This window comes from Aptenodytes patagonicus, chromosome 6 (assembly GCF_965638725.1).
Source record: "Aptenodytes patagonicus chromosome 6, bAptPat1.pri.cur, whole genome shotgun sequence".
NCBI lineage: Eukaryota > Metazoa > Chordata > Aves > Sphenisciformes > Spheniscidae > Aptenodytes > Aptenodytes patagonicus.
Window position 1 is genome coordinate 22,727,294 of NC_134954.1, and position 143,554 is coordinate 22,870,847.

Consider the following 143,554-nt stretch of genomic DNA (forward strand, 5'->3'; position numbering starts at 1 on the left):
TATTTGGGAAATTATGACTTATTTTATAGATGGTAGATCAGTGAACAGAATACAAAACTACTTCACTGTGCAATATTAAGTTATCCTAGAGTTTAAAGAGACAGTTTGAAAAGGAGAAATCAAAAAGTAGGAATATTGACAGATTACCTGAATTGGCAGTTGATTTGTTAAATAGCAGCCTACGAAATTTGTAAGGTCTCCAGCTATCCAACACAGCAGAAAGCCCAAAGACAGCGCTTGATCCACTCTTCCATTCTGACAGGCAATGTAAATTTGACTGGCACAAATTCCAGAAGTAATTGTAAAATAGTGTAAGCAAAAAATGTTTAATAAGCTCAGAAGTACATTTTTCAAAATCTGAATAAAGGAAGATTAAAACTCTAACCACAAGAGACCTATCACAGCAATACTCCACTTACTTTTTGAAGAAAAACTCAGTATCACTATAGCTCAAATTACAATCTCCCTACTGCTTGCATGTGCTCCTTTTTTGTGGCCTGCACTGACATACCATTTTCTGGACACCAGAACTATGCCATAAGCATTTTATATTCATCTGCTGTAAATACCAGCCTTTAAAATACTGAAATAAGAAAAAGTTATTTAACATAGAAGGGCTAAGAATGGACAAAGCTTCTAAAAGAGCTGACAACTACACTTAAGCCTCTAAATTGGAGAACTGTTATTCAGATTCACAACAGGGACTATGAAGCAATCCCAAAGTGAGTCCATTAGACATATCTTGATGAATTCCATGCTCACTAATATGACAGTTTTAATGTAAAGCGCCCTTTCAACTAATATTTCAACTAATATTTCTGAAGCTCAACAGCTTACTAAGAGTGGTTTTATTTTGCTTGATTTCCATAGGCCTTTTACTAGTTCAGTAAATTATATCCCCCTTATGGGGACAGACTTTGGAGTCAATCCCATTTTGTTTCAGGTATTTTCACCTGCTGGGGGCATTTCTACTTTTCCTTTGTCATCTTCTACCTATGTATTTGAAACCTGAAGCCAGTGCCAGTGACCAAACAGCAACTGATTTAGCACTACTGAAGTGCTAACTCATGTGCTGTTTCTGACCTTTCCTCAGTCCAAATTTCATTGGCAGGAGCCAGCACAACAGTATTGGTGACATAGCATGTGGCTTAAATAAACACTGAGCCAGCTTCTGCTGCAAGTGTGCCTGTGTGTGTGCACACATCTCAGGGTAGAGAAGATAAGAGAGAAGAGGTGATTTATTCTCATTTGCTCTAAGTGGCAGAGATTAGTGTCAAGTCAGTACAACAGAACAGTACATCAAGCTCATTTGTCAACCACCAAATATTGTTGCAAACATGAACAACATGCTTCTCTGGCATATTATATCTGTATTATGCAGATAAAGAAACATATCCAAGATAAAATAAAAAAAAGGCAGCTTTTGAAAAAGGCTTCAGGCAAGATTACTCATATTTGAATCTGAGGACTGCTTAAGACTTTAAACTTACGGTAGTGCAGCAAACAGAAAACAGACAATAGAAATCAGTCCTATGACAACGCTCCAATACTCCCACGCGTTCTCGACACATTCTTCTAGGAGATGCCAAATCCATGGTGTTCCATTTATGCACAATCTCCTCTTCTCTATTGGGGGGATATTTAAAGCATGTGTATACAGCTGAGAAGCCATCATTCCTGGACCGAGATTCAATTTCCGAAGTTTATTTCTGCCTCCATTTTTACCCCATGCAAATCCGCAAATCCGTTTACCAATGCTGAATATCTTCTGTGAAAAGACCTCTGCATCCAGACGGATGCTTGATATCACAGTTATTTCCAATCTCATAAACGAACCTGCCAAATTCAAAGAAATAAATATAGCCAGTGTGAATAAGACATTAACCGTACAATGCTTGCTTATATTTATTGCTTACAGAAGAAAAGTTAGACTTCCAAGAAAGAAAAATACTTTGTGGTCCATTGCATTCATTAGCTCTTGACAAATATGCAACACTACAGATTTATATCACTATAGCATTTTAGTCTGAGGTTATGTTAGACTGAGACTGCCAGTTACACTGAGGTGCCAGCAATCTGCTACAAGGTAAAGTAAACCGGCAATTTATTTGCACCTAAGATGAAAACTCTGATTTTCATGTTCAACATTACGCCAATAAAGTAACAGTGCTTTCTTTAATGGTACTAGCCCAAATTCTGAACACTCTACACTTACAAAACATAAATATAATGTTGCTTTCTATGCAACTAATTTCAGGATAATGTTATGAAAAAGAAGTCACTTATGACTCAGATTCCAGACAAGCTCTAAGGTCCACTTGAATCTAGCTAGCTCATCAGACTAACTAGTGATTTAACATAGTGTCAAACAGTTTGTGTTATTTAATACTCCAGAGCAAAGACAGAAAACGTAAGAAACTTACACAAGGCAAATGTAGGGTACTCCCACTTCCAAAATCCCCAGAATGAAACATAATGGTACAACGTGGCTTAAATTTTGAAGCAAGGGAGGGTTGGGTTTGACCTTTAAAATTATTTTCTTGCAGCCAATTATAATAATTCTGGATATTTTTTGTTCCTGCTGAAATAGCCATCCTGTTTGAAATTTTAATATTTACTTAGAAGGCTAACCATTACAAAATTGAAGAAAATTTTAACAAAAATGCAGAATTATCTATTACTAGTCCTTGAAACTTCCTGCTGACAAAAACCAGCTGATTTCCCACTCATTCTGATGATAATTTTATTCCTCTGAAGGTTAATAATTCCTCATACAGAGGAGTCTTAAATCAACTAGCTATTAAGGAAAAAAGCCAGAGCAAATGCACTGTTTAAAAAAAAACCAAACAACAAAATAAGTACTATACTAGTAGCTTCACCTGTTTAGTACTTAAAGCCAGATGTAGAACCAGTAAGATGGTGAAAAATTCTAAGACCATTTGGAACATCTCAGATGCACAGTAAATTCAGAAAACAGGAAGAAGTAATACTGCGATATAAGAGCATCCCTCTAGAAGTGAATAAAGTTATTTAATATCTCACAGACAACAGTCCCCAAAGGCCCGATGTTTGTGGCTGGGATTTTTTATGTTCTTCACTCCGCACACATGGGGACAGGGCTTGGAAGGGCTGACAATATACCCTTTCTGCAATGTAACAGGTTGGAGCCACCCTCATTATGCATCAAACTACTTTCAAATCTTGATAAAGTTTCACAAAGTTTACAGTGAATGATGCTCTATGAAAATAAAGTTAGGACTCACTTTGCTAGTCATTGAGAAACCTGCTTTTTCTTTTCATGAGACTTCAGGTATCTATGGTGTTAAATGCTGGAACAACTTTTCTGCAGAAACTGGCTGCCTCTCAAGAGAACTGTCATCATTGGACCTAAACCAATTAAACGATAGAAAAAGAACATGTATTCATACACTGAGAATTTACCTTAGCCTATTAGATACATTCAGCTTATACTGGTGAAGTTATTAGACTTCATAGCCATCTTTGACAATAATTTTTAAAGTTGAAAAGAAGTTGTGAGTAATGTTTCAGGTAAGCTTTCCTATTCTGGTACTCTGCGGCTGAGCAGGGTTTTACCACCTACTAAAAAGGGAGAAACATCGAAGCACACATACTACTTAGGCAGCTTTTAGGCATGAACTTTCAACCATTCATAAACATTGTAACAAAAATCTTACACATTTTATTAAGCTTCGTCTCAAAATGCCCATTTAAAGATAAGCAAAATGTGTCAGATTAAAAAAAAAAAAAAAAGATTGAACATGGTATTTTAAAACCATGTCTGAAAAATTAGGTTTAACATGGTATTTAAAACCATGTCTGAATATCATAACTGCAGTTGGACTCACGCATGCAAAAGTTCTCTTATAAGATCAAGGACTATGTGGTAGCAAGTCTAAACAAGGCAATTCAGACACAACCACCTGATCTTATGCTATACCCTGCTCCAAAACCCTGCAGCTATTACGGAAAGCCAAATAGTTTAAAAAGTGGTAGGAATTAGACAGGCCACTTACACTTCCCAGATGACTGAAGACTCGAGCTTTGGCCTCCTGCCACACAACACACTTCGCACATTTAAAGCATGTGGATATTCTTGGGTTGTTATTACTTGACATTTATGCAGCAGAATAATGTCCGTGTTGCCAGTCCTTGTGACTGTATTTTTCATCTTACAATAATTGCTATTTTACTTAAATCCTCAGCAAAATACTCTGTCCCAGTAAGAGCCCTACCACCAAAACCAATTCCACCAGTGCCTAGCACAACTGGAAGCCATCAACTAAACATATTGGCCACAAAACCTGAACTCCTCCTGCCATTGCAGGAAGGCAAAAGGCAATGGTGTCAGTGTTTGATCTTCAGTTATTTTCACACCTGGACTGGGTGTGCCACATTAGGATACAGCCTTCACCGAATAAGCTATGTCTTCTGACACAACTATTTTATAACTATGTTTTGAGCTCAAAAGAATAATGGTGTTTGAGCTGGACTGATCCAGATGGTTCCCTCCCCAGATATATAGAGTCTTGCATAGATATACAGTCTTGCATTGAATTTTTCCTCAACATTTAAAAAAAACTTTTACTTTTCTGTTGTTGCATTAAATGCTTTCCACCTGAAAACAGGATAAGGAGATTGCTATGACATTTCTTTTCTTCCTATAGTATTTAAGTTGTCAATGATGAGAAAGGAAAATAATATTAAAAGGTGATTTATGTTGCTGTAACAATTCCTTGCCTGTAACCTCATATTCTTTCTTAGAGTACTGCCCAAATACTAGTTACTACCATTTGGAAAAATTACAGTAAAGGTATTATTTTCACAGAACAGTTAACTTGGAACCTTGACACCATACCTTTCTGAAAAGATTTAGTGTTTGCCTAGCTAGAAATAAAACCGTTATGGTGTAAGGTATTTAGTAATAAGGAATCAGTAGCTTGAGACTCCTGTTTGGACACTTTTTCTTATTTTAATCCCTTATTTCGGAGTAAAAACGCGCAAACAGAAATAGTCAATGGTTTAAAAGTGAAATCCACTTCATTAAGAATAGCTTCACAGCGCAGACGAGGAAAAGCAAGCTTTCCCTGGAACTTGGGAGACTTGCCACAGATTCTCTGCCTCTCCAACTGCCAAGCTGCCGTGAACATCCATGTGTTCTGGCTGCTGTGTGTTCCTGGATGTCAAATAACGAGACACTGCTAGTAATGTGTAAAGATGTCAGATATGTGTATTTGGCAGATTTGCAAGTTCTCTAAATAGCAGCTAATAACAGCCTGAAATCCAAAAGGATGTTGAGTTGTACAGTATTCATAATTTAATTACTCCTGGGGAAAAAAAAAAAAAAAAAAGAAGTGGAGCTAAGCTAAGGAGTAATTCAGGGCTTCTGAAACACTTCCCAATATTAACCCGGTCATCATATTTTGTCTCCAGCTATTCTCTAAACACATTTTTATACAATCCCGATTGTGAATGCTGCCTCTGAATTCATAGCTGATGATAAAGCATGACGGAATTTTACCTAGAAACCAAGCCCAGTTCTCACAGAACACTTTCAACTTAGCTTGGAAAAAAAACCCCAAACCATAAGGAAGCGCCTTTCTTCAGGAGAGTCCAGCAGGCACCACAGCCCAAAAGCCCCCGGGGGAGCACCACCCCTTTCGGGAAGGTGGGTCCAAGAGGCGGCAGCAGTTTCATGGCTTTCTGCAAACCCTGGGTGCCCCGGCAGGCCTGTCCCCCGCACCCCAGACGGTGACAGTACTTGGTCATCAGAGGAGAAACGGGAATGGGGAAGGCAACGTTAAAGGAATAATAATTAAGAATGACTTTAAGAAAGGACAGCGGCTCTCTGGTTCCACGCACATGGCAAAGCGTGCTCGGCAGGGCGGGGGCTGTCGAGGGCCGCAGCCCCGGGAGACCAGGGCGGGCCTGTCTGGGGAGGCGAAGCCGCGCACCCGAGCGGGGCAGGCACCGACCTGGCCAGGGCTGCTGCTGCTCCGGGGATCCGGCTGGGCGCGGCGGGCCCGCCCGGCGCCGCACACCTCTCCCCGCGCCGCCGCCACCACCGGAGGGCGGTTTCGCCGCGCGGAAGACCCTGCGGACAGGGAGGGGGTTACGCTCCCGCGCACGGCGGCCGCCACCCGCCGGACGGCGCCGGGGGAGCCCCGCGGCCGCCGGGAGCCCGCCGCACCCTCAGCGCCCCCCTCCCCGCAGCGCCCCCCAGCCCCGCGCGGAGGGGGAGCGCGGCGCAACCCCCCGACACCCACCCCAGCGGCTGCCCGTCCCGCGGCGGGGAAACGGGAGGGAGAAAGGGCCGGGCCGCCCGCGCCGCCGCCGCCCCTCCCCTTCCCCCGGCAGGCCCGCGCCGCGCCCGGCCCGGCGCCGCCATGAGCCGCCACAGCGGCGGGGCTGGGACGCCCTCTGCGGGCGGGCGGCTGTGCCGCGCTCACGGCCGGGCCGCCCCTCAGCCCGGGCCCCGCCGCGGAGCAGCCTCCTGCCGGCGACCGAGAGCCGCAGCCCCGAGGCCGAGCTCGCCCCGAGGAAGGGGGGCAGATGTTGGCGTGGTGTGAGGAAACTGAGGCTGAAGGAGGCAGCGGTGCTCCGAGTCACAAGGAGCAAACGTGCACACGCATGGTTATTACAAAACGTGGTAATCTTTCTTGTGCCTTTCAGGCGCGAAGCCGGGGGGGGGGGGACACACCTAACACTGCCCTGTACAGACGAAGGTGCCTGAAGTGGCGCTTATGCTGACAAGATGCAAACAACTGTGGTATTTTTAAGACTTAGGCAGTTAATGTCAGCGGCGCTACCCCTCTTTCATACAAAAACATCGCTTTCAGGCTTGTACAGTGCACATACGCAGAGCAGCCATTGGGAGAAATAGAGAAGCGAGGTTTTGCATGAAGAGGGCCCTGGCCATTCATTTACCACAGGGGTGAAGCCGATGTGCCCTTTGCAAACCCAGGCTCTGCTCTGGACACCTGATAAACACCATGGTGACCTTCCACTGCGGTGTTAGTGCTCACTTGCTGAGCCTTGGCGGCTCTTAAATGCCGCCTTTTGATTTGATTGGTAATGGCAGTTTAGTGATCTGCGATACAAAGAAGTCTAATGAACAATCCTGGGATCTTTGTAGGATATGTATCTTTGGACATGAATATTTTAAAATATTTTGATAGGAAAGACTGTTGTATAATTTACTGAATTTTTAATATAATTTTATTTTTTATTCTCATATAGGCTCATCATTTCTGTAGTTACTGCAGCCTAGCTAATTAACGCAGGGTTGGAAGAGTGATTAAAGGAAGGCTCGGATATCTGCATTGTTCTAGTTTAATTGCTGCTCAAGCAATGATTCAGTGTTGGTTTTGGCAGTTCAGCAGCATTTGTCTGGCACTGTGAAATTCCCTGTTTATGTCCATGAGACTCATCTGTTGTTGATGGGCAAAAGCATGCAGATCTGCAAAATTTTTAGTAGCATACAGACTTGTGGAAGGAATAGGTTTTGTTACATGCCTTACAATGTTTTGGCTGAGATGCTCAGGTGGTGCCTGTTGTAACAGAGCCTGATAGCTAGAGTCTCCTCACCTGTGTAGACAGAATTGGGTCATGTGGCTGGTGCAGCGCCGGAGAAGAGGGGAGCAGGCTGGAAGGAGCCATCCATGCTGCAGGGGGGCTGTTCTGGCAGCAGGACTGCAGAGGACTCGTTTCCTACACCTCCCCACTGCCTAGAGAAAAGCCATCTTGGTGTAAGTAACCCGTGTGGTACCTAACCCAGAACTGGATGTGAACATGAAGCATGCAAGAGCAGGAACTGGAGAGACCATGCAGGTGACTGGAGAAGATGAAATAATCTGCAAATGCTCCTCATAACAATTTATGAAGGCAAACAAAATTTGAGCAAACTGGTAACAGAACCTGGAAAGTGTTTGTGCTCTGAGGGCATTGATAGGCCTTGATGGCCCTGACCAGCCTCACCTGGGGCCTTCACCCACACCTGCCCAGGTGCCCCAGTTCAGCTTAAGCTGAGTCCCTCAGTCCTGGATAGACTTCAGACCGATGCTGTTAGCAGCTTGGCTCCTGGATGGACCCTTCATGCAAGCACATTATAGCTTGCATCCAGCCCTGTTTCCTGGATGGACTTCAGACCTATGCTGTAGCCTTGTCACCAGCCCTGTCTCTAGCCTTGTCTCTTTTTGCTCCTGGCTGGACTCCCTGGGTGTATCTGGGGCTTGGTTCACCACTTGACTCTCTTGGGACTGTTAGTGGCTGGTGTTGCCTGCATCCAGCTCTGCTGGCTGTGTTCAGACCCTGCAAGGCTGAGCCCTGCCGGTGAGGGCACTGCCTGCACCGAGATGTCTCTCTGCTTATGCCTTGCCTTGCTTTAGGTTACCGAGTAAGCAGGTTTGAGTATTTTTATTATTTAAGTAAAAAACCTACATATCACTAAATACATCAATGTAAGTATGCTGACGATTAGATACAATTTGGTGACCTCAAATGAGCTAATACATTTAAAAATACATAACATTAATCGTAAAGAAATAGGAGTAAATTAGCAATTTATATGTGGCAAAACACTGTAAAGATACCTCCAAAATGCTTCCAGATGCTAGAAAACATTTTCAGAAACAGAGGTTGAAATTCATAGGTTTATACAGGCCAGTTGCTGCCTCTGTTCCTGGAATGTAAGCATCTTCTATGTCATGAACTGCATTTTATCACATCTGCTTAAAAAAAAGTGAATAAAGAGAGGATAATGTGGTGAAAGACAGCCAATTATTTCATAAATGTAAACTACATTAAAAAGTGGTGTACAACATTATATATTTATGGATACAATTTTGTTCTACTGTCACATAACAAAATGAATAATACATTAGTCCAAGAACTTGTCATTAAGTGAATTTCTTTGTTGCCTTGCCATTAAAATAAAAAAGTCCTTGGTCTGTATATATGCATGACATTAACCCTTTCCTGGGAGCATAATGTAAGGTGGGTGAAGGTACTATTAGACTGCAAATTTGAAGTAGATTTTATAATGTTTAAGGTGAAATAATGCTAACGAAATTTATCAGAGAGATTTGAAGACATTCAAGAAATTTTTACTTTTTTTTTTTCTGTTAATGAGATGTGGTAAATGGAACTGATATTGAATATTATTTAGACAAGAAAATGCTGTTCTTTTTTACCCTCTCTGTTGTCAGAACATTATGGTAACCAGTAGGAAAGAGTTTCTTTGCAAGAATTAATGAGAATGTTGAACTGAAGGAGATTTATTTAAGCATCGGAAAATTTCCAGGTAAGGCTGACAGTTCTGTTTGATCAGTTTTAACTCTAGAATACCAATCCATTTTCTCTTGTAAGTCGCTATGTATTACAATATCGGTATCGCATTTATGTCTTACTTGTTGTAATGAGGTTGAGTTCAGTTGTGACAGCCATGACTTTTCTCTGTAGTGCCTGCTTATATTGTTCTAAAGCCTGATTCTCAAAAGTAGTGAAAGAAAATATTTTAAAACAATGTGTGTGAAAGCTGAACCAGTGTCTACAGAAGTTTACAGATACAGAGGACTTTCAGTGGCTTGTGAGCCAGCAAGGTGCCCTTGCGGCAGAAGCAGACAACAGCACACTGGGCTACCTTAGGCAGAGCATTGCCCATCGCTCAAGGGAGGTGATCCTTCCCCTCTGCTCAGCACTGGTGAGATGCGTCTGGAGTGCTGGGCTCCCCAGTACAAGAGAGACAGGGACATACTCAAGCGAGTCCAGCGAAGAGCCATGGAGATTATTAGGGGGTGGGAGCAGCCAATACAGAGGGAGAGGCTGAAAGAGCTGAGACTGCTTAGCCTGGAGAAGAGAAGGCTCAGGAAGATCTTATCAATGTATATAAATACCTGATGGGGAGGAGTGAAGCAAGGCTCTTCTCAGCAGTATCCAGTGACAGGCCAGAAGCAGTGGATGCAAACAGAAATACAGCCAATTCCAGTTAAACATAAGGAAAAACTTTTTCCTGTGGGGCAGGTCAAACACTGGAACAGGTTGGCCAGAGGGACCGTGCGCTCTCCATGCTTGGAGATGTTCAAAGTCCAACTGGAGGTGGCCCTGACCAACCTGCTCTGGCTGACCTTGCTTTGAGCAGGGGGTTGGACTAGATGATCACTGGTGGTGCCTTCCAGTCTCAACCATGCTGTGATTCCCTGACTCTGCGAAATGGGGCAATGAATAAATAAAAATTTTAGAATGAGACACTTACTCATATGGTTAAAGTTAAGTTCAAGAATCTGTTGACAAGATCTGGTACCTCCTAACAACGTCTCCTAAGTCCATGGTATCTACCTCTGGTTTGTACAGGTTTCAATGTTTTTCCGTATCTTTTCTTTCTTAAATTCTTGTCCTTCCAAGGAGAGAGAGGAACATCTATTTACAGTCTGATGAGGAAGACTAATGGGGCAATCTAATTTGATGATTAGGAGAAAATAACCTTTATTGTTAAAGTCGGTTAGACCGGATATGGGAATTTCAGGCCCCAGCCTAAATTCTTGTCTTGCCCCATGAGTCCCGCTGAGGAAAAAAAAGGAATTCCTAATACAGTCAGATGATGATGTAACTGTTTCAGTGTTGAGCCTTCTAGGTGTTCTGCAAAGTTCTCAATGTAGATGTATGTGATGAGTTTGCCCCTTTCAAAAGTAAGATTAAACTTATCTGAAATACCATTTATCTCAGAATGTGTTAATCTGATTTTTTTTTCTGTTTTCTCCTTTTTCTCTCTAATGTAATTGACAGCAGAATTGAATCAGTTTACTACTGAGATGGACTTGAAAGGTGAACGCTAAATTTTCTATTACTTGATTTTAATGCAATGTGTACACCTCACTATTTGATAAATTCAGACCTGCTGGGGAAAAACTGAGAACCACATTTTGGACACAAAGGATCAGATGTTGACTTATGTCGCAGAGACTATTGGTTTAAACTTCTAGTTTATAAGAGAAAAATGGTTTCTCTGCAATATGTTTTGAAAATTCAGGGAGTTGGTTTCATACTGGAGCCCCTGCTGTTGGCTGTGTGCCACATCTGCGGAGTCGGAGGTTCTCAAGCTAGGGGGGAATACTTAAGGAAAAAGACAACAGGTATAGCCGTGCCACCCAAAAAAACCCCAACCCCACAAACAAACCCAAACCAACAAAAATTAAAAAAAACGCTCAAAGAAACTGAGGTAATGCAAATTTTGTGAGGCAAATTTTGCTCAGGCCCTGGCCTGAAGTTAAGCCAAGTGAACAGGGCATGGAAAAGCACTGGGCACAATGTGTGAAATTGCCAGATGTGACAGATAATGGCGTGAGAAGCTAACAAAAGCTAACAGAAGTTACAGGTGTGGGGGAGGGCTGGATTGCACAGCTGGTTAAGAGGGGCCCTTAGGGAAATGATCAAATCTCACAGATAATTTAGGGGAGTACTGGGGACCTTCTTGGGAGGGGAATCCTGCAAGGCCAGCTGTATCTAGACAACTGTATCTGTAATACTATATAAAACTGAGTTTACCTGGATAACGATAATGGAAATACTAGTTTTGTGTATGGAGAGGCATACACGAGGCAGAGGAAGGGAGGATGGCCAAGAAACAGGACAGGGGCCTGATAAAGTGTGCTGGCTGGGGGGTTCCTGTTGGCAGCCTTATGCTTGATCACTGCAGCTGGCACAGGATAATAAACCAAACTGGTTGTTCTGACCATGCCACAAGAGTCAATGCTGGTTTTGTGGCCAGGAGCTGGAGCAGGGAGGCTTCAGCTGTGTGCCACCTCCCTTGGTGGAGAGGTAGACAGCTTGAGCATCCTGGTACCCTGTCAGTGCCCAATCCAGGCCTGCAGCCATCAGCAGCTACCTGCTGATCCCTGATGGCACAAGTGCCCTATGGAAATGGGCTGAGAAATTCCAGAAAAGAGAGTCCAGAGGAGATTCAACAAGAATGAAAAAAAGCAAGAAAATATGAGAAGAGTGAGAAGCTGAAAGAGGTGTTTGTTCCAAAAGGAGATGTTTGAGAGAGCAAAGAATCATAGTCAAACACTAACAGAACAGTGATCTGTTGTCCTCTGTTTCTAATGGAGTAGGAAGAAGTCTGGCTACTGGGTAAATTCCTAATTATGAAGTGTTGAAAAGCTTTGCTTAGGGAAGCAAGATCAGAACAAACATCAGGTGTGCCTAGACCTGACAGCTCTTGCCTCAACATAAGGAGATAGGTTAGATAATCTCTTGAGGACTTTCCAATCCTACATTTCTATTGTTTCATGCTCACTTATTTGTATAGAAGCTTTCTTCTACAAATCTAGCAAACAAAACTTTGTCCTGGAAAGGCATTTACATAGCCATATTAGTGCTGATATTAATTCATTTAAATAACTTGTCCCATGAGGTGCTGCCTCTGTTCTTTTTTCTTTTTTTTTTTTTTTTCTTTCTTCCCTGCTGATTGGTTTCCTTAAGCCTTCAAATAACTGCCACTACTTAGCTCTGATGCCATTATTGAAATTACAGTTTCTGGTGGAAGTACTATTCCTCTTGTTTGTCTTTCAAAGCATTGTGCTCATCTGTGAGGTACAGTGTTAATGATGAGAAGCTTATATTAAGCATCTAAACAGATGTTTTAGTGTTTTTTAAATACCGACTCTTACTGTGGTATCTATCCATAGCCAAGAGGAGATCCTGTGCACAAGAAGGGCGTAAGCACATCGTATCAGTGTGTACTGATTCTCTTTCTTGTAAGTTAGCATAAATGCCTGTATTAATTTTAAATGTGGATCCATGGTACAGATTATCTGGTTTCATTAGTAGCTTCAGAGGGTAGGTGTTTATATTAATAATCACTGTTAGCCTATAGACTTAATTAGGATGAGAAACAGCTGGATGCTGTGCAGAACCAGTCTTGGCTCCAGATGCCGTGTCTCTCTGCAGCCTGATGCTCATCAGGCATGCCCTGATGGCTGGGCTCTTAACTTGTGGCAGCTGAAAACAGCATGTCCTCACGGTTACTTATCAATACTGCTTTTCCTTCCTGCTTCTAGGACCCTTTTAAAGGCTTCTGGCTCTTAACCATAAACCAGGAGCGTGAGCACCTATTGAAACAGTCCCTTGTGGTCAGGCAGTTTTTCTTCTGTGTGGGAGTAGCTGCCTTTGCTCTCCTAGGGTAAGTTTTCTTGACTTCTGCTCTCAGGGACAGAATACAAGGGTTACTTAGGGTGGCATCAACAGTTTAATTCATTTGCCCTGGCTATCCTTAAAAAACCTTTTGCTTAAGCCAAATGCAGTTTTCAACCCATTCAGGTATTACAAAGTAGAAAAAACATACAGAAATCTAAGAAGTGAAAAGTACAGCAGAACTGTTAAAGTACTCCTCAACTTGCAGAGCTTGTAACTCCAGTGGCACAAGTCCAGCACTCGATAATTCTGCTTGGTACAGTATATAAAAACTCAGCAGTGGAGTTATGCAGCTCAATTAGCACAGTTCATAAACTATGCAGCTCAATTAAGAAAGCCCTGTATGTGGGAAACAAAGTGAATGGAAATAGATGCCTGAAGTAATAAAATATGCAGTTCAACTGGAAAATGATGCAGGTGGGTAATGCGAATGTTATCTGATATGCAGAATGTGAGAGTGTGTATGCATATATGTGTATATGTAAAAAGAATAGATTGAGTGTGTTTGCAGTTTGTTCATCACAGCAAGGGAGGCTGCGGAGCATCTGAAGTACTGTCAGATGGACCTGCAGTGACATTTGTTTGTTGCCTATGAGTATTTTGGAACTGTCTCCAAAGCAGCAGTGGCTATGAAGAAATGAGTATGCAAACTTTTTCTATTTCTGATATACTTTATCAACAAGATGGCACCTAGATGCACAGCAGATGTTGTCTTTTGTGATGCAGATGAGCCTTTTGGAGCAGTGCAGCTGATAATGAGCTCTGTGTATTGTTACAAGATAGGGCTGCCAGGCAATAACCACCTACGAACCCAACTAACGAACAGCTACAGTGCTGAGGCAGGGTCTAGCTCCTCTGAGATGGTGGGTCAAATCCTGTAGTTTTTAGTCTTCATTTGGGGAAAACCTCTTTTAATTTCAACAGGAGCTTTGACTTTGTCTGGTATGCAGGATTTGGCCTTTAGAAATAAACAGCTATTCTAAAAGCGTCAAACAAGATCGGTGTGCTTTGCCAGTAATTGAAGTGGAGTATAAGCAATACTTAGTATGGAAAAAAAAAAATTAGACTAGTTAGAAAATAGCTTTAGTAATTAATATGGAATTTGGTAGAAATATTAGGTTGACATCTAACATTTTTTATTTGGCAGGACAGTTGACAATCCTGAATAATCCCCTTAGTGCATGAAACTATGCAAGTCCGCCAACTATTGGGCTGCTGCCAGTCAAATGTATGGCCCAGAATGCTTCTTGTTACCTGGTCCATATAGAAACCAAAGATTACTTCATAAATGTCTGTGTCACTACCCACTTCTTCGTCTGGGACAGCAAATGGGCATAAGGTAACTTGAGGAAATTTCTACTGGGAGAAAAAAAGACTATAAATCCTTGTAATGAGAGTAAGAGTCTCTCCGTTAACTTCAGTGGCCTTTTGAGAGGCTGTATTATTTCTGGGGTGAAATATTTCATCCTCACAGGAATGGAAACTCCAGGATGTGTTATCTGAAGAGAAAAAAAAAAAAAATCAAATTGGATATCTCCTATTATGGTAGAGGAAACATTGCATCCAGTTCTCCAATTCTTGGACAAAATTCCTAATATGTATGTAAAAGATGTAGCTGTGAATTAGTGAACTATGTGGCATGTGATAGATAAAGAACTTGCTTACAAGGGAAACATTTTCATGGTCCTCAAGGTATTTGTGTCCTCACTGATTCCATCAGAATCAGAGGAACACTGCCAGGTTTTAAAAATATGAGTGGATTAGGGGAATATTCATCAGTGTCTTGCTTGGTGAGATTTTGGGAGGCGTGAGTGCATATAGTTAAAGTACAGTAGTAGGTGGTGCCCCATCCTGGGCTGAATCTGTCCTCTGACAATGCCATCACCAGTGACCGACCATCAGGTCCTACAACACAGAACAGAATTTTGCTGTGTGAACTTATTTATCTCAACGCAGACTTTAACTTCAAAATCGGATAATCATTAGTCAAACATGTAAGCCATTTGGAGGTATGATCTGTGTTTCTATACTATTCTCCTTGGTTTTCCATGGCTGACTTTTGGCATACAACAGATTTTTGGCATCGGGACAGACTGCAGGGGTGTAAACCTGTTTTTTTCCATTAGCCTTTTATGTTAATAGGTTGGGAGGGGGTTGGATTTTTATGAATACACTAAATTAAAGAGACTCCAGCCTGACTGTGAAATTAATAGAGCTATCAAAAAACCCACTGTCATTATACAACAATTGTTAATTATTTACAAGCAAACTTCTGCAAGAACAGTATTGTAGCTGTCAGCATTGTTGTTATTAAAATTAAAATGCTTTGTCTGGGTAGAAGATAACATGACTCATTTAGGCTAAATGCAATGAATATGGAATATTCTGTTTCTCTTCACTAATTAGTCGGAGAGAGAACAATAGCATGTCTCTTTCCTAACAAGATGTTTATTTTTAAAAGTCTAACAAAATAAATATTTTCAGGGCTTTGTTTAAAAAGGACATAAATTCATTGTAGCTATTATAATAAAAGTTAAAACCAAGTTTTTTCTAGGATGAGAAAAACTATTTTCATAAAGTAATTTCTCCTTTTTCAGATAGTGAAATGTATGTGAAAATCTTTTTGTCTTATTATCACAATATATTATTTTGCCTTATTATTACAACATATTGCTTACCATGTGCATTATATGCTTTAGAATCCTGAGTTGCTCAAGTGCTCTTTGCTGTCTCTGATTTCATTTGTCTTTCCAAGCATATCCTGGTCCAGTGGTAATTTCTTGGTTGTCTGTGTAGTTGATTACAATTTTTATAAACAGCAAGAGGAAAGACAGAGAACTTTTAAGATGCCTGCGCTGGGTGGCTTGAGTCAGTCTTCCTGTTATATTCTTTCACGTGCCATCTTGCATTAGCTAAGATTTCATTGTCTTAGTGACATTAATGGTGTATAGCAATGAATCCATCAATGAAAAAGCAGAAGCAAAAGAATTAAGGTATGACCATGTCAGGGTTGTAAGGGTGATGCTAGCATGGCAAACCTCTGCAGGGAGTGTACAGATCGGAAGGGATCGAAGTGCCTAGCTTGGAAAAGACCACGTCACTGTCTTTCTCCACGGTAATGCCATCAGTCTTCTTTTCAAAGCTTGTTTGGGTCACTCTCACCTGATCCTTACTTTGCTGCCTTATATTCCCCAGCCTGCTGTCTGTCTTTGTTTTCTTTCTGACTGTACAGATGATTCTGGGAGCAGAGCGCATTCACTTCAGAATAAGAGATATTCTGTGTGGGGACCCCTTTCTACTGTCCGCCTTGTGACATTAAGAGAACGGGTTGTCTGAGAAGACAGTCAACACTGGTCTTACCCTTTCAGCATAGTTATCAGAAAAGCTTTTTCCATGTAAATCTTCTGAGGACTGCCATTAGCTAGCAACTGTACTTGTGTTTGAGTAAGTACAAAAACAGCTTGTGGTTCTACTTTTCCTTCCACATAAAAAATTAAAAGATTGTCAGACACTGGGGGGAAATGTTACTTTGGTTGCTATTAGAAATCGAAAGTAGGCTCGCAGTGAGTGAAAGAATCAATCTTTTAATTCCTACTGTACAAGAACTTAAGTTATCAGATGCAGAAGTAAAATCCAAGACCCTCATTTATGCTCTCCTAGTTAGACCATGCTGCCTTTTGAAACTTTTTTTTTTAAATCTCTTGTTTAGAAAATGATTTTTAGAGTGAGAATATTTATGTTCTGCTAACAGCTTGCAAGTTTTTTACAGTCTCGTAGAGGTAGAAGCAAGCTGTGTTCTTCATATACATACCAAGTTAAAAGGAAGATGTAGAGAACACACAATTGCATTTTATTTAAAAAAACAACAATTACGTTCTTAACATCATTAAAAGTACATGTTCACCCACTATTAATTTTGTATTTGGTTGCAGAGGCCATGGTGGAATGAACAGGAGCAAAAAAGCCATTTGGAGGATTTGCCATCAAAATTGAGGACTCATATGACTCATATGCATATTCTATGGAGCAGATTTTTTTTAAACTGTATAATTTATAAATCCTTTCTGTATTGCAAAAGGAGAAAAGCCCTAACAAGAATGGTACAAACATGCCTCCTCATTATCTTTGGGCAAACAGTCTTTCTTTTCTTCTAGCAGCTGACTAAGAGTGCTTGACCTTACACTTGGCTGTTATGAGAGTTGGTTCACTTGATATTACTTTGGCCGTTATTAGAAAAATGTCAATGCTGGGACACTCCCAGTGTGGGTTTGCTCCTAGGCTCTCCCAGGGAAGGAGGTCGTAGCCAGTATCAGTCCTGTCAAGATCCTTTGGGTCTGTGTGTAGGATAGGCTTTAGTTACGGTTGATTCATTGGGAATAGAATTTATTTATCAAAGAGAAGTTAAGGGGAAAAGTGTACAGACATGCTTAATGTGGAAGGAAAGCATGTTCAGCTTGTGTGCAGAATGCTGCCAGAGTGATTTAGAAATCATTTCTCCGCTATGGCTGCCAAGCTTTGGAGGTGTTCAGGTAGGTCCTGCGCACTAGTTCCACCTGGGCAGTTACGCTTTCTAAGGGTTGGCTGAAGTTCTACGATTTGGTGAGATGCAACAGGTGTCAACTGAAAGCATACATTTCCTCCAGTGTCCTACTCTTTCCTGATTTGTCTTTTGGCTAATGTTCCTCCAAAGACACTGAAAGGGTCCAGCCTTCTCATCAGCTTCTGAGAAGAGGCCCCATAATTAATATTAACTTCTGCAATTTCCTCGTTACTCTTAAGCAAGTTATTAATTAACTGAATGTAACCACTGGCTGTTGATAAATCCTTTTAACTAATTCAAATTCCATATCAAGCTCGGAGCGTTTTCACTCAAGCTGCTGCTGAAGTTAAGCTTTGTGAAGAATTAGTTCTGATCTGTTTTTGAGTGTCGAAGTTGGGGAAAATGGAGAGAAGATATTTGTTTGCTTGATTCCACATGACAACTCCAGGGTAACTGAATAGACTGTACGGTTGGTTTGACAAGGCTGTGCACTGAGCCAGCAGCCTCGCATACCAGAGACAGGGGGATGGAAGGGGGACTGACAACTGTAATGGATTTTATCAGAATTTCTCTAAAGAGCGACAATTTGCCTTCAATTATTAATGTTTTTCAGAAGTTTCTCTTCTGAGAGGTATGAATAACTAACTTAAATATGCATTCATGTAACATTTTCAATAATGAATAAATTACTGCATGGAAAGAAGTTGAGTAGCAGATCCAAATGTTAAATAATGGAAGAGGTTTTTGAGAGTGTAGGAAATGTAGTCTTTAGTAGTGTGACTGTTACTGGGTTTTCTGTGAATGCAGGAACTGTGGTTATTATATGTATAAATGTATTACAATGATGTTTGTGAAAAATGTTTTAAGTTAGCTTGAAGTGCCACAGAAAGAAAAAGCAGTGCCTGTGTGTTGTGGTGTGTGGCAGCATGTACATTAATTCTGCAGTGCTTTTGACTCATCCTGGGGCTCAAATGTGTTTCACTTTCCTCCCCGTGCTCAAGAGGCATTTTGTGCCCAGTGCTGTAGAATTATTGCCTTACGTTAGGGGAACTTTGAAAATGCAGGCTAGGGAAGCTGTTGGCCCTATTAAAGCATGTGCTGAAGAGAAACTGGAGTGGATTGCCAGGTACCTAGGAGGAACCTTAGGATGTTCAATGATTGTTTGGTGACTGCTATTTCAGGAGACTTTGAGGGACAGTGACTTTGAATTTATTTATTGCTCTAGTCCAATTTGCACTTCCAGAGTGGCATTCTTGGAGAACCTATCCTGTAGTCCCTCATGCTCTGTTCCATTTAGCCTTTCACTCTTTTTAGACGGAAATACATATTTATACATTTTGTAAAATTATATAACAAGTCCTTTTTCTGTAACATCACTACCGTCTTGAAAATCTGTCACAGATATGAAAGCTCGTTAAGCAACATTTGAAAATGACCAGCTTTTGACAGCATCACCATGACAATGAGTATATTGGTATTTGTTATATGAAACAATTTATTCCGTATTAGCAGTGTGTTGTTTATTTTAGCATAATATTATAATATCATGAAGATATTTAGAAATGGAATTCTTACAAATATGTCTTACTGATGTTAAAAAATGCTAAGTCTTATGAAGTGTTATATATAGCATTGGTGTGTTCTGAAACAGCAGTCAAACATAAACCTTTGTGATTTCTTATATACTGAAAATTGTAGAAAACTGCCTCAACAGCACATAGGTTATCAAGTAGTTTTTTATATATATATATATAAAAAAAAAAAATTGGTCAAGTTATTAAACTGTTGCAAAAGTAGCACTTAGCAAGTTTATAAGTACATTCTTACCACTCTGCATCACTTGGGTTCTGCACGGATTGTGCAGCCAAAATTGCCTCAGTGATCTGTGAAATCTGGTTCACTAAAAGCAGCATCTGACCTATAAAACGTACTGATTAAGCCAGTTTATCACAGGGGTGAATATTTACATGCTGATTTACACGTCTAGGAAGAACACTGAACTAACCTCAAACTGAGGATAGTAGTATAGCCCTGCAATTCTGGTAGAAGAGATGGATCTTAAGAGAGGCTGTATAATTCCTCTGATTATTTTGCAGTTGCCTCCAATAAGAATACTGCTTCCTTGTGTATGAGAACTGGATGTTGAGAGCAAGTCAGTTCACAGCTCCCAGGACTGCAGCAAGGTGTTTCATTAGCCAAAAAAAAATTTAACCCTAGCCTAATTAGTAGACTTCATAATTTATTGTTTCATCATCTGGTACAGCTCAGCATCCATGGGATTTCTAGACGACATGAAGTGTGGAAACCTGTCATGACAGAAAAAAAAAACAGAGAGGCTTGTAGGAAACAATGGTTGTCTTGTGGGAAGAGTTTAAATATATGCAGCTGATCTCATGGGAACTGCTGTAGTCTATTCACCCTGTGTGAAAATGATGCTCTTTCAGTATAATCTTTAATCCTTCTCTTTCACTGAAAATGTGAGAACTTTATTTAAAAGTTTTGAAAGAGTGCTCTATTTTAGTGAGTAAATGCTTTTCAAACATAAAAATAAATCAAATTATTAGTGTAACACGGAGGGGAAAAGTTCTCTGAAATACCTTGCAATATTCTGTCCATAAATTGCATATGTGAATGTTCTTGGGAAGTTTCAGACTGAAAATAACCAGGAAACGTATCCATGCTTTCTTTTTTTCCTGGATGGGCGCATGTGGGGAAGGAAGTATCCAGCAGTCTTGGAGAAATGACAAACTTCTGTAACTGTTTGAGACATACTTTTTCTAATTCCACAAAACAGATTTTTCCTGTGAGATGGGGAAGAAGGATTTCAAGACGAGGGAATCCTATCATATGCACAGAATTAAAGTTTGCTTTGAAGATGATTCTAGTCTTCCTCCTATTCATGGAAAAGTAAAATAAAACTAAATATGTAGTTGTTGAAAACATTTGTCCCCACCCCCAGAGAGAATGGAAATCTAAACCTCGCTTTGTTCAATCCATGCATATGTGAATAACATCACAAACTCCCACAGGGTTTAGTAGAGCTGCTGTCCTGTTTGTTTTTTATAGGACCATGTCCTAAATATTAAACCCTGTTCGGTGAAATACACAGTTGTATTCCTGGAGGTATCACGCGGCATGTATTTTATAGTCTGCACACAGAGTGCTGAAAAGGCAGAGAGTTATTAATACTATTTTACTTTTGCTTTCCTACAGCATCTTTCATCCAAGGCATCCAAGGCACTTCATACAGTCCAGTGTATTAAGCATGGCAACATGTCTGCAAGGTAAGGAAATTGATTTTTTTTTTTTCTTTTCCTTTTTATAGATGGTCAAAGCATTGGGCTGTGATTTGCCCAAGATTGCCATGGTAAAGCAAGACCTCTGGCCTCCCAGTCCTTTAACACAAGTCTCTCCACTTAAGGGGAATTCTCAGATCACCTTCCTCTCCTGTGTAATTTACTTGACACTTAAATCTAAGTAACTTTTTTTTGAACTGGGTGTTCAGTTTATACTTTTTAGATGCCTTTCTTTAATATTTCAGAAAATGAACAAAGAGCTTTGGCACCTGTGGTAGCTTGGTCCCTCAGTACAGAACAAGAAACATCAGCTGGAAGTGCTCCAGCTGGGAGCTGTGCTGCAGCATTTGAGGAGAACCATGCATGGTGCCCATGGCAAACTGAGTGTTACAGAGGAGAATGGGGTTTGGGAAGTGCTGAATGAATCAAGTAATGTGACCAGGTCCCACTTGGGAGCCCTGGCTGTGTGCTGGGTTTGGAGTATCATCTGTCCTTGGCGCGGCTCCAGCAAGGTGATGGTTTGTACTCACAGCCAGTTGTCTCTTGATGTACGCAGCTGCAACTGGCTGGTGGCTTTGAGAGCCTGCAGGGACTATCCCTGATGGTGGTGGGTTATGGATTTTGCTGCAGGGGTGAGTTGGCTCAGGACTTAATACTGTGCATGCCTAACCTCCTTCTGAAGTGCAATATTCTGTAAGTTCATGTACAAGATTGGTTCAACAGTATAGGAAGGTTTTAATTGCCTCTTGCTTTGCAGGGAGCAAACTAGAAGATACTGTGAGGTTCACTTAACATGAACTCTAGGTGGCCTGCGTTTCCTAAAATTCCTTAAATATAGTGAGGGTTTTCTCGATTTATGTTGCTTAGCACGGAATTAGATTAACAATATCATTGCACAGTTCTTTGAAGGCTGCACTTTAGTTTTCAGTGGGATAGCACCATCTGGTAAAATCAAGCAACGATACTTTCATTTCAAGTCTTTTAAAAGTTAAGGAAATTGTTCTAATTTCTTGTAGAATTTCCTGCACTGCAAATTTAAAAATTTTTATCTTCTCCCCTTCCTCTTTGATTTAAAAGATTTTTTTTTGTCCTTCTAATGTCATTCTGCAGAATCTGAGTTCCTGATAAAACTGTAAGATTCAGTCTTTTAGCTCAAAGTTCAATTGGCTTTTGGATGCCCTTAGGTCCAACTGCCCTTTTACATGGAATTTTTATTGTTAATCTTCTATTATTGGGGGAATTATTTTGCAAACAGACCAATTCAATTGCTTCAAGCTCTGAAACCTGTCAGGCTAGCTTTTATTCTGATTGTTTCTGATAAGGAGCTTTAGTAAGAATGCTGTGCCTCCAGCAAGCTGAGAGACTCACCTTGGAGGGGAACAGCTTCAAGGTCCCAGGGAACGTATGGCTCTTTCAGCTTGTCATGAAAAGGGAAACTAGGTGTTGAAAATCAGAATCAAAATTTTGAATTAGATGTGGGACTGCACTGCGAACCAGTAGAAATGGCCTGTGTTATAAGCCGAGTCTTTTTTTCCCCTGCATCGTGATGACTTGAAGTCCATTACAAGAGCTGGAGTCGCTGCTTTGTTTCCCACGTTTTGACCATAGGAAGGTATGGATCCCTGCTGCGAACCCCCACAGACACTGTGCCGATGGGGAGCCATGCAGGATGTACAAACTTTGGCAAGACCCTTTGCCTCTTTTCCATTGCTTGTGTACATGGGACAGAAATATGTCTGATCTGTCTCAGATGCTGATCTTACAGTATCTCTATCCTATCGGAATGAGAAGATACTGATAGGTAATGTGGAGTCAAGCTGAGGAGACATCTCGGGAACCATACTCCGAAGCAATTTTGTCATCCAACCTGACCCTTTTTAAAAAAGAAATTTAAAAAAAAAAAGGCAACATTTTAGAAGACACGTGTGTTACGCTTTTCCTTTTCCTCAGTGCCAGCTACCTATTAGTAGGAAACAGTACAATCTTGTAGTGAGCAAGGAGATGCTTAAAGGACAATTGTGTCCTTTTAAGACCTATGCAAGAAAAGTATTTTCAGCACTGTTACATAATTTAATAATTTATAATAATAAATAAGTATTAAGAAGATTTGCTATAATTCCGTTTCAAGGAGCTTATAGTAAGTAAATGTTTTTCTGTATTGTCCTTAGTGTTGTCTATAAAACTTACATTAAAAAGTGTCTTTTCATCGGATAGAGAACAGGGCCTTTCTGAGAAACTCTTCTTCTGCAGAAGCACATCGAGTAGAGTATCGTTTGCAAAAGGCCAAGAAGGGGCTGCTGTGTTTCAGTGCATCTGATCAAAGGGAGGGTTCAAATGGATCTTCGTTCCTAGAGCATTTTTCTAAATGATGTGTGTGGATTTTGTTGTGCTACTTATGAGAGTAATGTTAAAAGCCAAAGCAAACTTCAGACCCTCTTTTGTATTCATGTAAAGTGTTCCAGAATGATAGCATTTATTCCTTTGGACAGAAAATATCTTCTGTAGCAAGTTTGTTCTCTTGTTCTTTTTCTTTCAAACAGTGTGAGCTTACCGAGTTTTGGTGTGGTTTGGGTTTTTTTTACCTTCTTCCCAGGGAAGGATAGCTTTCCACTAACACAGGGAGTTCTGTTTTCTCTATTACAAACAACTGCCCTCGAGTGGAGTAGGCTTTGTATTTTGTCCTAGAAACAGAGCGTTTCATTCAGAGATAAGGCCTCTCTGCATTTAGGTTTCTTTAGTCACCTGACAGAGCCATTGGTAACTTTTAGGCTGCTTTAGTCTGCATTCCTGAAATGCCTTACTCCTGGCACTGCAATTAACAGCTTCAGGTTCACTGCTTGCCACCCGATTCCCAGCTTTCCACTTGCCCTCGGATGCTGCCTGGGGTAGCAGGAGAGCAAACCAAATGGTCAGGCTTTGTGTCCAAGAACACAAGCTTTGCACCTGTAACCATCACTGAGGATGTCATGGAATCGTGAACAGGTAAAAAATCAGTTTGTGTCTGCAGCTTTTTGAACTTTAATTTTTGAATTTGAGAATTGTCGAGTATGTGCATGATGGGCCCAATTTCCTCCGTACTTACACCATAACCTTCATTTTGGTGACTGGTGATTTATGCCATAGCAATTGTCAGGAGGATCTAGCCTGCTGTGCTTTAGGGTTTGCAATCTTATTAGCTCTTTTCTGCTTCACTCTTGTTGCAAATAATCAAACTAGAAGTCCTGTGTAATGATATTGATAGATTTGGGAAAATTAAAAAACCCTTACAGTCGGGCTTATGGCAGATCAAATGCAAGGTGCTGTCTATGCTATTAAAACAGAGATTGTTTCATTGAATTATTTCCAGAAGGTTCTCAGTGTCTTGCGTTGGTTTTGCCCCTTATTTGACATTTTGCATTTTTTTTTCTGAAAAATAGCATAAAATAGAGTAACAGGGATTAAGGATACTCTGTATCTCAAATAATAATTATAACTGATCTAGTTTGTGACACTGTGGTACTTTGTTCATCAACTCATGGGAAGAACCTAGAGGAGTTGGCTGTGAATCCACATGGGCCATCTGGAAGACAGGCTTGGTAGATCTCTTCCTACCCTCAAAATCAGTAAATATTCTTTGAGATGAATAAATGAAGACAGAGGGAAGGTTTTCCTTTGTGACATAACGTTTGTATTTTAATACATGTTCTCATGTCAAGCTACGCCTGGGTTAGATACACATCTGCACAGAGCTTCCTGCAGGCTGCCACGTGCTCCGGGGGGCAGGCAGCAGCAGGCAGGAGCTCTCTGCCTGCCCCACTTGGCACGTGCCATCGGGGCGACCGTGGCTGTACACTGCTATAGCAGGTTCATCTAATGCAAGCCTGCGTGGAAAATGTGGTGACGTCCGAGTCCTTAATTTGTCACACTTGCCCAGCCTCTTCATCACTCTGTCCAGATTATGAATAGCCTATTTTTCATAAGATTCCTTTTTCTCCTATATTTTACTTCAGCTAATATATGTCAAATCTCAGACATTTCTCTTTCCTCTATATAGAGCTACAGGGAAATTTTACTCATTGGAAACACAGACTAGGTCATTTAAGTGATGTGCACAAACAAAGGCAGACTGATCCAGCTCTAGCAACTGCTTTTCCAGGGTGTAACATTTGAAGACAACTCAAACTCTTGAATAAATGAGTATCATATTTAGTGTATGCCTACCTTAATGTCATAATTTTGTCAGCTAGATAGTCATGTATCTGTTGTATTCCTGCAAAGACAGCCACTAGTGGCTAAGCTGAAACTTTGTTTAGATTGTTGCATACCTAAATGTGAAGGACATACATATATACATGTATATTATATGTGTGTCCTTTACATTTAGGTATGTTTACTTCAATTCAGGAAGAAATTTTGCTTCACAAAACAGCAACTAAAACCAGCCTACTTTGCAGTTTCTCTGAATGATGCTGTGCTTATCTCCACATGCTTCATTATGGAGAAAATATTGATGATGTGGAAGATGTTGTTGAAGGAGTGAGAATGATCACTCGTGTACTAAAAGATGGCTAACACAGATGCAGTTAAAGTTAAAGGGAGCTTGAGGTGACTGTTGAGCAGAACTTGTTCAGGGTGAGGTCGAGCTGTGCAGCAGCTTCCCAGGTCACAGAGGCATTCGCATTTGTAACCTCTCCTTTCATGTGCATCTGAGCTTACTCAGGGCCACGGGCTATGTGTCTTTGTGTCCCCTTTGGCTGGCAGAAGCTCAGTGCGCTTCTGGTCAGCGTGGCTGCTATGAGGGCTGGTGAATGTCCTCTGTGTGGTTGACCCCTTTCTCAGTAGGGTCTTGAACAGCAGGCTCTTCCACCGCCCCGCTTCCCTCGCAGCTCTGCCTGAAGTGCTAGCAGCCCATGGAGGGTCCTGCAGTTAGAGGTGCTCTTTGGGGCTGAAAAATTGTGGCTTGCTGGGTTTCTTTGTCATTGTGAATAGTGTTGGTGGGAAAGGATGGAAGAAGTGCAGTACAATCAGGAGCTGAGGGAGGAGGGACTGCCCTTGTCCTGTTCCTACTGGTAGGGCCATCATGGAGACCCTTGGAAGACTCAAGGACAGACATTTTCTGCCTGCATGGATTTGTACGTCCTTGGCGAAGTCCAAGGAGGATGTCCAAGCCCCATGGGATGTTCTGGGCCTGAAGGACCCTGTGGTGTTGGTCCCTTCCTCGTGTGTACTGAGGTTGGCCATGAAGACCCTCACTTCAGAGGTGCATGAGCACAGGGACCCGTAGCACAAGGCAAGTCCTGGAAGTCTTGGAATAACAAATAGCACTTCTGAAATGTGGAAAAAAAAACCTTCTCCTATAGTTAAGGCAAATGTCTCCTCTGCAGATGCTTTAAACACCAGAGTTTTGGGGCAGAAGTGCAGGACTGTTCTCTTTCATGAGTGTGTGCGTGGTGCCGAGCCCAGCCCCACTTGGCTCGGCTTCTGTTAAATTCCCCAGCCAAGGAGAAGTGCATAGTTTCAGCTCAGCCAAGTGTTTGTTTTACATGAGTTGAAAAGACTGCAGGGACCATTTTGGCAACAAAACTGACTGTTTTTCTAAACAAAAATCATTATCTTCTCAATCTTGCTAATTTCTGGAGTCAAGACACAACAACCCAGAAAACAAACAAAGCGGCTTCGCCTGCCTCCTCTAGCTCTGCTCTGCTCCTGACCACAGAAAGGTGGTTTGTAATCCTTATCAGTTAGTCCAGTCACCATCCTGCTCAGCTGATATCCATTGAAAGGACAAAAACTTGTTCTTACTTATTAAAAGTTATGTATCGTTTAGCTAATTTTAAGCTGTTTAGTGTTTGAGGGCAAAAGATCCTTCAACATGCAGTTCATGGTACGTGCTTAAGGATGTCCCTGGATCAGGGGATCCTGTATGCTGCTTACATACACCATTTCAAAATCTTAGCTAAACTGGAATATGACAGTCAATGCGTCTGCTAATTTCCCCCCTCCTTTTTTTTTTTTTTTTCTCCTTTTAGATTGGGGCCAAGGAAGTCTTGAAATATGCCCCAGATATAGTCTTCCTATTAAATTGATCACTAGTTCACAGGACTGTTTCCATTCTGTCCTCATCTGAGTCATTCATATACATGGTGCATGCAGAGGTCTGGCTGAGTGGCAGCGAATGCAGCCATGCATCATCTGTTTGGGCTGGTTTTAGCACAAAAGGACCTATCACGTGCAGGGGATCTTTTCTCCTTAGAGGATGCTGAAATCGAAGGAAGCCTCTCAGAAGCTCTTGAACAAATAAGAATAATTAGTTCATCTGTGGTAAGTGAAACACTGTCCTTTAATAATTTTTCATGAGATTAAATGTATTGTATAAATAAAATATTAAAGGCGGGGACATACACAACTTAAGTTTCTAAAAAGAATGCCGAGCAAAGTGTAAGATTTAAAAATGTGGTAACCAAATCCAGTTCCCACTAGCTGGATTTCCTTTAAAGGTATTTCAAGTTCATCTTTATCATCATTTTTATTAAATAGTTATTTAAGGCATATTAAAGATTAACAGGAGGTTACAGGTACACTGTACATATAGTGTGTATTCTGTTTGCAGCAGAAAGTGTTCTGAATGACGGTAGGCTCATGGATTTTGGTAAACTCTTTAGAAGTGCTGTCCAAAAAAAAAAAAAAAAGCTCTTTATCCTTCCTGCTTCCAGTCTGCTGAAGGGAAGGGAAAATCTTTTTTGAGCTTTAGGATATTCGATTAGCAACACGTACATGTTCTCACAACTGCACTTTTCTGGCACTTCATATAGCAAGTGATTTTTAGAAATCAGTTTTGGCAATGTGCAAACCTCTGACTCTCAGAGCATTGATCACGGCATTGCCGGTTGCAACAAGAACTGACTCATCCATCAGGGCAGCCACTGTACACTGGCTCTTCTCTTTGGTCATTTCTTTGACAGCAATTACATCTGCACAGTCTTTCAGAACATTAATCAAGTTATTTTGACCATTATGTCTGCTGTTTGTGATGTACTTCGACTCACCTAACTGCAGATTATCAGGAATTTTACACAAATTCCCCCTAATATACTTTTTGAGAGATAATGCCTGAATTTGCTACAAAATGTTTTTACGAACACACCAGTCTGCATTAATTAAGCAGCTAAAGCATCCTGCAGGGCCATCCCCTACCTCTGAGCTGTGGAGCGGCGATTCCCACCAGAGGGCTCTGGAGATCGGGGAGCTGCTCCAGCGCTGCCCTGTTCCTGCTGTCTGAGCAGTCTGGGTTTGACGTACGTTTTTCCCCAAATGTGAGGAGTTTCACAGCAGTGCGGACAGGACTGCTCTGCTCTCCGTGTCCGTGCACAGCCAGCGACCGCAACTCTCGCCAGGGGTTTGCTCTTGTGCCGTCCCAGCCAGCGGCTGTTAACTTGTTCACCTCTTTATCAGTAGGTAATCTTATACAAAAGAAAAAGTGTAAGTGTTTTCTTTTTTTAATAAGTGCATGGATTTTTCTGTCATGCCAAGCAAAGCTCGTAGAGGGCTAGCTGTGAATAAAGGCAGGGAATTGCTTTGAGACAGACCCAAATGTCGTGGCTTCTGCCTGTGATACACTGTCATGCCACACCGCAGCGCAGAGCCCCCAGAGCTAACTCTAGAGCTGCGCTTCCACAAGCTAGTGCTGAACTTGGCTCCAGCCTTTTAAAAATTACCATGCTTTATCTAGCAAAAACAATGACTTTTAATTAATACTTCAGTCTGCCTTATATCTTCATTACTTTTTAGGGTGAAATAGCATAGGTTAGACCAAGGGACAGTGATTGTGTATTCTGGGTCTTTTAGGTTAGACGAAGCGCTGCTATTTCATAGTCATGTGGCATCCGTGTCAGTGATTATGGGGGATTACAGGATTTTGTGATAAAGCCTATTTAATTAACTTTTATTCATGTTACATTTATACTAATTGAAACTAACTGTGTTTACATCAGGGACTCAACATGATGTGAAATATTTAGGACCCTGCATTTGGCTATATATATTGTGGATATATAAATTCCAGTTTCAGTTTTAGGACAGTTACGGGAGAAGAGGCCTGTGCGAGTGGTTCTAAGGTGTGCGGCTGCAATCCCTGGTCAAGAAGGCCATGCTTCAAGACAGACTACTAAAAATCATTTGATAACACAATCCATATCTTTACAATAACGAGAATTAAGATCTAAAATGGTGAATTGTCTATGGGATGACTAATTTCTGTGTTTAATAACACTAAATGTTCGTTGTAAAGGTGGAAGTGAGAAAATGGACACTGGACAGTTACAAAAACTTCATGTCTTCAGGCTAATTTTTTGGGGTCCTTGAAAAGGATGGGAATTCATTGGCAATTGTCATTTCATTTGAACCAGGACTACCAGACTAATGACAATGACCAGGCTGTGGTGGAAATCTGTGTCACTCGCATCACCACTGCCATCAGGGAGACAGCGTCCATAGAAAAGCACGGGAAAGCCCTCGTGGCTCTCTGGGAGTCATGTCTGGAACACAACCTGAAACCTTCTGGAAAAGATGAGGACACACCACATGCAAAAATTGCATCCGATATCATGAGCTGTATCTTGCAGGTAAGACTGAGCTGAAAGCAAGGGAGTGTAATGCATTCATTGGATATTCAGTTTTATCTTTTAAAATGCAGTTGTACTTTATGTTTTCTGAGGGTGCATGGGAGTCTCTGCATTTCTTTAAAACCAAGAATATGACCCCAATTGTCAATGTATATTGTTAAATGCATATGGCATCTGTTGCAGTGAGTCAAAAGTTTTGGCAGCTTCCTTATCTTTAGAAGCGTCTTGGCTGTTTAGTGCCAGATTTCATTATCTTAATGCTCCATTAATTTCAAGTATTTGCATTTCATGTAAGTATTAAAATGGAAGACATAGGACTACCATTTTCTGTGGTTACAGAAAGATTCATTTGAAAGCATTTAATATCAGGGAAGAGCTTATTCTTTTGAATCATTCTGGAAGGCAGCAAAATGCCAAAGAGTTTAATGACACGAAATTTAGGTCATCAGATATGCTGTCAGTAAGGAGGATCTCCCTTAACATTTTGATTCTAAAAGCTGAGTCCAGATACAACACAGAAAACTGACTTTGAACTAAAATCTGATTGCTACTACTCTAAATAGAGGACTAGAAAGAAGTTATGCTCTGGCCAGGAGTGTCAGAATAATTTCTTAGAATATTTTACTAAATGTTAGAGGCAGCAACAACAAGACTGGAAAAAGTATTTAGGTCCCAAAAACATTTGCTAGAACGGCTGAAATTGAGTCCTATTTGAACTCAGTAGTCTATGACCTATTGCTCCCTGTGAACGCAAGACTAAAAAGAAGACATCTTAGTATATAGCAGCCTTTTGGGGATAGGAATGGGCTATTCCAAGGCGTTCTAAGAAAGTAAGCTGAGGATGAAAAGCCATTTAAAGGGGGGGAAGGGGGAATCTGGTATTAAATCAGGGTGAGTTTGGGGTGGTTTTTTGATTTTGTTGGTTTGTGGGTTTTGGCTGTGGTTTTTTTTGGGGGGGGTTGGGGTTTTTTGTTTTTTTTTTAGCTGGGACTGCAGGCAATATCATTTTTTGTTGGGAAAGCAATATAATACATTGGAGAGACCCATAGAGAAACCTGTGTGCACAGTTATCCAACTGCAAGCAGAAATCAAGGTTGTTTGCAGAGCTTCAGCTGTGGGTACAATTCATGGGGACCAGCTCCATGTCAGATGGAGAAACAGTTGCTATGGAGTGCCTTTCTATACAGACTACTCTGGGGTGATGTTTGCAGTATGTCTGCTGTTTCATAGTTGCTTTCTTTACTTCTGCCTCTTAAATCAGATGGGGGTTTGGGTTTTTTTTTTTCTTTCATTATAAAAATTCAAGCAATAGTGGCACAAGTATGTCACTGTCCCATGAAAGGTACTGCTTAGCCCCTTGTAGGATATATTGTTCCATAGACTTATTGAGATTCCTCATCTGGTTTCGCTGAAAGTGTTTATAGTCCAAAAGGAACAAAGAGTTTCAGAAAAAATAACATCAATGCTGAATTTGCTTCAATGAAGTTTTACTTCACAATGGTCAGTTCCGTTTACCCCTGGTCTGTCACGCTGAAGATGCACAAAAAAGTGTATTATAGCAAAATATTAAAAGAAGGAAAAAACTCCTTTTCTGAAGCCCAGGTTCTTTTTGATTTTGGTTTGGGAAACACAGAAGTTTATTCTAGCCAGACATTTGGTCAAGACTGTGGATGAGGCTTAGCAAGATTTCTTCTGCGCTGCGCTGGCATCCCTGAGCTGTGATCCATAAGCTGCACCCCAGCGCAGGGCACAGTAACGCATCCTATGAAGGTCAGTGGTATATCAGGGGGTTGTGTCCCCTCTGCCTTTCTCTGTGAATGACTGGCTTTGGTAGGGAGCATGCTTTCTGATAGGCAACGCGTTCCTGGAGGTGTTGCCTAATCTCCCTTTCTGTCTTGTATCCCTGGAGGTGAGACAGTAACTGGATTTGGATACCGGTACCAACACAGCTTAAACTTTCCAGATGAGAGACTGTACATTATAAAATCATATTTTGTCTTTGCGGTATTTTAGAAATCATATTTCATGAGAATACTAAAGTATGCAATGGCTTGTCTAAGCTTTCAGTTTGTGCTGTTGGCAACTGTGTGCCTAAATCAAGCTAGCTCATATGCAAATGTTTTAGGGATTGCACTGTGTTGCAGATTACTTAAAGAAAGGAGTTCATTGAAATGAAATGAGGAAGTTATGACAGCACACTTACTGCTCCCTGAAACAGAGCTATTATCAGCAAGTTCCTTTGCGTAAAAAAAGAAAGAAGGCATAAAATGAGTTTTTATACAAGACGTGAGGGATAGTTGAAGTAGTAATGAATATCTGACAGCTGGGTTGAATCTCTCAGCCTGTTTCTGTTGATATTAGCAGCAGGGAGGTCCCCTAGGTTAGCAAACATCACTGTATCATATTATTGAAATCTGTTTTTCATTGTCACCTTCACATTTTCGTAAGTGTGCATTCATGCCCTGATATTTATAATGGAACAAATGAAACCTTTCTCCTTCCATCTGAATTCAAACCTTTTCTTAACAAAGTATTTTATCTTTATTGTAGGAAAAAAAAAAAAAAAATTTTCTTTGGAATTTTCTTAGATCTTTTAAATCATAGTCCGAGGGCCAAATCTTATCTTCCTGCTCTTTCTGTGTGGAGTCCTAGAGTATAACTTGGAGGCAGAATTTGGCTCCTACTCAGTAGTGCTTCTCAGCCAAATATAATAAGGCATTATGTTGGTTTAAACATGCTGCTGCATAAAGCTCTATTCATTTTAAGGTCATATGGCAGTTGCCACGATGAGCTATCTTGACACCTAGGAGTTGCTGCAGCCCTTTCTTCCTTATGGGCCTGGCAGAAAGGGACTGTCCCAGAGCGGTTGCAGCACTCCAATCCTTGGCAGGTCTCTGTTGCAAGGAAAAATCCTCATAGCCGGTTAAACTTGGCTCTTTTGCATTGGTTGAGTGGCACAATGCAGCCTTAATTAGGGTCAGTCCTGCTCTCCGTGAGGCTAATGGCAAAGGCAGTTACTGCTGACAGAGGCAGAGGTGGCCTAGGAGGCAACATAGCAGGGTATATGGAACAAGAACTTTGTTTTTTTTTCTCAGGTCTAAATTTATTTTTTTCAGTGCTGCTCCAGAATGAGCATGTGTTAAGTCTGGACTGCCTTTCTTTGCGCTATTTTGTCACTTTCTGAAACATCTGGGTTCCAGTGGTTGCCTGTGATTTCAGATGCTAATTAAATATAATCATATTGCAGGATTATTTTCCAAAACAATGATGTACTCCAGTTTCAAAGAGATGTTCAAAAATGAGCGAAGATGAGAGAAAAGCACTGATTAAGGAGGCTCCAGAAAGAATGTAGGTCCTCAGTTACACATAAACATATCCTACTAGTTTCAAGGGCAGTTATGTATGGGAATTTAATGGGTAAAGAGGGGTATAGTCTGTGCACACAATTTCACATGTACAAATAGTTGCAGAAAACCTTTTCTGACCTTAATTTCAAAACTTAGTGTACTAAGTGTCACATGCTAGTCAAAACTAAAAGTACATGTCAAAGTCAAAACTAAGTGTACATGCAGATACCCCTGAGATCACTGACGCTAGGTGCCATTTTGAGGACAAAAGTTAGCTGTCTTGAAAAATTTCAGTTGACCCCGATGTTCAGAGAAATTGCCTGGAGTTTAAGAAAGGAAATCTAAATTATTATTAGAAGAAAATTGATGATCAATACTAAAGCTATTATCCTGTGAGCAAGTCTCCCAGTACACTTACTCATGTGTACTCTTTTCCTCATTTGACCAGTTTGCCTTTGATTTAGTCCCAGTGGCTTAGCATGAGATCCTGTTCTGGGAATAGAGGAGTCCTTTCTTCATGTGGTCTCTGCCAGCACAAAGGTAGGCCAAAACTCAGAGTAGTAACACACTTCAGTTTAGATGAGGGAGGCTCTGACTTGTGCTGGGGAAGATTTACCCATGCCTGAAATTAAGCTTCCCTGAGCCTTGACTCTGTGCCTGCACATTGGGCTGCCCTGCTTGGGGCTGGATATCGGAGCGGGGCAGGTCACTGCGATGCAGGAATGACAGGCAGCAATGAGTCTCTTACTGCAGGGAGCAATATTCACCAGTCAACAGCGTGAGTGACTGCTCTGAGATGTTTCCTATGCTTTGGGATGAAAATTACCTACTCTGTGTGGATGATGGATACAGCTTCTGCTGTCTTCTCTGAGAGCACCAAACACAAAATGTCGTTAGAAATGTTACAGCAGTTAACATTTAACTAGTGCACTTAATATCGTGTTTTCTCCTCTTGCAGAAGACAAAAATAGGTGCATTATTAGAATCTCCTGGTGCAGTACTTATAAATTTCCTTACTCGCCCTTTCTTTGAAGTCTGCCTTCAGTGGTGTTACCAAAACATAACCTTTCTTGACATGTGTTTTGCTTTTTTTTTCTCCTGCTGATTTTTGTTTTTCTATTCTGATCAGCACGAGACTTTAGTTTAATCATTTTTTTCAGCTGCTTATTTTGCAGTGTTTTTTCATGTTTTTACAGAATTACAATCGACCACCAGTAATGGCCTTAGCTGTCCCAGTGGCGGTGAAATTTCTTCAGAGGGGCAATAAAGAACTGTGCAGAAACATGTCAAGTTATCTATCCTTGGCTGCAATCGCTAAAGCGGATCTGCTGGCTGATCACACAGATACCATTGTCAAAAGTGTCCTTCAAGGTAGGAATACACTGAGATTTTGGATGTAGTCCTTCAGCATGCGCACTGATTAGTTAAGCTGTATTAGGCTTATGTACAAACACGTTATATGTAAAAACATGTATGAGGCATGTATGTATAAAGCATACATAGGGACATATCTATAAACGTGATAAAACATGTTAGACACAATCTAATAACAGACTATATCAAGGAAGACCTTTCAAGAACGTGTGAATTTACTGAACCTTGTTGACTATGGAAGTTTCATTATAGATTGGATGACCCACAGGGCAGGAAATACATCTGTACTTGTTAGTATACCATACTAATGGACTTCAAATTATAAGCCATGATACGAGACACTAGTTACTGGGCTCTTATCCTTTTTATTAATGTCATTGGCAATACTCCAAAATATAAATGGGGATGAAATTAATCCCATTCTGTAGCAAAATAGTCTGATGTAAGATATAAAAGCTTTGTAGTGGTTCTTTAATTTTGCCTACATTATTAACTTCACATAGAATACTGTTGCTAAACTCTGTACATTTTACTTTTGTGGTTTAAAAAGCAAAAAATATTCATACCTCTACAAAAGGAAGTCCAATTTAGTTGAAGTAGTAAAGTTCACAGTATTTTTTGCAATGCAGTGCTACTGCAGTAGTAAAATCACTGTTTGCTTTTCTTCAAGTATGGGTAATAGCAATAAGTAGTAATAGCAATAAGTAGCAATAGCTGTCTAATTATTCCGAGAACATTGTTATGAAGATGTTAAGCCCTCAAAATAAATGTGTGCATTCTGTATTTATTAAAAAATATAAATGGAGTGTAGTTATTTTTAGGCGTTTTATGGAGGGATAGCTAAGTTAGAAAGTAATTTTGTCGTTAAGACGTTACTGTAACAGTTTGCATATTTCTGTCTGCTTTGTTTAAGGACAAATGTGTGATAAATATGATAAATACGTATAAGCTGTGTGATAATACTAATTGAGTAGAGTCCAAGAACAGAATATTGCTAACAACTTACAAAACCACGTGGATAATTCTTTTAAGACTTGTGACATTAGTATTTATGTGTTAACGTTGTGCATTACCACTTGTAAAGCAGTGCTATTAATAGAAAGAAATGAAGCGAAACAGGTTTTATGGTATAGTCATAGGTTTAGGAAAAGTGATTAACACAAGTGATTAACACGCACAACTAAAGGTTTCATTGTGACTGTTCCTGCTCGTTTTTGTGTATTTATGTTGTTCCACCAGCAGATGTTGCTGTGGACATCAGATTTGGAAATTCCAGACTGGAAGAGGGCACTCTGAATAGGCAAAGTGCTCTGTTTTGCATACTGGCTTAATTGCACTGTACATAATTTGTATTTCAGGCATGAAAAGGTTGCTTTGCAGCAGGCTAAGAACCGTGCTTAAAGACTGAGTGTTTGCTGAAGGGAGAAGGGAAGCAAGAGGATAAGCTGCTAAGGATGGATTTACAAAGCAGTGTGGAGACAAAGGGCCTTGTTCTGGTGCTGCACAGACGGGGCTCAGCCTAATGGCACCAGTGAGACTGATAGTAGACTTTGGCCTGTTGCCTGTGAGTGTTTTAGAGCTAACTGGATTTTTTTGATTACTTGGGGCAACTGTTTGGCTGCATAATCGGTTTCTTATCTTATTAGCGAAAAAAGAGCTCTTAAGAAAGAGTGTTTAACTACTCTGTTCCAGTTAGTGTGAACTCAGCTTCTAAACATGCAAATGTCTGTACCGTGCCCGCGATGCTGACAGGCCCTGTGTTGACACCTTCCATCAGCATAAGGGATCAGGCAGATTTATTCCTGTTTCCAGGGAACAGCAGCAAAACTACCCTGCAGTCGTTGCTGTAATCTGAGAGTCCCACGGCTGCTCCACCTTCCGGAGGAGCTCAGGCAAGGGATGTGGATGTTGCATTCAGCAGAGGCTTGTTAGAGAGCAGAACTGGGCTCAGCAACGTACTCCAGGCACACGTCTTGTGCTTGCTCCTTCATTTCTACGTTTGCAGTGCGAAAGCAGGGTCGCGGTGGCTTTTCCATATTTGGAGCCCAAACTCCCCCAAAATACTATTTACTTGGTGGTTTACAAACAGGCAAAGTAACTGTTGACAAAGAAAAATATAGTTACGCTGGGAAGGAAAGAGAGAAGCGTGCTGATGGACATGACTTGTGGTGCTGGGCAGGAGGGGACTAGACTGTGGGAAAGCTTTGCTAGTCTACAGAGGTGATAAAGGAAGAGCAAAGCAATTGAAAAGAGGAGAGTTTTCCAGCTGTCAGTGAGAATAAAAGGACTGGCTTTGCATTTGGTCATCTGCCAAACCAGAACAGAGATAGGAAAAGGCTCCTTCCAAGACAAAGTATTTCAGGTATGAGATACAATAAGAAAAGTAGTCAGGAAGGACTTCTGATAATTTTTTTGAGGATTTTGCTTTTTCTGCTGCGTTTCACAGACATTTGTTTTCATTTAATGGAGGGCACTGTATGGAAAGAGGATTTGAGAGCGGTTTTGCCCTTGCACAATGTTGGGACCTCAAGTGTTTTTTCTTAACTCTGAAGATCTGTTTTCTGGCTGACAGCAGATGAACGGAGGTAATATTTCATTGTTCTGTAGTTAAGGTTATTTGCAGATATTATTTAGTAAGGAATTTTTGTTGTGCTTACTACTAAGCATTTATAATTTAGATACATTTTTATTGCAGGGTAATAGGAGAAATTCCAGCAATTGGAGCAGTTATTTTTACCTTAAATGAAGTGCTGCCAAAACTTTGGAGCAGATCATATAACTTTAGCTATGAAGCACAACCCTCTTGAATGGCATAGCAAAGTGGAAATTACCTTGTCATAGCTTTTTCTTACTACTACTTTTTTATGGTGGAAGGAAGGATCTGGTAGCTGTGTCATAGTCAGGAATAAGCATAGCAGCAACATGTCAAGGAACTTTTCACGGCGTGTTCTTAGGACATCTGTAGAGAATGAGAAGAGAAACGTGAATAGAGCAGAAGGGTGGGCTGCTTCTAGTGAAAATAAGAATTGCTTTGAGTAAGACATTCTCCACGATAACTTGTTCAGAGGCTTCAACAGGTGGTGAATAATCATTCTTGTCATAAATGGTTACGTATCCAGCAAATAACTGTTTATCATTGTCTACTTCTGCTCTGTTTTCTACACGCAAATCACTACCAGTATCTTGGTTCTCTGCATCTGTTTCTTATGCACTGTATCCAGCCCTATGTTTTTACTGGATTTTGGATAAGCTTGTGAACGTGAGAGAAGAAAGCTGCTGCCATCAGTTCTGCCTTGCACAAACCTCCTGTTAGCATCAAACAAGTTGGTTACCTTGGATATCTAAATGTATCTTAAAACTGAGTATGTCCTTCTCGGATGGCCAGCATTATGCATGGGGTACAGATTGATTTTTATTTGGTGATATCTCAAAACCAATCCTTCCTTCAGCCTCCAGGCGCCATGCTAGCACAGCCTTAGGTCAATGCACGTGTGTCAGTATGTCAAAGCATCTCTTCTGTACAAGTGACCATGTCCACATGGGAGAACTCTTAGAGTGGCAGATCCTTGCACATGGCAGCGTTCACAAAGAGGGATTGTTATCATGACAGGCCTTTAAAGCTGTCTCTGGTTAATGCTTGGATTTTGGTCCTCTGAGGGTCTCTGTATGAGCTGTTGATATTTATCATAGAATACCAGGTTGGAAGGGACCTCAAGGATCATCTGGTCCAACCTTTCTTTTTCTATTAGCTGCTAAAACTGTGTGGTTCAAAACATGGAAAAATTCCCAATTGGTACTTACTTTCAGAGTTTCAGTTCATGAGAAACACGGAAAGTTTTAGTTTAGTAAAGTATCTTTATTTAATAGAACAACTTTACAAAAATAATTTCAATAAAATTATTACAAAGTCAATTTACAATATAATACAGCTGCATTTTCTCAAAATGTAACATCAGATTATGATGGGGAATATTACTTTTATATGTTAGGTCAATCTGTGGCATAAATAATGCTTTAAACAAGGAGCTAGTTTTGTTATAGTCTACAAATTACTAACAATGATTAATAAACAACACATTTCTTGGCTTATGTGGTTCCTCTGTACAATTCACATTAGCACTATAAAAACCAATGACTGGAGGAGCTGGGAAGATGCGTGGCCTTATGTCTGTTATGCAGAGACTGGTCAGCCAGATACCTCATGTGTTTGCTTCAGCAGTGATGCCAGGAGCACCATTCGGCTCCGAAATGTCCACAGTGGCACGTGTATACATCAGAAAACACTATGCTAGAGAGACAGCGGTCATCTGACCTTAGGAACAGCTTTTCCAATGTCACGCCTTGATGTGGTTTTTTTCAGTGTTTTGCCAAAACAGCAGGCAGAGATCAAATCCCATCTCTACAGTACCTCACTTTGTAAACTTGCAATGCTAAACTTCCTCGGGAATTTGAGAGATGTGGGCTCCTACAGCTCTGTTTACTTGTACATATTGGCATTCCACTCTTCATTAAATATGTTCTCTGCTTCAGAAACTGCCTTACCAGAACTTAAGAAATGTACTGGGCTCCCCCGTATGGCAAAACTTCTGTGACTCCCCACCCGATGATGTTGCCCCTGATACTGCACGCATCTTCTCCGCTCTGCGCTGCTATCTCTTTGGCACTGAGCACTCTGTCCCACATGTTAAAGCCAGTTAATTTTCCAGAGAACGCTAAAGCTTCATCAAATCCACCTCCAACGCAGCAGCCATTCTTTTCTTGACCAATCTGCAAAATCCCTCCGTCTGGAACGGTGTGAGCGTCGGCAATGTCCAAGGCGGTGGCTGCGAGCTCTCCCTTCACCCAGAGAGATGCAGATCCGTTCTCTGAGCTCCAGGCGCCACAGAGATGGATCCACTTCCCAGGAACAACTACATTTTTGACAGCTAACTTGTGCTGGTCACCACCAACAACAAGCACTGCAGACTCCCAGCTGAGATAAAGCTGGATTTCATATGGATTTAACTTGGTTCCATAGGAGAAGACAATAGTTTTGCCCAAAGCCTCAGTCACCTTGATCCAGATGCAAGCAGTAAAGGAGTGAAGGGTCATTCCAGCAGTTGGGTGAACACTCCCAAATATCTTTTTCGAACGCATGGGGAATAGAATTGCTGTTTCACACCCTGAAAAAATTAGAAAGATTGTTAGGTAAATAAAAACTGATCTATTTGCACAGTTAGGACCCTTGACATATGCTCACTCCTGAGCTTCTCAAAGGGAGCTGAGAGCTCAGCTCACCCAGTGGGATGCAGGATGCTTTGAAGAAGCTGTCAGATCTGATGGACGAATTTGCCAAATATTATGGCAATGGGTCTAGGGGCTAAGCAAGCTGCAGGAACAAGGCTTGGCTCTTCCCTTGCTGCAAAAGTAGTGTATTGTATAGTCCTGTGTCATGCAAAGTGACCTTTAGGTTTAATGCTGCCTGTCTGCCCTGGTGCTTGCCTTGGGAAGTTGGGCTTCCCCAAGGGTCCGTGTGGGGCAGGTGCCTTCTGCTCTGATGTGCCTCTTAGGAGAGCTTCTCTTTTGCTGGGTCACCTAGAGAAATTAGCACTTTACATTAGGTAATTATGTCGGGTAGTCTTCTCTCTGTTTCATTTAAGTCTTACTTTAGCCTCCGTGTTCTTTTTCAGTATGGAGTGATGAAAACAGCAACGTTACGGTGAGGGGATGGGTTCAGTGATCTATCAAACGGCAGGTTTAGATACCGTGCCATTCCTGGGATAGTAGTATGAGACCGCGGCTGGAGAAACGGAGCCGCTGGGTAGTTGTGTCACGAGCAGTTATGTAGTGTCCTGCTGTTGTCCCGTGGATAACAGGGCAGCAGAGGACAAGGGGACAGGAGCTACTGAAAAGCAGGCACAGGGAGCATTGGCAGAAGCATGCTGAGATGTGTGTGTTTGTTTATTTATCATAATGACTCCCTTTTCTGACCCTGCCTTTAGGGCTATTGGTCAGTAACTTTCACGTGCACTGGTTAAGATTGGGAAATGTATAAGACAACTGATATTTTTAAAATAGTTCATCTCTCATCTCCAATTAATCAATAAGTTGAGAATAGACATTAGATTATTAGCACTAACAGAAATTTATGAAACTTAGAAAAGTAACTGATGATCACTAAACCCAAGCCATTTTTGGTATTCTATGTACTGTTCCCTAGTCATATATAACTTAATATTCTAAGCAACATAGGGGAAAAAGTAGCCCCCTTCTACAATTAAGCTGGTTCATTTCCTGTTTAAACAAGCTAGAGGGTCTAAAAATGTGTCTGGAAATTTCTGCTTCAGTGAATGAAGGATTCTTTGTGTCCTCCAGGATTGCGCTGCAGTGTTATTTCATAAACTGCTTCCTTTCAACTTTGAGCAGATTTTACATTTCTTCATTGGTCCTTTTGAGGAGGGGCAGGAGCAGCGAGCAACTGTTGGGGATACTCCTTAAAATGCTACTTAGGAACACTATTGTGAAAAAGCTTTTAATTAGCAAGCTTTCAGGCTTTATTATCAAGGCCTAAACAAAATTAAAACCAGCCTCACTGAAGAACAAAAAGTGTGATTAGAAAATCCCTCAAGAGTATGGCTGGCAGTAATTCAAGATGTGAGAAATTAAAGTCAGTTGCTAAAAATTCCCTTGAAAAAAAATTTCCAGAGAGAGACTCTGGAATTACTTAAAACATATCTTTTAAATTAAAAAAAAAAATAAGAACATTTAATATAAACCCACATAGGAACCAGTGGAAGTAATCTGGATTTCCACTAATAAGACTGAGATCCTTAATGCCAATCAAGTTTTTTTTACTCTCACCTAGTGCAGAGTAACGGACTGCGAGGCTGGCCGTGTTACAGGAGAGAGATAAAGAATGAGATCATGCTTTCTGGAAGGCAAGATTCATGTGTTTGGCGAAAAAAGGAATATGCTGTAAGATCTACTCCCAGTACACAAAGATTACTAAAGTGTTGCGATAAATAAAGGAGTAAAAGCAATTTACTTATAAAAGCTGAATCCATGTCCCGCATGAGAGGATAGATTCATGTTAGATTGTAAAATGCTTTGATGTAAACTATTGTTATATTGTGTTTGTACTGTAATAGGCTTGTGTAAGTTGTTGCCCTTGCTTTAGCAGTTACAAGAAGTGCTCCTTCTTGCTCACCTGTGTAAGAGCTCACGCTGGTGGTGTTGCTAAGGGTCGCTGGCAAGGCTGGTGTAACTGCATCCCTAACTTCCTATTCACACACACCCGCGAGATTTTGCCATTGTAGATTTCTGTGAGGTTTTTAAGCTGCAGTAAGTTACTTTTGTGGAAAATATGGTCATTAAAGACAGGTCAACATTTAGAAGACACGCAGTGGTAACTGTCTGGTAGGCAGAGTTACATTCAACATAGTTATATTGTGCATGTAGCAATTTTGCACCCGCGCTTTAAATAGATGGGGGTCTGCTCTGCCATACCCAAGTTGCTGTAGCTGCTTTTTGGGTCTCATATTACAGTGCACAGAAAAACTGACATGAAATTTGAGATATGAGCTCATCTTTCTATGGCCACCTTGCTTGCTGACCAATGCAAACATTTTGGAAGGGAAAAAAAAAACCCAAACAATACCACAGTGTTACTAATTTTTCCATGCTTGAGGAAATATTCTGTCCTGACAGTTGCACGCAGTGAATGTGCCCTCCCTGTTGCAAGAAGCGTGCTTAGCTGGTTGACATCAGCAGCGTGTCCTCGGATCTAGCTCTGCTCTTGGGCAGTTGGAGTTGGTGAGGAGACAGCATTTAATTCAGGAAGAGGAAGGAGTGGGTACATGCATGAAGAGAACAGGAGAGAGCTCAGTGACTAGTGTGTATGCGTAGGAGTTACCAGCTGGGAAGGTAAAAGGTGAGAGAACATAATTTGTATGTTTAAAATATGTTTGCTGCTCTCTGGCAACCGTTTTGATCTGGGAGAGCCTGCAGGAGGTGGGGTCCTAGCTGGCTTTGCCCTGTGTGAGGGCTTTGATTAAACCCTTCTTTGATCCCACATTTGAAAAGCTCAGCGCCTCTTTTTTTGAGAACAGTTAATGGGTTTCCTCCCTGTGTGTACAGACTGCTCAAAGCTGCTGTGCTGTTCATGAGATTGCTTTGGAGTCGTATGCAGAGGAAGGTGCTTAAGAGGGGTGTTTGTAGGATGTCTGTTTGGACAGGCCCACCAAAGAGAGCTCTCCGGTAAAGCATAGCACACGTGGACTTACCTGCTGGCAGTAAGTGCTGAGCTGCCCATTTCTGCGATGCCTTCAGTTCAGCTCTGGTTTGCTGTAGCTCTTTCCACAGAGAGTTCAAAATGAGATTGTCTGCTCTGATGGGACTGAATTTATCCTGCTGAAAAGCTGTCTCCTGAGCCTCCACCTCAGACCTCCTCAGCCAAGTGCTCTCCAGCCGGCCGAGCCTGCTGGACATGTTGTGGCTCAGCAGCAGAACGTGCTCGAGAACCTTTCCTTGCTCAGACTCATGAAGCCTCTTGGCTTCTTCAGCTTGATCACTGTTCTTCACAAGTGCCTGTTCTACCTGTGACACGATGTGGGAGGTGACTTTCTCAATCGTGGTGGTGAAGGTGCCCACGAGGTTGGTGGTGAGCTGGCTCAGCTCTGCTTTCAGGGTCTGCAGGTCCACCTTCAGGATCTCGTCCATTGCCTGCAGCATCATGTTCTCTTTCATCTGCGAGTTCTCGAGCATGATGAAGAGCTTGTCCCACTCAGTGTGCTCTCGCTGGCAGTCGCATGAAACAGCTGGAATGGAAGATACAGATGTTGCTATTCCTTTGTACTTACATTTTTAAACAGAAGGAGTATTTGACAAAATCTGGCTTTGTGCAAGGCTTACGTGCTCCAGACTGTCAGCGTGTTTCCCTCTATATCAAAACAGAAAAGTAAAGTAGTGTGTATTATAGCAATTCTAAAACGGTCATCAGCAGTCTTTTGCAGGAAAACAGAAAAATAGAGTATAAAGCAAATTCCAAGGCACACCATCCAAGTGCTTTAGCATTTGCTGTCCATAATAATCTACTGGTACAAGCACATGCTTCTTCCTTTTAAAAAAAAAAGTGTTGGTAATAATAGCTGTTAAAAGGGCTAGGCAACAAAGAATGCAATTCTGCACTTAACACAAATTTAGTTTAAATCTACTTACTTTCCTCAGTACCAAGAACTGGACCTTCAATTTCATTATCCAGGTTCACATACATGAGATCATAGTCATCATCTTCATCCAGAACAGAAACAGAAGCCCTGAAAACACAGAACAGCATAAGCAGAGAAAATATTTCTTGGGGCAGCATTTTCTAGCTGCTTCCTGAAAATAGCTGGGCTGTCTGGACCTAAAGTCTAAGTCAGACTTCAGCGGAGACGAGACTGCGAGTGAGACGCAGCAAGCCCCTAATAAACGCTCCGAGCGCCTCAGCTTGAATGAATGAGCAATGCTAGTGCCAGTGTCGTAATAAGAGCACTTCTGACTGTTGATTTTGGCCGAGAGGAGAAGGGGGCGTGCAGCTTGCTCAATTCCAGCCTTCCAGGTTTGCACTGGGGGGAGATGTACTGACTCACGGAGGGGAAGAAACAGGGAAAGCTGCTCTTGTGAGCTGCCACTTCCCCTCCGAGAGCAGATTGCTGTAACGTGCAGCAATGCGAGAGTGAGAGCGGGGGATGAAATCACTTGGAGTTCGCTGCCTACAGGCACTGGCTACATTGGTTATGTTATTTTGTGTTATTTGTGGAAAGTGTTCTCTGCAAACTCATTTTGTAGTTGGTATGTGCCAGGGCTCTGGAGGGGATTGGTAGAAAAATAAACATACCTGGAGCTGGTTTGGATACGCGTGCATGGTTTAACCTAAATATTGTAGCTTTTTTGGTAGTTATGTATAAAAACTTCTATTATATACTAACAGTTTACTGCTTTAAGTAATAAAGGAGAACTCATAAAGAGAGCTTGTTAGAGTTTTGCTTTTCTAGCCGTAGTTACCAATAACACCACCATAACTATGTGGATAATACGTTACTGCTAGTATCTTGTGTCGGGAGCATGTAGATTAGCAGCTGCATTATTAGAATTGTTTCTGTTAACTTTGAAAAAAACAAAACAAGGCACTCTTGGATTAGACATTAATCTAATGCTAAGTATTATTATCGGTGTTAATCTGTTTTAAATTCTGGAAAGCTTATCAGTTCAATGGGCCATTAATTATTTCGGAGATGCATTGCTTAGGTGACATTAGGGGTAATATGGTACAAATTATATATTGGCTAGGAAATATTCAGAGAATAGCAAAAAAACCCCACATAATTGCATCTAACTTGCAATCTGTGTTCTCTTTCCATTTGAGTCTCTGGTTTAGCCCCTTATAGCTGTACAGAGGAGTGTGTAAAGAGGGCCCTGTGCTTCTGTTCTTGCTCATTCTGTCTCTGACACCTAGGCCACGAGTGAGAGGTGCAGCTGCACGAGGCAGCAGAGACGGTGTGTGTGGCCTCAACCATTGCCCCCTCCTGCAGCGGGGACCAAGAGGCACTTTGCAGGTGTTGCCTTTTGCTGAGGAGGCAGGTAAGGCTGGAGCTGCCTGCCCACCAGCCCACTGCCTGCTCCCCGGCTCCTCCAGGCTTGCTGTACAGACCCCAGGGCAGCCCGCTGCTCCGGGGACTGCAGAAGGCTGCTGAGAGCCTGGTGCTGCTGCCAGGCCATACCAGATGCCTCCGAGTATCCAGCCTTGCTTGTGCAAACCTGGGCTACCTGTGTGTTGGGCTGCTGGCCACGGTACTGTGCTATTCCTACATGCCAAACTGTCTCACTGTTCACCCTATGTGTATATGGGGTTCCTGCCACTGTGGGGCCTCCAGCTCCTCTCCTGCAAACACAAATAATAAATAGTAATGTTGAAGCAATATATTTGAAACCTGAAAAGTTTGGTAAAGTAGAGGTGAACATTTTTGGGGAGGTATGTGTCTAACTTGAGTCATCCCAGGGCAAAAAATTAGTCTTGGTGCATGGGCTTTTATCTTTGAATACTCAATTTGGAGTGAATGTCGAAACAGTGCTGTATAGCTTCGAGAGCTCCTTCTGTCCATGTTACATTTGCAGTGTGCTACCAGGCTCATTTTTTTTTAACAAGCTCTCTATACTGCTGGGTTGTGCTGTCTCTCCTCTGCCCAAGGCAACCTTTGCAATTCATGTGTGCAGGGAGCACGGCCAAAGTGCACCCGGGGCATGGTCCTGCGGCAGCTGGGGCGGGCTGGCACCATCACAGCACGCAGTTGTGGTTGCTCCTGCTGTACATGCCTCTTCCCTGCCTGACTTGCAGCCAGCGGTGCAAAGCCATCGAGTGTCCCCAACTGTACATTAGTTTCTGCCTGAATTGTGTAATTCCCAGTGTGTGGTCTGCTTGGAAAGTCTGAGAAAATCTAATCTGGAAAGTATTGGGGGTAAGGGTGGTAGGGGAAGGAAGAGGGAAAGAATGTAATTAAGGGGTTGAATATAATGTTTTTCCATTCTCAGACAACAAACATACTTTTCAGGCTCTTAGTTTAGACTGAGACAGATGAAGCAAGATAGAAAAAAGTGAATTCCTTGGGAACGGGCACAATATCGCCTCTGACGGCCCGAGCTCTGAGAATCAAAAGGTTGGTGATCTACATGTGCGTAAATCCCTTAGAAACTGAAAAGGTGTGACAAACAAATGGCAAAAGGTACTCAGAGCTAACTCTGAACCATGAAAATACAAGAAAATAGTGAATTGGGTTGTGCTTCATGACCTTCCTTAAGTTATACGAAGAACAGACAAAAACTGTGATGTCTGCTTGGGTTGTTTACAAGTTTGTATAGACAGGTTATTCAGTTAAAAGCAATTCCATGTCAGTGAGGTCATTTAAATATCACTCCAAAGTGATGGGGTTGCTTCTAATTTGCCTTTGCTTTTAATTTATCTTGGTTAGTGAATATAAACCCAGTATGTTTGCTGTATGATTACTGGAAGATATTGCCCAAATTTGCATGTGTACAAAGTATTTTTGTTTGGAGAAGCTTCATGGCTGCAATCCATCATGTTGTGTCATGTCATGTTGTGTCATGTTGAATTGCATCACTCCTCTAATACATCCGATACTCAAAATGCTTGTTTTCTCAGATTGAATAATTAGTCTTACTTTCCAGATACCTTCCTACCTGTGACATCCCAGCTTAGGCAATAGCATGTCTGAGGTTAGTGGCTGTCTTTCCTTGTTTAAAGTTGCTAGTTTTGGTTTATCTTTGCTGAATTCCTTCCCTCTACACTTTTACAGCTGAGATGAATTTTGCCAGGAACATGGGAATTTCATCTTTTGCAATTGTTACCATTATTGAAATTCGACTGGAGCTTAAGGGCTCTGCTCCATATGGGCAGAAATCTTCCAGTGGAAACTAAACATGTGCAAGTGCAAAGAAAGGACTTATTCCTGTAAACACTAAATTATCCAGAGAAGAAAATAATTTTTAGTGTATTTGGTTACCATATTGTTCAATTTCAAACTCAGACTTGAGTCTAGAAAAGTCCAGGTAAATACATCCTCTCACCATTTTAGTTCTAACTTTGGGTGAATTGGTGCTTTGCATGAATCCCACGGTATGTTAGTGACGCTCGTTAAAAAAAAAAAAAAAAAGTGACACTTTTTTTTTTACAGACTCACTTGTAACATCAGGAAGAGATTTGCACAAAGAATGTGGCTAGAAAATGGCCAGAACTGAACAGCTTGCTAATCTGTTTAGGGTAATTAATCGGCAAATATCTTGCCTTCGCAACTGGCCTTTGTGCTTTATATATAGAACAAAACAAGACAGAAATTCGCCATGTCTATGGGACTAGAGGTGGGGTCTGAACCTTGCCTTTAGGACTGCATTATTTGTACGGAGGGCTCAGAGCTGCCTTCAAGGAGAAGCCAACAATTCTTCAAGCAGAATAAATGCTTCAGGATAGGATGCAGAAGTGTGGCTGGCTGAATAGTGTGGAGGCACTGCTCTGAAGCATAAGGACCCCTTAGGGCTCATTACAAGCTGTTCAACTAAAAGTTGTCTGAACCCTGCAATGAATTATACGTTAGTTACTTGGCTCAGAGGTGATGTTGCAAGACCTAACAGTGTCTTGGGGTGCATTTTCCATATCTGGCAAAAGCATGATATGGTCCAGTCTGACCCATATATCCTTTTTCTACCATCAATGAAGTGACCTGCTTATCTTCCAAAATTATAAGGCTCAGATTTAAATGGGAGAAAAAGCAGCAGGCCAGAGTGCTAGTTCCTATTGGAAACCAAATCCAAAGAGACCTTAAGGACTTTCAAGGGTTTACAAAAAGGAGCCATACTACATTGCAATAGGCAGATGTTTTCCATATGTTGTTCAAGTGAAACTTAAATATATTGAGGCAGGCATGTACAGCTATGTAAAGTTATGTATTTTGGTATGAGCCTGGGCTTCAAACTGAATTATGCACAGACTTCTTAAGAAAATGTGTGAGAGGGTTTTGCATATCTTTGTCTGCAGTTGACTCTCTCTGGCTTCTTTCTATTCCTGGAAACGGCATCCTTAACTATTTATGTTCAAATTTACTGTCATGCATATTTAGTTCTCTTAATAACCAACTATTCTTTCCATATGCTGCTTATTTAATTTGAAAGTCTGAATCTCAACAAAGGAGAAATACAGCTTTTATGTGCTTTCTAGCCTTCTTTTTTGTTTTTTTCTTTTTTCTTTTTTTTTTTTTGGTTTAATTTAAATCACACTTAGTTTGGTCTAGGACTCAACAGAGTACCATCTATATCTGAAAGCTCATTAAGCAGCCTTCTCATGGTATTGTACTTGAGAATGAAAATTATAATTAATAAGATTTTTTTTACACCTATGTTGTTATACCTGTAATGATTCATTCTATTTAGGTTATTTATTTGTTTTCTTGGCCCAGTATATATTTTTCTACAGTGTGTTTTATGTGTCCCTGTTTTTGTACTGATGATTCTTAAAAACTGGTGTCTCCAGGTGTGTGCTGATTTTCTAGGACTCTCTCCAGCTGTAGGGTATTGACTGACAGTAAGTCACTGGCCTCTTATTTGCTCTGTTCTCAGGGAACTCGATGCTGCTTCGTGTCCTGCCTGCTCTGTATGAGAAGCAACCGCAACCGATAAACCTCCATCTGAGGGAGCTGGTGGCACTGACAGCTCAGCTGGATCAAGCCGAACAACAACACCTCCTCAGGCTCTTCCAGATCGTGGCTAGGAAGAAAGAACTGGGGGTAAAACTGTGTTTGGAAGATCTTACTGCTAAATGCTGCACCTCCTTTTGGAGGAGTTTGTTTCAGATGACTTGGCAAGATCTGTCTGCTAGCTGCTCTCCGAACAGTGAGGAGTCCCATGACATGCATGACAGTGCTTTCCTACGCTAATTCCCCACAAATTCTTTAATTTCATTCCAAATTCTCCATCTAATCATAAAGGGAACATAACAATGACTCTGCCAGACCAAAACATTTGTGTTAAACCAGTTTTCTACTTTTTTGGCTCTTCCTCTGTCAGCTGAGTATGGATTCCCATAACTATGTTTCCATTAGAATATATTAACTGTATTAAGTTACGTATCAAGGAAAATCGAAATTGAGTTAGGAATTAATTAGGAGTGAGATGGAGATTAATTAACTAAGGCAAAATATATCATGCTTTGGAAATTGCATGTCATTGACAGCACCTAGCGCATTAGAACAAGGCACAAAACTACCCACTTTGTGAATTTATGAAATTCATAAAATCTTTGGAAAAGAAGAATCAACAGTAGTTAGTATCTTCCCCAGGTAGCCTAGGAAATTTTATCATAATACACAGTCCCTGGTGAAATAGAGCTCCTTTTTGAAGCAAGGGACTTGTTAGCTGGAGGGGGCTGGGTGTGCGCCGCTGGCTATTGCGGGGCTCCACGCTGGAGCCAACAGGTCTCAAGTTGTTTCGTATTATCATTATTACTATTATTACCATTTATTATTACTAACAATTTATTCAGCCACCCACCTGCAGTATTTTGCCAAAGCGATAGGTATCAACTTGCTAGAACCGATAATTCTCAAAAAAACCCAGAAGAATGGGGTTTTGCCCATTTCTGTGTTGAAATGTCTTTTACACAGATGCAACAGTTTCACTGAATCAGAGATGTAATAGTGTACATGTGTGTTTATATGAAAAATAATCATTCAATAGATAGTTGTATACACTGTATCCTGTTTGTAAGATGATTTTAAGGGGTATACCCTCAGCCTCTTGAAAATTGTGTTGTTACAAGAAATGACAACTTGCCTACAGCATTTTTTTTTGTGCAGTGAGGATCTTGCCTCTTATTTTTAACTCTGTTCCAGCTATTAACCTTGCCACGTTATTTAGTTTCCAGTGGAAACCAAAAATTTCTACTAGTACTTTAATTTACTGTATCATTGAGGAAGGCTAAGTCCTATGTTGTTTTAATCAAAAAAGTATAGGACTGGCCAAGAGCAAAGGAAATATTTGGTGAGGATTTTCTTGTCTTTTTTTAACAATTGGTCATTTCCTTACTTATATATGCATAACTGCAATATTTCAAGGCTACAGCTTACCCTTATTCCATATGTTGAGCTGAACTTCGATTGACCTCAGCGATAGCTGTGTGCAAAGGTCAGCAAGGGTAGAAAAGTATTTTACTAAATCAAAGTCTAGTGTTTTATTCTTATCACTCCAACGTACGGGGCCTCTTTTGGTTATATGTATCACAATTAAAAAATATATTCACAATTTGTTTCTGTCTGATTTTTTTAATAGGTGCTGAAGGAGTGTATTCCATTTCTATTTGGACACCTGAGAGACCCTAACCATAGTGACATTATTCTAAACATACTTACAGCAATATCCAGCTATGAACCAACAGCCTTAGCCACTTTTCTTCCGATGCTGAAAGAAATTGGTGAGAGTTTTCCAAGTTTGATTGGGCAAACAGCAAAGATCTTTGGAGCTGTTGGACATATTGATGAGGTAAGTTTAAAAACAAAAGAAGTTGGTTGGTTGATTTTGGGGTTGGGTTGTTTGGGGTGTTTTTTTCTAAATCTTGTCTGAAGTAATATATCTAAGTATTCCTTTCTTCACGAGTAACCAGACTGCCCTACCAGAACATATTCCTGGTCATAAGACCATGATAGGTCTAGACTGTAATACCAGTATGGCTACGAGAGCAAGTACCACAAAAATCAGATGTGGTATTTTAGTGGCTGAGACTGCCCTTCGACCTTCTAACCAAGGAACAGTCATGTAGTAAAGGGTCTCTGCAGAAATAGGGTTTAGGTTAGTGGGAAAGAAAGAAACTTTCTAGAATAAATTAATGAGCATGAAAAAGATGAACATTTAAATTCTCATAACTGTAAAGATAAATACATAAATTATTATTATTATTTACTGTGTATCTGGTCTGTGCATATGTATGTTCTGTTTATACGAATTGTCTTTTTATGGAATGGCTAAAATTCCTATTTGATTAAAGCACAAAATTGTCATTATTCCAGGGGCTTAGCTAAATTAGGTTGCAGTGTACCTATGTGTGAAATGAAAGGCAGAGAAAAAGAAAAACATATTTTGCACACCCTTTGTATGATATCATATTTTAGATGCATATAGCCTTCAGGAATGTTGTAATCATGCAGTGAAATATGAACTTCCTCGTATAGTGTAATCCAGATATTTTGGCTTTGTAGCTGTAGTTAATTGGATACTTCAGACAAATGTCTTTATAATGAAAACGCTCAGTGGTGACGCTGGGCTCAAGCCTCATCACAGGAACATCTTGGTTTGGGATCTGACCCAATGGGAACATTATGCCTAAAAAGAATTTACAGTGACAAACTCCTAAAAAATTATGGGAGTTTCATGGTGGCATAATGAATTTGCACTGAAGTTTTTGCTTTAGTTATAACTGTGCGATCTGGATGCGGGAGGGATGTTCACCTAATCCAGGTGCCATGAACAGACTCAAACACACTGTGTGTACAGAAACAGGCAGGCAGGTCTCAGGTCCCAGAGCCCTCTGCCCTCCCCAAAATACCAGCTCCAATGAGCAGCCCAAAGATCCCTGCATCCCCAGTGGCAAGGGATCCTGCTCATGAAGATCCGATGTTAGCCCTGTCCCGCTGGGACTGGGAAATGCCTTAGACCCCAATGAGACCCATCTTACCCTGCTGCTATCCCCCGCTCCTAAAAACACAGCCTGGAGGAGATTACCACCATGAGCTCGTGAACAACCTGATTGCTCAAGACCTTGGGTGTCCTGAGGACACAAAACTGGTTAGACTTATTTATGACACATCATGACTTTCAATGAGATTTTATTTTCATTCCCAGGTATGAGCTTATGTGTCTTTCACCACTATTAATACACGTTTTCCTTCCACCTCAAATCACAGTTCTGTAAATGCAAAAATAATGTTCTGTTGAATTCAAAGAGTTTCTGGTAAATAATTCAAATTTTTATGGCTGTCACAAAACTCGATTATATAGCAGAAAATGAATGGTATGTAATAAATCTAACCATTTGCTGAAGTGTGGCACTGACGTCTGCCATACAGTAACCTGGATAATTTATTTCAGCAAAGAGCTGAATCCCGCAGTTTCCACGTCCTTTCAGTGATCCTTGAGACAAAACTTGCATTAAGTCAACTGGAGTTTGTCTGCATAAAGGCTAGAGATTTCACTGTAGGGTTTGCCTTTCTGCATCAGACCTTTTGGTTGTCCTTCCTTTGACTCCACTGGAGGCCAGTTTGGAGGGAGGAGGGGAGAAAAGTTACATCGTTTTGCTGTGTGGGGGAATATCCTCCATATATTCATCTTCTGCCTTTAAGATGACAGTTCCTCTATTTACTTGTTTAGATACAGATAACGGTGTGCTCTCATCGATGATAGCGGTCATTGGAGAATCTCCAGAGAGGCTTTTGTCTCCAGAAAAAATAGTTTCTTTTGGCCCCTAACCAAAGTTAGTCCCTTAAGTCTTGGGAGTGGGTGTTGTTGGGGGGTTACGCTCTGTGCCCTGTACCACAGCTTGCTGGTAGCTGTCGGTGCGTTTGGGCAACAGCTCTGCTTGATGATGAAGGATCGGTGGTGCAACTTGAAGCATATCGCCTACCCCGGTGTAGGCGCATCAGGCAAACCCATTGTAGGGCATCGGGGTGCGTTATGCCCTGTTACGTGTTGCTGAAGGTAAAACAAGACGCATGAGAAATGCAGGGAAGTTTAAGGGGAAATTTTTCTTTGCACAACCTTTTTAATAATTCAGAATTGTCTCGGTAATACTCTTAGATGAAACAGTTGCACTAATTTAAATGGATATTGTGGAGCAGGGGAGCCTGGTGGAAGGCAGGGAGGAGGTTTGGGGGGCAGCCCCTCTGCACTCCCGTTCGCTGGCATGGATGGATGTCGTGCAAGTCTTATTTCACTTGTTGCAATAAGGCCAATCCTTTCTCCTTTGGCACTTAGTTTTGAGTGTGTATTGGCTGGACTACGGGTGTCTGATTGCTGTGGGTACAGCACAGGAAGACACTACACTTGCTGTTTCTGCCGATCTTGAACTTTATATTCATTTAAAATGCAATTTATCTTGTAAGAATCAAAACCAGATTTGGTTTGGCTTTGTAAATCTTATTTCTGTTGCAGGGGGTCAGGGGGAGAAGCCAAAATCGCATTGAAGACCATGAGCCAAATGAAGTTTGTTGTTCTCCTCTTGTTTACTTACATCACCCCAGCAAAATTTACCTTTATAAAAACTGCAGCTGACCACATTTAGTTCTGCATTTAGTACTTAAGATTCAACGTCTATAAGCTTTACAGCTTATAACTAGCTAATCTTCAAATGAGCACAGCTGGGATCAGAATTTGAGGATTTAGTTCGGATTCTGTATTTTAGCATGTTGAACCAGCTCTTCCCATGTGAGTGTCACTGAGGCCCCTTTTCTGCTGTGTTCTGCTACTTAAAAGGGATTGAATTTATTTTGCCTTTTTGTGTTGTTATTGTTTTATACCAATACCAAGAATACGCAAGGAACCAACTGGATATGTTGTATTTCATATATTGTTGGAAATCATAGACTACAGTGAAGTTTACAAAGAAACGATTTGCAGAACATTTTCTCCTTATATTTTTTTAATCTGTTGGTTTGTGCAGATACACGTAGCTACCAAGTGTTACACATGCAGCCTGGGCAAGCTTGCACTGAATAATCTCCAATCTCTCTTGTAAGTGTCGAGTAACTGGCATTAAGTCCCGTGTCATATGTCTTATTTTTCTAAGAAGCTGCAAGCTGCTGACTTAGCAGCAGACTGCATTCCAGCCTGCTTTGCCGCCACGACCGCTGTGTGTTTGGAGGGATGGCATGCTTTTCATTTGTTTGTAGTGGGCTCTGTTTTAGTGGCACCTGGGAGACCTGTCACTAGATACTCAAAAACATTGATAAAAGCAACATGCAAAGGGTGGCAGAGGTGAACTTTCCAATGTGAGATGGCTCCTCTCCTCTCGTTTTCTAAAAAATATCTGAATTATGGAAGATCTGCCCTGATTGAAATGTGTTAAGTAGTTACCAGTGCTCCAGTGACTTGATTTTGTTTCTGCAGTCACCTTTGAGCCCTATCAGTCCGTGAGGCTCCTGACATCAGTGCCAGGCTTGCACAATGCTGTCACTTGAACACAGGTTACACACATTGAAACCTCACCACTGGATCTTCTCTGGAGGTTGTCCCCACTCTGTTCTGTCTCCCCTGTGCTGGGCAGAGGAGCCAGTGTGGCAGAAAGAGGCTCTTAATGCTGTGGCTCAAGCCAGGGAGAACATCTTGGTGTGAAAACAAAGGCAAGCTCTCCAGGTGAGGAGAGGTCCAAGCACAATATACAGGAGCTTTGGAGCATCCTGAGGAGCAAGTAGGTCTCGGGTGCCGTCTGCATTGCCATGGCTGCCCCAGCCCTGCCCGTGAGCAGCCTGACAGCTGCCTCTGCCAGCACTGCTGCTCTCTGCTGGAAGACCTGGTGTCTCCTGCCTTTCCTCAGTGGGGAGCAGTACCTCTGTGTCACTGGTGCTCTTGAAGGGTTTGGATGTGCTTCTGGCTGTGCCACACTGCCAGTTCAGTTATTCCCTCTGGTATAAATGGTGCAGAAAGAGCCTTAAAATGTGCTTGGGTGATGTCTGGGCATTGCATGCTGGAGCCAAGGCTAGTCACCATTTTGGGTGCAAAACTTATGCTAGGGTTGCTGGGGCGGGCTTAAAGTTTCCCATTTTCTCCTTGTCAAATACTTTTGTTTCATGGGGTTTTTGCCTCTTCTGTGATGTGGGATGTGGTCTGCTCCCTGCATCACCTGGGCGTTTTCACATAGCAAGTTCCCTCTTCCTTCACAGACGTTACAACTGATGGTCTTTCTCTCACCTTCTATTTGTGAGTTTTGTCTCTTTTCCCTAAGGATTTTTTTTATTTTATTTCAGGGACCTTGAGTGCTTTGTGGTTCACAGTTTTATGGGGGTATGAGGAGCTACTTTGGTGGGACATTCGTTGGCCCACAATTGCCTAGGGTTGCATCAGACAGGATGTGGTGACTGAAGCGTCCTTGTGGCTCATGTGTGTTTAGTAACACAGTGGATCTCTCATAGTCCTTTTCCCTTGTGAAGGTTTTGTTTGCTTTACGCCGGCAGTTCCTTGTGCAGATTTTGCCCCCACTCTTCATGAGCCAAGAGACGGGTCATGTCTCTGGATGTTCCCATGCAGATCAGGCTTCTTGAAAGGAAGAAAAAATGCCATGGATTTCTCTGTTGCAGTGAGTATGGGGCATCACTCACTGCAATGCAGACAATCAGCCTGCAATAAAATAAGCGGAAACACATCTGGCATCATAAAAGCTGGACAGGTCTTAAAGGCTCAGTATATAACAATGAGTGCACCCACAAGAAAGAATTAAAATAATACTCTGATCTAAGCGTAACTGCTAAGTTACAAGCATTACTGAAACAAGTTAATTTATTTAGATCAGGTCCAAGTAGAAACGTGCAAGCAGCAAAATGGTCCCTGCAGACACGTGCACTGCTGATGGTCTTGTCTCGCAGCCCGCTGTGGCAATGCCTTCCTGAAAACCTCTGTTGTCACTTCTCCCCCTCTTCCTTTTCCTGTAATGGAGCCGTGTTACAGATATGCTGCTGGCTTTTACTTATAGCCGTGAATCAGCATCAGCATCCCCTTCCTGGCTAAGCGAAACAAGTGGGAAATGAAACAACAATAGTAGTGTTGGAATTTTATTCATTGACATTTTATTTCACTGGGCGGTTTACTTGGGGAAAAGAGGTGGCAAGGATTGAGGCTTGGCTCTTCATGGTATAGATTGCAGATATGAGCAGAAAATCTGTTCTGCTGGCTTCTAGAAGCAACCTTTTGTGCTTTCACTGAACTGCACTCTCCACCTTGGCAGTTTAGACAGACCCCTGGAGAGATGAGCGGTTTGGCTGAAAAGAGATCCCTTTATTTTAAAGGTTGCCCTCTTGTTTATACACACCACTTCTGTTGATGTCAGTGACAGTCTCATGTGTGAAGTTGAAATCAGAACTTGTCCCTTAACCATAAATTTGTGCAAAGCAAAACACCATCTTGGGGCATAGGTCAATTGAACATTTTAATAATTTTTTTTTTCCAATAACTGTATGTTTTGAACCAGCTGAAATCAGAGTTACTTCTGAAAGCCTCGTGATCTCTTTTTGTAGTGTCCTGAGACTGATTTTAAGCTAAAGCAAAATACTTTGCCACACCTCATTGCTTGTATTTTAGATCTTCACCTACTGGCAGATGTAATGCCATAAAGTGCAAGGGATGCTTATGAAAAAATACATGAATACATAAAATAAGAATTGTTAAAATAACAATGGATTATGTATATCCAAACAGACTTTCTGAAAATTTTTGGATAAAAATTGCGGCAGGGATAATGACTGCTTTCATGTTGAGCTATTTTGCTGTAATTTTGTTTTGTATAACAGTTACATATTACTTTACTCAGTAGAGTTTATTGTTCTTTTACCTCACTCCAGGCGAGTAGCAGCATTTCAGCATGGCTGGAGACACTCCAGCTGGATCAAAGTGACATGAAAATAGTCAAACTTCTCTTCCAGTTACGTCTGCTGCACAGTTTGTTTAGGAAACAAAAATGTGTTTTAAATGTTAATTGAGCCTGTGTTTATCTCTTGGAGGGAGGATTGTCTTCCAAATAAACTAGTGAACATGCACCAAAAAGTCAACCTCTTTCAAGCCATTGAGAAAAAAAGCTCATTCCGTCACACCATCCCCACCCATCCAAGGATGTAGCTGTAGTTTTTCCCCATATGGCTGAAGGGAAGCAATTTGTCTGATACGCTTTTCTCATTTATCTTTGTCATGGCACGGTGTAGCAGATCCTCTTTTGTTTGAAATAAGTTGACTTTTTCTTCAAAAAATGTCTTGCTTGTGATGCTTGGGCTATGTTCTGCCAAAGTCCCCCTTGTATTTTTATGGCCCAGCTGTACTTGGAATCAAACTTTCAGCAATTTTTTCTGTCCTGTTACATGGTCCCAGAAGAGAAGAGGTAATAATGGTATTGCCCCACAGTTTGAGGAAGTGTATGGCACAAGACTTCCCCTCCTTTTCTGCTAACCCTTGGGAAGAAAAGAATTTTTTATTTTCCTAAAGTGCCTTTGCTTGTGGTTCAGCACAGGTTCTAAAAGCAAATATCTCCCAATTTCTGTAACAATCTGCTGAGTACCAAGTGGGTTTCACTGAGTGGAGCCATACCCAGTTACCCCAGTGGAGGATCTGATACGAGCTCCTGAGTTAATTGCTTCTTTCTCTGCTGCTTTTCCCACTTAGATATTTTTAGGATTGTGGAACCTAATACACTTAGGACAATTACAACAAAACAGAACCCTAATGTGTTTCTTCACCTTTGGGGTTTCTGTTTTAGTATGTGAATTTGTACACGTACATACAGAAATAGTTGGAACTGGAATTGTGTGCCCTTGCCAAGCAGAAATGATAAAGTATCTTTGCTAGAAAATATTTGCATGCTTAATATTATGATCTGAAACAGCCCCTTTAATCCTAATTTGTGGGGGATGTGATCTCGCTGATAAATTGGTGAGATCACATCCCCCTGAAAAATTGGCAAGCAAAACTTTGGCTACAGAGGGCATATCAGACTTCAGTGCATTGGCAGTGATTGATACAGCTGCCAGACAGCGCCTTATCACGTGTGATGAGATCTTAAAATGAAATCTCATTTTAAACGTCTCTTTGTTGCAGTGTTAGTCACGGGTCTAATCTGAGCGTTGCTCCTAAATGAATTGCTATGAAAGGAGAGAACCCCTATGATTTACAAGGTACTTTAACCTCTCGCCATTAGTGAGAAGAGATGCTGATAGTCCCCCCACTCCTGCCCACTGCGCCTTGCTCCTCTGCCAACGCTGTGCCGGAGGAGTCCCGCTCAGTTTGGGTAGCACCAGTGATGACAAGCTCTTAGGTGACACTGCTAAATATAGCAAATCAGCAACACCCAACAGGTTCAGAAAGGAAGTCGTGATTGGGAAATGTTTTATGGGCTGAAAAAATAGATCTTCACTTCTGGCAAAGTATTTGTAACAGCTAATGGCATATGCAGAATTCACTGCAATTGACTGGTGACTCTTGATTATTTGCAGTTATGGAGTGGAGAGTAAGATGGACAAAGCAAATATCTGGACATTAGCCCATTAATACAATGAGGCTGTAACAAAGACACAAAACCGCAGTTGGTCATGACTCATGCAGTGCCACAAACCAGTGCAGGCCTGAGCTGCGGGGTCTGTTGAGCTGAGGCCTGCCGGCGGGTTATAACATGTTTGTGTCCGTGCTAATGCCTCCGTGAGCTCAACGTGTAACAGGTCAGGTACGGACATAAGGAAAAAGACCCTGAGGAAGAAGACCTTGTGAACTGGAGCAGCATGCGTGAGTGCTTGGCCCCTTACAAGAGAGTTTGCCTGCCACTAACAGCACAGAATAAAGCAAAAAAAGGGCACAGAAACTGGGTATAGGGAGGTGAAGTAGCTTGGCCAGGCTCATAAGGCTCATCAAAGATGAAAGGGGAGCTAGGTCTGCTACTGGTGCCCTGATCACTGAGCCAGGCTGATCTACCACCCTAGAGCAATGCAGGGCCCTTCAAAGAGGCTTTAGGGACTCTGTCTCTAGGTTTGAGGAGGAGACAAGGTGTACTGAAGTTAGGCTGGGTTAGGTAATACCATGAAGAATAAATGTAACGTCAATAGTACACAAAAAATAAACTCTGCGTTTGATGCAGTTGCCTTTTTGTTAGTTATTGTGGGGTAGCCACTGTTCCCCAATGACAATATTGTCAATCAGCAGCATGCACACAAACCTCCCTTGCACAAGCAAACAATGAATTAATTTGTTTAAAGTAGTTTTTATCTCCTCGTGTTGTCTAGGAACGAGCCAGAATATGCCTGATGTACTTGGTGAACCAGCTGGCCAACATGGAGCACTCATTTCACCATATTCTTTTGCTGGAAATTAAGAGTCTCACTGACACCTTCTCGAGCATCTTGGGCACCCAGAGCAGAGATATCTACCGCATGAGCAACAGTTTCACTGCCATAGCCAAGCTCCTTGTTCGACAGCTAGAGAACGACAACACATTTGGAGCCAGGTAAAGCTAGTTTTTGTATGACAAAGCCACAGCCATCTCCATGGCTGTGTAAGGCAGTATAAGTTTATATTAAATATATTCAAGTTGCGATGAATGAACAATCAGCTGAAAGTAAGGTGTACCACAGTTCCTATAAGTTGCTACATTGCCATTTTCAAATTGATCTTGATATCCCTCTTGTATCATTCCAGTATATGCTCACTCAGCCATTGGATTGTGCAGTTTATAGGGTCAGGTAAGCATACAAAATAGCTTACAGACACCTGATGGGCACCATATCCCTACTTGTAGAAGTAACTTGAGGTATGCATTTCAAATGCAAGCGTAAGGATAATTGACACTAAAGCAGAAATCTGTAATTAAAGGGTGGCAGTAAGAGCTGTAGGTGCACTGCAGACACCAGCTTCGTGCTACCAGGCAGAATGACCTCTGAACATCGTACAACAGAAATTGTGTCATTTGGCACTGAAGAATAAAGAAGCTGTTCAAGTTTTAGCACTTAAAGAACAGGAAGAAAGCCATGTCTCAGATAAGTAGACTAAGGCAATCTAAAAAGCTTCAGTTAAAAATAAATCAGTGAAGTCAGGCTACACAATTATCATTGAGTTTATTCTAGAAGATAACTACTGAAGCTGATGAAAACAATGACTGGCACAGCTCCCTGATAAAGGTTTGCTAAAAAAGTCTGAAAAAAATTTCTCAGGCTTGTATAAAAAGATGTTCTGCTCACTCGGCTTCTTTTAAATGTGTATCCTAAGGTTAAAGCATTGGGAGTGTTGCTGCATTCATCATAGTAAGAATGTAAGTGTTATTTAAATATATGGTGGTAGTCGCTCTTAATTAGGGAGAGACTTATAATTAGCTTTGTGTATACTGAAATAGGTCAAGAGGGCACAAAGGAATAGTAATTCTGTGATAAAATTTAACACAGATGTCAGAAAACTCATAACCATGAAGGATAGCCTTGGAGACAGTCTTGTGGAATTAGAGCCAAAACATTGAGGTCATTCGACAAACAATTAATTGGTATCCTGGAGAGAGTTAAAGATGAAAAAGGAGAGGAACTCTGATATAGTCCCTCATTTTACGACAAGGATGTAAGAAACATCCGAACTGCACCTGGTGGCAGAAACCTCTGCTGAAATCGAGCCCTCGGCACTCATTTTATGAAAAGTTTCATTGAAGATAGTGAAAGAGCCCAAGTGGAGATAGCAAAGCGAGCATGAAATGACATGCACGTTTTCCAAACTGGTCAAGTTTACCTGTGAAGATTATGCTAGATGTCACTTAGTGAAGGGGACCAGAAGGGTGTCATGTTCTGCGAACTGCAATGAAGCAGTGCAGGAATTGAGGCTTCAGTAACGAAGCATAATAATTATTCATGCAGCCCACCATGTGCCTTCATTTATGGTAGAAAACTTACTGTATTTGCTAAAATGTTGTGATATTCCTATTCCTTATCTTGTGCACCTAACATTTATCACTAGAGCTGGTAAAAAACAAGAAAAGGTTTTTGTTAAAATGTTGTTGCTGTGTTTCTCCATTTCTCTCAAAAATTCCCTTTTGTTAAGGACTTGATTTGCTGAGGAGTAGAAGCTTCTTCATCTGCGTGTGTGTAGTTACAGATGCAAAATACTGTTCGGGTGGAGAGTCTGGGGGAGGAGAAGGGAGGAAATGATAGTATTTTTCAGTGGATTTTTCAGAAAACATCCTTATTTTCCTTCAGGAAAAAAACTCTACTGATTATACTGAGCATGAAAGGAAAAGGCTTTGGTTGTTTGCTTGTTTAAGTTGTATTTGCTTCTGAGTGACAAGTTTGAACACAGCCATGCATATAAGCAAATGAAAATATAACTGTTATCTTCGGAGTATGAAAGTTGCCATGGGGTCAGGGGGCCAGACTCTAGAGGGGTAATATGAGGGGCAGATGATGAAAATGCACCCACCTTATCCCAGGGCTGCAGTGGAGCTGCTCAGAGTTTATTCTGGTTTAAGGCAGGGCAGAGTTTGGCCTTATTTCTGCAGTGGAAGGAACCTAAAATAGACATTCCTCCACACTGTTTTGTTGTTACGAGTTTTTAACATTTCTGTGGATGAATTGCTGCTTTTATGAGACAGGACAGTCCCTGTGATGCAGCCACGCTCACCACGAGGCGGGTGTGAGTGTAGCCAGAAGCGATGGGAAGGAAAACCTGTTCCTGATACTCCTCTGGGTAAGGAACGGTGTCCTGGGACGTGTCTGCTGCAGCGGGGTCTGCCCTGCACGCAGCTGTCTTGGGCCAGTGGCAGGGTCTGGACCCTTTCAAACAAACCTTTCTGAAATTATTCCTTATTCTCCATCTGCTGCTTGATTTTTTTTTTTTTAAAATTTTATTTTTTCCTGCTTCACCTGCCTAATCCTCTGAGACCCCGGTTCCCTGTACGCTTGCAGCTGCCATCGTCTCATTATCTCAACGTGGCTATGAGAGATCAGAGTGAAACACTGATTTTTCACAATTACAATTTTTAGGTATTCTTTGGGTTTACATTTCAGGCCTGAATCAAACATAGTCCGATCAGCTAGATCGGACAAGAACAAGTATGAAGCAGCAGTTAAGGCTAAAATGAGAGTTCTCCACTGACTTAAGTGGAGTTTCTTCTGACTTGTACTAGCCTAAGTGGGACCGGTGCAGATGTCAAAATGGAAATACCCTCCTAGCTCCAGAGCTGCTGCAGTTACTGAACTGCAGTGTTTTTTAAAGAGCAGCAATCCAGAGTATTTATGCTGTGAAAGAAAAACAGGATTTTAAAATGTGTGGCTGGATTATAACCATTCCTTCCAGAATCATGTGTTTACATATGAAGAAACTGATTTCTTCAGAGCGATGGCTGGCTTGGAGCTGTTTGACACAGGGAATTTTACATGCAGTTAGTGGAGAGTAGAATTAAAACCACGCGATGCTCTGTTGCCCCTTACTGTCACAAAATTGTAAGTTATTCGGTCTCAGAGGTGCTTTTTAAGAACACATACTGAGTTTTAATGGACTGATCCAACCCAGAAGTATAGCATGGTCAATTAAAAGAAGGTAAGAAAGGCAAGAAAGAAAATTTAATGACGCTTCCAAGCCCTCGTTCTGGGTAAGAACCGAGCATAACAGGCTGTACCAGTGCTACTCATTTTAGTGTAGTGGCTGGATGAAATTGTCTTTTCTCCTTAAAGGAGAGGATAGCTCTAGCACATGGCATCGTTTACCATTCATTTACCATTCATTTACCACTGTATTTGTCCTTCTTTAAATCAACATTTGTAGTGGTGAAGAGAGCTGTAATAGCATCTAAGACTTTCCTATGTTGGTAAGGGACTATGGTGTGATTTAATTCAGTGCAGGTACCAAGAAGCCTGCCTGCGTGAAGCATGCACTCCCCTTGCCACTCTGCGTCCTGCCTGGCCCCAGGGAGCAGCAGCCCCGCAGGCAGGTCAGGCAGCGTCTGGCACTGCCTGCGTCCACCAGCATCAGCTATCAAAATGTTCTGGCCCCCCCCATTAGTACTTGTGAGTGCAGAGGCTGTGAGCGCTGCTGCGTGTGAAGCGCCGGAGGATGCAGCCTCCAGCTCCCTGTGACACCTCAGCCTTGAACATTATCTAACTGATGATGTTTCCATAATCGGTTCCTGGCAATATTTGGAAGCTCTTGATGGGCTTCCCAACTGTGAGCCGGAGGTTTTGAGATCGCCATCACTATCCACCACTTGCCTTCTTCAAATCTGCGCTTCCATCGTATTTGAGGAGGTGATTATGCCAGTACTTTGATGAACCACAAGGACCCACACTTGATCCATTCATGCTGCCTCCATCCACACAAAGTTGAAGCCCTGGAAGCAACCCCATCTTGAGTGTATTTTTAGCAATTTCTATTTGTGTATGCTCTCCCATTTTAAGCACTTGACTGGTAAAGTTGATAATGGTGCTGGTGGTCTGTAGAAATGCTCTTCAAATTAATGTATCACTCTTGACTTGCTGACCTGTATATTTAGATCTCTTTCTACAGAGAATTTAAAAGCAGTGAAACGATGAGTAGCATAGCACTATCTTTGCAAGCCAGGTCCTTATGACTTCTCGGTAGGTTTGTGCATCCTTTTCCTCTCAAAAACAGCCTGAGCTTTGGTGTAAGCTGATCCTGCCTGCTCCAGCAACCTCAGCAATGTACCGAATGTCTCTTGCCAAGATTTCAAACAATAGTTTATTTTACTGTTGCTGGAAGGGGAGGCCAGCAGAAAGGCCTGCCAGGCATCCCGTTGGGCGCGGGGTGGAGGCTCCATTGAACATTTCGCTTAGGGTACGTGCTTTTGGCTTCATGGGAATTGGTGCGACTGCAAATCGGGTACACATGAGAGCAAGTGGTCCCCTGGGGGCATGCCCAGGGCTGAGCACTCTGCCTCCCTCCCACAGTGCTTGCAGTTGCTCTGAAATCCCAGGCACCAACAGGGTCAAAAACAAGGTGCTTGAGGAGCACCAGGCAGCAATGAACCCTGTATGCACTAACTTACTGCTGCTTTATGTATGGCAAATAGGATTCATTAATGTGTTTCTTTAGCAGAAGCATTTTCTTGTATTTCCTTCACAAAGCCATCAGAGCTCAATGGGAGAATGCTGGACAGAAAGGTGTTCTTATAAAAGGCCATTTTTATTTCCAGACATCATCGAGGCTTGCTGGTTTGGGTCTGTCATTCATAAACCCCATCAGTCCCCTCTCTGTAGCCAAAAGGCTTTATATGTATATACGTATGTAACAGACGTTTTTCTTGGTGCTTAGTTCCCACAATGGGAGCAGTGTTGAGAGTTATGTTGGAGTGACAGCTTTCTAATAAATTAAATCTTGTTCCACGTCTCCAGAAAGATTTGTTAGCAAAGGTCATACCAAGGTTCTTTATTACAGAAGAATAATTTTTTTTCAAAGTGTTCTGCATTGTTAATATGAGATCTTGCCTAAATTAAAAACAAAACAAGACAAAACTTGCCAACTCCCCTGAGAAATATCCTGAACTGCCTTTATCAAAACAAATGAAAAGTGCGTTTTGTGATGCAGTATTCGTGGTTGTTTTTTTTAAACATGCTTTGTTTCCACAATTGGTAATTTGCAGTATTTGAGAGTTTTTAATAGGCTTCCCGACTGTGAGCATGACTTGTTGAGACTCTGCTGCTTTGAAAGTGCTATGTTAAAACTCTCATTTGTGGCTTTCCATATCTATATTTTACAGATTTAGCTATTCAGATGTTTGGTCGTCAGGGAAAAAAAACCCAAAGAAATGGTCAGAAGCAAAACAAGCTTGTTCTAGAGCTGTGGGTAGAGTTTAAAAAGTAAATACTGTCAAATACCCCTTAATTCTCTATGAGATTTCTGATTGTCTTTGTGCTGCCTTCATGATTTTTTGATCCAGTTACTCCACAGTTGCAGGAGTAAGATGGGAATATATAAATCCTCAGCAGAAGGCACCTCCCTGAAGAAGAGGGGAAGGAGCAACAGTGCTTTTGCCACAGTACTCTGTTGGTCCCCTGGGAAATTCAGTCCTGCTGCTGCTTAAAGGCCAAGCAGCATCTTCAAGGGATACCCAAGGTTTAGGTTTCTGGCGAATGGCCCAATATTCGGAGGAGCTGAGGCTCGCCACGGGCTGTGAGCTGTGTAGGAACCCAGCAAACTCTGTTTTCAGAAGCCCTGTTTTGGGGAATCTGGCACTCAGACTGAAAACCTTAATCTAGTAAACCTGGTTTTGGGCACAGAAACGGCTGCACTTGGCGTAGGGTGTGACACTGGTGTGCCTCCCCTTGCCCTGGGTTGGGGTGGTGGATCTTTCATCCTGGGACCCTTCTGCAGAGGGTTTCTGGTGTGCCGTAGGGCTTTGGCTGGTAGCGATTACTGCCCCTGCGGCAGCACTGCTGGGCCTCCAGTGAAGACAACGTTTTTCACTGGGCAGAGGATATTTTAATTGCTAGAAAGCAAATTTTTACCAGCAGTATATTTGACAGCAGATTTCTTTTTGTCCTTTAAGTTTAACAGCTTCCTTTCAATTTATTTTAAAGTTACCTTCATATTTTGCGTTAAAAGGTTACATATTCTAAGACTAACATAACAATCAAATGTAAAATAAAACAGCTTGTCCTGCAGTCCTACAAGTTCATTTTAACTCTTCATTTTCTCTTTCTCTTTTGCTGAGCTTCAGTCACATTGCTTAGAACTTTTCCTGAGCCTGTTTCTGTCCATGTGCTGATTTTAAAAAGATATTTTTCTTACTCAGAGTACAATAATTCAGTAGGAACTGTATGTACTTTCGTCAAACCTTTAAAACCACAGACTTCTATAAACTCTGCAATTAGCTTGACTTTTGGTTTATGAAAATAATGTAATAAGTCGCTGTTTAGCAAGTTTGAGAGAATGGTTTAAGTTCGGTTGAAAAACTTTTTGCTATGGGACTATCGGGGAAAGAGTTGGGTTTTGCTTATGCAGATATAGTACATGCAGTTTCTAATTTAGTGTTGCCAGAGATGTTTAATGTTTCTGATCCATCTGACAGAGACATTGATCTAGAAGATGTTTCTGAAAATGATTAATCAACCGCTAAGAGAATCTCTGCTGAAACATAATTATTTTACCAGATACATGACACGGGTCAGAGGCAGAAATGCAGCATCCGCATCACTATGAACACAGTGTGCCAGAGTTAAATCTCTGCTTTCTACTTCCTTAGGATGGAAAATGATACTGAAACAGAATCTCCTGTACCACTGGATGATTTAAAATCTGTTATGAATGGAAATGAAGAAGATGAAAAGCTTCAAGTTAAAATACAGGCTTTTGGAGAGAAAATAAATGTTGACAACAGTACTCCTGGCTCAGTGCGGAGATACAGTTTAGGCCAGGTTTCTAAAGAAGAAAGGAAGGATATGAGATTTAACAGGTATGGCTCTGTAAAATGTGTGAGTGGTTTTCATGAATATCAGTTTTGTAACAAAACTTTATCCAAACATTGAGAATTTGGTCCGCTTGCATGATACCTATGGGCATCGTAAGTCTAACTTTAACCAAGTATCATATCCATGAATTCAAAGGCTGGATAAAATCTTTCTAAATTATTTATTTAATCTCTTCTGTGCCCTAAAACAGCACAAGGGATAGGAAAATATTTGCATACAGATATTGCTAGAAAGGAAGACACAGAGACCTTTCTTGGGTATTATTGCTAACAATACGTATCAAATGTTTGAATCAGATTTTGCCCGTGCTGTGCCCGCTGTGTGAGATGAGTGCGACTCTCTGGGACCCTGGGTGAGATAAGGGCTCGGACAGCAACGTGCAACCGCAGTGTCCTTAGGCTGCCTGTGCACTGCAGCTTCACAGCAGAGGTTTTCTCTTCCTGCTCCACTATTTGCCCTTTCAGTCACTTCACTTCTACCCTTCTTACTCTTATGGAGGCTTAAATTCATCCTCAGCATATAGGTACGGAGCAATGAAGAACTGCAGGCTGAACCTTGGATCAGTTAAATGGCTGCTGGATGGCATTTTTATGATGCGATTGATAAACATATACTCCAGTGCTGGGGTTATAAGTTTCTTGCTGATAGGTTGACTAGCTCTGTCCATGGCACGTAGATGTTGTGATATATGGATATTATTTAGTTTCATTTGCTTATTAAAGCTGTGGCTTGAGTTTTGTTTTTGAAATGCGTATTTATCAAAAGATACTTGCCTCTGGCTAAGTGAGCCCCACTCTCAGCTCTCTGAACCAGCTGCACAGAGGTAACTCGGAAGAGCACGTGTTCAGATGATTTTTGTGTCTTACCTCTATTCCAAAACATTTTTTCTTTCCTTAATCACCTTCTAGGTCCAAAAGCCTCGCTTTGCATGCAGTCCGCGTGAAGGGGGTAAACTCAGAGAGTGGACAGGATGAGGACAATGGGGAGATAACTGCTGGTATCTCCTTCACCGAGATCTACATTAGCCAAGAAAATGACAAATTGCCTTTTAGTGTTGATACTGAAGCAGTGCAACTGGGAAATTCTTTGGTTTCACACCAAAGCATCGATTACATGGAATCAGCAAATTTGCCAGAATCTGCTAAAGAAAAGGCCCATGAAGGAAGTGCAGAGGCCGTGACAAGCCCCGTGGAATACCGGGACAAGCTCTACTTGCACTTGAAGGAAAACCTGGGTAAAGTGAAAGCATATGTCACGGAGATGGGGAGGAAAATTCCTATCCCCGATCAGTGTGTAATTGAAGGTAAGAGGTCTGAGCCTTTCCGATTATGGGAACTTTAACACACTACACTGAAAGTCATCACGGGGTTCAGGCAGATGGGCAGCAAAGATCCCCTAGCGCAGAGCTCATGGATGGGGAAGAACATTAGTTTTATAAAACTGTCATTCACAAATTGCAGCAATCTGCAATTGTTTTGAAATCTTCTAGGACTGTTTCTTTTCCTTCAGGATATAGTGCAACCCTTGCCTACCCCAGATTCCCATGAGGGTTAATGTCAGGATTTGCCTTTTGGCTGTCATAGGGAATGAACCCAGAGCTCTCTGGAAAAGGGCATGACTTGTCACACTGAGCTGAAAAGCAGTGGCTGTTGGCTAGGGCTGGCAATACCTCTGGGCATGTCTGCAGGGCAGGCATGCAAGGGGAATGTGCCTTTCTGCCTTTCTCCTCCTGACTGTCACCCAGCTCCAGGCTGTAAGTTATGGAGCTGTGTTAACGGTCATGGAGAGTTGAATGCAACAGAGTGCACGTGCCATGAGTCGGACTCAGCCATGTAAGCGAATGGGTGAGCACATGCTAATACTTAAGCCTCCTTCTTGGCCTGCTGGGTTGGTCTAGAGCAAATCTGGGTAGCCTTCCTCATTAACACGATATTAAATCAATTGACTTACAAGATACACCAGAAATGAAGCAGATCAGGACTCTCAGGTCAGCACATTCCAGCCCAGACACAAAGCTCCTTGAAGGCACAACAGAATGAGATCCCCAGTGCTTCGGGTTGGGTTGGATCCTATCTCACCACTTCCCTGGGGTTATTTAATGTTTTCTGCTTTCATCAAGGGTGGGTATTTGTTTTCAAGTGTGAGAAAGCTGGTTTTGTGAGACTGCGGGGGAGATGGGTGATACACTGCAAGATGGGTCTTTGATACTTCTCTTTGAAGTAAATTCTTTAGGTTGGGTTGTGAGCCTCTTGCTTATACTGAGCAGCAGTCGCTCCCTTTAATGTGAATTTGTGTGCATCTAACCACTTGCTGGTGGTCATGAGCAATTTACAGCTCAACCCTTCATGGGCCACGTTGACTGCAAAGAGTAGCTGACTCAATAAATTAAATTAATTTGCAGTCACTTAAAATGTCATCTTCTAATACTACATAACTTCAGGTCCATCAAATATCAACTTTTGTTGATAAAATGTTTGTTTACTTTTTCAGTGGTCAAGAAATTGAAAAGTGGTTTCCACTCATCAAAGGGATATAACTATATATATATTTTAAAAGCTTATGTTTCTGAAGAATTTCCTAAATATCTTAAATTCCAGGTTTACTCTTTGAAGTAGTTATTTGGTAGAATTAATGATAATTTTTTTTTTTCTTTCATAAAATTACAGTGGAAACATAAGAGTGAACAATCTGGCTTGAAGCGCTGAATGCTATGACCTTGCATTAATCAAATAGAATATGTTGAATATTTTTAAATGTATTGCTCAGTTTCCTTTCTGAAGTAGCTATTATAATATGTTCTAATCACGTGACTATTTCTAAATTCATTCAAACTATTGTAATTTCCTGAAAATCCTCAACTAGCATTCTTAGGGAAATTCTTTGAGTAGGGACACATGTGCAGAACAGGAGATTTATGTGACTCATTCTAAATATGCTGAAGAAATGCAGTCTGGCTCATTACGCAGGGGACAGCTTTGTTAATATCTCAGATGTTACATAAACCACTCCATCAAAAACCTTGCAGTTATTGGACTTCTGTGATTCCCGTTCACTATAAAGGCCCATTCAAATTGATCTGTTTTACATTTCAAATAAGATGTTTAGAAAACAGTAAGAAAATGTTAGAAAATATTACTATACACAGTTGGCTAATTTTATGTTGGTTATTTAGGAGTTTGTTGAAATGGAAATTTAATATGTAAACCAGGGAAAATATGAGAAGATAGGCACTTCAGGACAATCTCCCATGAAACAGAGTACTTGAAGGAAATAGTGGCAAAATGTGTTGCAAAATAACACTGCAGTTTGCTAATAATGGAAAGTGCAAATTTCCCCATGTACCTCTTCATTAGAGTCATGCCTTTCCTGGGCTTTCACGTGGCAGCTCACACACAGGTCAACAGAGTGTTAATGTCAGTGGTAAGAATTTCTAAGTAATGATGGGCCAAATTCTGTTCACTTCACTGAAACAGAATTCAAACCCCTGCTTGCATTTCTAATGAAGATGATGTTTAACCTTTGGGCAGACTGTCTGTGAACATGGTGAATTCCTTATTGCTTAAAACTGAGACTGGGTGGCATCCCCGAAAGGATGCTGCAGTGACGTACTGGTGAGGACAGAAGCAGCTTGCATGCCTTTGGATACATCCAGAATTAGCGTGCACGGCCCCTGCCAGGTCTGGGGGCACTAATACCAAGAGCAGTAGGAATGAAAGCAGGAGGCTGCTGAGGTTTTCCCAATACGAGTCACTGCCTTGAAGAATGACAGAGGACATTCAGTTCAGTGCTCAGCAGCTGACAGAAAAGCAAATGGACAGGAGAATTATTAAGAAAAATAGATACATCAAATGACATCATTATGTCATTGTCTGCATTAATTGGAGCCTGAACCTTGAAGGACAAAGGAGACCAGTAGCAGGAGTATGAGGATAATCAGAGAACGCCATATAAAGAAAAATGGACTGGGACTCCACAGTCCAGAAAAGAGACAGCTGATAGAGATTTGCAATATCATGAATGACTGAGAAGATTAATTGAGAGTGGTGGCTCACTGTCTGTCCTAATACAGGTACTAGAGAACATGTAATGAAGTTGTCAAGAAGCAAATACAAAATACACAAAATGGGTACCTCAACAGATAATTAGATACATGTAATTAAATGGCAGAACTGATTGCTACAGTACGTTAAGTATGCTGAAAGGGTACCTGGTTTCAAAGGTGATCAGGTAAATTCATGGATTAGAGCCATTCAAGGGTTATCAAAATAATACCACCCCTGACTCTGGAAACGTCGGAGCCACAGATGGAGGTACTGGCAGAGCAGGAGGGAAATTACTGCTGTGTGCTTGTTCTGTTCTTGCACTCCTCGCTTACAGCTCTTTTACTTGCCCTTTGTAAGCTAATACCAGGACAAGGTACTTGTGGGACTTTCTGACTCGAATCAGAATTGCCATTCCAACATCCTTCGAAAGGACGAAAATTGAGAAAATTTGGTTTCTTAACCAAAGTAGGAGAAGACTGAAGGAGGACTTGATAACAATTTTCAGCTAGAAAACTGCAAGACAGTTAAGGGAACAGCCCATGCTGGACAAGGCAAGAAATAATGAGCTTAAATACTAATAAAGATTTAGCGTAAACAGTAGAAAAATCTCTCTAGCTTGTGCTCGTGGAGGAGGTTGTGCAGGTTAAAAGCACGTTAAAGAAACGTGGAAAGCTGGCCTAGGCAAGGCAAGACTGCGAGGTTTGACAGATCTGAAGAAGGGTTGGTGCTCCCTAAAATATTTGTTTTTTTCCACATACATCAGTTGATGTAATATAAGATTTTATTTCTTCTGAAGCTTGCCTTACGCCGTCAGCCAGCTGTACTGCTACTACAACTCCTAATGTCATAGGCACTCTTGACTCTGAGTGTGGGTAAGGGGGTAGATCTGATGACCACTCCAGGTCCCCTGCATGTCTTTGATTGCATCCTCTGCTCTGTAACATTGTCTGTGATTTGCAAATTTTCTTTTTTCCTGTTGAGTCAGACATTTGCTGTGGAGGTCTTAGCCCTCACAAAATATTTTTGCTTTACCGGGTGTGTTTTTTCAGTCTCCTTGTTTACTTACAAGCTCATTCGAATTATACTATATGTCAAAATTTATGTAATATTAAGTGTTAGATTTTACAGCTGTGAAAGGATACAGGTTAAGAATTGTAAGGGTGGATCCACGATCTGTCTGTGACAGTTTGAAGATGCCTCCTATACACATTGAAAAATTGACATGTCTTCAGCTCTGTTATCTCATTCAGTATTTACTATTTTTGGCTGCATGTGCTTCAGGCAGAGTCATGAATTAGGTGATGATCCTACAGCAGATGCAGGGTTAAGACTGGGCTGTTGGCCAGAATGTCTTATACTAAGAAAATGGTTTAGTTGAGGGTGTTTTGAAGAACAGACAAGCTACAACAGCTTACCAGATGCATGTGTGTATGTGCATAAGTGAATCTTTTGGAACTAACACTGCAGTCAGAGAGGGGACTTAAACTGGGGCAGAAAGAAGGCATCTGAAACCACAAAAATCCATTTATTTTAGCTTGTTTCAGTTTGGGGCTGATGGTTTGGTTCAGTTCCTGCTCAGTTTGAACCACTTTGCCCAGATTCACGTCTCTGCCATGCCTTAAGCAATTTGAGACATTCTTTTATGTCATGTTCATCACTTTAATCTTCTTAATCCTGTGGATCTTTTCCTAAAAAAAAAAAAAAAAAAAAGCCACCATATTTGTCAGGCTCTTTAGCTTTCATGGAGCTAAGCAAAGTAGTTTTCATCAGCCCGTATTTTTCCAGATGGTTTGTGATCTTATATCTTATCGGTACCTCCAGGATCTTGCAGATGGCAGTGGCCCAGACTTGTGCATCTATAATTTCCTCAGTGCTTCTGAGTTTGGTTATTGCTTTTCAGCGTATGCTGGGCAGGATTTCCACTGCCTTGGTGTGACTGGGGTCCCAGTGATTAAGAACAAGAGCCTATGTTCAGGATCCCCGTGTTGCATTTGCAGTTTGTCCACTGGCTGCAGTTAGGTACTCTCTTGAAAGGTCCTTCAGCCTTTCTGCTTTTCTAGGTCTCATGTACCCTTCTGGGGAGACAGGGCTCGCAATGGTTTAAGTAGGTTGCTTTGAAAGGCTTAGGTGAAAGATGGCATTATTGGTGTTATGACCTGCCAGAGTTGGCTTCGGGAGTGTCACAACATCCAGCTGAGACCTGAGTCCACTCTGTTTTACCTGGTGTCGCCCCAATTACCCCTGCATGCAGCACAGGGCTCTTGAGCAGCTGGCAGGCTCCACCTGCTCTAGCCTTGCTGGGTCTCACCTTGAACCCTCCATGTTGCATGATTTTTGACTTATTTTTCTTGTTTCCCAGATGTGTAGGGGTGGTGGATCAAATGCATGGCCATGTGTATCCTGCCTCTGGGAGTGGCTGGTGTCAGATGATTCCCAGACATAAGCCTGCATGGCTGCTGGATTTGGTTATAACTTGAGGGCAGGTCCTTGTTTTCCACTCTAGTTCTACTTGCTCTTTAGATAATTGGTATAAAAATGCCACCATTAATGCCTACAGCTCAGAACATTGAGTGTCAAGTGAGCTGTTGGAAAGAAAGCATTTGATAATACATGTGTGTAGAGGATACTGAAGGATTTGCACATCTCCAGCCTGCCTAGCCTCCTTTTTAAAAGGATAGAGCCCAGCAAGATCTAGTGCATCATTCAATCCTTGGTCACTGAAGCCACATTCAAAATGCAATGCCATCCAATGAAAAATATTACAGCCATTTTATAGTAGTAAGTCACTCCTGGTTCCTCAGTGCCCTACAGGAGGAAATAAAAACAGTAAACATTTTGTGGGATTAATGACAGAATGCTGAAAGAGGAGGAGGTGGCAGGGGAAACAGGTTGCCGTATGCTGGCCCTAAATCTGGTTGTTATTATGTTTTATGCTGTACTGAGAGATAATAGGTACCATATGATGGCATAGATGGAAAAGCTTATTGCTCCCCTGCAGTGCTCACCCCTGCACCGGTCTGATAAATTCCAGCATTCCATAAGCCAAACGTTGATTTGGAACAGATGGACCTCTACTCCTTCAGTGGGACCACAAAGTTGCATAGGCTCAGGCCAGCATTTCCAGAGATGAACTCTGCTGCTGCTAGGCCAAAAAAAATATTAGCTGGCATTTTATTCTGCAGGACTGGTATTTCAAATGCATCCCAAATGTGAGGGCTGGTAGTGAGAATGGAAGTGCTAACTCACAGGATGGCCATCACGCTCACGGTGATCTGCATCGTCAGACTGTGGAGAAACTCCCAGCACAACGGGGAGCGTAATAGGAACATGAACATGCTCATAACTTGCTGCCCTCACATATGTGATAATAGCAAATTATGTGTGCTTTACACCTAGTCTGGAAGCATCAGTTTAAACAGGCTGGTCTGCAGATGCACTTTACCTGGTAGCTGGGAGATTCCCAATGGGGGTGGTGTTATCACTCTCCTGGGGGGAAAGCCAAATCAGTCTGAGCTTCTGGGTTGGACCAGGACAGACCTAACGATTCCTCCAGGAGCTGCCTGTGCCCGCTGTGCAGGCAGGGTGAGCCAGCAGCCCTCTACCAGGAAAAGGAAACTGAGGAAGCTGAAAAAGGCTTAAAACTGAAATTTTAAAAGGTCTATACATTTCTTATTCTCTGGTTTCACGTTTATGGGTGGGTTTGACTCTATTTGGGAAATCTATGAGCATACTTTTACTTCTATTAACAGATTTTTATTTAATAGTAAAGGATTACCAATGTAAACCAAATAATGCATTAATTGTTCCCAGAACCAGTGACTCTGTACCTACTTGCCTATGTTCCTCCTAGTTTAGCACAGCATGTTAAGCTGGAATAAACAACAGTTAACAACTCTACTGACATTCTTCTGTTTACGTTTTGTTCTTTTTCCCCAGGCACAACCACTTAGTAGCGAACTTTAAAATTGCAACATATATTCTCGTTTCCTGTAGAAAAAACAAGTTGTTGCTTATTCTCTTGCTACAAGTTTGAGACTTGCCAACAGATGTCATGAGAAATGTTTCTTGACTAGAGGAGCGTTTCCTTGGGATCTTGATCAGTCTCTGCCATCTGGGGCATTTGGTGACTGTGGGGTTATTCTGTGCCTTGCATTGCCTTTCACACGTTCTTCATGTTTTAAAATCTTTTCCTTGTGTTACTCGGACTCTCCTGCCAAGCCAAGCCAAAGCCACGCTGAGGAAGGAGAACTCATCCTTCTTTATGGAGAAGATGTGCCCAAGCATCACCAGCTGCTGCTGTCAGCGATGCAGGAGAGCGGGACGCAGGCGCAGCTGGGTACGATGCCCGGGGGAGGCCGAGATGGGGAGTTGCTTGAGTGGAGGGATGCACAGAACTCTAAAATGTCTTGGCTTAGGTTTGCTCTTAGGTGCTCGTCAATAGGGATAATTCATAGTAACTGGATAAAACAAGCAATTGTTCTGTCTGTTCAGCATGTTACCCCAGATACTCAGCAGCAGCAGGTATTTCTTTGCTGCTAATGAGATGAAGCAGAGCTATGAACTTTTCTCCTTTGCTGAGTTAACCAAGCTGGTGCTTAGCCTAAACAAAACTCATCAACATACACAGACTCCTCACCTAATAAACCTGCTTTGCACCAGAGCTCACTGGCCTCTCCCTGAGTATGGGGTAGATCCAGGCTGGCCACCTTTCCACCTGGATGTGGGGGGCACAGGCTGAGATCCCATGTGCTGAGAAATTGGTTTCTCTGCCGTTACCAAAGGGAGTGCTGACAAGATGTACAAAATGTGCCGTAATTCTCTCTGAGAAAGTCAGAGCGTGGCTCAGCTGACAGCAGCTCATGGGTGCATAAGAAACTAATTTTTCATGCAAGTAATACAGCAGCAGCTATGGGGGTGACTGGCGTTCAGACCAAGGCAGTATATGCATTTACCCATGACTGCCCGTACTAAGTCAATGCCACAATGAAGACATACCTGGTGTCGTACCATCTTGCCCTTGAACTGTCCCTTTCCTCCTTGTGCAGTATCCTCTGATGTGTTGACATGTACAAGGGATTTTCCTGGCCCAAGCAAAATGATCGTATCCATTGTCCAGCTCCAAGAACTAGCACTCTTAAATAGTCATAGGACAAGTCTGTCTCTGGGGTTTTTTCTTTCCTTTTTCTTTTTCCACAGTCAACACCTATATGAGCCCATGCAGTATAGAAGTGCTATTAGGGACTAGATCAACCACAGATCTAGTGGTTGAAATGGTGTTTCCATAAATCCTAATTAGGTCAGATGGGACAGGTTACTCAGTGAAATAGAAGTTGGCTGTTGTGGTTTAACCTCAGTCGGCAACTGAGCACCACACAGCTGCTCGCGCACTCCCCTCCCCCCCCACCCACCCCCCTGGGATGGGGGAGAGAATTGGGAGAATAGAAGTGAGAAAACTCATGGGTTGAGATAAAAACAGTTTAATAATTGAAACAAAATAAAATAATAAGTGTAAGAATAATATACAAAGCAAGTGATGCACAATGCGATTACTCACCACCCGCTGACCGATGCCCAGCCAGTCCCCCAGCAGCAGTGCCCCCGGCCAGCTTTCCCCCAGTTTATATGCTGAGCATGACATCACGTGGTATGGAATGTCCCTTTGGCCAGTTTGGGTCAGCTGTCCTGGCTGGGCCCCCTCCCAGCTTCTTGTGCACCTCCAGCCTTCTCAGTCCATAGAGCATGGGAAGCTGAAAAGTCCTTGACTAGTGTAAGCACTGCTTAGCAACAACTAAAACATCGGTGTGTTATCAACATTTTTCTCATCCTAAATCCAAAACACAGCACTGTACCAGCTACTAGGAAGAAAATGGACTCTATCCCTGCCGAAACCAGGACATTGGCATAAACACCCTGCTTCAAATTTGCTTTCCACATTTAGAAGTGACAGTAGTTTTTAAAGTACAAAACTGGTTCTAGAGTCTGTAAATGTATAGCTTAATGTGACCAATGTAACAGGCTTAATGTCCTCAGAGAAATTAGTTGATTTTTTCCTTCCTCTCTCCCTTACATACTTTTGACCAAGTATTTTGAAGAGTTGCAGATCTATCTTTGCCATAATTTGAACTTCATTGCTTTAAATCACGTCAAAAGGACCTTTAGTCAACATTGGATTACCAGCATTTGCCAAGATGTGCCATGTGCTGGGGGAGCTGTTGGAGAGGAGGTAGGTTTTGTTGACAGGAATCTCCTGTGTGTTGTATCTTACTGATATCCGGAAAGTTTCTTCAGGGCTAAATTCATCTTTCCTTACCAGGCGAAGTCAGGGTAAGTGGTTACGTGTTTCCACATGAGGAATTACACAGAGATTCAGGGAACTGAGTTGTCTCCACCTTCGTAGACTGAGGCTGGTTTGTTTTCACCTTCAAAGCTTTTTTGCTAACTCAACCCTGCAAGTGATTTATTTTTGTTCTTCCTAGCAAAAATCTTTGTATGCTTCCCTTGCCTAGCTAAACCTACAGACCTGATCCCTGCTCACTCATCAGATTCCCCTTTGTCAGCCGCTGTGCATCGCCAAGTGCAAGTGCAGACAGTTGTTTTCTCTAGAAATGACTGCCCTCAAGTCTCACAGATGTGAATAGGTCTTGCTATGTTGTATTATCTCTGCTTTAACTCCTCTGAAATCAGGTGGGATTACACAAGGTTGATATTTGGTCCATAGTATTTTATATAACATTGCAATGATGGACTGGCAAAAGTATGCAACAGAGCTTACCTAAAGCTACGTGTGTTTTAGGAAAGCCCAAAATGTACCTTCTTAAGCTGCATATCATACCAAGCACATAAGTACATGCAATTTGTAAATACTACAGTGGTTTTAAAAGCACCTTTTTCATTCTCAGTTAGAGAATGTGTGTCTGAGCACAAGTATGAACACAGATGTGTTCCATGCATGCTTCACTCCTAAATGATCCTGCCACACTTCTAACTTATCCGTAAGGTACAGCAAAAATGACCTACTGTGATGGACGTTTTGAGGTTTAAATAATGGTTCTTTGGGATCCTCGAATAAGATATTATAAAAGTGCAATATTATACTAGAAATATCAAAACCCATGGTGAATGTTATTACTCTGCTACAGTGGGATACAGTGCATAGACTCTGAATCAAAATTGCTACACAAGTGGGGAAATACTTGTAAAGAGTAATATTGTCACTTCTAGGAACATTCAGTGCTTTTGTTTGACTTCTTAAAAATGAAAATGTAGCATACAAAAGTTAGTGTCTAACAACAGCTGGGTGTTAGGATAACACTTCCCATATATAATACAGACATTTTGGGGGATATTTTGAGTACAACAGACTTTGATAACCTGTTGAATAATATTTACAACATCTGCAATGTTTTTATATGGGATGTAGTACAAGAGAACTCTACTGCCATGGTTACATTTGAATAAAAGTTTAAACCTATTTTATTATTCATAATGCTAGAAAGAGAAAGCTGCAGTGGTTAACGATCTCTCAAAACTTTGGCCAGACCCTTGAGTGCTGGGTTACTTGTGAGCAGCATACATTGCTGGGTGGGAAGTGCCCCAGTGGGGAGTACTGCAGGAAGGCAGTGCTTTCAGCTCTGCTCCTTCACCTTCAGTGGATGCTGTCAAATTTTGGAAGACTGTGACTCAACCTATGTGACTATTACAATTAGTATTTTTAGTTGGAGGTCTGTCTTTGTGTGTTAGTGATACAGTGGGCCACTGGTTATTCTGCGGTGTGTGTACATCCAGTGTGCCAATCTCCCATGCTGTGGGTCAGTCTCTGAGGATGCTATTAATTTAAATGATGAGGTTTTTTCCATTTTAAATATTTTATGAAATGGCACAGCATAGATATCTTTCTGACACATTATTTTCCTGAAAATGTGCCCAGCTTCATTCTGGGCAGATTCATGTGCCCAGATGATGACAAGAAACTCATTTTGCCTTGCCTATCTATTTACAGGCCTCCCATGACCATAAAAATGAATTCCCATGGTACTGCCGTGTTGGTTTGCACTTGAGCAAAATACAATGTAACAGTGCTAGATATGGAATTAGGGTCATCTTAGTCTTCAGTAAGTTTGCAGACGACACCAAGTTGGGCAGGAGTGTTGATCTGCTCGAGGGTAGGAAGGCTCTGCAGAGGGACCTGGACAGGCTGGATTGAGGGGCCCAGACCAATTGTATGAGGTTCAACAAGGCCAAGTGCTGGGTCCTGCACTTTGGCCACAACAACCCCATGCAGCGCTACAGGCTTGGGGAAAAGTGGCTGGAAAGCTGCCCAGCAGAGAAGGACCTGGGGGTGCTGGTTGACAGCCGGCTGAACATGAGCCGGCAGTGTGCCCAGGCGGCCAAGAAGGCCAATGGCATCCTGGCCTGTATCAGAAATAGTGTGGCCAGCAGGAGGAGGGAAGTGATCGTGCCCCTGTACTCGGCCCTGGTGAGGCCGCACCTCGAATACTGTGTTCAGTTTTGGGCCCCTCACTACAAGAAGGACGTTGAGGTGCTGGAGCGTGTCCAGAGAAGGGCAACGAGGCTGGTGAGGGGTCTGGAGAACAAGTCTTATGAGGAGCGGCTGAGGGAACTGGGGTTGTTTAGCCTGGAGAAAAGGAGGCTGAGGGGAGACCTCATCGCTCTCTACAACTACCTGAAAGGAGGTTGTAGTGAGGTGGGTGTCGGTCTCTTCTCCCAAGTAACAAGCGATAGGACGAGAGGAAATGGCCTCAAGTTGCGGCAGGGGAGGTTTAGATTGGATGTAAGGAAAAATTTCTTTACTGAAAGAGTGGTGAAACATTGGAACAGGCTGCCCAGGGAAGTGGTTGAGTCCCCATCCCTGGAGGTATTTAAAAGACGTGTAGATGAGGTGCTTAGGGACATGGTTTAGTGGGCATGGTGGTGTTGGGTCGATGGTTGGACTCGATGATCTTAGAGGTCTTTTCCAACCTCAATGATTCTATGATTCATCAGAATAGGTTTATTATTTAAATACCACTTTCCACTGACTTTGGGATAACTGAGATTAGCTGTTATATGTTGAAACTGGTAGTTCATTGCAAACCATTGAAAAACACACGTAGTAGACTTTGGCTTGTTATCAGATGTTGCATATTCAGCATATCAAATGTAGCAGAAATAGCTATGAGTAATCGCTTATCTCATACCAAAGGTTTGAAGATTGTCTGAGTAGGAGGCTTTTTTCCGTTGGTATTGACAAATGAATGCTGCTTTTTTCTAGGAACTAACATCTTGCTCAGCCAGCATGGACTCCAGTGCTTGAGCTGACATTTATTTTGGCATGTATTATCAGTCTCTGTATTTTTCTCAGTGTCATCCACAATGTCTTGCTAAGCAATTTGTTAGGTTTTTGTGTCTCTCCATATATCCTTTGCAGCTTTTTGTTCTGCAGCATTTAGGAACCTCCTTCACAGTCCCATCAAACACAATCCCACCTAGCACTGGGCACCCTTTCTTAATTGCTAACCAGGGGCTGGTATCCTGGACCTCTACCACCTTCTGCTCGCAGCTGCAATGACTTCTGTGGGAGACTGCCCAGGTGGGATTTAATCAGCTTGATGTGGACTTACTGTGGGTGACAAGAAATCTAGCTCTGGACTCTGCTGCCTTGCACGGTTGTTTAATGCACTCCAATGTTGCCTGCAGCCTTTAAATGCCCCCCAGGTTTCTTGTCGATTCATACATTTGTAACTGAAAAAATCACCACTCTACTCACTGAAGAGGAAGGCATTGAATGCCAGCTCCTTTTCGCAGTGGCAGTACGTGGTTTGTGGTCACTTTTAGCTAAGAGTCATTTTCCATAACGAAGCATTAAACTTTTCACACACATAGACCAAGGCCAAGCCTCTACTTCTGGTTGAGTGTATTGAAGTTAAAGTTTTGTTAGCATCTGTGATGCATAAACCAGGGGTCTTTAGTTTGGACCATGCTGTCGGAAGAGCATTCTGTCAACAGCCTCCTTGGAGATGTCACTTAGTTTTGTGCTTTAATATGTCCTAGGACTTAGGGTTGCTGTAATTAACCCCTTCAGTTTCTCAAACTCCTCCTTTATATCGAACATGAACACTGGCAGGTTTGGGTATGAACCAGTAGGTTTGGGTGATTAGGTTAAACTCAAATTTTCCCCATAGCCACTAATCCAAGAGTAGTGGATTTTATGCCCCATCTTTTTCCTACTAAGGTGAGCATGTTGCTTATGGGCATGATGTATCTGTGATCTGCAGCTAAGTTAGTTTTCTTTTCAGAACTGTTATCTCAGTTTAGCAGCATTTGCATCTTTGTTGGTTTAACTTTAAGCCCTGGCTTTCTCCTGCTGAAAGCTTACAGTCATACGCACGCTTCTAATATTGTCCCACTGTAGATCTTCGTGTGTTTGTGCTCGGGCGATTGACATGACCCAGACAGCACTTCCACATTCCACAGGATTTAGTGAATGTGCACAAATCAATTGTCTTCTTCAAAGAGCATCCTAAAAATGCCCAATGCTTGGCATCAAGCCACGACTTCATGCGGATTCTTCCCTTCCTCAGGGCCACATTCTCCTGTAATATATTAATTTTTTCAGGCCTACATAAGAGGAAAGAGTGCCGTATTTCCTAACACCAATGAGTGTGCCTCTTTTTTTGGTATGTTCAGTGAAGCCAAGAGCAGTGGCCCCACTTCAGCTCCTCTTTCCATTGCTGTCTCAGAGCAAAGGAAATATCTTCAAAGTTGTCCTCTGCTAAATGCACTCTGAGAGACAAATACGGATGGGTTTTCTTGTTGGCTGACCCATGGTTTAAGAGAGCTGGGGCTGGTCTAGGTCCTTCCTCCTGTGTCTTTGGAGGGGAGTGATCTGGATGATGTTTGTAGTCCTGTTCAGCTCCATACCATTTTGACTTAGTTCATGAACTCCCTGTCTGGGAGGAAAGCTCACCACCTGGTCTAACCCTCTGACCTCCTGGTGCCCGTGTCTTTTCTTCTGCTTTCTCCTTCTGGCCCCATATTGGCTTATGCACCTTGCCTATGATTAAAGATTAATGAACACCCCATTGGCTTCCAGATAATCCAAGCTTCATCTGCTGTAATGTTGCTGATTATACCATGTAAGTGATCCTCTGAGGAAGGAGTGCTGTTGTCATCCTTTTCTCTACAGTCGGTACAATCTGGTTGGATTCTTGTGTTCACTTCCAAATATTATGCATTGTCTTGGCTTGTGTGTGTTTCCCCACAGTATGCATAGTGACTCTACTGGTTTTTGTGGAGTCTAACTTTAATCTTCCCATGCCCTTACATCTCAGATCTCTTCTCTTGTGCTACAGTGGGGTCTCAATGAGCTCTGCAGTCCCAGCTTGACACTGGTGACTTTCTTTTCTCGGCAAATTCAAACAGCTTTGTCAAAGGATAATAAAGTGGTTCCCACTTGCCAGCTTCTGAAGTTTTTTCCCCCAGCTTAACAGCCATCTGGCCTCTCTGTAGCATCTTCATCAGATTCCAACATCCCAGTTTTGAATTGTCTGCGTTTTTAGTGACGATCTGATCCATTGATTCTTTTGAACAAGGGACCTATCCTTTTGTACCTCTGGTAAACTCATTCCTCATATGCTGTGTTTTTATGTGAAATACAGAATTTATTACATTTCTCTCCTACGCTTTCACATCTTGATTAGATGAAAAATGTTAAAAACAACAAGTATTTCAAGATGGTCTATTGTTAGACAGAAAGGCTGCCTTCTGATATCAGTCTTCCTTGTTGCTGGCTCTCGTTGTCAGTAGCTCCAGAAGGCTGTGCTATTGAAACTGTGTCCCGTTAGCCATATTTTCTAAAAAATTACAACTCATTTTTCTAGTTAGGATATTTTCTTACAGCATTTTATTCATACACCTTCACTGCACAGTGACTCACCAGGATAGCATGAGACTCTGAGTAATGCTCCCTGCACAGCTGGCCCGTGTCAGCCTTCTCAACTGCGTGATTCATTTTGTGGACGCTGCACGGTGAGACCTGGCTGGCCGACTCCACAGGAGCCTACAGTGCTCTCTGTTCTCCTTGAAAATGCTTTGGCTTTGACTCTGCAGGTGCTGGCAGGACAGGGCCACAGAAGAGGTGAGCACCAGTGGCTTTGTGCCTGGATCAGTCTAGTGGGCTGATCTGCAAGTGCAAGGCAGCTTGTCTGTCTGTCTATCATTTCTGTCTTTAGCTGGGAAACAAGCTGCAGCAGCAGCAGCTGGTGGGGCCAGTTGTTCCCCTCCCCTTCCAAGTTCAACTCTCCAGCTGGGTGAAGAGGGTGCAGCTCTCCCCTGTGTTTGCATCAAGGTCATCGTCTAAGGATCTCCGTCTTTCATTTTCCATGCCTTTTTACCTTGGATAGCCACTTGTCCTGTTCAAAGGAATTATAAAATGATACCGCTATTTTAAGTTAATAAAGAAGTCTGATTAGGTTATACCTAACATGCTGTTATCATTATGAGTAGTCATCCAAAGACAGAAAATGAGGGTCCAAGGTTAATATTTTGCAAAAGCAGAATCATGCCTCTCAAGGGCTTCATTTCCAGTTAAAACCAGCACGGGAAGTTCAGAGTCAGGTAACACTACGTAGCATATAGCTTTTGTACTGCACTGTTGATCCCAAAGGACCCTTCAGATTGCATGTAACCACTGCGGGATTTTTATCAACAGATGACGTGATCATAGATGGCATAAATGGTCAGTGTTTGACAGAGCAGTGAGAATTGGACATGCTTTGTCTGTAGTGCACTGGAGCTGGGCCTGTGAGTGACACTGAGTCACAGCTGTGAACGGACATATCCCACCTTTCCCGGTGTGTAACTGTGTATGCATTTGCAGTCCCTTCTCCTGTTGGACCTGGAGCTCCACATCTTTTCCTTCTCCTTGTGTTTTTTTGCTGCGAAGTCTGTGGCTGCGCCAGCAGTCGTGGCCTGCAGGTTCTGCCAGCAGCTGCTCTCGCACTGGGTTGCTGATTTGAGCAAGTCACTGTCTCACGTTGTCCCTTGCAGTCATGGCAGCGGCAATGATTCCTGTCCCTTGTCTGTTGTGCCTCTCAGCGAATGGCTGCAAAAGCTCCAGTGCCCTGGCCTGGCGGGGGGTGGGGGGGGAGCGGGCGCTGGGGCGTGTGGGAAATTGGATATGACAGGCAGACCTGTAGCATATGTGCTTGATGAGAAGCGGGGTTTGTAGAACCTGGAGCCCCTAGAAGCCAGACTGTAGCTAGAACATCTCTGCACAGGCAGGTTCAGGCAGGCCTGAGCTTGGGCTGGGGCTCCTGGGTGGATGGGGAGAGGGGCTGCGGCTGGGAGCCCTCATGGTGCGGGGCAGGACCTGGCACATCGGCTCCCCACTGTGTCGCAGGGCTCAGTGAATACTTGCTAATGCTCTTCTTTGAAACTGTGGTATTTCTGATGAGGAATTTATAAGATGGCCTGTACAGCAAACGTGCTACGTGCACAGTAGTGTTGTAAATCGATTTATGCATCTTTTGGCTTCTGGAGGATCCATTGCAAAGAGGGGAAGTACCGCAGCTTTTACCAGTGGCTGAATGAGCCCGTCCCTGGCTGGGAGCCACGTTCTGCCCTCCTCCACCCCTACAGACACCAGCTTTCAGCTGTGCAAAGTCTCGGCAAGGATCCCACAGATATCAGGCCCCCATATGGCTGTTTCCTAATATGGGATGTTTTTTCCAACAAACTCTTTAAATAAGTGATGCACAGTTTTGACAGATCTGTCTGGTTCCATAAGCTAAACGACAGTACCGAATGCATGAGAAAGCACAAAGAAGATAAACAGCCTGACCGTGCACTGTCTTGCACCTTTTGCATTTGGGAGTAAATGATTATTACGTAAGATTTAAAGCACTGGAGACTAAATTTCTCTAGTCCTGTCAGATGGCTTGTGTTTAATTTGAGGGCGCAGACACAGCAATGCCCTTCTGAATGCTGCAGAAGTTGACCCAGGCTGAGATATCCCTGTAGTGGAAATGTATGCCCTTGCACTGCTTGATTGCACATAGGCTGGTAACGGACAGTTAGGTTTCTGTCTTTTATGTGGTTGATTTTAATATTCTGTATATTTATTTCTAGATACTGTTAGAAGTTGTGTAGCAAAGTTGTTCTTCAGCTGTCCTCTGAAGGGCCATTATTGCCTGTACAGTAAATCCAGTTTTACCCTCATCAGCCGGCAGCCTCCGCTGTGGATCCATATCATGTTCCTCTTTCAGCAGGTGTGTGTAATACAAATTAGTGGCACCTCTCTATTGTTAACTTTGTACTTGGAAAAAATGTTTTAATGGTTAATCTCTTTAAATATGCTTCTAACCCACAGTGCTTTGTGACCCTTGTGATTTCTCAGAAAGTCATTATAGTAGGTTGAAGTGATTTCGCAGTTTATACGTTTTTATATTTCTATTAAATGAAACAAATTCAAACTGTCTGGAGAGCTTACAAAGTCTGGGGGTAAAAAAGTGGGACCAAACTTTATTGTCCTTATTCAGGCAAAACTTCCAGTAAGTCCCAGGTGCCTTTCAAATGAGCAGGAGCATTGCAGTGGATTTGTAGGAGACCAGAATCAACCCCAAGGCTGCAGGTGGAGGTGCAGCACCCACTGTGATTTTTTTTTTTACTGCAGAAGTTTTGTCTGAGCAGGATTTGCAAATCTGATCAGTGCTGTTCTCCTATCAACCCTAAAGCTATTTTCTCACGTTTAATACCGTTTCCAAATACAGCACAGTATTTGGACATATGTGGAATTTCCTAATAGGTTACAAATAGTATGAAATTGTAAGAGAAAACCCTACATTCACACTTCAAGATGAAACCGATGGCTTTTGTGTTAAAATAGTAAGGTTCAGTTTCTTAACCTATGCAGAGCCATTCACCACAGTTCATCCCACCCTAATGCAACCTTAGAAATACAAAGGATTTATCTGAAATTTAAAACATGCATGGCCAGTTATGCTGTGAATTTAACAGCTCAAATCACTCTTCCCTGTGTTTGCTCCTAGAAATAAATACAAGAAATGTTTTTAAAAAATGCAGGTCAGTAGGAGTATTTGGGTGCTTCAGTACAAGAAGTGGTCTCTATGGCTTCAGAGGTGCTTGTGTGACCTGTTTGTGGGGACGGGGGCTTTGCTGTAGATGAGGAATGACGATGGTCAGGAGCCAAGCTGAGAGGTGGTCAGGGAAGGAGAGGACAGTGACAGAGCAGAAAAAAGGAAGCAAAGAAGAGCAGAGGCAGAAACAGGGGTGAGAAGACAATATGAAAGGTTGAAAATAAAGGAGGTGAATTACTCTGTAAATGAAAACCTGAAGAAAGAGGTTGAATTTTAACAGGACCTAGAGAGAATAAATAAATAATGTTATGAATGTATCATTTTATTCCTGATGAGAGGAAAGCAGATGTTGAAAAATATGGACAAAAGTACTAAAATGCACAAAAACGAGAAAAGAGGAGCAGAAGCAGAGGAGACGGGTGGCAGAGCTGGCACGCCTCGCTCCTCGCTGCGCAGCCTTCGCTGCCTCTGCCTCTGGATTTTAACACAATGACCTCTGCTCTGTCTGTGGTTCATGGTTTGAATCAGTTGCACTGACAATTTAATCATTGATCCACCTTTAATCCCTGGTGCCTAGCCTTTTCATGATACATTTTTCATTGAAAAACCTCTGCCTTTAACCCCTTCCCACATTACTCTGAATTTGGCCCTGCCAGTTCCATCTTTTATCAGGACTATTGAGCTTTGCACAGTTCCCAGCTCATAGGGGCAATATTACTTTCCTTCCCCATTCCTCTGCACTCAAGTGCCCATTGCCCCCCTTCCCCATCCCCACGTGCCCCTGCTGGGTCCTGCTGCCTTTGGACACTGCCCCCAGACACTGGTCCCCCCGTTTCCCGTGGCTTTCCCTGCCCAGGGCTGGGTAATTGCATTTGTTGCACTGCAGCTACTCTTTCTGAAGCTTTGCTTTTATTCCCTACAGTCTTGCTAGTTTGCTCCGGCTGTGCTAGTGCTACCCCTGGCCCTGGGCTCCCGTGCCAAGGAGCCCCCAGCAGAATCCCCCTGAGCTGCTGGGGCCAGGCTTGAAGCAATGCAGTTCAGTTTGTGTCTTTGCAAACATGCTGTAAACACAGCACTTAATATGCTTTTTTTATGGGGAAAAAAAGTTCCTCTTGTGTTGCACCGAGTGTTCGAGCCTGCTGTGCATCAGGATGGTGTTTAATATCAGATAATTTATGGTTTTGTTTTGTTCAAAATCCTAAAGCTTTTAAGTACTGGATGTATAACTATTATTAAATTAAATACAGGGTGCTAAATTCAGCCCTGGGATAATGTTATTTAAGCCTGTGAAATTGTACAAGAGAGAAATTTGACATAAAATGTATTTATAGTGTGTTAATAATGAGTTAAATAAAAGGTTGGTGATAAAAATGTAGTTTTCAGCAGGTCTGTCATAGATTCACAGGCGACTAATAAGTGGTTTCTGAAGATTTCAATACCAGTTACCATATTTTTATTCCTTTTTTGCCAGTCGCTCCATATTGTTTGACATTGCATTCTGCAAAAGGAAAAGCGAGAAGAGACACGTTTTCTTAGGCCCCCTGAACAGATTTTTAATTTCATGACCCTGCTTTCTATTTAATTTTGAAAATATTAGTGAATAGTTATATCATGTTTTGGAACCCTTGGATGGAAGTTGTGAAACAGCAGGGCAGTAGGAAGAGAAGCGTATGTCAGTGGAGATCTGAGAAATTGTCTTACAGTTAAGTGACGATTAACAAAAGGAACAAAATTCGAATAAGGGGTGACGTTAGAGAGTTTATTCAACAGACAGGATGCTTAGTTTCACAGATTCATTCATTAAAATAATTCTCTAATGCTATATGATTTATGGCTTAATTTCCCTCATCAGGCGGGACAGCGTCACGCTGCTGTGGTAGCACCAGTGAGCAAGGGGCTGCCTGACGTGTCCCTTTCTAACACCTTCCCTAGAGTCGCTCAGAAATTTGCCAAACACGAACTAATTGGGCTGCCATTTTCTTGTGGCAGGTGGCTGCCTGGAGCTGACTGCTGCTCCCTTTTAATTTGGACAAAATGATCCGGCTGTTTCTGACAGCTTAGCTGGAAAAAATGCATTGCCTCAGCCACAATAAAAATTCCTGGTTGCGTCTTACTAAAGTGTGTCTGTGTCAGTTGGATGCCAGACAGTGAGCTTAGGATTGTTGGGTTTCTGCTTAGAAAGAGAAGGAGGAACGTCCATCCAGGAAACCTACGTTAAACGGACATTGTTCATATTGCAAAATCAAATACTTGAAACATGGAAAATCAGATTTGCTTGTGCACTCTTAACTTGGCTCCTGCATGCAAATGCATTTTTTAATTACAAGATCATGTAGCAGATATAGTAGAGTCAGAAATGCTAAGCTGTCTCAGCTGCAGTAGTGTTCTTGTAAGATTGACCGTGTGAAGTTTATACAATGAAATACTTAACACTGTTGAAATACTAGAATAATTCAAGGCAGCATAAGGTTGTATCCTTGGTGTCCTTTGAAATAGGGAGCTTTGGAGGTGAGAGCACCCAACCCAACACAGGTTTCATCTTGTTTTGTGAATGTTCAGGGGATGAAAATTCCCGGACACTGCCAGCAAAATGTGTGTTGAACATGTTCTGTGGAGTTTTTTTTCTCTTGCATTTCATCCCCCTGTCTCTTCAGCGCAGTCGCAAACATTGCACTGTTACTCTTCCCCGCACAAGGACCAAGAGCTGCAGTCAGGCCCAAATAAACATATACAAACCTGCAGCGGTGCTAAGCATCTCTTCGTATTAACTGGTAAATGACATGTCTTTTCCAAAAAGATGCATGTCACTGAGATCTACACCTGGTTCACAGAGGCCAGGGCTGCTGACATTTTGATAAACTAGCATTTCAATACAAAAATGACATGCAAGTTGCTATGTGTAGTGGTAGTTGATAGATAATCTTTGGTGAGCCACAGACCTTAAAGACATGTAATGTACAATAAAAAAAGCCCCAAAGGAAATGAAATATTTGAGGATTTATCTAACTGTGTGCATATTGATCCATCGTAACTCCTTACAAAGAAATGAACTAGTCCCTGGTTATTCGCATGGCTGTCCTACTGTAAGAGCAAGATGCTTTTTGTTAACGGCCAAGTAAAAAATGCTTGAAATCCTGTTTTCGACATTTTCTTCAGAGCTTGTTTGCAGAACCTTTGTCCATACAGAGTAATTCTGTGCAAGTCCTTAAGGCCCTGTGGGAGAAGACACAGCTCAAGGGGACGCACAGTTTTGAAACTGCCATGATCCAGTCTACATTTCCACACCAAAAGGTAAGCTTTTTTTTTCTCAGAAAAAAAATAGAACTTTGCCCTGACTTTTAGAACAGCTGTACAAAGACCTTTACAACAGCTACAGCAAGTCTTTGCTGTGCTCAAATCGTGAAAAACAAAACCCCTTTCCCTGCCCCTTCCCCTTCTTTGCCTTAGCTCTGTTGTCTTCCGAGCATTTGCACTTACTGCCAAGTTCTCTTCTTCTGGATGGCCATATGGTGATCCATAGTGCGTGCCTCTGACCTCCCTGTTATATGAAGCACTCGGCTTACGGGGATGTTGAAAAATGTTCACCAGCCATTATATTTTCAACCTCCGCAGAGGGTCCACAGTGTTGTTTTGTACTGTGCTTTGAAAGGTCTCCAGGCTTGTTCTCCACCCCCTCCTGCATGCTTCATGTGGATTGTTCCCGACGTGATGAAAACTAGTGATGCTACATATGGATTTTTTTTTCCTGCTCGCAGTTTCAAACTCTAGATTCAGATTAGCTGCCACTGTGGACTGTTTGGCAGCCACTTGGAAACCTAGTTAAACACAGACTTGGATTTTATGGAAATTATCATTGGCACATGCACTATTAGTTACCCCCATCAGTTTAAGAGATTACACTTTCAAAGCTGTTTACTGTTTCCGGGATTTCAGCGAATGCTATTTCAAAGCTACTAATCAGGCTTCTTGGAAAAGGACGCTGTAGGATTGTAAAACAAATACCTGTTTATTCCTGAACACCTCCATCCAGCTCAATTGGATGAAATGAATTGTCAAACATGATTTTAAAATACTCTCTCTCAGAATATTGTACGCATGAATATGTTTGATTGAATAAGATTAATTTACTAAGGTTATGGCTGATTTAAAAACAGGAGTTTTGTTAGAAACAAGTTCTGAACCCCCAAGATAATGTTGCATTGAAGTGAGAACTCCTGCTGGGGCTTGTAACAGGAGTAGGGGATCCCCACATCTGAGACCCATCTTATGGGCCAGTTTTACTTAGACATAGTGGAGCTTGCACTGAGTATTTTAGCTGCTATTGAAATCCTAGCCTGACTTATCCGAAGGTATTAGAACTGCTTTTCTGTTCAGTACTGGCTTAACTTGAGTTCATGCCAAGATCTACTAGTTGAAAGTTGGAGCTGGTGGAGTGTAAAAGAGTTTGGGGTGAATAAAGAGCTTAGGGAAGAGCATGCCTTCATGGGTAGGATTAGATGTAGTGCATCATGCACACAAAGTCTACAAAACATGTCCAACACCCTAGAAATGTGATTAGTCTCCAGCGCATCGGTTGCATAATCGTCCTACTGCTCAGATACTAGCATTTGGCCTATTTTGGGAACTTTCATCACTCCATGACAGTAAGAGTATCTTTGAGTTCCCAAGATAGCAGAGCTGGAAAATGAGATACTGATCTTCACTGATTTAATGAATTAAGCAGTGAATTGAAGTTTGGAAACTCCGGGAGCTGCAGATTGCCTAACAGCCTTCGGAGGCTGAAGACAGTCAGGCAGATGTAATGCATCTGAAATGGTAAAAGACTTTGAATATTCAGTCTTGGTCTCCGCAGTATGCTGCTGGATTTACTTTCTCAGTTTGGGTTTTGCTTATTAATACAGAACGTGAGTTTGTTTCTAGTGCAATTTCCATTCAGTTTACTGAGAAAAGTCCCATTGAGTTTTCTGGGAGCGAGACCTAGGCCTGCTGTAGGGAAGGTTTCCTTTAGCTTTTACATTCCCCAAAAAATTCTAGCCGGAGCATTCCCGGCATGACTGAGTCCTTACTTTGCTTGACAGACTAAGCTTCTGCAGTAATCTGAAATTTTCGTTTCAGAAGTTCTTCCCATTGCTAATAGAACTTTAAATATTGTGAATGATTTCACAAAATTATTGTAGTTGTTAATATTACTCCTCTGCCAGTAGTGCAGGAAGCAAAATTATGGGGGTGTGGTTGTTTCAATAAGCATAGCACTTTTAATTTAAAATATTTTGAAATCTGTTGATATAAATGCAGCATCAGCATCCTGTATTATATTTTATATTAAGTTTTATGCATCGTGTGACAGCAATGTCTGAATGCTTTATCAGAACTGAGGAACTTCTGTGGTGTGAGCACATGGGGAAGGTCTGACCCCCATCAGCCAACAGGAACCACAACAGAGTCAGTGCTGCAACCCTGCTCTGCAATTGCTCCGCTTTTGCCCTGTGACCCTGTGGCTAATCCAGAGTAAATGAATTTAGACTTTTTTTCAATATGTATTCTAAAGCATTTTGCAAACCTGGAGAAAAATCTGTTACATCAATGATTTATTCCAGAGTAAATTCTGAGAAATAGTTTCAGATCTACATCACTGTAAGTGATTTCTGAATTTGGCCCAGGATGCATGTGCGAGGAATTGCAGTGAATACCTGGCTTACAGAAAGCATGTCGTGTTTCACTGGGCAGCCTGTTCATGCCACAAAAAATATTTATACAACATGGCTTAAGATGTGCCAGAAGTAAAGCATTTCCAGATGTACAACCTTACAGATTTCCGTTTGGTTGCTTCATAGTTCTTTATCAAAGTACACGCAGGCCACATTACAAAAATTAAGTCGGTTTTGAGCTCGTTGCTGAATTCTTTGTGTTGACTCATGCTGTGTCAGAAGAGTGACATGGTGACTACTTTATGAGCCCCATGTGATGCCTTAAGAGAGTCTTTTGTTGAGCAGCGTTGCAAGAGAATAATTAACATTTTTAAGCCATTGTTAGTTCTGTTCTTCCATTTCCTTTGTTTGCTATCTCAGTTTACGCAGCAGAAAAAAGCACCAGGTTTTCACAGTGGAGTCACTGAAGTTTTCAAGATGATGGAGCATGGGGATGAGATAAATCTCTCCTCTCCAATTAGGCTTTTTCCCTGTGCTTCCCCTCCTGAAATAAGTGGCTTATTGCAGATTATTTCAAGCGTACTAGAGTACAGAGTGGAAAAGAAAGACCGATGCATTGATATTTCAGTCATACTTGTTCTCTCTCAGTCTAGAGTTGGCTCATTGCAGCCACTAAAAGATTTTTCACAGGATGGAGAAGCTCCTAGGCTTTTTGTTCAGCATGATCCACGTGCCCTTATAATGTCCTGCACAGATGCACTGAGAGCAGTACCAACGTTATTTTGCCCATTTTGTGTCCTCCCAGATGCCACAGCAGGAGGAGGATCAGGGCACGTCGGGGCAGGGCACATTGCTGGCCATGCTCTGCCCTGCCATCCCCTGCTTGCAGGGGCATCTGCCCCTCCATCAGGAGCCCGCAGCGGGGAGGAGACCCCAGGGAGCTGGTGTCGTCTGTCCCTCCTGAGGACTCGGCTCTCCTGCCTAGGGAGGCGTCTGCTCAGGATACCACACCATGCACGAAGTATCTGAAGGGAGGCAGGGAGCCTCAGACTGTCAGATCCACTACACATGGACCAGCAGGAGAAATACGGAGAGAAGCTGCACAGCACTCCTGCTACACAGCACAACAGCCAGCTAAATTCCTCAAATGTATAGAATTCCTCTTTGGAGGAAAATAAGAACTTCAGCAATGTATAAAGAGCAATTACAGAGCAAAATAATCAAGTTTTACCTGCAATCCCCAGTATAAGCCAGTTTTAGCTTGCTGGGGCAGGGCAGCCCAGCAGCCGACTGTACAGAGGTACAGATGCAGCCCTGACCCCGGCGAGCAGGCACACAAGGCATAAGGAATTGCACAGCTGAGCGTTACGAGGGAGCCCACCAAGGCAGCCAGGGAGTGCAGGGGACCCCTCTGCTGCAGCCTGGCTGCTTATCTCCCATGTGAGTATGGGGAGAAGAGCTGGGCTGTGGGGCTGCTGCCCTGCAGCACCCTCTTGCAAACAAAGCCAACGTGTGTCCGGGACCTTTGTCCTGTGATCATTGTCTTCCCATGTGTTGTGAAGCCCATTTCTATGCATGTTCCTGCTGGAAAGGGAAGAAAATCTTTGTCGTTTGGAGCTTCTCAGGTGATGTGAGTCATGCTCCCCACTCTGCCTTGCCATCCTTCTTCCAGACAGCCTAAAATCCATCAGGAGATGGCCTCCAGCGTGCAGAGGGTGGGGGCACCTGAGATCCCCTGTTAAGTTAAAACTTGACGTTTGGCTCAGCTGAGCTTGTTATCCAGGGTGATGGCCAGAGGTCTGAAGTGGTCTCAGGTGTTTCACTTCTTGTGAAAACAGACATTTCCTGGCCATTTTCCGGGTTGAAAGAGGCTGGGGAGGAGAGAAACCGTGCTGCCGGGTCTTCTTGAGCCAGCCGGCCTCCTGCTCCCTCTCCTTTGCTAAAGCTTGTCTGAAAAGGCCCGAATCAAACAACTCCATCCTTTGCACAGCCTTGTTCAGTGCGTTGAACTAATGTCCCTGGCAAGGGATGGTATTTTCCCCACGGACTGCGTAAATCTGTGTTTTCTTTGGGCTGCTGCGTGCAGTGTTGCAGATCTGTGAAGACTCCACGCAAATTAATAGGAGTGTTTTCTGAACGGTCCTGGCAATTCCCTTTCTGTTTGCAGTGAGTAACTTGATTGCTGTTATTTAACACCAACGTTTGCTTAAGTGGGAGATCACAATCTGTTTTAAAATTAAATAACAGGGTTTAAAATATACTGAATTATACAGTGTTACTAATTGCCTCAAAAACAGTACCCTCTGGCTTTTCTCATACTTGAAGCTGCAAGTATGCTTTCTGTAGGTTTCTTTGATCAAGTCAGACATTCAGTTTACTTTGCAGATGCGTAATCCTTACTTCACTGGCTTGTCACTGGCAGAATAACATCACATTTACCTGGGTGTGTTTTGTGTGAGATAAATCAGCCCTGTTGTTGCTGGGTTTTTCGAAATGTTCCTATTAACATTCACATTAAACATTTGTGTTAGTGCTTCTCATAGGCGGCTGGGTTCAGAGCCTCTATTCTTTCTTTAAAAAAAGAAAAAATAAAAATAAAGTGGTCCCCAGCCACTAACTCTTGCTCTGATGGGGGATCCGGTTGGACAGGAGGAAGTCCCAGCACTGTAGTCTGTTAGCAGAGACCACTACCTTGTAGGGCATTGAAAAAAATCCTGAGAGAGGGCTGGAGGTAATCAAGGTGGTTCAGCTGGTGGGAAACATGCTGGGCAGGACTGCTGAGCACACTGCTGGCAGCAGTGTTGAAGAGGCAAAAAAAACCCCAGACCAGTCCTCTGCCTCCTACAGACATATATATATATTAGTTGCTACTGATGATAGAGATAGAGATACATCCTGCTTAGAGCGTTCACCCTGGCAGGTTGTTTGCCCACAGGATACACATGGAAGAGGACACTCGTCGGTGCCCACTGTGCATCCCTCTGTGATTTCGGACTACAAGCTGTTAACCGTGGAGTGGTTCACCTTGTGAGTGAGTTTGGTTTTTCTCATTATTGGCCTAGGACCTGGACCATGTGCAGATGCACCTGGAAGAAGTGAGGTTCTTTGATTTATTCGGCTACAGCGAGGAAGCGGGAACTTGGCAGTGCTTCATGTGCAATAACCCTGAAAAGGCAACAGGTAAGTGGTCTGCCTTTGTCACTGGTGGGCTATGCGTGGTGGTAGAGCTGTTGTGGGTGGGGGATGGAGCAAAGCTCACAGATAATGCTGTGTCTCTGGTGATGGTGGCAGAGGTTGGGGAAAAGGGAAAGCAAACTTTCCAGCATAGCACAGGCAGTGTCTATCTTAGTTGGAATTCTCCATTAAACTCCTCTCGTCTCAGCATCTCTGGTGAGACAGTGTCAAGCACAAAGCTTATTTGGTGTATGCTTAGAGGGATACAATCCAAAATTAACGTAGACTCATAAATCTGCATGACTACTAACCCCTGGGGAGTGGGAGGGATCTGCACCCATCTTGCAGTGTCCAGATAAAGGAGCTGCATCTGCTGGACTGTGTCCTAGGTCCTCTGGAGACTGCACAGATGCCACATATCAGGGGACATTGGCCTAGATCCTACACCCAATTCATGTCATCTTTGTTCTCAGAATTATTTGCTTTAATATAATTGAATCCATAGTATGCGTTGTCTTAGGAACAAGGCAATGCTTAAGAACAGCCATAATACTTCAGCTATATTAGAAAACAGGGTGAGTGGAAAATACACTTTTTCTCAGGTAAAAGATTCTAGTGACCTTTTTTTTGAAGCCTTCTGATACCCGTGTGTTTTAGATCAGCATACTGAAATTCAGAGGAATGGCCTTTTTCTTAGATGTTTTTTGCCACTGTCCTGGTTTCGGCTGGGATAGAGTTAATTTTCTTCCTAGTAGCTGGTATAGAGCTGTGTTTTGGATTTAGCATGAGAATAATGTGATAACACACTGATGTTTTAGTTGTTGCTGAGCAGTGTTTATACTAAGTCAAGGACTTTTCAGCTTCCCATACTCTGCCAGCGAGAAGGTGCACAAGAAGCTGGGAGGGAGTATAGACAGGACAGCTGACCCAAACTGGCCAAAGGGATATTCCATACCATATGACGTCATGCTCAATATATAAGTCGGGGGGAGTTGGCCAGGGGGCAGCGATTGCTGCTCAGGGACTGACTGGGCGTCGGTTGGCAGGTGGTGAGCGGTTGCATCACTTGTTTTTTTCCTTTCCCTGTTTTTTTTTTTCTTTCTCTCTCTCTTGCTGTTTTACTTTCCATTACAATTTATTATTGTTGTTGTTGTTGTTGTTGTTGTTGTTATTTTTCAAGTATTAAACTATTCTTATCTCAACCCACGAGTTTTACTTTTGCTCTTCCGATTCTCTCCCCCATCCCACCAAGGGAAGGGAGGGTGAGCAAGCGGCTGTGTGGTGCTTAGTTGCTGACTGGAGTCAAACCATGACAGCCACTCTGTAAAAGCCTGCACAATTCTGGCCAAGAATTTTGCATATTTTGGGCAAACCTTTGAATAATTGGCTGTTTCAGCTATATATTTTAACAGCTAGTATCTCTTTATATTTCCTCAACCCTGAATTTAGTAAGTCTTGCAAGAGTGGCACAGCCTCTGCTGTAGGCCAGGCTGCCCGTACTCATTTCATGGCTGTTTGACCATCTTCCTCCTTCCACAGCTCTCGTGGGACTCAAACACCATAAAAGAAGTAACGCTTTGAGCTGAAATTTCATCTCGGTACCATGGTCTTGCTGTGGTTTGTCCATCACATCAGTGATAGACGTATGTCAAGCTACAAGGAGAAGGAGTCTGTCTTGCTTAAAATTTCAAAGGTTAATGAAATAGCTTTGTTTTGAATTTTCAAAGACATTTAACTAGTCCAAAAAGGGGAGTGTTTGTAGCAAGCTATTGATTATGCTGGTAGGACAGCTGTATTAGAGCCAACAGACCAGATGAAGGTGGCAAAGGCAAACCTTGGGGGTGACGTGAGGCACCATTTCCTTATTGATGCCGTGGGTTTTGCTGATGACACTAGTCTGGAGTCATCAAAGGACAGCTGACACCTTGCTTCCCTGTTGCTCTCCTGCCAAAGCACCATGTCCTCCAAGGAGAGGTCTAAGAAGGGCTGGAAGCAGGACACAGTGCGGGGAGGTCCATGTGGCACAGCACTGCAGCACTGCTGCCAGGAGCACGGTGTTGGGACTGGGATCCAGACCCCACTGGTACGACCAGTATAGAGCCGGTATTTTCAAATAGAGCCAGCAATGTGCGCTCGCAGCCCAGAAGGCCAATCGTATCCTGGGCTGCATCAAAAGAAGCGTGGCCAGCAGGTCGAGGGAGGTGATTCTGCCCCTCTACTCTGCTCTGGTTGGACCCCACCTGGAGTACTGTGTCCAGCTCTGGAGCCCTCAGCATAAGAAAGACACAGACCTGTTGGAGCGGGTCCAGAAGAGGGCCACGAAAATGATCAGGGGGATGGAACACCTCTGCTATGAAGAAAGGCTGAGAGAGTTGGGGTTGTTCAGCCTAGAGAAGAGAAGGCTTCAGGGAGACCTTATTGCAGCCTATTAGTACTTCAAGGGGGCTTATAAAAAAGATGGTGGCAAACTTTTTAGCAGGGCCTGTTGTGACAGGACAAGGGGGAATGGCTTTAAACTAAAGGGGGGTAGATTTAGACTAGATATAAGGAAAAAATTTTTTACTCTGAGGGTGGTGAAACACTGGCACAGGTTGCCCAGAGAGGTGGTGGATGCCCCATCCCTGGAAACATTCAAGGTCAGGCTGGACGGGGCTCTGAGCAACCTGATCTAGTTGAAGATGTCCCTGCCCACAGCAGGGGGGGTTGGACTAGATGACGTTTAGAGGTCCCTTCTAACCCAAACTATTCTATGATTCTATGATAAATGGGTCTGAAATGAAGGCAAACAGCAATAAAAGACTGCGACAGCAGGCAGCAATTCCCAGTGAGCTCTTCAGTACTCTTTGGTTAGTACAAGAGCTTACAAAAGTGGGGACCATCTCTGTATCACTGACAAGAGGCTCTTGAGTCTGTTTGCAGAGCACTTGAACTGGCATCTCGAGTAGGGTAAACTGTATACTGTGCCTGACGCTAATGGTCTTCATGAAGTGGGAGCGCAACGGCTGCTGTGGAGTGCCTGTGGCAGGGGGGGTTTGGCATGCCGCCTCTCACTTATTCATCATTGTTTCAGGCTGGTTAAAAACCACATCGCAGTGTTGTAGGTTGTAGATTTGGTGTTGCAATATCCCAGAGAGATGAGGGAGAAGGTCACGTCGCTCCCGAGGGTTCACCATTTCTTCTAGTTGCTGTGAAAAGGCTGCAATGAAATGCATGTGCTGATCCCACTTCCCTGAGTGTGTAAATACAGTTCTCCGTTTACACACGGGGGTCAAGGGAAGGGGTTAATATATTCAAAGCTCTGCCCTCCAGCCTGAGTGGTTTCCACCCAGCAGTGCAGCAGTTCTGTCCTTCCCATGAAGTGCCAAAACCCTTTCTGCGTGGAGATGTACGAGTGTGGGAGCACTTGGCCAGCTGGGCGAGGGGCATCTGCCCTCATCAAGCTTGCCCAGCAGGTCCGGGTACAACTTAGACTTTCATTCCTATATGCTGGTACTTATATAGGCCCTTGTAAATTATACTGCCTCTTCTAGGAGTGGAAAAACAAATAATTTTTTTTAGATTTACCTTTTTTTCTAGCTTGTATCTGTATGATGTCAACTAAAGCCCAATGGAAAAAAATGCAAATACAGTATTAAGGTGTTAAGTGAAATGCTACTTTCTCAGCAGATGCAATAACTTGAGACTTTGCTTTCTTTTTCTTGAATACCATGAGTACTCGAGAGCATGGAGGATGCCTGGACATTTGGAAGAAGGTTTTCCCTCCTCAAGCACTGAAGGCACCGAAGGTGGTGCCTGGAGTTTGCAGGGTTATCACTGCCCACAGGTCTGCCTGCCTCTCCCCTGTTTAGAAAGGTTTTCAGCCTGTCCTCCTCCCAGCCCAGCCACTGGGCTGTCTCTGCTGCCATAGCCCAGGAGAGGAGGTAGGAGAATTTAATAAATGTCAGCACTTACAAAATCACCATTTACCCTTTGTTTTAGAGCTGGAGCTGAGAGTTCAGGGATGCCTTTGAGGATGGTCAGGAACAGGAGGAACTAGGCACAGAATATTTTTGGACTGTAACTCTCCTTTTTATGAGCAATTACTCTCTTTGTCTCAGTTGAAAGAAAATTTTATAAGAAAGGCACATTGTGAATATCATGATTTGCTTCTCAGCTCTAAAAGCCTTTAGAATCCCAAGAAAATAAAGTATTGTATGGATCATAAAAAAGCTCAGGTGTAGGAAAGGAACATGGAAGATAGTGCTCAATGGAATAAAAATCTGCAGGTGAATGACAAATTCACCTTAGTATTGGTGATGTAGAGCTGTGGCAGCTGGGAAAAGTCATACCAGAGTGGGAGACACTCCAGGGTCTTTTTGGGTTTATAAGATCTGAGACAAGAAAGAGGATTCAGAGGTCTCCTTGAATTGGTAAGAAATGTAAAGGCTGTAAAACATCTTTTATTTTCATTCCACAGTGGGACAGACCCTTTGAAATTTCAAATACTTCTGAGACAAGAAAGTAATTTCTCCCTCTCAGCAATGCTGTTTAGCAACCAAATTCTTCTTAAAGAAGGAATTCAGAGGCAAATTCTTTTTCTATTATTGTCTTTTGGTTTTTGTTAATGTTGGGGTTTGTTGCATTTTTTGGATGCCATGTTGCAAGATGCCGTTTATCCTCCAGACTTAGGAAGGCATTATGCCTTAAAGCCTCGAACTTGCCTTAGGATACCAGATCAATGATGGGTTTTTTTGGATGTAGCTGGGAGGATTTTCAGAGCTGGACTACACTTGGAGGCTGAGTTTGTGAGGAAAGAGGCAGTTATGCTTAGGCAATGCCACTCAAAGTGGCAATTAACCCAGAGAAAGTTTGAATATTTCTCATGCATTCTTCTGATTGCAAAGCATCTCTTATACAACCACACTTTTCCAGAAGTGCTGTTAAATCATCCCAAATTATTTTTTCCTGCCACCCAGGACGAGCATTCGCACAAATCCTACTCATCTGCTCAAATACACATATGTGCCCTGACAGTGTAGCTGGTCTCAGTGCTTGGAAAACCAGGCTACACTATTTTTTTTTTTTTTTTAAATGATGACCATTCAAGCACAGATACAAGGCATTTGAAATATTGGTAAATGCAGTGTGTGCCTCTTGTTAGGAAAAGCTGGCCTTTAAGAGCTTTATTTCAACATAACCTCCTGTATTGACAGTTGGCTTCACAAGCTCTTGCACAAAAAAATTCAGTAAAACCACTTGATAGCCGGAGAGGGAATTGCAGTACATTCCCTATTCTGGAGGCTTACAAAGAAATTGCAGTAATCCCTGTGGGCTGCAGAAAAGACATTGTGCTCATGGGCAATGATTCAGGTAAAACTGAGGGGGTTTTTATGAATTCCTCTTTAAAAAGGCAATTCACTCAGAATAGCCTACACCATATTAACTTCTGAATACATTTATCTTTTGCTAGCAGTGGTGATTATCTAGTGAACTGAAATATCCCAGCTATAATGCTTGCTTGAAAATTATAAAAAGTGGCATTCAGTAATGTGTCCTTTCCAGGTTTTCAACAAAACCAAATGTGATGATTAATGAGAGAGATTGAATCCATATTCCCTTAGGTTAATTGCATTTATCTTTGTCCGCTTGCCACCCACACATTCCATTCTTTGAAGTTAAGAGCAGTTTATTATCATTGAGATCATTCATGATTGGACTGAATTTTTGTGGATGATTTTGTGTTTCAGCAAATGCGAGACTTAATGCTTTGGTTTTTATCTGTCTTGAGTTCGTCTTGGAAGAGTTCGGAGGGTTTTTTACTTTTTATTCAGTACCCAAACTACTTAAAGCTTGATGCATTGTAGTTCTGCAAAGAAAGCAAGATACAATTAATAGAAAATAATTCCAATGGACACTTACATCAACAGGTACTATTCAGGGTTAAATTGATTTTGGAGTTGGTGTCTCTATTGAGATGGTTTAAGAAGCAATAGAAATTATAGTAAATAATTCTTCATTCTGAGTTTGGGTAATATTTTTAGCTTTATTTTGTGTTCTGCAGAAAAAAAAGTCATGACAAATATGTAGTAAATATAACCCTTCGAATCCTTTCACTCTTTTTTTCAAGCTAAAGATCTCATCATACATGTCAGTATACCACCCCACAGAGTGATTTCAAACCCAGAGATGATGTGATCACCTAGTTTGACCTTCTATAAAACAATAGTCAAAGAATCTAGTCCAATAATGCTTATATGAAGGAAATGTTTTCTCTTTGATCAGTATTACTTTTACATATTTTTCTAAAGATGTCTAAACCTGATTTTTAATAGTCAAGTGAAGGAGAACCCATGACATGCCTAAGTTGTTGCTCAGGTAATTTAACCACACTGCTAAAATGTGGGTTTATTTCTAGTCTATCTCTAAACACTGCATCACATTATGCCCTGCCCTGCTGTGCAGAAAATCTCTATTCGTAGACTTCATCATGTCACACCTTGATCTTTGCTTGGGCAAATTAAGGAGAATACACTTCATTAGTTTCCCGTGGTATGAATAATCATATGGAAGATCAAGTCTTAAATCATTCTTGTATCACTTTTCTGAAGTCTTTTAATTTGTCCTTATTCAGGCAAGGTGAAGAAATCAAAACTAGACATAATCTTCCAATAATTAATATGTGTATAAGGAATGTACACACCCCAATTGCATTGCTGATTGCATTTTTAAAAAATCTTCTAACTGCATTAGAAGTGCAGATGCTTCTTTCATATAATCCTGCTCTGCCATGGAAAGCAGTGGGGGGTCACCAGCTACTGGATTTGGTTTTGGGAAGAGTTCAGACAGAAGAGTAAAGCTCTGCGTTTCTGAGGCAGTACGGATTTACTCATGATGCCCCTTGCTAACAGAGCTCCATGCGCTTACTCCTACTTTGCACACAGCAGGCATTCAATGGCTACAGTGATGACTGAGTGAAGTCCCAATAAGGATTGGGACAGGCTCCACCAAGAAGTTTGGGGACTGAAGCTCTTGCCCTGTGAGGAGGGGCTGAGGAACAAGGGCTGGTGCAGGCAGAGCTCAAGGGGGACTTCATAGTAGTCTGTCCATAACTACAAGGAGATCACCAAGAAGATAAAGCCAGGCTCTTTTCAGCAGTGTGTGGTGGGAGGGCAAGAGACAACAGGCATAAATTGGAACAAGAGAGGTTCAGACTGGCTACAAAGGAAAGCTTTTCCACCATGAGGATGATCAAGCATTGGAACAGCTTGCCTAGAGATATTGTTGAGATTTTCAAGTCCTGGATGGATAAGTTCATGAGCAACCTAGTCTGACCCCGTAGGTGACCTTGCTTTGAGCAGGAGGTTGGATGAGAGACCCCTTGAGCTCCCTTCCAGCTGAATTATTCTCTGATTCTGTGAAGTTAACCACAATGAAAATAAGCAAAAGAACTTAGAAAAATATTGGAAAAGAGCTTCATTCTTATCTTTCATAAATCTTTTTCTTTTAATCAGACCCTCAGACATACTGGCATCAGATTCATTACGACAACTTTGGAAGCTGACATCAGAATTCCCCATGGGCTTCTTTGTGGATGTACACAAGAAGTGCTCTGTTAGCACTGCTTCCAGCCACCGGGTGCTTAAAGAGACATCAGCATTTCTTTAGTAAATCCTGTTTTTGAAAGATTTTGACCATAAAAATCCACTTTAGGCCAAAATTGCACATTCACTTCCTTTCTCATGTTGCATTCCTGACCACCAACCATCTTGGTATCTCCCGGTCCTGAACTTTTTGTGCTTTACACCTTCTTAGTTTGGGTTAAAGCATGTTCCTACTGCACTGGAATTGGTATCAAAGCCATTCCTGTGGGACCAGCAGCCAGGCAGATGCACAACACCCAACCACTGAGCAATTGTCTTTTCATAGCAAGTCCTTCGTTTGCTCTATCTAGATGTTTATACAGCTGTAATGCTCTGAAAGTCACTGTGCACATTATGAATTCTTTATTGTTATCATGTAGGAGTAAAAATTCTTTTCCTGTCCTATCTTTGTCATTTTTTATTAAAGTGAAGTTCTCTCCTTTTTCTTTTATGCACACTCCAGGAAAGCTTGCTACTTGGTGCTGCTGGTTTAAGTTTCTCAGATTCACAGCTTTTTGCTCTCTGTCTCTCACTGGGTAGACTTTATCATAGGGGTTCTGACACTTCATCTTGAGAGACGGTATGGAGCCCTGCCCTGTTATTATCACCCACATGCTACTGAGATGGTAAATTCCTGACACCAAACTGCATATTCTCATGGTGACAAAACATCCTCCACTAAGGAAGTGCACATGTGAATGGCAAATTATGGGAATGACAGGGATATTACCCTGCACATCATTAAGTTAGAAATTTGATGAGACATTTGCACAATAAGCAAAATATCAGCTTAGATGTTGTTTAAAACTAATTATAAAAATTTAAAACTTTTTATCTGTTCTCACAAATCTGACAAATTATAATGCTGATTTTATAAATGGGGAACAAAGTCACCAGAAGATAAAGTGGCTGGTACAAGAGCACAAGGACTTGTACTCAGACCTGCTAGAAAGCTGCCGGCCCTATGGGATTGTCCTTTTGCTCAGCTCCCAAAGAGGAATGACTCTTAAGGATGACCATTATGGGCATCCCAGCAAATCTCAGCTGTAGAAATGCCAGATAATATCTGATACAGCCTTAGAAAGCTGTTTAGAAAGAAAAACAGCCCTTCTGTTCCCAGTACATTTCCCCCATGAAGCTGCTGTTGGCAGATGGTGTCCCCTCTAACAGGACATCAGCGCAGCCACAGGCAGAGATGACCACACGGTCCTGCTTGGGTGAAAAAGCCAAGACTCATCTCAAGTCTGATGAACCCAGTTGGTTTTTTTTATGTGAAAAAAACCCAGCTTTTTCCTTGCTCAAAATGGATTATTATTTCCTCCAGTACTTTTTTGTTCAGTGGTGTTTGATGATATCTTGTGTGCATCTTGTTACCTGCATGAGCTGGATTTCAGCTGCTTTCTGCTCCGTTTGAACAGGGTTAGTTGTTATTAGGGAGCTTTGCCACAGGATATTGTTTCTCTTGTCTAGAAAATGGGGAGCGTGCCTATGCAGGATGTTTTTGCCATCGATTCATCGGTAGTTAATTCTACGTGTTTTATATGAGTGTAAATTCAGCATAGACCGCATGGCACAAGACTCCTTCACAAAGGCATCTGCCCTGGACCAGTGCTTCAGAAACCCACATCAGGGAGGCAGAGGGATGTATGGAGTTTGGGCGTTTTGGTCTGCCCTGTTTCAGTTTTCCCTGCCATAGAGCAGGGAGATTCCCTGTGGGCTTTTCCATCCCCTTCTGCACAGCCTGTTCAGCAGAGGGTTTAAAAAGCCCCACCCCAGATGTAGTATATCCAGCCCCAGATCCATCATTTTGAGTGTTGTTCCTGTGCACACCCCCAGCAGCAGACCAGGGCGTAGAGGCAGGACAGAGGCTGCCAGTGGCCACCCTCAGCAAAGAGCTATTGCAGAAGCACCACATCGCTGCATGTCATAACATCCTTATGGCAAAGGAAAACTTTAAATCCCCTCAGCTTTGCATTTTCTTGGTCCCATTTCCAGGATTTTCACATAAACTGAATATTTATTTAAAAACAGCCCCCACTCTGGCCACGCCTGTCTGAAAGGCTGGGGAGAAAAGATTGTCACTTGAGGAAATCTCTAAAACAAGTGAAAACATGTATCTGTAGTACTTCTGAGAACAATATTTAACACAATTACGAAGTTTTTTTAAGGAGCACCCTGTAAAATGTGTCTCCATCCCATTAAAGAGCATGTTGTGACATGGGTGCAGCCCCAAACCAGCTTCCCCGTAAATTTGTGCTATTTTGCAGTGACAAAAATTATGCAGGGAGAAAGGAAGCATCTGGTTTACTTTGTCCCGTGCCAGGCTGGGTGGTGTAACACATTGGTGCTGGCATGAAAATACACAGAAAAGAGCTGCTGCATCGAGCTAGGGATGCGGTGGGCTGCGAGGAGCAGAGCATGACCTGTTTTTATTGTGGAAATCACAGCTGCAGTTCCCCATCAAAGCTGAAACTTGGCCATCCCCCTTTTCATTCAGTCCATCTCCTTCCAAAAACTCCCTATCTACAGAGACAGAAATATTTATAGTCTTTCTCGAGGAAATTGAAATAGTACACACTGAAGACCCCCAAAGCCTGCCTCCCTGCCAATATAAACAATGCTGGTGTTGTGGTTTAACCCCAGCCAGCAACTAAGCACCACGCAGCCGCTCGCTCACTCCCCCATGGTGAGATGGGGGAGAGAATCAGAAGAGTAAAAGTGAGAAAACTCGTGGGTTGAGATAAAGACAGTTTAATAAGTAAAGCAAAAGTCACGCGCGCAAGCAAAGCAAAACAAGGAATTCATTCACTGCTTCCCATCGGCAGGCAGGTGTTCAGCCATCTCCAGGAAAGCAGGGCTCCATCACATGTAACCGTTAATTGGGAAGACAAACGCCATAACTCTGAACGTCCCCCTCCTCCTTCTTCTTCCCCCAGCTTTATATGCTGGGCATGACATCACATGGTATGGAATATCCCTTTGGTCAGTTGGGGTCAGCTGTCCCGGCTGTGTCCCCTTCCAGCTTCTTGTGCACCCCCAGCCTACTCACTGGTGTGAGAAGCAGAAAAGGCCTTGACTCTGTGTAAGCACTGCTCAGCAGTAACTAAAACATCCCTGTATTATCAACACTGTTTCCAGCACAAATCCAAAACATAGCCCCATACTGGCTTCTATGAAGAAAATTATCTCTATCCCAGCCAAAACCAGCACAGCTGGGGAAAAAACACATTCCTTATCTAAATCTGATGCATTGTATTTGCATTGTTTGTTTTTCCTCTACCAGACAGGAGGTAGTGAAGAGAGGTATGCGTCCAAAAAGCTATAAAGCCTTTGAAACCCCAGGTGCTACCTTTGCTGGCTGCACTTGGCCACCCTGCTCACCTTGCATCCTCAGCATCACACCAACCTACTGCATTTTGGGCTCTGAAAGGCTCATGCACAAACGATAGCAAACACTTTCAAGCAAAAGCATTACTGGATAAACTTTTATGCTAAGGTATGCAAATACGGCCAGCCAGGGGATAACTGACCATCTGACAGATGCTGGGAAGGGCTCCAAGTCAAACATCACATCAAAAAACATCCATTCTCAGACTGCTTACGCCTTGGACTGCTCTTCAGTCTATCTGATCCATTATGTCCTGTCTATCAGTGTAAAAACAGAGGAGAAAGGAAAAAGAAACCCAGCCGTGGTATTAGAGAATTTTTAAATTGTTTGCTCCATATGTGAAGGGCAGCGGCTCGAGGTTGCTCTGCAGTCGCGGTTTAAAGCCCATGGTGATCCCCTTGGGTGCTGGGCTTTTCTTGTGCTGGAAAATTCCTTTTTGCATGCAAGGTTTGGGAACGCTCTTCCAGCTCCCAAAACCTCTCATGCTTCCAGCCAAGGTAAGTGCCAGTGAATATTGATCACAGGTGAACACCATGGTCAGAGAGCTGGCAGTAGAGGTGGCCACAACCTTATAAACACACTGTAAATGAAAGTACAAGGCTTCCCAATATTCATGCAGTGCTTTGATTTCTGAAAGTAATTTTAAATATAGCAATAATTTTGCAATAAGAGAAAAAGAAGGGCTTCTTTCCCTTTCCTAGAGACTTTATTTGGTTTTTATTTTTAAGGGAATTGATTGAAGGAAAATCTATAGTGACAAACATAAGTTATTTTTCTAAGGCAAATTGAAGCCACTTTTCAGACCACTATAGAAGATGAACGGACTGGAAAGTGGCTGAGCTGAAGGTAAGGTAGCTGAGTGTGCCTGTATTTCTGCTTCCATACCGATTACAGTCATTACAGTTATTGAACTCTATACTATATACTATGTATTTTTAATTACATTTTAGATTATTCTTGGGTAATGCGCTGTAGCACAGGTCATCATGGGGGACAGAAGCTTTTGTGTCTCTCCTTCTCCTCCTTCCTTGTCTTTGGCTTGGGCAGAATTACCCACCTTGTATTTAAAGTAGGCTCAGTAAGGACGGCATTTACGTGCACGCATGGCAGAAATGCTGTTTTAGCTCTTACCGCCCAGGATACAGGTGAGGCAGTGTTATTGGCCAATGACACGCTAATAGTTTGTAAGTTAATTTTGCCACAAGATGGTAAAAACATCGATGTTCTCAATGGGTAACATAATGAAAAGACCCTGACTGTTCCTGAGGCAGAAGGATGGACACTGGGTCCCTGAGGGCTGAGCTGTGAGTTGCTCTGGCCTTTGGCAGTCCAGATGTCAAAATAAATTGTGTCATTTTAGAAATGCAAAAGCGGTAGAAAACATCACATTCCCAACCGGTCAGTGCTGTGAGATTTACAGGACGTAAGTAACTCTGGGTTTGTTGTAAGGATTATTTTTTGCAAAATGGATTGCTAAAGTTAAATGACTTTTGAAATATTCCTGAAGAGAGAACTAGAAAAGATAATAAAGATGTAACAGGGAGTCACCTCTACAAAATGCAGGGCTAGGTTATTGCTCAAACACTGGATAAGGGAGGGCTGATAATAAGCACATCCCTCTTCCAAGGGAAGAAGGAGTTGTGTCTCAGGAGGGTGAGGAAGGGAAGGGTCATGCCTGGGAGACAAAGCCCTGGGACTTACCAACCACTTTCTCAGCAAAAAGTCACATTTCTGGGCTGGAATTACCTACGAGAGGTTGGCGCTCATGCCAGTGGGATGGTGCCGGGTCTCTCGGCCCCACACGGACATCCCACTTCTGGCTATTAATTCCTTCTCCATAGGGCTGCTACTGCAATCAAGTAAGCTATTGCGGTTAATGGAGTGATATCCTCAAAATATTCTTGTCCAAAATACTGCACAGCAGGAATATAACTGTATTGAACTCTGTAGCGTGGATTAAAGCCTCAGAGACAACATAAATGCCTACTTTCAATTCCATGAAATTATAAATTATTATTGCAGGGCTGAGGAACAACTGGGAGGCGTAATGGTGGGGATAAGTACGTGATGGCTAAGAAAAAGTGATGGACAGAGGAGTCTGAGCTGTCAGCTCCATCTGCTAGGCCTCCCAAGCAAAACATGACTAAGGGCTGAAATGTCTTTCTGAAGTGACAGCTGAACGCTTGAGGTCAGGAGGAATGTGGTCTTGGAGCTGACACAGCTAAACTGCAAAAAAACTTTTCTGCATCGCAGCGGAAGCCTGGCTTTCCGCTGGGGCAAAGGGAGGACAGAAGTAACCCCCTCATTGTGTGTTCACCTCCCCAGTTGTAAATCAGGATGGCCAACCTCTGATTGAAGGCAAGCTTAAAGAGAAGCAAGTCCGGTGGAAGTTTATCAAAAGGTGGAAAACTCGCTACTTCACTCTGGCTGGCAACCAGCTGCTTTTTCGCAAAGGAAAATCCGTAAGTCAATTTGATTTCTCTCTTTCTCTCCTCCCCAACACCATTTCCTAGAGGTTTTTACCGCTCAGCTTTGCCCATGGTCTCTGTACGCCGCATGGCTAACTCCAGCCAAGGGGTTGATCACTGGCTTTAGCTATATTTTTCTCTCTGGATCAAGAACGTGAGATTTTCAAGAGTGTTAGATTGGCGTGGTTCTTGTTCAGGCAACAAATGCCCAGGGCTCAGCACTGCGACTCCCATGTCTCAGTAATTTATACCCTACTAGTTGGTGACCTGTGCCAGAGCATCATCCCCTCTGCCTCGAGGCATCCCAGGGTCACTGCTCGGATATTGCAAAAACTTCCCTTCCTGAAGGAATTACAATGGGTTAAAAAATAGTTTCCAGTCTTGACCAGTAATTCTTTATTTCCTTGAATAAACACAAATTCAATAAATTCTGCTCAGGTGAATATATTTTTTCCACTTGCAAAGTGCATGGCTTGGAACAGCAAGGTGTGTAGCAGCCACAGCCAACGTGCTGCAAGTGAGCTGTCATTTCTGGGTCCCCAGTTTTCATGGGACCAGCAGTGTTCGGGGTTGTTGGTTATGTTCAGCATATCTGGAAAGTCAGGCCCTTCTGAACACCTCAGGGCAGTCTCCAAAATCAAGCAACTGTTCATCTTTTTTGAAAGTCTTGCCTGCTTTGTACATTAATAACAGTTCCTGAGATGACAGCATTATAACTGGTGTTATTTGTGCAGGAAATAACAAGTGTGTTTAAAGCAAGGTGATGCTAAAATACTTTTCTCCCAAAGGAATGGAGGTTTTTTTGCTTTCACTTCTAACCTCATCTAAATTCAGAGAAATTCTGCTGAAATTTCTGTGAAATTTTTTGAAATTTATACTGATAGGGCTCAGAGACAAGCGTGTCCCAGGGCATTGGAAGGGCAGGTAATTTAATCCAGTCCTCGTTAGTTATTACTTCTCAGTTATTAGAAACTAATTTTCTTCAGCTTTTTGCAATGAGAATTATCAAACGTTGTGCAAAATATTCTATTTATTTTTGTTACAAGAGCTCTTTCTTAGATAATCCAAAAATAGCAGCATCTTTCAACTATAGCCAAACCTTAGTATTTCTGGTAAATAATCTTTATTTTTATAGAAACCTAGTAAAGCTCTTTAAGCTTCTTAAATGGCTTCCTGAGCCCCTTCCTATAGGAAATACAACAGGGTGTCCTGCCGAGGAGGAACATGTGCCTTTCGTGGGACAATACAACCCTTCTGAAAGCAAGTAGTTCTTGAAACAGCCTTTTCCTTACTTTCTGGTGACTTTTTCTGGTGTTTTGGTTGAGATTCTAAAGACATTTTAATCCATACATGTACCACGGCTGCAGCTCAGTACTGGCTGATGTTCCCTTTTGAAAGAGTGTCAGAAAAATTGTCATTTTTTAGCAAGTCGATTGGTTTATAGAAATTTATTTAACAGAATGGCTTTAATTAGCTCTCCAAACAAGCCAGGCATAAGGCACATCAGAATACCTTGATTACTCCTGGGATGCGATTAGCATGCGGAAATCGCCTCCTTGGATTTGCATTCTCAGTGTTCCCCATGTTCACGTGGGGAATGTGCAACGCGTGGCAGGCGGGTGAAGCTGGCAGATTAGATTGTTGAACAGCAGATTTTGCTCAACAGTGTAATTCATATAGATTAGCTTTCCTTTTCTAACTGGCAAACTCAAGGCTTCTTTGCATTTTTTTAAAGTTGAACACAAATACCTGGACTGGTTTGTCAGCATAGCAGGCTGGCATCCAGCCCCCTGGGGACAGCGGCGAGGTTATTGCACCTGGGTAATCAGTCTTTCAAGCTGGTGCGTTATATCCTGTTACTTCTACATTTTTGGCCTAAATTTGAGAGTAAAGTCCTGCTGTTAACCATTGTTAGGTTGCAGCCTGGAGCAACCCTGAGCCCACCCGTTTAAGTTGCACACGTGCCCTGGTCTGACTATCGCAAACACCAAACAGAAAATTTTAAGCCCTTTAAGCAGGGCTGGAGGTATGAAGCCTCACAGAAGTGGTTTGGACAATAAAAGTGTGACTTTCACATCCCACAGGAGGTCTGCTCCTGCACACCTCTGGCACCGGGAGGGATGACCAGCCCCGCATCTCACTGGCTGGGTACCAGTGCCGAAAGCATTGCAAGATGCCAGGCTACAGGCTGTGGCCGGCTAAAGCGGTGGTAGAGGCTCCTATGCAGCTGCATCTGGTGCTTGTTACAGTCTTCGAGGCTGGACGGTGCTTGCCTGGCTGAGCATGACAGGTCTGCCCCATCATCTCTGGCGTTGTTGAGCAGGGCTGGGTGCTGCGTGGGTGTTTGGACTTTACACGCTGCTCACTTAAAAATACAAACCTAACACAGAGGAGTTATTGTAAGATGGCCAGCTGGCTGTGCCTGCTTATTCCTGGAGCCCCACCATGAACCTTCCCTTCGTCAGAGTAACCATGTGGACAATATGCGCTCTGTGTAAGCAACTGTATGGCCAGTGGGTAAAGGGGAGGCAGGAGAAAAGCAAAATATAAGAGGTCCAAAAAAGAGCTGCATCCTAAACTCCTGGAAAATTGTGGTAAACTCCTTCCACAGAAATGTGCCTAGGGTACAATCAACTTTCTTTAGCAACTTGAGGTCAAACGCTGTGTGGTAATGAACGGACTATATAATTTTTGCTGGATAGGCTTCTAAGTCTCAGGGTCTGGTTCATAGGGTGCAAAGTTTTGGTTCTCAAGTCTATTGTTGCTTTGCAATTTCTGTGATAAAATTTTCATAATGTTTATCCCAGATGAGATTTCAGTGCAGAGCCAGCTTAATACTGTCGATAAAGCCTTAATCAGTGTTTGTGGAAGCAGGGGAGGGTGGGCCACTGCTGTGGTCCCGTGGTTGTGCACAGGGAATCAGTGATGGCTCTGGAAACATTTGTTCCCATGTGAAGTTGGAGATGAACTTCATTGTTCATGGAAAGTTGTTTGGCCAGAACTGAACATTTCAGTGGGAAATTATCCATTTAAAGAAAACCTCTCAGGTCTGGAACGGGGTCCCTGATAAAAAATGAATGAGACAGACAAATAAATGTCCTGTCCCAGAACGAGCAACAGCAACGCCAGGGGATGGAGATGTGCTGGGAAGACGACGGCTCTGCGCTGTCACTGCTATCCGCAGCCCAGGGACCTCTCGTGTCCCGGAGGGGTCTGTCTGCTCACCCAGCCAGTGGCCCTGCCAAGGGGTTCATGCCAGCCTCTCTTGCTGGAAAGCTGCTGTGGTCGAGGGATGGACTTCAATGCTGGTTTGAGTCAGAAAGGAGGGGATTGCCCAGGGATTATGGCACTTCAGGAATGTAGGAGACCTTGACTGCAAATATGTATGCAACACAGAAGAGCTCCAAAAGTTGGGAAACTCATCCTGGGTATTCATTATGGATGTGGAAAAATGGCACATCGGTGGTAAGGGTAGGGGACTATCAAATCCCAGAGAGGAATCACACACAGCCATTGGGCTTGGGACTTCTTCTGGATGGTCTTTTCAGATGAGCTTTTCCTTAGAACAGTAAAATGGTTCTGGTTCTTTCCCAGAAGGACTGAGACATTATTGCAAGAGAAGTCTCCCTGCCCAGTTCTGGTCCTGCATTTCAGACCTGGCCTGCTGGGAGAGCAGATGAAGCTAGGGCAGGCAGAGCAGCTCTGGAGACAGCAGTTCCCACACCACAGCTTCTCCCAAGTTGTGCTCAGCTCCTGCAAGATAATTAACCACTAAATCTCACTCAGATCAGTCCAGACCTTTCCCGTATGATAGGAGCAGAAAGCTCTTGGAAACTCTGCCTTACTCTTTTTGGTAAAAAGTACAAGAAGCTCAAGAGGAGAAACATAAATATTCTTGAGGAATCAGGGCCTTGGGCTTAAACTTCTCACCTGCAGACCCAATTCGTACATTTTTTATGAGCTCACAAATCTCTTCTCCTGCAGGAAACTTCCATGACTTTGTACAACTATGTCTTAGCTTCCTGCATCATATTTCTTACAATGACACTAAGATTTCCTAGACATACCTACTTTATATGTTTTCAAACAAAATTGCAACTGAGCTATCCTATATTCTCCATTCCCCACTGAGAAATGCCATGATTTCCCTCACATTTCTGGGTCAGACTCAAGGTATCTGTCCTGTTTCAAAAACCAACAAAAGGAGTTGTTGCTTCCATTTTCAGGTGGAGACTCTGAGAAGGGGAACAACTTATCACTGCTTAAGAGAAGAGAGCTTTCTTCAGTCCCTGAGGACTGTCTGATTTTTGTACCCAGGAAGCATTTGCCATCGGCACGAGTTGTGCGTGGCTCCATTAACAAAGATGACCGTTATTAAAAGCCAGAGAAAGGAAAATCCAAGCCCATATTAATAGCTGAAGCTAGAACTAAAAAGTGCAGATGCTGGGGGGGGGGCAGCTTGTGGGCATCACTGTGGGCCCTTGGCCATTGGGTGCAGCATACCATGACACCCCATGAAACCTGATGGTGTTCAGTAGGTGAGCATGGCACTGCGCGGGAGGGGGGTTTCTAACTCCCCCAAGGCTCTTTTGGGAAGTCCCCATCAGTGCATTTGTCCACATGAGCAATGTTTACAAGCCCAGCTCTAGAGACATCAACTGCTTATTAAGACGGTGGAAGCTCTACCGGATGAACTTGGTTCTCTTTGTCTTCCCTGTGTTTCAGAAAGACGACCCCGATGACTGCCCCATTGAGCTCAACAAGGTGCAGAGCGTTAAAGTGGTGGCAAAGAAGCGCAGGGACCGCAGCCTGCCCCGGGCCTTTGAGATCTTCACGGACAGCAAGACGTATGTTTTCAAGGCCAAAGATGAGAAGAACGCCGAGGAGTGGCTTCAGTGCATCAATGTCGCTGTCGCACAGGCTAGAGAGCGGGAGAGCCGAGAGGCCACCACTTACCTGTAGAGTTGCTGGCACCTCCGTGGCCATGCCAGCAAACCAAACGTGTCTGGGACCGCTCTGGCACAGAGCATCCCAATGCCATGGCATGGAACTCTTTTACCTCCAAAATAGGGCCATGGAAAACCGTGGGGGAGACCGTCTGTTGGCATGGGCCAGGGAGAGTTTTGTGCAGCACGAGAGGTCTAATGCCTCGATGACACTACCAGGTGACGGAGTGCCACCATGCGGGAGCGATCCCTGGCATTTGCTGGTGTAGAAGCAGCTTCCACGTCCGTATGTGAAATGCAGGTTTTTCTTCAGCCTAGTGGCCTGCAAGCCAGGAGACGTGGTTAGAAACAAACCTGGATCTCAACCCCTCAGCCTTTGCTTCTGAGATGCATAAGGTCTTGGTGGCTTTAGACACTGCCGAGAGCATTCAAGCGCATAAGGACTTTCTGCTTTCCGCAATCACTTTCTGTCTGTAAAAAGGTAATTTTCCTTCTTATTTAATCTCAGTGAACTTTATCCTTTTACTGTTTATATGTCTGTGGAAAAAATCAAATTTGCTGCTGCTTTCAGGTTTGAAATGGAGCAGTTTTAAAGATTTAATACTGCTGAAAAATAGTTTTAAATACTTAACTGTTTTGATTTTCTCTCTTTTTCCTGCTTTTTCTCCCCTTCACAACTGAATGCAATTTTTAAAATTTATTTTCCTTTCTTTTTTTTAATTGTCTTCTCTGTTCTGTAACTTTTCAAAATTTCTCCAAAACTGGAAAATTCCCAGTTTGTTTGATTTTCTTTGTTACTCTCAAATTATTCCAAAGTGGAGGAAGTACTGTAGAAAAGACTGAAAGCACAAAAGGAAAAGAGGAGGGAAAAAATTAACGAGAAGTCTGTGGGTGAAGAAGTTAACTTGGAGATTATTCAAGACTGAGGAGAAATAAAATTTGAAATTTTCCAACCTAGAAAAATGTATCTTTTGCAAAAAGTTGTTGCCAAAAAGGGAGAGTTAAAGGGGGGGGGGGGATCAGGAAAAAAATTAACTGTAATGCTTTTTACTGTAATACGTATCTTCCATTCAGTAGCAGAGGGAGCTCACAGCATTTTTGAAAGTTCCTTGCAGAGCATGGCACATTAAAAAGTCAGCAATATAATCTGCTTTCTGAAATATTATCGTCTTGACTTTCTGCATTGGTTGCGGCATGAGTTTGGCTGTCGCCTTTGGTTTTGGCCTTGCGGACAGGAGGGCAGCAGGGGCTTGGGCGGCTGTGATGACAGGGACCTGCCAGGGGTCTGCTCGAAGAGTTTAATGAATTACCAAGAAAACTGAAGAGCGATTAGAAACACGGGCAACATTTTGTGTCCTCAAAAGCGCTTGGGGAACAGGGAGCAAGAGGAATGACCTGGGAAATAAATTCAGATTAAAGTCTATTGAGTAAAGCTAGTGCTGGTGCTGCTGAGTCAAGCCTGGTCTCAGCAGTCACCACGAGGTTTAAGTCTCATATCAGACACAGTTCTCCGTTGGGGTGCAGCTTGAATGACTGCATACCTCTGAATTTACAGCCTGATTTTTCCACCATCCTAAATATTCCAAACTCTCTTGATTTCACTGGGGCTGCTGCTGGTCAGCGGCTCTGAAAATGGGGCCCAGGACAGCTCAGAAATGTTATTCTGCCTGCGTTGAACTTCTCTCACTTTGGGAAAACAGAGCCATGACAGCAGCTGTGGCAGGGCTGGCACCATGCAGCTGGAGCAGGGATGCTCAGCTGCCTCCGGGAAGCCCAGCCACAGGCAGGCCATCTCCCTTCCCCTACCCTGCCCTTGCTGCGGTGTGTGCGCGGAGGAGAAGGCGGGCATGAAGCTGAGCAAGGGCTGGAAGAGGTGTGGAGGGAGTGGGATCTGAGTGATTTAACTCGATGGTTTGATCCCTGCTTCCTTGATGCGGTTGTTCAGCAGGGTTTATGGCCCGAAGCTTGGAGTCTTGTAGCATGCCATATAAATATTTATCTTTGGAGTCTGATAAGTTACCAGAACTGAGTGTTGCTGGTGTTTGTCTCTCCGGCTGCCAGAGCTCTGTAATTTGTTACGTTGACAGGTAAGATGCTAACATTTGGTAATGAGCATTTACTTGAATTAGAATGAGAAAAAATTAGTTTCTTTATGGTACCACAGGAGCACCTGAGGTCTGCTGCCAGGCCAGACCTAAGGGCTGCCTGGTCCCTCGCAGCAGCCGGAGCTGACAGCTCCAGAGAGGTATTGCTCAACCTGATCCATCAAAGCACCATCAAACCTTTTGGGGAGAAACACCATGGACCTTGGGGCAGTACGAGTGCAATGAGTTCCCATTTACAGTGGAATAAAAATTAGGCTAAACTTTGACAGGCTCTTTGCTATTTCTGTGTCCCCCTTTTTAGTTGCCTGCACTTGTGGGGATGTCAGTGTTTCTTTGCTGGTCTCTTTTTTCACGATTTTTAATAATTTCCCAGACCCGACAATGATGTTTATGGAGGCCCTGGGGCACAGCGGTGCACCAGGGAGCTGGCAGAAAGATGCTGAGATCTTGTGCGCTGTGGCTCTGCTGTAGCCATGCATGGGCAGGGTGCAGTGAGTGCAGGGTGGGAAATAAAAGCAAACAAGCTCAAAATTGGTTGGGGGCAAGATTAATCCAAGGTGACCATGCTCTGACGGTGACCTTCTGGTGGCAGGGATAATGTCACCAAGGCAGGGTGCCACCACACTGCCCACCCGTAGCCCTGATATCACCTTTCCAAACCATCCCTCCAGGCCGAGGAGGTCCCCCACCTGTGCCACCCAGCTGTCCTCCTCCTCCTCGGCCACCACGCACCAGCTAGACCAACCCCAAATCATTTCTTTTCCAACTCTCCACATTTTCCCCAAATCCTCTTTGAGACAGTGGAACAAAACTGGTAATTCCTTCCTTATGCTCTCGCACTCCTTCTCCAACTCCTGCGGGAGTTCACGTGTATTTGTTTTAATTTGCTCGAGGATCTCCAGTATTTCCTGCAGCCTGGTTCCTCCCAACCCTGATGGGCTGGAGCCCTCCTCCAGCCCCGGGGACCTCCTGCCCCGGGACCTCTGCAGCGTGTCTCGGCCAGCGCTCCAGCCCAGGCTCCTAACGCGTGTCAAACAACTGACCTGGCACCCTTGCCCTGGAAGGTCAGCAAGCCCTGGTCTGAAACAACAATATTTTATTTCCAACATTCCCATGTTGACTGGAGAAGGAAGTGCAGATAGATCACATCACACAGCCAGCAGCTGAGAACAAAGTGGTTGCTGAAGCATTCCTGGATGATGGAAAATCAGGGAGGGCTTTAAAGCCGGTCATAGGTTTGTAGATCTAAAAGATAAATTTGCATTGACGCTAACGATGTCAGAGGGGAAAGAGAATACCTCTTGCCAATGGCCCATGCAATGCCTTAACCAGCTCCAGGCCCCCCGATGCTCTCGGCACTCCGGAGAGAGGCTGAAATGTTCATATTCCTGAAAACTCTTGTAACAACTAAAAGGTGGAGATGAGTGTTAGACCATAAAATGTAGCAAAGCGATCAGAACAACTTTGTTAAAGCTAAATTTAGCCACAGAAAATATTGAAAATATCTGAGATCAGTCTATCCAAGCAAGTCTATGGACATCTGCGTAGGTCACCCGGCCAGGCAGAGTCCGGCTCCCCAGTACAGAGCTCCGTCCTGCTCCTGTCATTTACATGGAACCAGGCAACGTGTGCCTTGTGCCAATAGTACAATATTATAATACTTACAACTTTTATTACACTTCATGCCTCTAAAACACATGAAGTCCAATCGAAGCCTGATGCTGAACATCAGAAGTGGGTTTTTTCAGGAAGGTGCACCCTTTTTGTCTGTGACCCTTTATTTACTGTTATCTCAGTGATATGGGATGGTTTGTTCAGGGTTGCTCATGCACAAAGTACGAAGCAGGCTTGATGCAGACAGCCTGCACTCCAGGACATCATACAGCATGCATGGACTGGGGAAGAAGTCTACAGTAAATTACATGTTATGTCCATGCAAATAATGCAGGTCTGCAGACCGGACTGCCGCCACCTCTGCTGCCTCTGGATGTAAATGAAACCGTGGAGCCAAACCTTGATTTAAAGGCAGCAGTGCAAGGGTAAGAAAAGACATACGATGGGAAATTTCCACAGCCTCTCTGGTAGATGAGGAAAGGAGATTTCAGTCATTTAATTTTCAATACCTGGACCAGTAAGTCCTTACTTTACCCACAGGACACACCATTGAGTCTAGCAGGAATGAAGTTAATTCATAGGTGTGAACTTGTGGATTTATGGACTCAAGTTCCAGAATTACATCCTATACTAAACACTGAATTCACCCACAGAGGCATGTCACTGGAGTTCAATGATACAGTAAGTTGGCCATTAAAAACATTTTTTACAGACAAAATAGTCTGTATTTCTTAATCTTGATGCCAAGTTTCAGTCTGCCACCTATGCATTACATCATCAATTTAATGCACCTGATTATGTGTGTGTGTGCGCGCGTACAAATGCATATTGTCATCTATCTGACAGAGTATGGGGGTGTGCAAATTGGGGCTGAGCATCCACTTCACTGTCAAGTGAGTTCCAGGTCTGAGTTTGAAACTCATGTATGGGGCAAACACGGCTCTGCTTCACCTGCTGTCTCAAGGCTTTGTCATCAGCACTTGGCTGCCACCAGTCGCTTACATCCTTCCTTTCAATCTCAACGTGATTGAAACAGTATGGAATGCATAGCTATGTAGTTAGAGAGACCCCAGGTTCTGTGCCAAAAAATAATTGCATAAAATAAGAAGCTTAGCCACACTTCTCCTGTCTTAAATTAAAATTTGGAATAAAATAAAAGAGAAATTCAGCTGGCAACTTATTCCAGTCATCCTTCTAAAAGGAGAAACACAGAAATCATCAATTTAGTTACGATGAGAGCAGGGAGACTAATAAATAAATAAATAAATAAATCCCACTGTTGCAAATTTTCTTCTTGAGCAAATATATAAATAGTTTTTATTGGTTCTTTTTAAAATAACATGTATTGAAATATTCTAAATTTAAATAGCTGCTGTGCTCTGAACAAGGAACATGTTGGTAGTTCCTGCTGCGCTGCATTTTCTTGGCTTGTTTGCTCGTCCCTTGCAGGAACCATCCCAGCCCTCCGCAAAGATGATGCAAGAGCTCCCCACGGCCTTGGTGGAGGGTCCCTGAGCACGTGAGCATGTGTGGCAGCGTCCTTGGAAAAAGGGATGCAAACACCCACCTTGGCTGCAGTGCCGGGATTCTGCCGAGCATCCGCTCCTCTCTGCCAGGAAACAATCTGCTTTCTGTCTTGCACAACTTGTGGTACAAAAGATGTCATTGTCTCTTTGTGGCGGGGCGAGTTCACCTTTGCTGAAGAATCCTGTTATTCAGCCAGTGTTTGGCGGAGGAAAGGAGCCTCACTCCTACGAAGAGAGGGACAAATCCCAACCCTGGCCATATGGGACAATAAACCCATCTGGTGTATCAGGTACTGCACTCCCTCCTGCACCCCAGGGGCAGTAATAGTGCCGTTTCCATGGGGTCCATGAGAGCAGGCAAGCTTGGGGGGGTCCTGGCTGTGATGCTGGGGCTCAGCCAGCCAGTCCCCCCGTTACAGCGAGGCATCGCCTCCCAAAGCCGTGGCACAAGGTGGCCCAGAGCTGAGGCTGCCAATGGCGAGAGCTCCCAGCCCAAACCAACACCCTCCAGCCTTCTTTGCATACTGGGGGGACAGACTGAGGTTTAAGATCTAAACCTGAGCCTACAGCTAGAAAATCAGACCAAAATCTGGACCTGAACACTCTTGAATGCGAGCAATTTCCAAGCCTAAGCCGAGTTTTACAGATCAGCATAATTTCTCTAGCAAACATAATTCTTCAAAATATTGGCTCCAGCTTCTATGAACATTTTTATGTAAGGAAAATAATCCACTTTTTCCTGGAAGAGTTGATGTCCACCATGATTTCTGTGCCACATCACATGTATCTTTGAAGAATCCAAGTCTGGGTGAGTGTGTGGCCTCACATTACACTCAAGAACAACTGGTACTTCAGCATCACTTCTTCGCCCGTCTGACGATATGATGACAAAGGGGAACAAGCTGAGGGCTTTGGCACAGAAGAGCTGGCTCACACCTCACAGGCTATAGACCAGCCTCGTCATGTAGCACTTCTGCAGAGAGGACAGGAGCATGGGCCCCATCCACGGGCTAATGCAACATGGGGAGCGACTCTTCCACTCAGAGGGTGGGAGCTGGCGAAGTCAGAGCAGAGTGGGGTGTCCAGCAGCAGGATGAGCTTGCTTCCAGCTGTATGCAATGGCAATGGTCTGCAGTTGCTTAAAGCATTGACCAGTGTAATCCACAGGGGATCTACTGGACCAAAGCCCTGCTGTGAATGGGAGTTGGACTGGATGACCTCCCAAGGTCCCTTCCACCATAAATTATTCTATGATCTATAGCGGGGCAAGAGGATTGCCAAAAATGTATCAGCAGCTACCATAGCTTCCTGTAAAACAAACTGCGAAGCGCTGCTGCGGCACTGCGTAGCCCCTGGACTCTTGCTATGCTGTATGGGTGCAGCTGAATGCATTTTTCCTCTTGTGATGACTGCTAAGAGAAGAGCAGACAAAGAATAGACTTCTCTGTAAGCAATGTGGCTAGTGATGAGCTGCTGTGGAAAACTTTCTCATGGGGAAAATCTCTTCCCCCTCCTTCCTTCAAAACTGTGCTGTCATGACCATCTTTCTTCCTGTGCTTGTTTCGGTTATGGCTGTTTGCATCTCCATAAGCCTGAGATGAGTTTCTCCTGTGCAGACCCATGCCCCTGTGCGGACTCCTGTTCCCAAGACACCCATCTGATCGCAAGGACTGACCCGTGCCCTGCCTGGGTTGGAGCAGGGACCCACAAGCGCCCGTTTGCCGGCCATGCAGTGTGCAGGGCAGCAGCTGCACCTGAGATGTGCGAAGTGTGGGACCCCTGCTGCTGCTGCCTGCCGCCGCCTTCTTCTCTCCTCTCCAGAACATAGATATTATAGATTTCTCACCTTCCAATTTCCCACTCGTGTCTTGCATGGTTTGACTGCCCGTGGCTGTAGGGAGAGGAGCAGTGAGGACTGGTTTCTCCTCGCTCATTTCTGTTGCATCCAGCCCTGGTCAGGGGGACCTGGTGGCACAGTGGGTAAAACAAGAGCAGCTTACCCTGGTGCTTACAGCTGCTGCCCAGGCTGAGTTGCATCACGACTAGCTCAGGGGAACATGAAGAACAAGGTAATTGCATGGTACAAGGTTTGTAAGATAAATACGAAGATTAATGATATTTAGCCACGCAAATGATACGTAATCATTGATTTCTCTAACAAATTTAACTACTGCATTTATTTTTTCTGTTGCTCACAAGCAAATCATTCTTTGTTTCAAATATATTTGTTCTATTATTCCCTGAAAAATTCTTGTATTCCTTCTTGTGAAGTTTTTGCAAACGTCTGTTTCTGATCACTTGACACCTACGCTGTGCTGGTCAGTTTTTACTGCCCAAATGGATATTTCTGTGCCTGGATGGCAGGATCATCCCTTCTGGAGTCAGATGACAAACAACAGTGGTCTCCCACAAACCTCCTTATTAAATTGTTTCCTCCCCATTGCTAAACTGCCTGTGCTTGAAAATTCAAATTAAAATTTTGGACATTTTTGCTGTGTTTACTAAGTCTCAAGTGGATCACATTCTCAAAACCAACCGAGCAACAATTTCCAAGGAAGTGCTGTGGGAGCGTGCTGGCAGGGCTGGCCGGGCTGTAAGCTCTCCAAGCTGTGTGCGCTTCCATGGGGTCATTAGTAGCTCCGCTTGACAGTATTTCCCAGAAATATGAACCATAGGTTGTACACCGAAACTGCCTTCCCAGAGCTTGTTTATGAGAGCTGAGCCCAGTTCTTGGAAGTTTTCCAAGGAAATTTTACCCTACAGTTCCCTCCCACCTCCCTGAACAGAGAGTTCCCCAGTGTATTTGACAGGAACAGAATAAAACAGGCGATAAATGCTTAGGTATTGCATACAAGCATCACATGCATTGTGGATATAAATGGAATAAGCTGGACATTATTTTTCCAGCTTTTCCGATTCCAAGCTCAGCAGCCCATGGGAATAACCTTGCCTGCTTCTTGTTGACAAGTCGTCTAATTCATCTTGATACTGATGACTAATACTCCTCGGGTAAAATCCTTGGCCCCACTGAGGTCAAATCCAAAACTCCTATTAACTCTAATAGGACCAGAATTTTACTCCAATCATTGCCTGTCGTAGTGGTACCTTTACAGCTTCCTACGATCACTGGACTCGTGCAGCTGCAGAAACACAAACCCTTCCCTCCCCACTGACAAGCCTCAGGCACGGAGTGTTTTGGTGAGAAAAGCTGCTTCTCTCACTCCTACCAGCATCGAGCATCGCCCGTGGCTTGAGCAACGTGCACCGGGGCTGCCTTGGGCAGCAGCCACCCCGTGGGACCCATGGGATGTGGCCACCCTGCAATGTCACTTCTCGTGCTTTGGGGCAGTGACGGCACTCCAGCCAGCTTTTCATGCTGAAATGGTAGGAGGAAGCAGGAAATAAACAAATTTTATGGGTTTTGTTTGTTTTTTTTTCATAGAAACATGCCTGCACCGGTTAGGAAGTATTTATATTGCACCTGCAGAGGAACTGGACATTGATTAATTAGACGTCAAATTACAGCAACATTGAGTTGGCTCAATTATACCATAAATCTCCCTGTTGTCTAATTAGGTGAAGAAAGAAGCAAAATCAGACTTGATTCATTTGACTGCTTCACTGAAATGACCTGGAGCTTTCCAAATTGTTTGTGTTGGGGTTGGTCATGTCAGGACCTGGATGTCCCTGGCCAGCCATACCTGGGACCCCCACCCCTGCCCCTGCCCAGGACCCCAGCCCAGCCCGGGGCCTCCGTCCCACCCCAGCGATGCTGTAGGAGCCCATCCCAGTCCCAGACCTGCCAGTAGACTCCCCCGGCCCCAGGGAGCCCTGACAGGTTTCACACAACCTCAGAACATCAAAAGATTTAGATTTGCTTCTATAAATGCAGATACTCTAATATAACTGCCCTGACCATCTTCTGTGGATATAAGGCATTCAAAAGGTCATCCTGGCATTTAATTAATTGCAACTTTTAGTACACACTGAAACCGCTTGGCTTCTTTAGGACAGAAGTACCGATATGTTTAAGCAATAGCTACTGTTTAAGAGCCAAGTTTTGCCCGCTGATCTCTGCCCTCCACCCCTGCCCTTCACTTCTTCTGGCTCCTCCTCAACAAGTAAATCAACCCGGACATGCAATTTCTGTCTGTCTTGCAGATAAAGCATGAGGAAACTGGAATCTGAGGGGGTCCTTACAAACCAGGCAACGCTTTTACTGGCAGTAAGCCTCAGCAAAGATCACTCATTGAGGTCGGTGGCATTGCAGCCCACAGTCACCCCCCGGCTGGTGCCAAGCGGCTGCCTCTTCCCTGATTTCACTGTGCAGTGGGTGGTTAAAGATCATTAAAAAAACATGATCACAGAAGGGATGGCAACACCTCCAGGTTAGGAGCAAAAAAATCTATTTTCTAGTTACTGGTAGTTATTCATGGAAAATATGTGTGTCTGTAAGACGGTCCTTTGTTTTTACTTATTTTTTGTAAAAGATAACTTCGCATTACCATGTAATGGCTACAAACCTGTATGCGGTGGAATGACTCTTTATTTAAGAGTAAACAACAGTAGAAGGCCATGTGTCATGAGGTGCAAAACAGATCTGCAACGAAAGGTCCCTGCCTGATTGTGGTTTGGGGCTTCCAGCCCAAGGGAAAACATTCGTGGCAAGTGGTGTTGTTTTTCCTTTGAAGAACGCAAGTGTGAAGATCCTTTGCTTCAATGCAGGTGGTGTTTAGACATTAGCAGAGTATGTTTTTCCAGCTGTCCATGACTGTGCCTCAGTTCTGACACAGAGAAGCCACCACCGGGTTTCAGATGGCCCAGCACCATGCCGAGGGCAGTGCTGAATCCTGGCCATGCACTCACGCAGCCTGCCAGGTTCCACTTTCCCATTTGATGGATCATGAATGTTTTCCGCTCTATGTGGTCTTGATTCTGCTCTCTTTGTTAGACCTTAGTGATGTCTCATTCCTGTTGCTGAAACATTCACAGTTCCGTGTTGGGTTTAATGTGTAGGAATCCACCTCTTTTATTTTCCTCGACTTGTTAAGTTTCATTAAGACCCGCAGTGCTCTCCGAATGTCGGTGCTACTGATGTTCAGTACACATGCAGCAGGGACGGGCAGGGCTGTGTGAGTGTCCTGCTCTCATGCTGCTCCTCAGCAGTCCAGTACAGCCGCTCTTCTCTTCTGAAGGCAAGAAAAGAATCTAAAATAGATCAGAAATTCAGAAGGAAACAAAAAAACAGGGCCCCTTTCACTCCAGCCATGCTTTAGCTAACCTGCCATGGTCACTGGTTCAATGAAGTCCCTCTGCATCCCACTGCCCAACCAGCAAGTGATCAGGACCAACATCAGCATCGGAGAAATGTTGGAAGCACATTGTCCACTAACACCTACAAGGTATGTCTTTAAAACATTGACTACAACCCAAACTACAAAGAATCAAAGGCGCTTTCTAAACACATCCCATGTGTGTATGGGACTGTGACTGCTACATTGGCTCTCCGCCGGAGGTTGTACAGTATTGGGTTCACTGTGTTTTCACCATATGCCTTGCAGATCTGGATCCAGCACGATATGTCTCCAGGATAATTGGGCCCAGCCAGTTCAAGATTTCCATCAGTAGGACAAACAGGACTTCAGAGGAGCTCCACAGTACTCCTGATCCATGGCTGGGGGGTCCAGAGACTAGTCCTGGTGGCACTGCACCAGGCAGATGCCTTATGTTAATAAAAGAGGTAAATTATGTGTCTAAAATACCACAAGACCTCTGACAAACCTAAATTCTATCCCCAAGGCCTGGGTACTCTGAAAGACGCATGTCCATAACCTAAGCGCTGGCTTAGCTGCAAATCTCTGACTATCCCGTTTCCACACCACTGAGAATACTCCCCAAAACAGGGCTGAGTCCTGAGCCCCAGCAGAGCTCACTGACACACCACCAAGGAGTCCTGCTGGGTTTATACCAAGGTTAGAGCTGTCTGAGCCCTGCGATGCTTCACAGGGCAATGGCAAAAGGTTAGGAAGCACCTTTCTTCCTGCTACGTGGGAGCAGCGAGAAGGGTCCACAGGAGTTGCCTTCATCTCGTTGCATGAGCCGAAGTCATTCAGATGCTACGAGCATAGGTGGGTGGCAGAATTGCTTAGAGCCCAGTGCAGGGCACCTGCAAATACCTTGAACATGTCTTATAATTTTAGGGGACAAATTACTTGAAACTCTTCACTTTGCCCAACATACTACTGGCCACTTGCTGTTGTTTCTGTTTCCTGACAGAATGGCTGATGCTGATAGACAGGGGAAAAAAAAGACAGTAAATGTTGGATAGGGAGAAACATTTTTCCTCTGCAAAGTTATTCCAGCCAGAATTCATCAATTGCTTGGTAAACACCTTGCAGCCCTCCAGACACTTTTTTGGATAAACAAAAAGCAGCAAACTGAATAGAAGCTGAGTATTCAAATCTATTTTTTGCAAACTGTTTCAGCTCTGTTGCGTGCTTCACATCTGGCTGTATCCTGGTCCATTTAATCACCAAGGGGAACGCATGTGAAAAGCAGTCACCCTCTTCAAAAAGCTTATTTCTGCTTTTGGGCTTCCCTTTCTGCTATCTATTAACTCTCCATATTCACAGCAGCTCACTTTCTCACTCGCAGCCTCCTGCTGCTCTGATTGTCTTTGACAAGGGCAATGCAATGGGGGTGGGGAAGGATGATGGAAAACATTACGATTTTATCAGCAGCCTGTTGTACATACTATAATGAAATAAGAAATAAAACCCATGTGTAAAATAACAGTATTGGTACTAAACTATGAAGCCCATGAGCCTGTTAACCATACGGAAGGTTGTGATGGGGTGGATCAATGGTCTCAGACAAAAGCCAGCTGCCCAGCATCTTGCCTCTGACAGCAACCAGTAGCAGATGCTGAAGGAGAACGTAGGAGAAGACAAATATCGAGTGACCCCCTCTCTGCACCATCCTCTGCCATCACCAGTAGATGCTTCAGGGACCTTTAACACCAGATGCTTCTTCACGATCACTGCGTTTAATAATGGGATTTTGCCCAATCCTTTTTAAAGCTATCCATACTCTTGGCCTCCACAACATCCTGTGGCTACGAGTTCCACTGTTTAATTATGTGTTGCTTGATCATTTCAATGTCCTCATCTGCAAATCTTCTAATGGCAGCATGAAGGCACTGGAAAGCACCTAAGTAATTCCATTGCCCAGCACTGAGGTTTCCTGCCTCCTTTTCTTTACACACGAGCCCAGCAGGCACTATGAAAGCTCTTTGAGGCATGCACAGCAAGCGTGGCAGGCAAATGGGAGCTGGTATGTGAGCTCCTTGACTCACTGCAGAATAGTCAAAGGGAAGATGACTCAAGATCATTAGGCTTATCTGAAATCTGAAGTTGTATCTAAGCACTTAAATGCAACAGGATCTTCAGGACATTTCCATTGTTTATTTCTTCTGACCCTTTCAGTCAGAAGGAGCAGCACAGAGTCTCATACCATCCAGTGTAATAGCAAACTAGACCACAAGTCCATTAAAATACAAGCAAAATAGTTCTTTTTTCCCCTCAAGGCAGCTAATGGGCCTTCTAAACTTTCACAGCTCCTGAAGAATTCACCATGTACATCCATCTCAGTTAAAATATTGTCAGCTGCAGTCCTGTAAACTGGCCTTACCCGAGAGCCTCAACCAGATGAACGGCTGTGAGAGGCATTTGAGGGCTTTGGGTATACTATATTTTGCCTCTTCCTTTCAATCTTCCTTTCTTTAAATCTATGGCTCTAATATCAGTATAGCAAGACCTTTCTTTCCACTTCTGCATCTATATCAGTCACTTTCTCTAGTCCACTCCTCTTTTCATTTTTCTTCGAAAAAGTTCATCTCTGTTCTTTCTATCTAAAAGATTGGATTGTGATTAATGGAGGCAACAGGAAAGTGAGCACCTGAAGACATGGGATTGAAGTGCAACATAGCAGTCACCTATTTGTTTCAGGAAAGATCAGGCTTGCCAGAGCAAATCCATTGGCAGAGATGCCTATTTATATGCATCTGTCTGTGTCATGTCTGTTTATGTCTGCTTATTTGGTAGGGCGAATCTTTAGGACAGATCTTAAAGAAGCTGCTGCCATGTAGCTTTTCAGAAGGTACCACCAAGCAGGTAGATGACTGCAAGGGCACTGGCAATAAACGAAGTTCACACTTGTCCACAGTGTGGCATCTTTGTCTGAAGTGTTGATGGCACTTTGTGTGATCCACCAGCCTGTGAGGAGTTCCCACTATAAGAGTGATTTGAATTTTCCAGCTCCTTTCTACCAACTTTACAGTCTCCATGGGATAAAGTGTCCCCATGGTAGAGGTTCCCTGCTTCTAGGACCTGAGTTATCTCAGGTGTCCCCCAGAACAGCACTGTGACAGGTACGAAGCAGTAGGAGGTAAGTGAGATAAAAGAGAGAGGGAAGGAAGAAGTTTAATGGACCTTCATGTAATTCTGAATAAGAAAATGATGAGCAAAGTCTCAGTGGGATGTGACTAGATGGAGTGTGTCTCTGTGTACGTCGTAAATCATCAAGGAGGCTTAGGCACCGCTAAGTTCTTCACTACGCACCCGAGGCTGCTGGTGTAACAAGTTGCCTCCTGCAGAGAATGTCAACAAACACTATGGATTCACTGCATTTCCCACCAGGCATGGTAATTTTGGGAAAGGTCTAGATATATGCATACTGTTTTGATAATTGCATTTTAGGTTAACACATACAGCTTGACATGAAGTCCAAAAATGCCAGAAATGCCTCTTGTCCACCAGTGGATTTCAGCAGCTTGTTAAATGTTAACAGATTGTTTAGGCAGGCTAAAATCTGATGGGCCCAGAGGTGGCCCATTGGAGACATCATTCATTTATTTGGCCTGATGCGTGAGCTTACTCTTCGTTAATCATAGTTGCATCCCAAAAATGTGACTTGGGAAAAACAGCATTGCAAAGTGGTCAGCTGGACTTTGCCATAACTGTCTCAAAAGCTCCCATTAATGATCGAGCAAACCAGGTTTTCTTACCTCCTAAGGAGCAACTGAACTTGAGATGGGTATGTAGAGGTGAGTGCCTGGACTTACAGAGCTTAGAGAACCAGCTGCTGGGGTTTTGGTAATAAGCTGCAGGTGGCAGAGAACTATAAAATGGGCAGCCTGGCAGCTGGGGGTATGGAGAGTGTGAGGAGGGTTTGTTGGTGTTAAGACTGAGATGGTGGCTCAGGGTTTCCTTGTCACAGGGCATGCTAGATAGCGAAATATCATGCAGGCTCACAGACCAAAAATGTTCAGCAGGAAAAGCCCACCCAAAAGTACAAAGTTATTGGCTCTAGTCTATGAAGATCCTGAATTTGCTGGAAGCTGATTGCCTGAAGAAAGCGATCATGTGGCCTGCTTTGGTCTTGGACTCTTCAGAAAGAGTCCTACTGCTGCTGGGAGCAGGATGCTGAGCAGTGTGGATGTTTGCTCTGATCTGATACAGCTGTTCTGGAGTTACACAGGTGATACCACAGCTGACCCCATTTCCTCATGGGGCTGCATGTGTAGATGCTCTAAGCAGCAGTAGGTGTTGTTCTGGCTGCATAAGGGAAGTAGGAGAGTGTACAGCAGTTGGTTTTTAGCCATGCTATGTGTTGAGCTTTGAATGCACAGTGGGTTATTTCAAAGGAGCAAAGACCTTTAGGGGAGGCCTCATTCTGCTCCAGAGTCACTAGAGGGAAGGAGCAAATATTTGGGGGAGCACAGCCTGTGAAATACATCTCATCTGAAATCATGCATTGGTTATCTTGATGTGGTGTGGACATAGGAGAATCAGAACTGTCCAGATAAGTAGTTGAGATTCTGATGCTTTCAGCTCATTGAATCATTTAGGTCTTCTATTAAGCTCCAGTGCAGTAAAAATGATGATTATAGTAAACTGTGAATTTTCTTTTGATAATGATGTATGCAAATAGGTTTAAAGGGGAACAATTGAGTTATGCTGATCACTTCTATGGGTTACACTGTAACACTAAAGCAGACATCTGGCATTTTTCAAGAGTGTAGAGTCAGCATAAGTCTTGTTCTGCTTCAAAATAAAGTAAAAAAATCTTTCTTCCAATTCTGCTGGTAATACTTGCATATTTGAACCTAAAAGTACACAGGCTTTCCATAGTTTTAGACAAGCCATGCAATGTGTAAAACAGTGTTTTCTTGTCATGATTCTTGCAGCGTAAAGTTCTCCTGAGATAGCATTTGCACTGCAAAGCCCTTGCTTGGAGATGTCTCCCCAGAACAGCATTTCTCCATGGGTGATCAAGCCCCTTCTCTCTACGGTGTATCCCCAGGGACAAAAGGGCAACAAAATCAAAATTAACACATTTTGAATCTGACATAATCCATTATTAATACAATCCTATTTGAAACTAATGCAGGATAAATGTGGAATTTCCCTTCTAAAGATCTCTGGGCTTCCCACCCTCTCCATGTAGCTGGCTCAGCACCTTCTGCCGCCCTCCCCTGCTTAGGTAGAGGATTAGTACTGCAGGATCCACTTGTAACTTCTGTACAAACCTCTATCAAAGCTACTGGAGACAGGCATAAGATGATGGGTGTTATTTTGATTTTCAGTTCACTTTAAAGTCTAGATTTCACCTAAGGTCAAACATAAATGTTCTAAGTTTTGGTTGGTTTTGTAGTAAAGTGCTGCCTCCTGCTGGGTAAAAGGCCCTATAATAAAGCCTTTCTTCAGTAATTTACTATAAAGTATTTCTTTCACCTGAAGTCTAGGAAAGGGCTTTGCAGAGATTGCTCCATTGGCAATGGAATAGGATGTCCATATTGCAGACTGTCTAGTCCAGAAGAAAACAAACTGCCTGTGGACACAAGGGCTGCACAAGAAAATAGTCCGGTATTTCAAGGCAGCTGAACACAGAGGGATGCTGTCAGTGGGCCACCTCCACAGGAGTAGAGAGCCAGGCTGCTGCTTTTCTGCCTTACCCTCATTATAACAAACAGCTATGGTTCAGGCAAAACCCCTTTGCTTGTGCCCAGTTTGGTGCAAGTGGAAAGGTGAATCCCTTGGGGAAGGAAGGGGTAATGCTAGCTTCTCCTGCTGCAGCGCTCAATGTGAGCTGCTTCTGAGGTGGTCACTGGAGAACGTACAAGATGTGCTTAGGAGCAAGTGCAGGGTCCCCCCCACTCCCACGCCCTTCTTTAGCCTTTCTGGACCAGTGATCCCATATACCTCTGCTCAGGTCTGCATTAGTGAGCATGTAATGGCGAGTGGGTGCTGAGGACTGATGTTCTCCGTACACCTGCTGAGGGGGTACTCTGGACCTACTCTAGGCAGTCCCCTGGGCTGAATGTCCTCTACCATGACAGTGGGCTCCTGGAACACTGCCTCTGGTGCAGCTGTATCCGAGAGGAATGAAGGTGAAGACGGAGCCTGTCCCAAGCACCTTCTCTAGCGGTGGATCCCAGAAGGGCACCCAAACCTCCTCGGGGTGCGTGACTGCTGGAGAGTGAGCTCTGCTTGGTATGGGGGAAGAAAGGACATGCAGGGCTGTTGGAGGGGTTAGGGCTGGGAGGATGCTTGATAGTAGCTGTGAATAAGTTGCAAAGAGGAAGGGGACCTGGGACTTGCCTGCATGCCCAGTGCTTCTTGCTGGCGAACTGCAGGGTACTGCACCCTGGCCGCAGCAGTCCCTCGGTGGGGGTGCCCGCTGGCCCCAGCTCTGGGGTGCCTGACTGCCCCCTTCCCGTGCTCTGCATGGGGTGCTCGGGGGACTGGCACTGGGCTGCAGTCCCCTTGGAGTGTGCCAGCCTCCCAGACCAGCACTGAGGCCTCTCCAGGCTCTCTTGCACAGCAATCCTTGCAACACACATAGAATTCTTGCTGCTGTGTCAAAACATGCCTATATTTTTAAAACAACTTAAAAAAGCGGGGGAGGGATGAGGGGGTTTACCCAAGTATCAAATTACGTATACTTGCCAAAACCTTTTTTTATTAATTTAGGGAAATACTAGCAAATGATACTGTGGGTCTTCACAGAACCTGGATAAGATTTAGAGCATTTTACTGAATCTCCTAGTTCAGACTGTGATCTGTGACAAAATTATTCATTTATGTTGACTGAAAGGAGAATTATATTAAACATAAACCTGACTAATTTATGGTGCTGTACAGTATGAGGGAGCTTTGACTGTAATGACAGTGATCCCTATTTATGTCAATCATTGAACAAGATGTGTCCACCTACACTCATAAATGACCTGCTAACATGAATTTTCAAGTCTTCCCTTGTTTCTAATTAACTGGTACTGAAAATATTCTGGGATATTGGCATCCCAAATGTATACTCTGTCTACATTTATATGCCAGTTTTCTCTCGGCACTATGGGGACAGAGAGCTTATTGATGACAGCTATAACTAATTATTTCAAATTACCAGTTTCTTTTCTTTGCAAATGACTTGTGGTCTATCAGTGGCAATATCTGCGTATATTTAATATTGCTGATGGTTCTATCAGTAAGGAAAATCTTGCCCATATATTATCAATTTAATTTCCTCTCCCTTTGCTAGTGAGGCTCTTGGTATCTCAGCATCCCTCCTCCACCTGTCCTGCCGTGCCTGATCAGGGATGACACAAAAATAACCGTCCTAATGCTTTTCTGCAAAATCACATCAACCCACTAGATGGCAAACAACCACTTACAAAAGCCCACAGATCCAGTTGTCTTATATAAACAAAGCCACGTCAAATTCACCACTGGTAAATAGCTAAAGGAATTAAATTTATGCTTATAGTTAACCTCACAGAGTATAGTGAAGCTTGTCCAATAATAACTAGCAAGATACATTATTAAAACCTCTTTCACATTCTCAGATCGTGAGCTACGATATGAGCTTTCACATAGCTCAGATCACGAGCTACAATGAACAGCGGCATATTTAGCATCATCTCCTTCTGTCAGGAGTGCTAAAGGTGTCTTTCTAATAAGTTTCCACTTTATCCAGTGAGTTACTTTTGGCAACATCATATATAAACTCCTAAAGGCTGTGCTATTTTTCTAAGCTGCCCCACTATGCCCATAAGGACAGAATTTCACACTTTACTGCAATCAGTGGGAAATTTGCCACTGACTCAGAGCTCAGTAGATATTTCACTTAGATGCTGTAGAATAAATAATGCCCCTGACAGAGGAGCAGAGATGGAGAGGCAAGGACCTGATGAACCTGATCTTTCTGCTTTGAATCATTCTCTGGGGAGGAAAAAATAGAATAAAAGACCTCTTGTGGTTAATAAGATACCTGAAAATGCTTTAAAGGCAGAAAAAGCTTGCAAAACCATGAAGAAATGCTTGAACAGCTCACAGGCCATTAGAGCAATTCCTACAGTGAAAGAAGCGCAGCTGACATGTTTAACTCGCCCCCAGTGCTACCACCTCTCTGCTCTATGCCCTCCTCTGTTCGCCAATTGCTATTTTAATACTTGGATGCTAGCAGTAATAACAATTTGTTCAGTATTAAAAGCAGCTTTTTATATTATATACACAAAGGGCTCCTCCTCAGGCTAACAGAGCAGTGGAAGTTCTTGCTGCAAAAAAACAGCCGCAGAGCAGGAGAGGGTGTGCAGTCCCTCAGGTAACCCTCGCACCCCTTTCAGAAAAGTTCTGAACAGCCCGAGAGCCCTTTCTGGTAACTCCTGTGTGCACCCGAGGCCAGGCGTGCAGATAGCGCTGTTATCGCTAACCTTGCCTTATACTCATTTTGTGCTGATCCACAGTTCAGTAAATACAAATATGCAAATGGATGAAGCGGCAAAAGATTTGCTTGATATTTACATGAGATGAGGCATTTCTGTACTGACTATATCTTTGTCTGTAGGGGAAACACCTGGTGAAACTGCGGGCTGATTGCAGCTGGATGTTTTCTAGACTGTGCAGCTGCTCCTGCAGTCTATCAGATAATGTTTCAGGAGATGGCCACCCCCCCCAGCCCCAGCCCCCACAGCAGGATGTGGTCCTGTGGCCTCAGCGCACTCGCTGCAATAGCACGGAGCCTCTCTCAGGCTTGCAAACACGCTCCACAGCCTCACCGTGCCCAAGGAGCTCGGCTGGGCTGACGGCAACACCGCAGTCAGGCTGGGAAAGTCACCTCTCCCTCCTGCTGCAGAACAAGGTGGCTGCCGGACTGAAGTGTCTCACTGTGGCTGGACCAGGGCTGCTAACACAATCTAGATGGGCAGAAAACAAGACAAGGCTCCCAATGCTCTGAGCCTATACAGCATGCCTCCGTTAGGCAGTTCCCAGGTAAAGCTGTTCAATCTTAAATGGACTTTACTAGAAAATGCTCACTTGGGCTCAGTCTGCTAGTTATCCTGCTGCTTGCATGGCCCAGGATGAGGACAGCACGTGTGATGCTGGAGTTTGCAGACTGCGAGCACCACAGCTACTAGCAGTAAAACCAGACATCGCACTTGCAGCAGCACATGGTGGCTTGTACATATCGACACGCACTCTTCGGCTTCTCAGGGCTGCGTGTGCATCGCTGTGCTCCACGAAAGCGGGATAAGGCCTCACCAGACAAGCTAGCCTCATCTTTCTTTTTCTGTCCTTTAAAGCTGCAGTCTCATGATACAACCCCTAAAAATAATTTAAGCCTCTCCCAGTAATGACAAATATCATCCTGCATGAACCAGAGCTAAATCTGTCTCTCCGATGTGTGCCCTTCAGGATACAGCTTGTTCTTTTCCATCCCGTCGGTGCTTGCTTCTGTTCACGCTTTGTGCTAGTGGCTCTGCTGTGACTTATTTCAGGTTAACACCTTGACCCTGTACCTCTTTGTTCATACACCTACAGCTACCAGCCTGTTCAGCTGTGATATATTTGTGAGAACCACGTCTGCACACAAGGAGGGTCGGCACTGGAGGACTGCACATGAAGGACAAACTCAGGCACATTCCCAGTTCAGGTCTTTTACCATCATGAGAATGCAGGGTGCAAGAGCCTCTCGCTGAAGAAAGGGCCTGTACTGTGAGTTTGGGGAATCCGTCCCATGCTCAATGTCACATTCACCCATTTGTTATTTTCCCAGTTTTCTTACCTCCAGATGGAAATACTATCAGACCCACAATAACTTCCCCGGGATGGATCTGAGGCAGATGTTTGTATAGGCATGCATACAGAGTATATCTCTTCTTTAAAGTGTGTGGTGACCACCTGGTGGGGATAACGTCAAGCCTAGTTGTGCATTTGCCTCCTACTCCCAAAGCTGGCCAGCAGCATTGCTGACTCTCCGGGGACAGGCTGCCCCCAAGGACGGGGAGAGCAGAGCTCGCTGCCTGCTCCTGCAGTGTCAGCTCTGCCTGGAGCAGCGGACTGTTAGCTGCAGCATACCTCAGGGACATGAAATAGCCTGTTTTTTCATGTAATACCCCTCCACGTTTTTGGGTATTACCTAATAGGGCTGAGTCAAACCTGAGGTATAGCAGAAACTGCCTGCTTCTCAGAACCACTTGGCAGCAAAGACATCATCTTATCACTGTCACACATTTTGGGTAATTATCTACGCTAGTGCAAAGCAATCGTTATACCCTCTCAGATCTGCCCGCCTGCATTTTACACATAACTCCAGCTGCTCGTGACCACACGAGGTCCATGTCGTAGACAAACATGACCCGTGGAAGACCTGAGCCTGCTAAGTTTCTTGCATCCAGCCTCATGAGATGCTGAAGCACAGGGGTCTAGCCTTAAAGGTCATTTTCTTCACATTTTGGCCATTGGGACATTTAGAGACACGGACAGACATGTGCTAAGGCATAAAGTTGCTGTGGTTTAAGGCATCACTGTCCAGTCAGCTGCTGTACCCTCCCTCTGAGAGGGTCTGGCACTCCCAGACTCGGAGCTGTTGGAGCAAATGTGCATAACCTCTCCCACCTCGAGGTGCTACTGAACAGGTTACGGTTCATCTGCCTCCTGCTTATGGGAATGGCAACCTTGCCCCAGAGGAGGAAGGACTGGCCTGTCCTTGCGGTGGCAGTACTGCTGTCAGCCCTGCCCTTTCTCAGAAGTTGCCTACCGCAGTTCAAAGGCCGGTGCATTAACTTCAGGTGTCGGTTGTAGCTGGACACATTTGTCATTCTCCAATTCCCAAAGCAGTTTACTTAAGGCACATAACTTGTGTGCAGAGGAAATGGCTCTCGCCGATCTGCATCTGAATATGACACCTGCTGCCATATCATTGTCTGACCATGATAAGGTCTGATAAATCAAATTCCACACGTGCTTTCTTGAATACCAATGTGTCTCAATCAGAAAAACAGGCTTGAGTTTTAAATGTGCTGGAAAATAGGTTTGAACTAAAATTACTTTAAACATCATATTCAGTTTGCAAATGCATCAAACTACCATTTGCATATAGGTGAGCTGGTGAACATCAGTCTGTAGGAAAAGCTTACCAGTTTTAATATACGGTGAATATTCTTTATTTAGACTTATTTTTCCAAATGCCTTATACTTCTTTTGATTGAACACTAAGCAATTAGTGTGTATTGTGATGGGAAACGCAAAACCCCGAGTCCATAAACTCAAAAAATGACAGAGAGACACAGGCTTCAATTAGCATCCAAATGCTGCAAAGCCTGCACTAGAGTCTTCTGAGAAATCTATAAAACACTTATACAGAAACACAGCTTTACTGAGAAAGCAAAAGGCAACAAATACTGTATCTTGAGTACGAGATTTGAAGAACACAAATATTCCAGTTCGGCAGCATATTTTTACATTCTGGATGACAGAATCCTTGAAATAAAAAAGTTTGTTTTCACACAGGAACAACGTTTTAATCTTTTCTTGATAAAGACTTAAAGCCAGTCACCAGCTGTAGCTTCACTAGAGTAAGCAAGAAATGAGTAATACCAGGAGGAATGCGGAGGAATGCCACTGAAACCAAGAGTGAGAGATTTAGGGAGTGGAAGGTAAAGAATCAGTTAATGTGAAACAGAGAAACACTTGTATAAAAGGCTGTATTCATAATTACACTTCTGGTTTCACACCAAGTTATTCATGGTAAAAACTGCAGGATATAACTTACGTTACTGAATTCCTCTTTTCTCTTTCAAAACCAGTGAGTAAGAGTTTAAAGAAATCACCCTCTGGGAACGATTTCAAATAATCATAGAATACCAGGTTGGAAGGGACCTCAAGGATCATCTGGTCCAACCTTTCTTGGCAACAAAATCTTCATTGTTTCTCTAAGTTGTTAATTTAGAGTCCAAAATTGAAGTCTCTATAAATCTTTTATAGAAGTACCTAACTAATTCCTCTTCAAGTCATAATTTGACACAGTAAAGCACCATTTCTCCAGCCTGAGTAAATTTCCTGCCAAGTCTTTTGGTGCCAAACTCGTTTATATCAATGCAAACCCAGTATTCAACCCATACTGGAAGCGTACTTGCAATCAGAAGTCCTATTAGAGCCGATACATATTTTTATCACTGAGATGGCAGATAATTCTAGAGTCTCGGTTAATTTATCAGATTCAGCATGAAGAATTGAAGTCAATCTCCTAAATGATTTGATTAAAAAAAAATCAACTTTCTAAAATCTCAAAAGTAAAAAATCAGTTGAATGCAATGAGTAAATTGATCTAACAATAGTTTCCGTTCTCTTAGTCTGGTCTATTTGATATGACAGCAGAAACTTTCAGATATCAGCTCATGTCAAAACATTTTACTGCCTAACTTCCTATTATATTGTTTTCTTACATACTGACATCTATCTGTTTAAGGAAATTAGATTTTTCTGTCATCACAGATTCTTATTTTTCCTAACAAATCCGTTCTATTCTGTTAAGGTAATTGCATGTTGCAATTTGCAGTTCTTTGCTAAGAACCTGTTCTTGTATTATCTTTTGTGAAACATTTGCTGACAAACCTGTAAAATCCTCAGGGCATTTTAGGCACTGAGGTGGTCGAATTACCCACTAGGAAAGAGGTTTTAGGATATCCTAAAACTCCCTTCCCACAAGGCTCACTCGGAAGCTGGTGCTACCTTCTTTTCAGCTAAGCCATCCTCTGCCAATGCAGTTTATCGCTCAGCTTTGGAGTCTGTAACTGCAACCAGAAGCCTGTAAGAATGAAACAGCATTGCCAGATGATGCAGAAATGCGCAAAGGTATGGATGCTGAAGGGGTGCAGGACAGACACCACAGATTCAGAAGATGTGATACACTGCTGTATGCCAGTCCCAAGTGCATTCGCTTGCTTGGGCGAGCTGGGGAATCATTCTCTCCCAAAGAGCCACAGCAGTGGGGCTCGTGCTCCAACGGTGCCTCCTGGCAGCCCTGTGCTGCTCGGTGTGGGAGTCTTAGCAGCTGCAGGTGCTACGGAAGGTGAGGAAGAATGATTATGAAAGGCTGGAGGCAACATGGCGCCGATGCCAATTCTACTTGGACACCAACGTTGCAAATGCTGTGTGTGACTGAGGGCTGTTATGTGTGAACATATGGCACCAAACACACGTATCATGTGTCCAGTTTAATGCCAGTAGCTATCTGCGTACAGTTGACTTAAAGAGCTTCCATGAACTGTACAGTTCCAGGCCAAAGGGCACAAGAGAATTAGGCTCGTTAATGCAATCACATTCCTGACTCAACCAGCAATTACTGACTGCCGTTGTTTTCCAGCAGTGTACTGTGTCCTGGCAACAAAGCATGAACTTACTATGCCGCTTCGTTAACAGGTTTAAGTTGTCTACTGTGCACATCTGTGGGTAGGCTTCTACAGCAAGGGGATGACTAACGTGGGCACCACCTCCTGTGGATTGTGTTGCAAAATAAAACATCAGTGTAACTCCCTGTTTACCAGTTTGGAGACATCAGGTACCGGCTCACCAGCTACTGCAGGCTGTGCGCACTCTTTATTTTTAAACATTCTACAGCAAACCTTTCTGGCATAGCTAAGACTTCCAATTGTGTAACAGCTGAGGGGACAACGCATTGCTCAACTTTATTGAATTCAAAAACATGAAGAATTGGTAGGAATGGTACGGGCAGGTTGAGCCACCTAGGGAAAGCAAACACACCTCTTCAGGTTTTTAAAACATTGTCCTGGTTTCGGCTGGCACAGAGTTAAGCATCAAAGCGTAACCTGGAAAACCAAAGCAAATTAAAACTAATACATGATGGGTGTGTGCACGGAAAAAAAAAAAAAGGTGGGCAAATTCCACTGCAGTGAGTGACACCTGCTGCTTGCATGACTCTTGTTTTTCCTTCTTTCCAGCCCGTTTGGCACACATCATTGCTAACTGCTATGGAAACGGAAAGAGCTGTTTGCCTTCTGCAAATACCAAGGAACCTGTTTTTTTCGCCCTCAGAATAATTTGAGGGTTAGAGAACTGAGCCAACCATGGCAATTTTTTCCCAGGTCCCCTTTTTATTACTATTTCGTTAATCTTCAGTACGTTCAATGGACTGTAAATTGCTTTTGCCATTGCAGAGATGCTTAGCGCTAGCGTTGTGGATTCACTGGACTTTTCTTGGCTGTGTTAATGCAACACAGAAGACTCTTGCAGGTTTCTAAAAGGCCAGTGATGTTGCAGGTTGGTGGTGGGATTTTTTTAATCTATGCAAAATTGTTTTTAAAATCTCAGTGAATGTACAGTACATGGCTAAAGGGAGGGAGCTTGCAAAAGGACCAGGAAAATAGGGTGAGCACACTAACCCTTCCGACTAACTAGGATCCCTGCTGAGTCATGAACCTGCAAGTACAGCACCTCCCAATTAAATGCTGTATTTCTATAAAAAGCGCTATTTCAGTGATAGTTACAGACTGGCTCTCAAACCCCAAACTATAAATGGAAAGGAAGGCTAGAAAGCAAACATTTTGTACTGTGGACTTGGTGATCTTTCTAAAGGACTTGCTTGTAAAACTAGGAAAGTTTGACTAATGGTTCTAACCGTGACACAAAATAAGGTGCCGCACCCAGCTACTCCGCCTCCCATGCTGGCTGCTCTGAGGAGGAACAAACCAGGCCACGTGCACCTCAGCCTCCTTCAGCAAGGCCGCTCCTGTGAAAGCCTCGCAGACTACGTTTCTGCACAGATTTTTCTTGTCCCTGATTAAAAATCTTGGATTTGTATCTCCCTGCAAATGCTTTTATCTTAGGCTCTCTTAGCACAACAAACCCTGGCAGCAGTGAACTACTCTGACCCTTTGCTCAATTAATTATTATACTGCAACCTGGCCCCGTTCCATGGGGATTAGGCAACCTTACGCCTTGTGAGCCCTCTGCTCCGATCAGGTTTGCTCATCCTGGACAACCAAGGGAAAAAAAATAGTAAATCTTCCCTGTGCCCTCTGCAGCACTGCAACCCTACCCTCCCTGCAGAGCTCTCAGCCTGTCCCACAAGGTCAAAACTGCACTGAGGAGCCCATCGGACTGACAGGTGTCCCCTGTGCATGCATGAAATTGTCGTGACTAGCTAATAGCAAGCATGTCCCCCCTACCAGATCCTGTGGGCCCTGAGCTTTCATCTCTGAGATACCCTCTGCTGCAGCACAGCCACGGTCTCTTTTCCTGATTTGCAGTCCCATAGCTGTTTGGTGAGTTGCTGCTGGATTACGGATCAGGCCAGTCAGCTATCAGGCATGCTGGCTCATGAGAGAGGGGTTACAACGCATTGCTGCGAATGTGCAGGGCACTGGGCCTTTCTAGGCTGGGAGACCACGAGCAAGAAACCAGCAGACTGTGCCCAGGCAGAGGAGGAGAGCTCAAAGAGGCCCTCAAGGAGAGCCGATCCCTCCTCCAGCCAAGGCCTGCGCCGGCCGGCCCAGCCTTATCTCCGTCTCCAGACAGGGGCCCTGTGGAGGCGGCCACAGCGCCGCGCTGCCGGCAGGAAGAGGCGCCGGATCTCCACAGGACCCGCCCCGCGCCCCGTCCTGCCCGCCAGGGCGATACCAGCCGGCTTCGCCTGCCCACAGAGCCAGCTCAAACCCGCAGCTGAGGCGAGCGGCTGCCGGCAGGCCCCCAAGCGCGCCAGGCAGCGCTGTGGCCGGCGGGGACACCCGAGGACACGGCCGGGTGAGAGGACGGGGCCCAGCTCCCACACACAACATGGCGGACGGAGGCCGCGAGGGGACTCTGCCACTCAGGCCGAGCGAGGCCAATCAGATTCCGAAGCTGTCCGCCGGGGCGGGATTTGCCTTTCAGTTCGCGTGCTTAACTCCCCGTTCGGCCGCGGGGAGTTAGTCCCGGCCAGGGCGCGCGGCCGCGGAGGGATATGGCTAGCGGGGCGTAGTGCGGCCGTTCCGAGAAGTGATGTAAGCGGCGGGAAATTCCCGGTCGCCGCGTCTCGGGGTGGTTGCGACAGCCGGGCGGGCCGCGGCCGGGCCTGGCGGGAATCGCCTTGGGGCCTCCAGCGCCGTCGCTGCGGCGGTGTTCGGGCGTGCGGCGGTCAGAGGCAGCGGCGGGTGTCGCGTGCGCGGCCGTCGTCCCCTTCCCCCGAGTCTGCGCTGAGGTGATGGTGGGTGCCCCACCGGCCGGAGGGCGAACGGCCGTCGCAGGGTAGGCACCGCCTTTACCGAACGCCGGGGCCGCCTCGCCGTTCTCCTTAGCGGGGCACGGTTAGGGCACCCTCGTGCTGTCTTTCCCGAGTGTCCCGGCCCGCAGAGGGTCCGTTTCCAGCCACTCCCTCAGGAAGGGGGAGAGCCGGTGCCTGAGAGGGCGGACAGCTTAGCTGGCTCTGCGCAGAGCACCACGCTGATAGCTTTTCTTCCAAACAAGAAATTGGGAGTTGGGGAGGGTAGTTGAGCACTGTGAAATCCTGGTGCCATATTTATGCGGTTTGCAGGATTGTAACCAAATGATCCACGCTTTTTCAGAATAATCGTTTTCAAGCAGCGTGTAAGATTGCAATGGAAACATTTATTACAGGAACAACATCCTAGCCCACTGAAACAGGACTGTTTCCAGCTCTCAAACACTCTCTTACTGGAAAAAATGCTTGTGCCGCGCCTGTAATCAGAAATCAGTGGAGCCTACCATACAGCCTTATGTGATGTAACTGAGAAGTCGTAGCTTGTAAAAATAACAAATTTCTAGCAAGTAAAACTTGGAACATGGCCCGTGTACCCCTAACTTATGCATGTTGTGATGGGCTGGTTACGCCGTGGGCAGCTAGACGAGGGAAAAGCCTCCAGAATTGGCTCCGCGAGCCGTTACCTTGGGCAACATGTTCTGTGGGGCCGAGGATCCAAGTGTCCTTGGGTAACATGGGACAAACATGGGGCGATGCAATGGACGGGGAGGGTGGTGGGTGGCTGCTCAGTGCGGGACCGTTTCCCCAACACTTAATGTGCATTTATGTACAACGGCTTAAACTGCAGTAGCTGCTTTAACCTTTTTTTTTTTCTCATTAATAAATGAAGTGGAAGGTAACTTTGTGCTGGAGTATGCTTCCAGTCTGGAAATACACAGCCCACCTTCTGTCAGTATTGCACCACAGCCATCCTGTTTATTTTCTTACTCCATTTTATGGATTTTTTTCCCAGTGTGACGTACTGCAAGCGCCAAAGCCCTGCCACAGCTCCAGGCTGAGCTTGCATCCAGGGCACGAACCAGTTAACCTATATGGTCTTTAAAACACAGTTTAACCTGCATAATTTTCTTTTCCTCTGCTGCTGTGAAGTGTACAGCGCAGCTAGTTATTTTTCACTGTTTAAAACCTTTTGCAGTGGAAAACGCTGTAGAAACAGTGATTAACGCCAGCCACGCCCCTCCGTCCACAGCGGTGTCAAACCGGGGGCAGCTGCGGTGGAGCCGTTTCCTCCCCACGGGAGGGAACGCGCGCCTGCACGGGCCCACGCGTGTCCTCATTTCCTTCCTCGCTTGCCAAAGGGGATCTTCAGGCGGGGGACAGTTCACCGGAGGCGGCACCGGCGCCCAGGGCCTGCCGCTGGCCGGGGCCGCGCCCTCCTCATTCTCCTGCCGAGGGCCCCAGCGATCGGGACGGGGCCGGTTCAGCCTCTGCATCGTTCGCGTTTTAACGGAGAAGGGCAGCGCCGGCCGGCTCTCGGTCCCCGGGCTCCGCCGGGGCAGCGCGGATCGTTGGCGCCCAGGGCGGGGCGGAGCCGGCGGACTTTTTTTTCCCGGCGTGCCGCGCGGAGGCGCCGCGGTGTCCTGCGTCACAGCGCCGGGCCGCGCTAGTCTGTGCGTGGCCGGCTCCGGGTGCGGATGAGCTTCGCCATCATGGCCTCCACCGCCACACACCCGGCCCCCCCGCCCGCTGCTGCCGCCGCCGCTGCTGCCGCCGCCGCCGCTGCTGCTGCCGCCGCTGCTGCCGCCGCCGCCGCCGCCACCACCGCCGCCACCACCACCACCACCACCGTTGTCGCCCCGCCGACTCCCGCCGCCCCGGGCATCCTCATCGGCGACCGGCTCTACTCAGAGGTGTCGCTCACCATCGACCACTCGCTGATCCCCGAGGAGCGCCTCTCGCCCACTCCCTCCATGCAGGACGGCCTGGACCTGCAGTGCGAGACCGACCTGCGCATCCTGGGCTGCGAGCTCATCCAGGCGGCCGGCATCCTTCTCCGCCTGCCGCAGGTGTGTGCGCGCCCCGGCGCCTTCCCGGGGCGGCTAGGCCGCGGCGGGAGGGAGGGAGGGAGGGAGGGCGCCGCCATTGTGGCGCGGCGGGAAGGGCGTGTGAGGCGGCCGCGCGGGGGGGCGGCGGCGCCAGCTGGTGCCTGACACAAAATGGCGGCGGCGGCGGCGGCTGGGCTCGGTGACTGACTGCCGCTCCCTCTTTCTCCTCCCTCCCTTTGCGTTCATAGGTGGCGATGGCGACGGGGCAGGTGCTGTTTCATCGGTTCTTCTATTCGAAGTCCTTCGTCAAGCACAGCTTCGAGGTGAGCGCGGCACGGCCTGGCGGGGAAGCCGGGGGGCGAGGCGGAAGATGGGAGGAGGAGCGCGCTAGGCGCTGTTCTGGGCGACCAGTGAATTTGGCCAGCCGCACGCGAAACAGGCTGCTCTCTTTGAGCCTTTAGGCCACGGGTTTTTTTTAGCTGTGTAAATCTAGTCTTATCGGGATTAAAAGTAATTTTCTTATGGAAACGGGGCTTCCTTTCAGATTGTTGCTATGGCCTGCATCAATCTCGCATCCAAAATCGAAGAGGCGCCTCGTCGGATAAGGGACGTGATCAACGTGTTTCATCATTTGCGTCAGTTAAGAGCAAAAAGGTAAGATTAGCTTCGTTATGAACATAAGCATCTGTTGTCACTAATGTACACTGCAGGTTTTCAATTCACAGTATTTTTCCAGGCTAAGTTCAACGACCTAAAATTGAGAAGGGAGTGCTCATTGGCTGCTATGTAGGCAGTACAGTTCAATGCTGACTGCTTCTACCGTTACTTTTGATTACTTGGTAGACCCGTTTTCATTATTTATATAGCTACAAGTCATGAGTATTGGTTCTAGTTTTACGTCCATGGTTGTAGTTTTAGGTCTATTGCTAATTGATTTTTGATGTCTTGTAGTTCTTGAAAGGTAGTCTTAGGTATGAGTAGCTAATTAGTGGGTTGCTGTCTATTCTCCAGACTTAACCATGTTCGGTAGTCTTAATGCTTTCCTCTTGTTAGTATGTAGTCGTCTAAATGTGGTTACGGTGCCAATAAAGTATCAGTTAACTAAAGGTGAAATCTGAACTTTTCCTAGTGATGACAGTATTGCCTTTTAGAAAAAACAACTTTAGAAAGTATCTAAAATAAGTATGGTTTAGCGTACGGTGTTTGCAGTTTTAATGACACCACTTCAGCAAGGAATGTGTAATTGAGTCTTCGAAGCTGAAGGCATCTTTAATTGTAAATAGTGAGACTTGTGTTTTTCATGCAGATCGGGATAATTGTCTGCTCGAGTTGTAGAGCTGTTCTCAGTTGTGAGTGCCTAATACTGCTTTTTTGTGTGTAAAACGATGTATGTTTTCATGTGTAAAGCGAATTGACTTGATTGGAAGGAACAAGGAATGGTTGAAGGGAAGGAGTTCTCTAAGTTGCTATTAAATGTAAAATTTTTTTTAAATCTGTCATGCAGCAGTATTGTAGTCTGTGAGATTGGAGACATCAGCTGTGCTGAAGTAGCTTTACTTTCAGTGGCTGATTACTTAAAGTGCAAGGTAATCCATAGTTACAAAAGGACTTTGTTTTTAGCTAGATTCTTAAATTCACGCTTTTGTTTATCTGCTCTGTATAACCAAGTTACCGTAGGAATTTAAACTTTAGTGTTGTGTAACCTTTTTGAGAAGTAGAGTAGAAATCCCTTAGAGAAACCAGCTGTTTCTTGGTGTATTTATCCTGGTTATGCTTCTGTTGCATCTAAAACTTCTGCTTTTACTTCCTTGTGCTTATGTTTTCCTAGTTTTAGATAAAAGAAGAATGATTTGGTGTTATACTTTGAAACTTAGCTTTGTTCCTGTTTTTTTAAAGTTGTTATCCCTGATGGCCCTGAGAGAGTTTTGTGAAGTTATGCTGAATGTGAATTTGGTGGTGGTGTTTCTTACCACAGTTAACGATAAGGGAGTCTGGTTATTGGAATTACTGAAGCTGGTTCAGTGATTCCTAATGTTTTGGCCTTGATCCAGACAGTGAAGGTTAATTAATCATATGCAGTGCTTTTCTTTGCAATGAGAATATAAATTAGTTGTTTCTTTGTACTGTGCGAAGGATCAGAGAAACTGAACTTAACCTGTGAACTTAAATCTTTCCAGCTAGCCTGTTCCAAATCAGAATGTCACTTGTGCATGTTACATGGTGTCTAAAATGCATCATGTCAGGAGAAATCGTGCA

At 43.5% G+C, this 143,554-nt stretch overlaps 4 protein-coding genes across 9 annotated transcripts in view; 2 read left to right on the plus strand and 2 right to left on the minus strand.

Annotated features, from left to right (window-relative positions):
* Positions 1-6,339, minus strand: part of LOC143161949 (lysosomal amino acid transporter 1 homolog) — an 18,575-nt gene extending 12,236 nt beyond the window's left edge. The window contains exons 1-5 of one of the 3 annotated variants that reach the window (XM_076341468.1): positions 6,285-6,319; positions 5,994-6,112; positions 3,264-3,387; positions 1,491-1,836; positions 148-277 (exon numbers count right to left, since the gene is read on the minus strand). In XM_076341468.1, coding sequence (XP_076197583.1) covers positions 148-277; positions 1,491-1,828 — 468 coding nt within the window. In that variant the 5' untranslated portion in view covers positions 1,829-1,836; positions 3,264-3,387; positions 5,994-6,112; positions 6,285-6,319. Of the gene's footprint in view, positions 1-147; positions 278-1,490; positions 1,837-3,263; positions 3,388-4,034; positions 4,165-5,993; positions 6,113-6,284 lie in introns of those variants that run through there. The other 2 variants (XM_076341469.1, XM_076341470.1) reach the window with 2 other exon arrangements.
* An 11,738-nt stretch (positions 6,340-18,077) lies between these two features.
* Positions 18,078-112,532, plus strand: VEPH1 (ventricular zone expressed PH domain containing 1). Of its 3 annotated transcripts, none has more exons than XM_076341471.1 (15): positions 18,078-18,377; positions 20,960-21,030; positions 27,051-27,342; positions 29,427-29,642; positions 34,186-34,360; positions 48,506-48,672; positions 50,213-50,422; positions 58,900-59,120; positions 65,844-66,053; positions 66,978-67,372; positions 84,240-84,379; positions 88,364-88,498; positions 93,918-94,035; positions 107,362-107,498; positions 112,230-112,532. In XM_076341471.1, the coding sequence occupies exons 3-15, from the start codon at positions 27,205-27,207 to the stop codon at positions 112,464-112,466; spliced, it is 2,499 nt and encodes an 832-aa protein (XP_076197586.1). In that variant the 5' UTR covers positions 18,078-18,377; positions 20,960-21,030; positions 27,051-27,204; the 3' UTR covers positions 112,467-112,532. The 3 variants fall into 3 exon arrangements, with proteins under 3 accessions (XP_076197586.1, XP_076197587.1, XP_076197589.1); XM_076341472.1 differs by having other exon boundaries at positions 18,078-18,195; XM_076341474.1 differs by lacking the exon at positions 107,362-107,498 and having other exon boundaries at positions 112,230-112,318.
* On the minus strand, positions 38,206-43,829 carry PTX3 (pentraxin 3). The gene is made up of 3 exons (XM_076340678.1): positions 43,559-43,829; positions 42,625-43,158; positions 38,206-39,525 (listed from the first exon to the last, which is right to left on the minus strand). Exons 1-3 carry the CDS (start codon positions 43,704-43,706, stop codon positions 38,912-38,914), a joined length of 1,296 nt encoding a protein of 431 aa, XP_076196793.1. The 5' UTR covers positions 43,707-43,829; the 3' UTR covers positions 38,206-38,911.
* A 28,400-nt stretch (positions 112,533-140,932) lies between the features above and the next one.
* CCNL1 (cyclin L1) overlaps positions 140,933-143,554 on the plus strand; it is a 15,826-nt gene continuing 13,204 nt past the window's right edge. For both annotated transcript variants that reach the window (XM_076341476.1, XM_076341475.1), the window contains exons 1-3: positions 140,933-141,319; positions 141,547-141,621; positions 141,843-141,952. In XM_076341476.1, coding sequence (XP_076197591.1) covers positions 140,948-141,319; positions 141,547-141,621; positions 141,843-141,952 — 557 coding nt within the window. In that variant the 5' untranslated portion in view covers positions 140,933-140,947. The remainder of the gene's footprint in view (positions 141,320-141,546; positions 141,622-141,842; positions 141,953-143,554) is intronic.

Excerpts from the sequence above, each read along its gene's own strand:
- PTX3 (XM_076340678.1), bottom strand. The coding sequence starts at position 43,706 with ATGCTGCCCCAAGAAATATTTTCTCTGCTTATGCTGTTCTGTGTTTTC. Across the intron at positions 43,159-43,558 it reads AGTTCTTGGTACTGAGGAAA|CTGTTTCATGCGACTGCCAG; the intron begins GTAAGTAGATTT and ends CTTCCATTCCAG. Across the intron at positions 39,526-42,624 it reads TCAGCACTTACTGCCAGCAG|GGTGTGAAACAGCAATTCTA; the intron begins GTAAGTCCACGT and ends TAATTTTTTCAG.
- VEPH1 (XM_076341471.1), top strand. The coding sequence starts at position 27,205 with ATGCATCATCTGTTTGGGCTGGTTTTAGCACAAAAGGACCTATCACGT. Across the intron at positions 48,673-50,212 it reads CTAGGAAGAAAGAACTGGGG|GTGCTGAAGGAGTGTATTCC; the intron begins GTAAAACTGTGT and ends TTTTTTTAATAG. Across the intron at positions 84,380-88,363 it reads TCATGTTCCTCTTTCAGCAG|AGCTTGTTTGCAGAACCTTT; the intron begins GTGTGTGTAATA and ends CATTTTCTTCAG.